Below are 144,179 nucleotides of genomic sequence, written 5' to 3'. Positions count from 1 at the left end.
CTTCATTGTGACGTTCAAAGCGTCATTACCAACAACACCCTACCACACTTGATATCATATATTTGAAAACCTACTTCACCATTTAATTACAGACACACTAAACATTATACATATGTTGTATTTAAGAAACACGAGAAACTAACATATTTAAAAGAAAAAAAAAATGCATATAATTACTTTTGATCTGAAAAACATAAGTTAATAAATTAAATATTAGACAAAACATGGTCTTCAACTGTAGTCCAATTGAAAACTTACTAGGTTTCCTCTACTACATTCACCTGCAATTCATAAAATGATAGAATTAGAATTATCGTAAGCAATTATCAGAAATGTGTATTAGGTAATTACATTTGCGACGGCAACCGTGGCCATCCCCCTGGTGACGGTGTCCACGGTTGCTTCGCTTGTACAATTTAGAAGTTCTAGTGGCTGTGGCGGTGGCGGTGGCGGCAAATCTAGCTGGGCACGGCATTCATTAAAATTGTATTTATAATAAAAAATAAAAAATGATTACAAACATTGGTCGTTGTACACACACTCACCTTGACAATAGCGGGCAATATGCCCGGTTTGCCGACACCTAAAACACCCTGAAACATAAAATAAATACATGTCATCAAAAGTCCTTAGCCGAAATTTATATTTGATAAAAATCTACTCACTTCTCTTCCGCCTCCCACCAGAACCTCCACGGGAGGGGTTATATGGGGTGTTGTGAAAATGCACACCCCTCCCGTAAAATTTGTAAATATTTGTCACGTTCATACTTCAACACAAAAACAAAATGTAAATAAAATATAGTATTTTCACAGGTAAACCTCTATTGTCGCACCGTGTCGGATTGATTACATAAACACTTAGGCATACGACATTTCACGAACTGATGTTCAACAATATTGATATCCGTTACCACAGACACATTTTTAACTATACTAATTTTTATAAAATTACAAAAAATTATGAATTTACGATAAAAAAAAAAACAAAACACGTGGCCTTCACCAACCATAGACGATATACATTAGTGACATAATAATTTGTAGTAAATAAAATAATTTAGCGGAATGTTTTTCAAAAAATGGTTCAAATATTAAAATACATTAAGTAAATATCATATAACATATAACAAAAGTAAAAAACAAAAAGCACGTGTGTCAAGGCGACTATCAAAGTAGGTACCTTATAACCCAATAACCCAATAACCCAATATTTAATAAATAATCACAAAGTTTACTAACGCTGTGTTCTCCGACGGCTGGACGCTGGTTGAGAAACAGTGTTGCCAGATGAAAATTAAATAAATCCCGAAATGTACGTTCGAAAATCCTCAGATTTACTTAAAAATCCTTAAAAAATTTTTTTAAGGCTGCGCTCGCTCATAATATAAGGGGCAAATCCAAACGATGGCACAAAACATGAACATCAACTTTTATTAAATCATCTTCAGTTAAAAAAAATTAACTGAAATTTAAAACCATTTATTAATTAATTAATAAACAAAATATATTTGATTAACAACATTTATTTGATTAAAAAAATGTAACATTAATATTCTGAACAATATTTAATAATATACATCTTTTTTTAATTATTGAATATAAAATAATAACATAAAAATTGAATATTAAATAAAAGGAACTTCTTTGAACCAAAGGTAATAATAAAACAATGTATAAACAATTAACCATAAATAACAAACAAGTTAAAGTGTGTTTGATAAGTTATAACAAATTTAAATAACAGTTCAACAAATTTAACAAAATATAAATAATAATTATATAAGTAATAAAAAATAATAGTCAAGAGTTAATTTTTGTACACCCTTTCTAACTGATAATGAAAAAGTGAATAGATTAAAAGTAAATTTTAAAAAAACATAAGGAACTTCTTTGAACCAAAGGTAATAATAAAACAATGTATAAACAATGAACCATAAATAACAAACAAGTTAAAGTGTGTTTGATAAGTTATAACAAATTTAAATAATAGTTCAACAAATTTAACAAAATATAAATAATAATTATATAAGTACAAAAAATAATAGTCAAGAGTTAATTTTTGTACACCCTTTTTAACTGATAAATGATAATGCAATGGTGAATAGATCAAAAGTAAATTTTAAAAAACATAAGGAACTTCTTTGAACCCATTATAATGAGAAAAACAATTTATAAATAATAAAACATAACATTAATTAAACAGAAGTATAAAATGTGATTAAACATATATAAATATAACAAATAAAAAATTTTTAAATAAGTGAATCACAACAAATTTTACAAAATATAAATTAGGTTAGTATTTAAGTCCGAGATCAATGTTTTCATCTTATTTATACATATCACTTTTGTGTTTTTTTAACATATTATTTGTGACACTAAAATCATAACAGGATTTTTGTTGATGATTTAAAATATTTTTGGAGTGTAATATACCTGACAATGTGCTAGTTGATAAACGGTTTCTTATCTTAGTTTTATTTAGATTAATTACACTGAATAGTCTTTCCACACAAGCACTACTATGGGGTAAAATTAAAATATATGCAACAAATTTGTTGATAAGAGGAAAAAATTCTAATCCATCACAGTTAGTGGTATCTCGAACACTTTTCCAAAACTTAGTAATGTCAACTTGTTCAAAATCAAAATCAAAATTTTTTAATTGACGCCACTCTCGATCAATATCATTTAGATTCAATTCTAAAATGTTTTCGAAATAATTAGCTGCCGGGGCAATGGACATGGTATTTTTTATTTCTTTAGGATTTAGAAATGATAAATATTTTAAGCACATAATTTGAGGGGAATGAAAAGGAAATCGTTGGAAAATTTGTTTTGAACATTCAACATAAAAATTTAAACAATTTGTAAAAAAGATTTTTTTCTCAGCACTTGATAATTTGCAATCTGTTTCAGATAAAAGAGCCATACACTTACCACCAACATAAATTTCATCATTTTTCAAAAAGTATTGTGGATTTCTATATTGAACTTTTTCCAAGTCAGTTTTTTCGAGATAATTTGATTGCATGTAACAGTCTAGTATGGTTTTATATGCTGATACCATTTTTGAGTATAAATGATAAATTTGCGGCTTTTCATGCTGGAACAACTTGTTAAGTGAAGTTAAAATTGGTAAAACAAAATCCAAAAAATTTAAATAGAGTTCAAAAGTTGGATTTGATACACGTAAATATAAATCACTAGCTTTATTGTCAATCAGGTGTTCAGCTTGAAAATATAATTTAAGAGCTTTTAACTGTTCCAATATTCTTGTATTGCAATCATGTAAAGCCAGCCATCGAGTTTGTGACGGTTGCAGTAATTTATGAGGTTTAATTTCAAGAAAAGTTTGAAACTCTTTAAATTCCAGTTGGCGCTTGAAACTATACTTCATGTATGTATATATATTTCTAATAGTGTCTTCAATTTCATCTGGAATTTTTTGGCAGGCATAAGATGCACACAAGGCTAAAGAATGACAGATACATTTCATCACAAACAAGTTGGAAATATCATTCTCTAGAAGAGTTTTTACCGAATGATGTTGGCCAAACATTGTATTTGCACCATCAGATGCGAATGCTATCAAATTTTTCTTGTATGGCACAGAATACTTAAGAAAAAAGTTAACTATTAATTCATAAATTCCTTGTGCAGTGCAGTTTTTAACTTCGACTAAACTTAAAAACTCATCCCTTACTTTATATTCATCATAATCCATTAATCTTACAACTATGGCCAGATGTTTTGTTGATGACTTATCAGTCGATTCGTCAATCAAAATTGAAAATTGCTGGTTAGCTATTTTTAAAATTAAACTATCAAAACCAGTACATCCAATAACATTGGTGACAATAGCTGTGGCTTTTGTTCGGTTACATGACATTTTATTTATGACATTTGACTCTGGATTTAGTGATTTTATTAAACTTATTAAGTGATCGGAAGTTCGAAAGGCTATATTGTGTTCCGTTATAAACATTGCTACTTTAATTTCAGCCTCTTTTACTTTTTTATCGGTAGTAATATTATTACTTACTTGTTGCATTTGATTAATAGGTATGGTATTTGCTACAGATTTGGCATTACACACATGTTTGCCTGTTTTAGAATGTTTGGCAACTGCAGATAATCCACCAAGATAAGAATCGTTACAAAACATACAGTGAAAATATGTAGCTCCTTTTTTACTAGAACGTAACCATTTAGAATAATTTGGATTTTTTTGCCAATCTACCCTGTAATTTTGTAAATATGGTTTCTTTTTAGGCCATCCTTTCGTACTACGTGTCGTTGAATCTTCATCATTTGATGACGCCATTCTAATATTCTGTAAAACAATAAAATTTAAATATTTATATGAACTATGTTCACACTTCAAACTACATATTATGCCGATTTGACATTAAATAGTATCTGTAATGTTACTTTCAACTTACTTCTAACATGTTAGGTCTATGATTTCAGTTACGACTTGACGACTTTGCGTTTGCTTTGCAGTTTGCACTTCGCAATTTGCCAGTTTGAAAATGATTAGTGAGATAACTGAATACTGATAAAGTAATAAGTGAAATATTTCAAATACTTATCATTTATATTCTTATCAGTATAACTACAATTATTTACCTAGGAAGATATTATAATATCATTGATTGTTTTATTCTGTGATAATATATCTACCTTGAAAATTACAAATTTTAACCATGTTTTATTCTATAAGAATCGTATTATTTTATTTTTTTTTGTGAAATACAGTTTTTTATAAATTATAACCTAAGGGAACTTAAATCTTCAGATATCCTCAAAAGTATAAAATCTTCAAATTTATACCTAAAGCAAGTCAAAATCTCCAGAAATAGGAAAAATCTCTAAATATGGCAACACTGAGAAATGAAATTAGTCTACGTCGGTCGCAGTGCCTGTTGCCAAAAATCTTATTTCCATCACTCCACTTTATCGGGTAACTACGACACCGTTATGTATAGATAATTACGCGATTAGGAAACGATGCGTGTGACAGAGATCGATGTAGTGGATACAGGCGATACAGCAGGCAGACAGAGACCGTAATGTGAAACGAGCCTTTGATAATATTATTACATACAGAGGTTATTACTCATCGACCCCCCAATTAATACGCTATGATAGACACTATAACATTTGACGCAAACATCATGTTCACCTTCAACTATCCTGTGAACAATATAGTATCTATAACAAAAAAAGCTTTACGTATTACACGACGATGTACACAAATTGTTGAACCTCTTGCACCAATAGTTGACTGACCGAGCTCGAACCTTAATAGATTTCAACTAGAGCACCTATCCACTAGATACTAATTTTAATTACTGTCGCGCCCTACCTGCTTAGTTGCAGTGCTAATAGTACCTACGTAGCTAACTTGAATGTTAAACGATTTTCACTTGAGGTGACGGACTTGCTAGGCATTCCAACTCAGTTTTCGAATTTACATTTTTTTGCATACGAAAAAGCAAAGGACATGCGACGGAGAACCGTGTTATTCAATATCAATTGCCGATTTTCGTGGGTGAAGTGAAATTTCAAACATTCCCGCTCTCGAAACGAGATCTCTAAGACTTATCAAAAATCGTTATCACCTCCTACATTTTTGTTTTTTAACTGCCCATGACGTCAACAGGAGTGACTTCTATAAGTAATTTCAACGACATTGACGTCTGCATCGCCGAGTGTCACGACAGCGAGTTTCACAAGCAGCTAGTAACTTAATAAACTAATAGAATCAGTAAAAAAAATATGATAGGGACAGTGCATTCAATGATACCAACTCTGGTGACAGGTTAAGTAGCCAGAGGCCGTGCCACTGGCGCTGCTGGCGGACGGGATGAAATTCCCTAGACTAGCAACGTTTGGGAAATATAATTTAAAAAAAATAATAATTTGGCACCGGATCACGCGCCTGTAAGCGCTTAAGAAAAAAAAATTCGTGAATGCACCCTCCGGTGGTTGATCGAAAAGACTTGTAAAAAAATTATTAATTGTTGCAACGGTCGATGGGGATTTATCGTGTACCTATTTTATCTAATCTAAGTGTCTAAAGCAAATTTAACCAACTAATAAAAGCAGTAATAAAATTGCAATCACTCTGAGTGAAGACTTCCGACTGAAACAAGCCAACTTTCGTCTTACAGATTTCATCCACGCGATCACAGATACCTCATTATTCACTGTCGGTTGTTACTAATTTTTTTTTTTTTTTTATTGTTGGAAAACTCAACGAACAGTCTGACAAACGGTATAATGCCGGAATAACTCCAACTATTGCCCCATGGAATGCGACGAGTGAGACGGCCGATGCAATGCCGGAATACTCCAACTATTACACCATTGGTCGCCCTCACAAACCGTTCGCCGAGTTCGCCTTAAGCTGTGACAATATTTCTCTCCTAGCCGCGTACGTCTGCCCGGGTGGGTCTTACAGCGACGTCGGAAAAAAATTGGTAAGTAAAAATGTCGACAATATAATGCGAACAACTTACTCGTTGGAGTCCTTCAGTCGGCACGGATAAAATACTCACGTAAAATGGATGCACGTGAAGAAGGACAACGACAAAAGAAAACTGTAAAAACACGGACGCAAAAAAATTTGAAATCGCACAAAACTTCACATCAAACCAGGGTTACCAACTGATTTTTCATAAATGCCCTAGACTTTATATCAATATTTCCCTATTATTTCCCTGTAATCTTGTGTTAGCAGAATCGTGGGGGGCTTTAAATTACAAATATAATGAGACCTACAATTAATCAAATATAAAAATATTCAGGTAACAATAAACCAGGGGCAGGAACCGTATCAATTTTTATCGGTTTGGTTAATGGTTACGGTTTTGGTATAACAGTTACCGGTTTATGTAACGGTTACAGGTTTTAGAAAATTAAATTACGGTTTAAGAAATTGGTTTTTATTTCGGTTTCGGATTAATAAACCGGTTTTTGGAAAAAAAATTTTACTTATTTTATAATCTCATCAAGGTTAAGTAAGTATTCTATTATATTTGATGGGTCAGTTCGGTCCAGTGATAAGAAATTATAACTGATGATCGAAATCACGATTTAAGATAGTACTCAGTGGCGTATATATCATTTTTGTTTGGTGGGGGGGGGGATAAGAAAAAAAAATTTAAACCTAGTTACTGTTACCTAATATTTGTGCATTCAAATAATAAATAACAAAACATATATATTTAATATATTTTATTTACAAACTACAAACAGTTCAAAATTATAGTAAAAAATTTAATTTTCTTTTTTTTTTGGCTAATTCATCAATTACCTCTTTGGTACTGATAGGAATATTCCTATGCACAGCCATTAAAGTAAGGCCGTTAAGTCGCTCTAATCAAATCTATTCAAATTTTAAAGACAATATTTAGTTAAGTAGGTACGGAACAACATACGAGGTACAACTCACGGAATGTCGATTTTAATAAAAAATTGATAATATTGTAGTGTAAATACGTAAAACCCATCCGTGCATTATACAATAATAATTTCTTAAAACATTTCCAGAAGTAGGAAAATGTATTATTAGCCACACGACCATGCAGGCGTCTTCGTCGCAGCGTTGTTATCGGCGGCGGTGGCGGTGGCACGGCTGAACAAAGTCTATTCTTGTAATAATTATATTTATGAAATAAAAATTAACAAAAATCCTAGCTTTTTTTTTGTTTCCTTGTGATCTTGGAATGCCCTAATGGCTAACACTAAAAACACTATTTTATATAATTCTTTAAAAGTTATATGGGGGGGATCTGACCCCCACATCCCCCCTTGTATACGCCCCCTGATAGTACTATCAAAACCAAGACTCGCCAGCACCATCTCCTTGATCTACTTAGTTACTCAAGACGACTTATCTTCAAGAGTTAAGAGTCCGCATTCTAATCTCTAATACATACTTATATATTATGTAAATAATATGTTATAATATATTGTATTTTTATTTGTTATTTTAAAATATTCAGTGATTTACCACTTTACCAGTTACATTTAAAAAAATAAAAATAGCCATAGTTATCCTTACAATGACCTTTATTAAAGTAATTACCACCAAACATAAGAGAAGGATAATGAACAAATACTATACAAATAAGTAATAAACTTTATTTGTATTATATTAATTATTTATTTAATAGAAAACCTTTAATTATACTTTTCTGTTGACTTTTTTATAATTTAATGTTGCCTCTTATTACCATGATATGTTCAACTAAATCTTTTGATATAGTGGAACATAGGTCAGACAAAATGAATTTCAACCCCGAAAAACACCTTTCTACAGACACCTGGAATACAAAATAAATAACTATCTACAGTAAAGTTGATGTGGTAAGTATAATAATGAATATATAAATATAAAAACATAAAATAGCATAATATGCAGGAAAAATCAGGGAAAATATTTTCTATAGGTTAAATTATATTAATGAAATTAATCAATACTAATTATACCTGAGTAGCAGGAATTGCCATCAGAACTTTTGCAAGCTCATAAAGCTCTGGCGTAATATGTTTTTTTGTTGCCCAATATTCCATTATATCTATTTTGTAGGACTAGTATGGTACTTTATCATACTGTTCGAATAATGTCTCTCTATAGAAGGAACAGACGAATACCAGAAGTGGCAGTCGGTGTGGATGAATGACAGATTTTGATTTTGATTAGTTATTGTTGTAGTTTCAACATTAGCTGGTAGAACCATCTGCAAATGGCATAATAATTTCCATGTTTTTGACAAATGCAGCTTAGCCTGCTATTTAGCATCAGCTGTCAAAATACCCTGGTAGCTTGGATCCAGATACATAGCTTTAACAGTGAAAATAAAATTTGAGTTGGTAATTTTATTTACAAATTAAACATAATGAATAGATATAATATGATATTAATAGGTCCTTACCTACCATTATTCAGTCCTTTATTTACTGAAGAAAGTTCTCGTTGATGATTTATTTTTATTTAAGAGGATATCAGCGCACTATTTGTTTTCTCTCTCTGGCTCACGCGCAACATAGACAAAACGCATTTACGCAGAACCATTTTTTCTATGATTTTAAGTAACCTTAGAGTAAAAACACCAATTACAAAAAAAGATAGAGAATAATATTTTTGAGGGAATGACATATCACATAATATATTACATTTTTTGTAACTAGCTTGTGGTCACACTGGTAGATAGATTGGTGAGATTTTTACTTTCCTAAGTTGGCAGTAGTGTACAAGAAAATTTCTTTTTGATTATAATATAATCGATAAAAATTAAATTTTTTCGGTTTCGGTTTTCATTGCGGTTTTTTGGTTTTTCGGTATGGGTTCAGTTACGGTTTTAATTTTTTTTCGTGTACAACCGGTTTCCAAAAACCGGTTTGATTACGGTTCCTGCCCCTGCAATAAACATTACGGTTGTCTATTCATAAAACACAGTAAGTGGCATTTTTATCAATTTACGTTTTATTGGCCAAGATTGTTTGAAATTATGTGCTGCGTCGATTGCACCCACTCTTGATACTAACATCTTTTTAATCAATGAGATAAAATCAAGTATTTCCACTTATTTTTATCAGTTTATAAAGAAACAAATTGTAAAACACAGTATGTAAAATTAGTGTACTTGCTGTGTTTTATCATTATTAACTGATTTTCTTACAAATTTTCTTACAGATCATATAACACAGTATATACTTTTAACTGTTACATACTGTGTTTCATAATTGTCTATTGATTTCAAAATATTTAATTATAGAGTTATATTTAGCCTACTAATATTAGGAACTAATTTACAAATTAGATAAGACGTCGTACTAAGGCTTACAATTTTAATACATATTAGTTTGATTGCATACATAGTTCGCCGTTTTTTAATTGATCACTCAATCATAATTTAATTAAGGAACATAAATACCTATAATATAAATAAATATATAATGTCCAACCATACGTATTCTGTTATGTCAAGACAGCCTTCAATTTCTTCTTCTTCAACTATTTTAGGTAATATAATATTTTATTTTAGTTAAAAAGTTGTGTTATGTGTACCCAAATCATTTTGGGAAATATAGAGGCTAAGATTAGAAGAAAAGGTAAAGTCTTTGATTTTCAAGATCTTATCAGCACCATTGAAGGATCCAGAAATAAACTGTGTTGCCATTAGATACATTTTGTGACTGGAAAAATAAAAAGAGGACAACAAAAAACAAAGATGACCCATTTATTAATTTCAAACTGACTAATATTGTACAGGCTCGATTTGTTAGAAATTCTTTCAATTTATGGTACAAGTGTGATTTTGAAGATGACAGCAGTGAGATTAATTTTTTACAAAAAAGTGCCATAAGAGAAATTGGGAGACGGCCAGCTAGTAATAATATCAGACGGGGTATCCCTACTGACAAAAAACAAGAAATTGTTAAGAAACTGGTACATTTAATGCCCCAAAACCGACAGTCGTTTTGGAAAGAACTACCAACATCAGAAGGTTCGTGAGACTTGTTGAATAACGAGGAGTATGGTATTAATATATCATCAATTATTGACTGATTACTAATAAAAACAATGTATTCTACCTATTTAAAATTATGACTGATACTGTGATAACTTAAATTCCTACTTAGTTTTAATTTTTACTATTTTAATTTGAATTGTTATTGTGTTATTAATATTGGAGGTACCAATATAAGGGTAATTTGTTTTAATAGCTATTTCTTTATTGTCAATTTGTATTTTATTATTTCCTAAAATATGGTTAGACTACTTAGACTACATCCTGAATCTTCTTATTATAAAAAATAATTACTCAGAAATAGTGACACAACTAGCACTAAATCTTAGAATGGCTATTCTTGTTTATAGCCCCACCTCAAAACTAAGCCAAAGGTAAAATATTTTTTTTTGGACATGCTACGAGTAGTTTTGGGGGGTTAAGCCTCCAAAGCAACCCCCCTAGTCGCGCCTATGCTCAGAAAATATAGAAAAACATAAAAAATCAGTTATCTTGCTGTGTTTTAATTTTTGTTTCGATAAGGCAGAAACCTAATAAGAAACACAGTAAGATCACTTACTGTGTTTTAATGTTTGTTTGATGGTTCATAAATTTAAAAACATTCTTATATAACACATTTTTCAAGTTTACACAAGGACTTTAATAAGGTGAGACCAAATTAATAATAAATTATATATTCAAGACCTCTTTGGTACCTAAAAAAATTATTTTGTTAGAAATTAACGCTATCTATGTGAAATGCAGAGCAACTTCACTAAAACGTTTCTCCTGAACAATTATCTGTAACACACATACTGTGTTTTATGAATAGACAGCCTACGTCGTATAAGGTAATTTGCAGATTTTGTCCCCGTGAGTCGGTCTCCGATTTACGAATTATTTGTCGACAGACCGCAATCGACCACTGCTGCGGCAACGTCGCAACCGAAAATCCGGGGAATTTCTTCCGAAGACCCACTGACGGGTACAATAATGTGGGGAGAATAAGGATGGAAGGACTCACATCGAATTCCAAAATCCAAAAAGTACGGGTGGTCATCGGACCGACGCCTCGGTACTCTCCTCTGACGATTGATCGTCTCCGAACTTCTTGCAACCCAGATATCTCGTTTAATATTTGTCTTAGCCGTTTCCGACCTTAGTACATTTACGTTTCATTTTCGATTTTTAATCAGTTTTGAAAGTTTCAGAACCATTGACTGAAAAATTTTCAAAATCCATACCGCGGATGACCGCCTTTTCAGACGGGCCACGATCGACCACTGCTGCGGCGGCGTCAGCGACCGATAATAATTTTTCGAAACAAAAGGTGGATTTCAATCCAGCGAATGCCTCGTTGTTGATACCATCGGCCAGTCATGTCTTGGGGAAACACGCGGCACTCGAGTTCAATACGGGAAATCACGAGGCAAAAAATATTCCCCGGATTGGCCGTACCTGGACAATATTTGCGAATGGCCCACTCAAGGGTTCACCTGGCCCCATCAGAATGTGGCCCGTGAGGAAGTTTTTGAGAGTTTGCAATCTATTTAATGTGGATTGATCTTCGGTAAGTTCGGTTTGTAGGTTCGTAAGGGCCTAGCGAATTAAGGGTAGAAAATCAGTTGATGTAGAATACAATCCGGGAAAGTTGAAAAAGAATGGCCGAACCACTAGGACAATTGTCCTCACTGACGGGGACAAGTTTAACCTCACAAGACTGAAACAAAGCGATCTTCCGATGGCATCTTGTTTAGTTTCATAAAAAGCTTTTCTAACTTTCTTAAAATATCTAACTATCAATAATGAATAATTTACACCAACATTTAAATTCTTAAATAAAATTTTATTTTCAAAACTTTTTATTAGATTTTTAAGTAGATACCTATAATAATTTATATAAGTATATTATTAGTTATAGTGATACCTAATAGTAGTAATCTATATATAAAAATGGAGCCAAAAATGTATATAACAATTCATCAATTGAGAAAAGCTGTGCCCATTTGGCTCAATTTTTTAATAAAATAAACATTAAATAAATATAATTTTCTCAATAATCACATACAACTGGCGGAACCCTTGGCATTGTCCCACGGAACACACTGGGAAACGCTGAATTAAGAAATTCAAACTTATTTATCACTTCGTTCAATCCAGTAAATCTATTGTGTAATTATTGTGCTAAAGCTGTATTGATTGTCGGTAAAAAAATTTTAGTTTTAAAATTATCATCCGTCTCACTCAATCGTCTGTCGATCTTCCATCTACTTTTATAAGTTTTTAATAAAATAACATTTTCTAGAATGGCCAGTTTTGCGGCAATAATATTTTAAAATATCATTTTTCCAATAATACTAATTTTATTTTCAACGATAACAAAACGTCAAGTTTTGACACTTATAAAATTTAAACACACCGATTACTGTTTATAGCCGACAATAACAACAAACTACAAACGTCATTATCATTATTTTACCAACATACAGAGTGATCCATTTAAGAGAGTACACTAATATCTCAAAAGGTTACCTTTTTTGAATTTTTTTCACCTTTATATTTATTGGTGAAACCACAATCAACTTTTGATTTTCAAATGGGAACATATGACAAAAAGGCCATAAATTAATAAAACCATTTTATTTATGAATATTTAAATAGGTTAGGTTCAGTGAGTTAAAAAAATGGATTTCCTGTAAGGGATTTGTTGAATTTGAATTCAATGATATAAAATTTGTAATTAAAAAAACTAACTAAATTTCAAAAAAAAAAATTTTAAACAGTTTTAAAAATTTCAAATATCTCTATGATGATTTCATAACTCAAAACAATTCAAAATGTTTTCAAAATTGCATAACCTTAAGAAAACTATAAAATAACCATTTTGTGAAAATGTCAAATACCTTCCCATGGCTATAAGTTTTTGAATCGCAACAAATTTAGAAAAATTAGTTTTGTGAGAACTCGTTAATATTTATGGGTGATTACCTATTTTATGCAGAAGAAATTCAAACACTCATTAAAAAATAATTTGACGGAAAAATTTTTTCTTTGATAAATTTATTCAAACTTACAAATCTTAAATTAAATTTGAAAATCTTTAATTTTATAAGAAAAATTTGTATGGATTATAAGAATAAGATAGTCTTGATTGTCTTTTCTTTTTTACCTTATTTAATTGTCCATTTGGCTATATATAACATTATTATCTTGGGACTTATTGGCCACGGTCGGAACTCTTGTTCCACCAATGATATATACATTGGTACCTCTTATGTTGTACTTGGGTGCAATTTTCCCTTTCTTGAATACTAGCTGCTATCGGAAACTCAAGGGCATGTGAGACTCGGCGATGGAAACGACAATGTCGTTGAAAAGACTTATAAAATTCGCTGCAGTTGAGATGGGTGGTTATAAAACAAAAAGTTGAGGAGGTTATAAGGGTTTTTGATAAGGCTTGAAAGTCTCGTTTCGAGCGCGGGAATGTTTGAAATTGCAGTTTCAGTGTCTAGAAATCTCACTTCATCCACGAAAATCGGCAATTGAATATAATACGGTTCCCCGTCGTATGTCCGGTGCTTTTTAGTATGTAAGAAAATGTGGCTACTTACAGCTTCAGAGAACTTCACTAACGGTCTCGCATTTGCATACAAACAGTGTCCTCAACAACACCTTGTGTATTGTTAGAATATTCTCTGATCTTTCATTTGTACCAGTCGTCCAGATTAATCGTTGATATCTTTTTGGTGATCAGATCTATTACCGGTGGTGTTGGTTGGGGATGGTGATTCTTGACCGACTTCAACCGCTGTTTACGTTTTTGCTAAAGATTTATCTTTCGTGGCTTTAGAGCTCCTCGAAGAATCTTATCCATTGTATAACGTTCTAATCTCCGATAATTTCGGTGTAAACCGTATAGTAATTTGTCTTTATTATATTAAATAAAAGAGACATGTGCCAATTGTCAAAATGTTCAGTAATGTAGGTATGACATAAGCTTCTTTTTATTTAATGAGCCATTACTATTATTTATAAGACGATTTTTATCATTGCTAAATATTATTGCTACACAATATTATAAAAAAAATGTATTATTAAAATGGTCAATCGTATACAATATGCACAGATTTTTAAAATAAGAATATAAATTAAAAGTGAAATTTTTTTGTCGGTCGATTGACCCAGAACCAATTTTTATGGTACAAATTATATTTTAATGACCTCATTTCAAAGAGATGATTGATTCAAAATCAGTTAATTATTAAATTAGATAACATAATAACGAAGGAAGAACATTTCTAACTATTAAGTTAAAACGTTAGATCAGTTGATATGTGATGTTAATAATAGCATACAGAATATTATAACGATAGACATTTCGCAGATATTAACACAGCATTTAATATTTTTTAATATAATATTTACCGAGTTTAACTAGGAGACCGATGAACTCGTTGACTCAATAGTTTAGGGCCAAAATGGACAACTACTGAACTACACCATTCAATAATTAATCCAAAATTAATAATAAACCAGCTAAAAGAAATCAAAAACATACTTCCTCAGCATAGATGGATGCTCCCACAAAATCCAGAAAAAATAAAAGCGTCCATGATATTTTAAAACTATTAACTGTTTCCTTAACTCTTTCCGGCACGGTGGGATATACACAATCCCACCAAAAAAATAACCTTTCCGGCACGGTGGGACAAATAGTATACCACCTATAAAATATATTTTTTTCTACTTTTAGTAGTTTGTTGGTTTTATTTAAGATATTTAATATGTTTTCCATTATATATGGCTCATTCGTGTACATTTCTAGAAGTCTACGATTATTAAACATCACTTAATTAATTTTATCAAATTATTATATTTATAAATTTATTTTTAAAACTTAGGCCCATATGCATAGTCATTTTATGTGTCACATAAGACATAGTTATGTGACACATAATTTCTTTTAACAATTTTCTCTTGCACAGTGATATTTATGTATTACATAGGCCATAAACAAACACATAAAGTTATGCGCTAAAATTCCGCCACCTAAGTCTTAAGTGATACATAAATTTGTTATTTTTACGTGCTATCAATATTTTTCATGCTCAAAATATAAATTTTAAAAAGTTGTTTAAAAATATAGTAGTATGGACGATTTTTATAACTTTGTGAATTATGTAGAAATGGTTGATGAATATTTCGATGAATTTGATGTTGAACGAATTCCAAGAAGGTATATTCGTAATATTGAAGATCCGTTTGAAAAATATAATGACAACACATTTTTCAAACGTTATCGATTTCCAAAACTAATTGTCATGGATCAGTTATTAAATTTATTAGGTATTAACTATGCCAATAATCGAGGATTGCCTATACCTCCCATTCTACAGTTATTGACAACATTACGATTTTATGCAACAGCAAACTTTCAAGTGAAATACCACCTAATTTTAATTTGTAAAAATTATTTAAGACATGTTACTTTTAATTTATAGACTGTCTGTGGAGACTTGAGAGGCATTGACCAGAGTACTGTGTCTAGAATTATTAAAAGAGTTTCCCATGAGATTGCTAGTCGTTTTAGGGACCATGTAATAATAATAATATAATAATTCTTTTTCTGTAGTTGGACCTACTATTACATTTTGAAATAATTAAGTATTATAATTTAATCAGAAAATTCAATAATTAGTTTAGAACAAGAATTAATCTAATGACATACTCACCTGTGTCATCAGTTATTGGTGCATTGACATTTAATAAAATATTTGAATGCATAATTATATCATTTAATGGGAATAAGTCTTGTGTCCGGGATATAGAAATAAGTTCTTGTGTTATGTTTCCAGATTGCTCAAGAGCAATTCCATCGCTATCATACGTATTTTTCAATTCCACAATTTGAGGTTGAACTTATATTTTATTTATTTCTGGTGTACTGTCATTAAAACTTTCTTTTTCAGGGCCTCCTCCAGTTTCCATGTGTTCTCTCCTTTCTCTTGCAAATCCTTTTCTACTTTTGGCTTTTTCAACCTCCCAAAAACGGCGAAGACATTTTGAGTCTCTCTGGTAAAAAAATTATATCTCATGTAGGTACGCATTTACAACCTATTTTTACTTTAGTATATTAAAATCTATTTACATTAGTTGTGCGAAAACAACAATTTTACTAAAAGTTTATGATGTGAAGCTTGTAACTAGGTAGTTATAATAAAAATAAGTAATCACAAATTTGTAATATCATAATAATTGGTTGAATACACCAGTAAATCAAATTAATTATGGAAGTTACAAACAGAAATATTTATTTTATATTACATTAAACAAGAAGGTATAGGATATAATATACCTAATTTGCCTATATAGTATAATTCATATAGGTACTTACTTTGTTTGCACCTAAGTGAGTGTTGAAATTAACAGCAATTCTTTCCCAAGCTGAGTTTTTGTCCCTGTTGCTAAACTTATCTGTTTTTTTGCATTCAATTATGTCCCTTTCTTTTGATATGCAGTGTAATATTATTGATTTTTCCTCTTCAGAAATATTAGGAGCACGGGCTCGTTTATTTTTTTCTGAATTGCTCGTCATTATATAAAATATTTTTATTAAATTAGAAAACAAAATGAATTCAGAATTATACAAATTTGAATTACGAATAATAGTAATACTATTATTCGTTATCTTATCAATTTTCACTAATGTGAACATAGTAACCCTGATAACAATGGCTATTATAACATAAACTTTTACATAGCTATTGAATACATAAATATTGTCTATGCAAGACACAACTTATGTGGGACATAATAATAGTTATGGGTTACATAAAAATGTTATGGGCCACTTAGCTAAAGGTCACTTAAGCAACTATATGTGACACATAACAACAGGACTATGCATACGGGCATTAATGTTTAATTTTCTCCTTATCGAATCGACCGATTTGTATGATTTTTTTTTTCATTTAGTTCTAAATATAATATAGTTTAATTTAATATTGGTTTTGATTAGCTATTCTAAATATATGGCCCAATATTTGTGCAATAATGAGCGTCCATTATATGTCCCACCGTGCAATAAGTGTTAGTCGCGTCAGTACACGTTTCGACGCCGTAATCGGTATATACTCGCGAGTTTTGTTCATATCATTCTGTTTACGTTATTGTAGTTTTAATAGTACGCGAGATATATTAAATATGTCTCGATTGGTAAAAGAAAGTGAAATAAATGACATTATTTTTGAAGATTTACCATCTGACGACGACAGTATTTCATCAGTAGACAACTCGGGCGATGATGAAACATATTTCCCAAAGCTTTCTGTTCCAACCTGTCCACAATTTGTTGTAGTTGAATCGTCTAGTTCTTCAGATAACGAAGAAGAAGATGTTGACATTTTTAACATTGAAGAAAATAGATCATATATTTTACCAAGTCCGAAAAAAACACGATCCAGTCGTAGAATAAATCAAAATGAAATAACAAATACAGTGAAAACTCTTTATAACGAAACTCTTTACAACGAAAAACTCTATATAACGTAAACATTACATATTAATGGTTGGTTTGCTACATAACCCATTAGACAATTCATTCTCTATAACGTATCAGTCACTCTCAATAACGAAACAATATTTTATGTTTCATAATACAATTTACGTGTTATCGTATCTATTACATATATAAACTATAAAAATAATCGGCTATAATGCCGACATTTCCAAGAACGATTACATTCTTTCATTATTTGTAAAAATAATGATGTGTTTGATATATAATATTACATACATACATACCTTTATACATAAATAATTAAAATTTTGTTTTTTTTAAACCCTTTATTACGAAAACTCTCTATAACGAAAGAAATCTCTTGGTCCCTTCAGATTCGTTATAAAGAGTTTTGACTGTAATAAATATGTTACCAAAAACCACCGTACACTTTTTCCTCCTATTCAACAAAATTTTGAAATAAGAGAAAATGAAGAACTTGCTGTGCCTTTACCAGATGAAAATGTTATACCTGAAAATGGTAGGGGAGACCGGGTATGGTTGTCACAATTTTGACATTTCAATTTTTTAAAAAAAATCTTTTGTTTTTTTTAATATCGTGGTAAGTTCATAATGAAATATATTATCTTAGGCATTTATTGTAAAAAAAACAAACACTAGTTTTCAAGTTAAGTTCAATTTTTACTTTTATTTTTTAAACATTACAATTGTGACAACCAGCCCCTTAAAAGGGGCTGGTTGTCACAAGGCTTGGGGCTAGTTGTCCCGGGTATTTTAAAAGACAAATAACATACAATTTTAACTTTTATTTTTTAGTATCCAATTTATAAAAAACAGAAAACAACCAGTTTAAACTTTATACTATAACAAATAACATAAGCAATAGGTTAACAATATTTTTTAATACAACTTTATTTAAATATAATATCATGTTTAGATAGTAGGTAACTAGTTTAAGCTTTGTACTAGAATAGATAACATAAGTAATAGGTAAACTATATTTTTTAATACAACATAATTAAAATATAATATCATTTTTAAATAGTAGGTAACTAGTTTAATCTTTATACTAGAATAAATAACAAAAGCAATAGGTAAACGATATTGTGTAAGAAAACTTAAATATAATAACTAGGTACAGTAGAAATACATATTAATCAGAACTTGCATCACTGACAATAGGGCTATCACAGTTGTGACACACATAACGTATGTTACCGCTGGTACACTCCTTATGAGACCATTCTTTACACTCCATGCATTGGATCCATTTTTCTCTAGGGCGTGAGTTTGAAAATGGTTCTAAGCATACCAAGCAAAAACATTCTTCCTCTTCTATGTGGTCTGTTGATATTTTTCTTTTTTTAGGAACTTTTGGGACAATTGTTTTCTTGGTATTATAATTTTGTTGTTTGGTTTTTTTTGGTTTAATTTTCCTCATTAATTTTTCTTGTTCCAACTGATTTTTAATTGGACTATCAGTAAGAATAGCAGTTTCACGTTTTCGTCGATTATTTTTGATTGTTTTCCTAGCAGATGCTTTTGGAAATGGTCGAATATCAATCGGAGACAATGGTTTGGCTTTTTTCATGATTGGGCGTTGTTGAAGAAGATTGTTTTGAATAACTTTGGTCAGCAATGGGTTCTTCCAGTACATTTAAAAATAAAGAATTATTTTGATTTGTTTTGAAAGCTTTTGGATTAGAAATAAACATTTCGGAATTACTAAGTTCTACAAGTGGTATATTTGGTGAATTGGGAATAACTGTATCAATTTCAGATTCCACATTTCCATTAAATGAACTATTAGATTCTGTGTTTGTGTTTTGAGATGTCGGATCTGCTCTATCTGTTACATAACTTGGTGCAAAATCGAAATCAGAAAAAATATTTCTATTGAATGGATATATACCTGTGCACCTGAAGCCAGATTGAATATTTTTAGGCGTCATAGAAAGAGGATAAGCTTGAGAAACAGTAGTTGGTATATCATAGATGGTCATTGTTTTGCCTGGATTATTTATGATCCAAGAATCACCAGCAGAATTTAAATACTTTTTGAATGGCCCGAATACTGTTCTATCGAGAGGTTGCAATTTATGTGAGCAATGAGGAGGAAAAGATAGCATAATAATGCCATTATTTTTTGCAAAATTAAGCCCCTCAATACTCAAATGTGATCCATGGTTGTCCAACAATAATAATACAGGTCGTTCGGTTGTACTTTTTACGTGGTTATGGAAGTGTTTAAGAAACAAGATGAAGTCTTTTTCTTGCATCCAACCAGAAGGATTAGCTGAACCATTGGAACCTGGTGGACCGTTTGCTACAAAATGATCTTTATAATGGACACTAGGGAACACAAAAAATGGTGGTATATTGTTACCGATAGCTGAAATTGCACATGCCATGGTCACTAAAGTACCTCGCTCTGCTGAAACTATACTTCCTACTTGTTTGTATCCACGTCGAGCCACTACTCTATTAGGGGATTGAACTGTTGTCACGCCAGTTTCGTCCATATTCCATATTTCATGAGCTTGAAAAAAGTGTCTCGACATAACCGTAGACAAATTATCAAAAAATGAATCAACGTTTGTACGATTAAAACTTGAAACTCGAGCTAAACTTGTTGGTTCTGGTGTTCTAATAGACAACGTAGGATGTCGTTTTAAAAATGCAGTAAACCAATCTGAACCGGCCATTTTATTTTCTGTCCATGACTGAGGAATATTCAAAGAATTTTCAATGCCTATTTGGTAAGCTAAAGTACGAATTTCTTTAGGGGATAAACCAAAATAAATATCAGAAGCTCTTAAAATGTAGGACTCTAGTTGACTCTCTATTGTTTCATTAAAAACCATTCTATTTTTAATGTAACCAACATTGACTGAAGGAGTAACAATTTTAGTATCTAATTGTTCTTTTTCGGGTATTTTTTTACAATACCTAGCAAGTGTGCGATAGTTTATTTTAAATTCCGCTGCAGTTTTACGAATAGATACTTTATTTAAATTGACATTTCTTACAGCTCTTAACATTACATCTGGAGGTATTTCCCCTTTTTCTGTCTTTTTTTTAAATTACGAACCATTTTTCCTAAAAATTTAAAAATATTTTAAGAATTAGCTTAGATAATACCTACTTATTTACTTTTTAGATATTTTCCTGGGGTCGGTTGTCACATGTGACAACTGGCCCCAGATGATATGTGACAAGAAACCCCAATACACTACTCGAGATAAACACATTGATAATTACTTATCACTTACATGTACAATCGAAAACGATATACAGAAAATTACCTTAATACATTACTTAAATGTAAAGTTGATAATACTAAGAATAGTAGTAACATATAAGTAGTAAATTTCAATTGAATTCAAGAAAAATATTTACTTACCAACGTGAAATATACTTTTTTTGATCCCGACAATTATTCGGAGGTGCAAACGTCCTCGTGACAAGATTAAAATGATTAGAACGATAGTGATAACGTGCAATATAATTTTTGAATTGAAGCGCCATCTAGTTTCGGAGTAATAGATATTGTGACAACTAGCCCCGGTCTCCCCTACATTTCAACAAACCGAGTTTATTGAACCTATTTGGTCGAAAAAAAATAATATAAATATTGAAATTGTTCCATTTGACTGTTCACAAGGGCCAACTAATATTTTAGATACAATAAATGAAATTACTCCGCTATCTGTATTTAAACTTTTAATCACAGATGAAATAATTAACTATATTACATTTCAAACAAATTTATATGCTAATCAAATTTACTTAAAAAATGGAAAACCTTACTCAGAAACAAATACTAATGAAATAAATGATTTTATTGGTTTGAACTTACTAATGGGTATAAAAAAACAATGCAGCTATCGGGATTACTGGTCTTCTGCTCCAGATTTACACGACGATTATATAAGTAATATTATGCCAGTGAATAGGTTTAGTTGGTTGTTATCACATTTACATCTGAACGACAATTCCGTAATTCCAAAAAAAGGAGACGCCGACTACGATAAATTGTACAAGGTAAGGCCATTTCTCAATTTAATTTTAAAAAATAGTCAGGCAGTATACAATCCAAATAGAATAGTAGCTATAGATGAATCAATGATAAAATTTAAAGGCCGTCATTCATCCAAACAATATATGCCTAAAAAACCCATAAAAAGAGGATATAAAGTATGGGCTTTGGCAGACAAGTACGGGTACCTTTGGAATTTTGATGTCTATACAGGAAAGTCTGGTGATACGGTAGAAAAAAATTTGGGAGCACGTGTAGTGAAAAACTTATCTGCACCACTTAAAAATAAAAACTATTTTTTATACTTTGACAACTATTTTACTAGTTATCCGCTTATATCGTACTTGAAATCAAATGGGATTTATGCGTGTGGAACAGTAAACATGAAAAGAAAACATTTACCACAGCTAAAAAATGACAAGTCCTTAAAACAAGGGGAATATGATTGGAATACCGATCAATTTTCAATATCAATTATTAAATGGAAAGATAAACGATCAGTTAGTCTTTTATCTAATTTCCATAATCCAACTGACACTGATATTGTACCTAGGAGAGTTAAAGACGGAACTTTGACAATGATACCTTGCCCGAAAGTTTTAAAAGACTATAATGAAAACATGAATTGCGTCGATAAATTAGATCAAAACAAAAAGTCCTGCCAAATTGACCGCAAAAGCAAAAAATGGTGGCACCGTATATTTTTTCATTTCATCGATATAGCAGTTGTAAATGCACATGTTATATATACACAATCCACTGGAACAACAATAACTATGAAAAACTTCCGACGTGATATTTCAAGGGAGCTACTAAACAAAACAATAGTATGTAAACGTCAATCTAAAAGCACTAAAAAATCACGAGCGGAAATTAACACAAGCCTTTTGTACCTGACTCTCTTCGTTTGGAAAAATCAGCTCATCAACCGAAAATATCGACAAGAAGAAGATGTGCAAAATGCAGCACAAGAGAAAAAGAAGTTAGATCTAAATGGATGTGTGCAGTATGTAACGTTCCACTTTGCATTACAATAAACCGAAACTGTTTTGCTGATCATCATAAGTAAAACTGGTAAATAATTAGAATAAGATAATATAACTGAAATAGTTTAGAACAAAACTAAAAATATTATTTTTTTTCAGTTTGAAGTCAGTGCAAGCCAATAATGAAACATATAAACATATAAGCAAATATAATAGTAGTAGTAATAGTTTTTTTTAATTAAAAACTGTATACAATTTTAATTTATTATTATTTACGATAAATCTGATAAAAAGTCTTGGAACTATGATTTGAAATAAGTTTTAATGTATTGATACATATTTTTTTTAATTTTAATGTGATTTAGTTATATATTTATGTATAATATGAAAGGATTTGATTTTTTTTATACAAATATATGTAAAAGAGTAATAATAATTTTTTTTTATTTATTATTTTTAATTTATTTTACTAGGTAAGGTGTTCAATCAATGTGTATAAACCCGTATTCTATATTATTTGATTTTATCATAGTTAATAATAGGAATGTATAGACCAATGATTCAATGTAGACAAAGAAAAAAAAATGATCGAATCCTTAAATTCATTATACGAACAGGCACAGTGTGTGAGTAAATATGAGCTCAGTATGTACGGTGGGATATACGTAATCCCACATATTGTAACTCCTGAGTTTCATAACTAAATTTTTTTTTTTTGATAATTGTTTTAAACATATTTTTAAACATATATATAAAAAAAAAAATTTAAATACACGTGCAACTAAGGTCTGAAAAACATACAAAAACCTGTGCATGAAAGAGTTAAACTTTATGGTTACGCACTTAATTTATACTTTATACATATATATATCTTTGTGTGTGGGGGATAATTATATTTTATATTAAACCATCAAATGAATATCTCTCATTAAGTCAAGACAATGAAAAAATCGTAAATTTTACACATCGAGACTATATGATGTGTAGGCACCCGCTAAATATATCAATATGTAATCCACATAATAAAATAATTAGAAACACCCATGAGTCCATGACACTTGTGAAGTTCAATTATTTATTAACCCTCAAAATTTACCAGTTCTTGTGACGTAAGACATATGAAAACTTCAATGACGTTTTATTTAAAAATAATCTTAAACAATTCTTGGACGTATGCATCTAGAGATTCGAATACTGTAACATTAGAATACCCAGATAATAGTAAAACATTAGAATTAATAGGAACAGGAATCCTATCAATAAACGAAACTACAATATTCGTTAGTATACTATCTAATTATAAATGGTGAACCATCATAAGTGGTTTTTCTTCTTCCTTGAAAATAGCAGAGTGCAAAACACATACACTTATACTAAAAATATATAAACACAACATAGGTAATTTATTAATTTATGTTTTTTAACACCGCACGATATCGCGATAACGAGCCGGCCATAATTTGAATAATATATTAAAATATAGTTAATTGTTATTAATATTGCTGGTGTAGCCGTGTATAGATAGTTATAACTGGTGTAGGTACTACCTATCTTTATGACGGTCGTATACGCTGCACGCAATGGGTTTGGTTTGAGACCTACCTATTATAGTTCGTATGTCATGTTCACGGAACGTTTATTACATTTTTTGGTCTTCGGGTTCTCCGAGATACGCAGTAGTCGCCGCTGTAGTGCCTCCCCCCCCCCCCTATAGCGCACACACAAACACACACATGGGTCACTGCACGCTTTCGCTCTGCATGTAAATATATTATGGTTTTAAATACCTGCCTATAATATGATGTGTAGTGGAAACGAAAAAAAAAATAAGCCAATAACTAATGATAATAATATTTATGAGAACGAACACCAAAACACACAATTCCGCCGCGATTAATATTATTATTGAATCCACCTGTATATCGTTAACGTGTTAAGTCTGGCGGTATAATGTATACATAATTTGTTTTTTCCCAAAAAAGATTTTTAATCCTGCTCGAATAAATGTCCAATATAATATATAGGTTTTATAGGTTGCGGAAGAATATGAAATATCGGCATCACGAATTCGCCGATTTCAATGCGTTTCGATGACTGGTTAAAGTGGGTCTCTCGGGACTTAGATCGGCACATTATAATATGTTATGCTTGGGTATCCAACACCCCATTGCAATGGGTTTAATCGTTTAATGTTATTTTTTTGAATAATGCAAATTCGTGCGTACGAAACCCGAAATAGCCGAATGGAAGGTAGACGTCGAAGCTATACATATATATATTTTTTTGCGGATGGTCTGTGTGATTATTACCAACGTCAGTACTGTACAGCCAAGTTTGGTGAAATCGCGGTGAAGGTTTGTAATGAGGGAGTGGGTTGATGTATAAAGTAACGAAGATTTTACTTGGTAAGGGACTGAGCATTTAACACACGGTTCCTCATAAGTCATAAATAACTGTAACCAAAAAAATCTAAAAAATATATTAACACATTTTTTTTTTTATTGACATAATATTCTGTTTGGACGAAATTTATATTCAACCGAATAATAACGGCAATAACAATTTTGTTGTACCTAATTCAAAAAACATTAACGTAAATAGTAAATTTTACAATGTTTATACTAATTTTACACTCGTTGAACAGAGTAAATAAAATATCTACGCAATTTTTTAAACTTTAGTTGCATTTTGAGCTATTTATACAACGCGCTAAGAGGTGCGTAAAATATCCAAATATATTTCATCAAAATTATATTTCAATTAAAAACAGTTAGTCTTATCATACTGATCTTCATTTTACAACCGTCAGATACCTAGATTTCACGTGACTATAATATAGAGGCCGATATGCTTTGTTGGGTAGATAGTCGACTTTTTACACGGGTAACTCTAATATAATCGATGATTTTGCACCAAAAAGTTGACGTTTTTATTTTTGTAAAATTATTTTTGAGGATTAATATCCTCAGTGTAAACATTTTAATAACTCTAAAACTACTCATTAGAATTTTGAATTAGATACATCAACATATAAAAATAAATAATCCACTAATAAAATGACAGTAAAGAAAAGCGTTTTTCTCATTTGAAAAATAGTAGCTTGTATCACCACAGGATACTCCTTTAGCAGTACAAAAAATCAGAATTTTGAAAATATGGTCTTTAAGTCTACTTAAAAATTCTAAAAATCAGAATTTGAATTAAATATAATATTAAAGGGAAAAATGGGGGGGGGAGTGCCCATGCTTAAGAAATCACTCTGTATTTAATTTTATATTACAACTTTAACTCAATATCTAAAATGTGTGTTAATAAATTCTTAGATATGTTTTTCTCGTGTAATTTATATTTTATAATACAGATTTTTAATGCGATGTCGTCTAGTCCTGCGTTTCTTAAGCTGTGTTCTGCGTAGATAACTTCAGGGTTCCTCGAAACTTACTGCTTTTTTCTAAATGTTCAAGAAAATCAATTTGAAAAATCTAACTAAAGATAAGTAGAGTCTAGTGGTGAAAAATATCTTTGTATATTAAATAATAGCGTATATTGTATAGTGCGCCCATACTTCTATAGTGTAACCTAACCTTATACAGTATGTAGAAATAATAATCGAACGTTGTTGATCAAAGTGTATCAACAAAAAACAAAATCCCGCAACAGGAGACTTGTTGCCGAATATGATAACAACTTTCATCGATAAAGTCTAATTTAAGAATATTTGTAACAATAAAGAGCCCATTCACTAATCTCATTAATTTTTATTATTATTTTATACTTTTTTTAAAAATATTTTTTGAATAAATACAGTACCGATACACATATTATTATATTCAATCATCATAATTTTTATCGCAAATAATCATAACGTAAAATGATCGATTAAAACTATTGAAACCAAGTAGGGGTTTTAATTGTTGAGCTGTAATAACTTATTGTTGATAGCTAAATAAAAAAGTGGAGGTTCCGCGATAAAATTACGCCTGAATAAGGGTTCCACGGATAAAAAAACTTTAAGAAACACTGGTCTAGCCATCTTCCTCTTATTCCACGGTTATTGGCGTCTTCGCCTCGTTGATTTTGTCCTAACTTACCGCGTTAAATACGTTGTTAAAAATGTAATCAACTTAACGTTTCAACAAAATTATAACTCGTTAATGGCCCAGCCTTGTCATGTGTGCCTACTTACTGTTCCGCCCTATAATCACTATCAAGAATTAACAGATTCCATCTCGCGGGACCTCTGAGAGCTCTCGCACACACATTATTTATTATATTATACACACTCGTATAAATAATATGATGTGTTACACATTTATTGTTATTATTATCGTAAACCTATATCATACAACAATAATAAAATACCGTGTTGTGAGACCAGGTGTCAAAACACCGTGTACGCCGAGCATTGTGCAAAGGTATGCCCGCGTGTGTGTGTGTGATGTGAGGTGGTCCGTTCGCGTTTCGATATCGTCCAAGGTTAATGGCTCAATATCGTATGATATAATATTATCATTGTGTACGAGTTTGTGTGTGTGTGTGTGTGTGTGTGTGTGTGTGTGTGTGTGTGTGTGTGTGTGTGTGTGTTGGACGTCGACGGCGGTGGCGATTTGTTACGCACCAGCAGGGGGGGAACGATCCGAATTTCCAAAAATACAATACCCCCGGCACACGGACGACCGGTCGCGTACTTGACACACACGTACGGTCATCACATCCATGACCGACCCGATGTTACGTATACATGTGCGGCGTAACGATCGCCTTTTTCCACACACCCGCCGCCGCTACCCACCCGCTGGTTCGTGTACACATTATGTACGAACGCGCGTAATCAGCTCACTTTATCGGCGGCGGCGGCGGCGGCCACCCAAAAACCTGCGGCACCGGGCGTTAATCGCGTCACCCTGTTTACTTTTTTTCCTTCTCTGTCACGCGGTCTTTTAAATTTTTTTCTCCCTTAAAAGTCGTCCCCTTTTACTTGGATCATATTATATACGTATACAATATACACGCAGAACATAATAATATGTATAACTGCCGCCGCTCGCCGGGTGGTAAACGACGACCTCTCCGGCCGGGGCGCATTATATATTATTATTATTAGTAGTATATACGTATCGACTTCGCGGACCTTTTACGATATTTTTCGTTATAATATTATCGTCGTGCAAGGATTAAGCGTATACACTTTGGCTCGTCATGCGAGCACCGCGTCAAATCGTTTTTACGGGTTTCCGCACCAAAATATTGTGATACGTCCGCCGCCGCCGTTAATCGGTCCCCAGCCAAATAACGCACCGCGACCTGTTGTCAATATTCTGTTATACAGGTATTATCGTACGGGCAAAACTCTATTTATTATTATTTTTCGGGTCAGTATAATATGTTTATGTGTGTGTGTGTGTGTGTGTTGGGTCGGCAAAATATTGTGTCGCACCGCGTTTTTAAAAACCATCGTTAACTCGCACACCCATCGTTATACCTATTAATATTATTGTACATCCTCTGTAATATGGATTGCAGACCAGTTATATAAATGTACAGTGCAGATGTTTTTCTGTTTTTTTTTTTTTTTTTGTATACGATAGGTACGACAATCCTTTTATCGTACAATAGGTATTATTTGCATACCGCCGAGTAGTTATGTTATTATTTTACGTGGTATATGTAGGTACATGCTGCTTCAGTGTCATACCTGACGAAATGAAATTTTTAAAAAAGTCCAGTGGCATTCCAAGCTTTTAATTAGGAAAAACCTCAAAAACACATATAGTATACATCAGGCAGTGTCGATTGTGTAGAACCTTTTTCTAATCACGTGTCTACATTAAGAAATCAAAATTAATTGTACGTGTCTGCAAACATTTTTCTCGGGACAATGGCAATAAGTTACAATCGGTTACCTAGGTACTATTTTGCTAAATTATTATCGGTTAACTAATATCTATTACTATTATTTTACCTTTATATTATAATTAAATTAACATAATATTATACATAAGTACAAAGTAAATATTTAATTTTTTACTTTTGACCCTCCAGAGTACCAACTAGATTCACTTTCCTACCAAAAAAGGTGTTGAAGATCGAACTTCATAATTTCAACTAGGAATTTATCTGTTGTAAACCAAATACAATATATTGTACTCAGTATCAATTAAATAATGGACAAATTGTCTCTAATTAATTTTGTCCACTTCATTAGTATTTAGTTTAATGAATTGACCGTGAACTGTGACTATGCGGCTATCACTTGCGCTCCCGCAGTGTACAAGGCAATCGGCCCCAAAAATAATCCATTGTAGAAATTTTTTTTTATATCACCTGTGCCTGTAACCTTTATTTTTCGACAAGATTCAAGTCCTTTGAGGACCATTGTTATAGACTACTAGACAAGCAATGAGCGGTGAAACACCGAATTGCGCCTCTTATACCTTTTTACTTACAAAAAACGCAACATGATTGAGCTCCGTAAAATATATGTTAAGACCGGATTTATATGCATTTAAAATTTTAAAATATGCATGCAAACATGCACTAAAAAAAGTCAAAATGTGCTGGAAAAAAATTAAACAAGCAAAAAGTAAGATGTATAATATAACAAATATGTAATACATAATGTAATTTGTTAAATTGTAATTAAATTTTTAATCATTGATACATTGTAAAAAATATTTTATTGAAATTAAATAGTAGATACATTGGTGATATACTGATGTAAATAGGAAAAAAACACCAACAATTTTATGTTGTATGTTAATTGGAAAAACAATACCTAACCTATTTATGGCGTCCGAATATTCTTTGAGATGTAAAATATTTGATATTAATATTATATAAATATACCTATAATCTGTTTTTTTTTTTACTCGACACCATTTTAGATCGTTAGGTGTATATTTGTTCTGTTTTTTGTTAAAATATGAAAAAAAAAGCAGAACACGCACTAATGTCAGAATATGCAAAAACATGCACTATAAAATTTTGATATTTAATCAACCAAGTAATGATTTGTCGACACTCATTGACTGCATGTATATGGTGTTGAAAATAGCAACATGCATTTTATGCAAAAGCCGGTCATAACTTATGACATAGATATAGATTAGCGAAATTCACAAAATGTAATGTTGCACCGGGTCTATTGTTATAGCCGATACCCAAATATAACAGGACTTGGATTCACGTTCATTGGTACCATATCAGTGAAGATTATAGATTTGATAAAATTCGCATTCATTAGCAATTAATGCATCTGATATCGGGAATAATCTGCAAAGCTGTTTTTGTATTACCGTAATGACGTACTATGCTGTGTACCTATGTGCGATTGTAGAATTATAAGAGTCAACATAAATCGTAAATAAATGAAAAAAAAAACAAATTTGTGATTTTCCTCTGAATCTGTTGGAAAATGGTTTATAATAAATCGTAAATAAAAGTAAAAAAAACAGCTTGTGATTTTCCTCTGAATGTATTGGAAAATGGTTTAAAATGACCATAAATTACAAATGAATGCAAATAACCCCGGGTTATTTATATTCGTACCTATATACTGTATGGACTAAAGGCACTATATTAATTAATTGATACATGTTTTTTGTTTGCAAAGCATTGTTTAAACATGCAAAAATAATCAGCACATCCTGACGTCTAACAATAATTGTTTTTATTTTTATTGTATAAAGAACGGGTGGGTTGTAGGTAGGTTATAACTAAAGACCAGATTTTGCATAAAATGCATGTTGCTGTTTTCAACATCATTAGTCAATGAATATCCACAAATCATTACTTGATTGATTAAACATCAAAATTGTGCATATTTCTGCATATTCTGACGTTAGTGCATGTTCTGCATATTTTTTCATATTTTAACAAAAAACAGATAATAGGTACGTTTATATAATATTAATATCAAATATTTTACATCTCAAAAAATATTCGGACGATAAAAATAGGTTAGGTTATTGTTTTTCCGATTAACATACTACATTAAATTGCTCGTACTTTTTTCCTATTTATATTAGTATATCACCAATGTATCTACTATTTAATTTTGATAAAATATTTTTTACAATGTATCAATGATTTTTTTATTACATATTTGTTATATGATACATCTTACTTTTGTTTATAACAATTTTAATAAAACTAATACATAATCATCACTGCAAAATTAAAATCAAATATTAAATTTAATAAAAATTGAAATTTAACTTTGCATGTTTGCATGCATATTTTAAAATTTATAATGCATTTCATTCCGGTCTTTTGATATAACTTATGTAATATAATCTCTATTTATGTGGAATATTTACCACATAACAATCATTAAGTTGATTTTTGCATTTATTTTTCACCGCGGTCTTATGGGTTAAAATTATAGGAGTGCTGTCGGTGCTAAAAAATTAAAAAAATTGATAAATTACATCTATATCGGTATATACTGGGTACCTATGAAAAATCAATCGAGCAAAATTAGACCGACAAAAATAAACTTACCGTATAACTACGATTGTGGTATGTTGGTCGTGTAGCCCCGTCCCATTGCCGCTAATTTGATACAAATAATAAAAAAAAAAATCATAATTTCTGTTAAACTCACGTCAATATGTTCACTAGGATAATCGCTCACGCGACCTAAAATGTGCTGTACCCATAATATTAATTCAAAAAACCTCCAAAATGTAAACAATACTATATTATGTAGGCATATTATTTGTTTGCATACGTTTCCAAACCGTAAATTAAAAAATGGATACCATCGAATGACGTAGATTTTTTTTACCTCCACCGCTGCCATATATTATTACTATTATACAGTGTTATTACAATTTAAAAATTATAAATTAACAATAATAAAGCGAGAGGGACTGATTTCGGTGGCGATTACCCTAGGACGACGGGCACACATTACACCCACGCCGCGCCGAATACAACATGGTCGATGTTTTTTTTGTTTCGTTTCCATTTGTTCGACCATTATAATATGTTATTATATGAGGTACCTATATAATATACCTACCCTTTTTTTTCGTGCGGGTTCCCAGTGTGTATGTCTGATATATATCAATGTTTTCTTCTACATTAACAGCTACAGTCTTGTATACATTATACGTCGTTATATTATATGCGCCCGGAGAGTTTACAGCCATTTAACGTTTTAAACAGTAATAAACAACCCCTAGAAAACGTCTAAAAAAATAAAAATAACTATAAAAAAACGTTTTACAACAATACACTCGACGAGCAGGCGGTATAATATTAGTGAAGTAAAAAATTACCCGAATAGCCACAGAATGTGTTTTTTGTTTTTTTAAAGAAGAGAGATTTCCAAACTGTGATCGTAAACAAAGATATACCATGTAATTATTTTTGTGACTTCCCACTCGTATCCCGTGTTAAGATGACGGGATTTTGTGATGGTTAATTTGTTTTGGTTTTCACAGTAAATTGGCGATATTAATCAGATATACAATTAAAGCAAGACAGGTGGAATATATATAGTGCATTTTTTTTCTATTGTAAATTGTACAACTGTTTACCAAAATATTTGGGTGTATGAATACAAAAATCAATACATTTTTCGTCTTAGGTCGACTTTAGAAACCACTTATCATTTTCATACTTAATTGCTTACTATACTTTAGAGAAAATTTAGTCGAAACTTGGTTCCTCATTCTAGTAGGATGCAGAGTGGAGGACCACTACAGTACTGTTCTTGAAGGTACAGCGTTGAGGTACTTACTCGACACTCAGTTTACTTTAATACCACAACTAAATGTTGTTGTTTTCAACAATGGATTGGATTGGCTCGAGTTACAGAGTCGTCAGCACAATCATGTCGGTGGTTTACTTTTTCGTGTTTATAACTATAGCTTTAAAGCGTTTGTTTATCTCTCTTTTGTACAATGTGGATAATACGTCTTTCGTTCGTCGCCGCACCGTCCTTATAATCCATATACCCAAGACCGCTGTATTCGGCTACTATACTTACTGTTTGTCTAAATGTTGATTGTCATCATGTCATCTCTCTGTATGCGTACACTGCATAAATTATAAAATAAGATCGGACAGGACATGCTTACATTGAACATATTAAAAAAATTTATTTAAATTCAAGTAAGAATAACCTACAGTCGAATCAAAGGTATAATTGGTTTTGCGCATCATTAATGATACAAATTTGGCCCATATCTGTGGTGGAAACTGCGTCGTTTCTATATGTTTCTAATAAAAATTCAATAAATGGTACTATTCTATTATCTTGTGGTTACAATTCCATTAAATCATACTCAAAACAATCTTTATCATATCACAACTTAAAAAAGGAAGTCAAAAAAATTACTTGTATCAGTATTATTGTTTTTGTAATCATTACTTAATTCCAGGCCGCAATTTACAAAGTATATGACTGATGTTTTGGGGGTGCAATTTATTGACCGAATTTGATGATATAAGTATCGCATGTCGGTACATATATTTAGTAACGGGTCTGATATGTTTGCCTGACAATACATTTTACATATTTTTACTGTACGTAATACCAGCAAAATATAGTATTTATTTATCAATGGTAATACCAACGTACAATTTTTTATTTTTTTAATGCATAATATTAACACAATACTTCAGAAACACCAACCCAGTTCATATTTTATACTCGAATTCCGGTACCTAACAGTAGACAGTTATACCTATGGTACACAAGTTTCTCATATAGGTACTAGTAATTTGAATTCTCTAAACTCAAAAAAGTGAAGACTATTTATTGTTTTATATACTAAAACAAATAACGTAATATGTGTATATTATAGATAATAGTAGGAATATCGTATATGAGATCTCGGGAGCCCCTGTGAATTGTATAGCCAACGCTCCTGGTAATTGCGCCACTGTTTGTAGTCTTACCATCTGATCGAAATAAAACGTAACCATCACAGTTAAATAATTAGGTAGGTACAAGTGTACAACAATCGTAATTACTGAATTTCATACTTAAAACGTAATTATACTTGAGCAATTACTGAATTTTTTCAGTAACGTGTATTAACGACTAATGTTAAGTATTCGTGAATAATTTCGTTCAAAATGTAATTTAGTGTAAATATAATTTTTATTACTGTAGCTTAACAAAAAAAAAAAATTAATACTTAACTACCTGGTTGAAGAAATTAAATGGTTCTTTGTATATTAATTCAGCAGTAATAATGACTCACGCAACGTCGTTAAACCCGCCCGTGACATCAGAATAATGATCCGACTGAAAGTTTTAAGTCCTGCTACCAAGGGCACAGTAATAAACTGCCCTACGAATTAATGTCAACAATATTTTTAGAATGCGTAGATGTCGGTCGGGGTTATTTGAAGGAATTATTTTTAGAACTGCCTATAAATAACCAGGTAATTTGCAATTGTACATGTTTTACTCAAAATATACAGATGCCGTTGTACACTTGTACACCTCTCTCAAAAAACTTGAACTAAAATGTTTGGCTATTCAAATTATAAGAATAATGGTACAATACAATATAATGTATGTATATATAATAAAATATAATACAATTAGTTGTCATACAATGACCGGGAGAAGCGCGTACACAATGGCCTGGTAAGCGAATAATTAATTACAGATATATTAAATATTATACATATTATCTTATGATGATATACATATGTTGTACCAAAAAAACTAACATATTTAAAAGAAAAAAAACATAAAATAATAAATTAAATATTAAAAAAAACATGGTATTCAACGAATATTGTCCAATTGAAAACTTACTGGTTTCGTCTACGGTCATCATCTGCAAGTTGAAAATGTTATGATACGATTCAAAAATTTGCAAACAATCTATTCATAGGTAGTTGCCATTGCTCTTATGCTGGGTTTCATGAACAATCACTAAACATTTACGAATCAATAGTGAGCTAATGATGATCCCTTAAACATGGCTTAGCGGCCCATGATTGGTCGGGAGAGTGTAAGTTCCTACACGACGGAAGAAAGTACATATGTAAGTTCCTTCACCGTAAAAACCAGGTACGTATGTTAGTTACTGCGGAAAGGGTTAAATATGTATATTATACACGATTAAATATGTTTATACGAATTAAAAAAACAAATGTATTATGATTATTAAAAAATATAATAAAAATCGTCATAGTGCATTTTCACAAATAAATATTGTATAATATGGTGATTAAAAAATATAATAAAAATTAAAAATACATAAAATACGAGATTTTATATTTTATGGGGTTTATTTCTATAACTTAAAATCTTAACATATTCGTATTGAATAATTTTGTTCGTTGTATAATCTGAAATTTGTTTATTTATGAAATCTTCTTTTTCGGCGTATTTTTTACTGATTTTTGGTTTTTCGTTACTAATTGTGCTTCTTATTTTAATATATGTATTGACCTGTGTATAATATACATATTTAACCCTTTCCGCAGTGTAGGAACTAACATACGTACCTGTTTTTTACCGTGGAGGAACTTACATATGTCCATGTAGGAACTAACGTATGTAATTGTTTACCTGCTACTCTCGTGTAGGAACTTACTATTCCCCGATTGGTCCATTTTAATTTTATTGGGTCGTTAAATTAATAATTTTTTCATGCAACCCGGCATTAGAATGTTAAGCGTACACCAGTAACGAATTGTTCTGAGGGAAGATCATTATAGACTAATGTTCGATCGGTAATGAACAATGATCGCCCAAATACTTTGGCTGTTTTAAGCACGGAAAGTGATATAGTTTCTAGCATCAACTATAACATAATTATAGAATTTTCCGAGGCACAATTCAGAAAAAAAATGTTAATGTATTAACAGAATATAATAAAAAATATATGTCATACAATGTTTCTACTGTTTTTAAATTGTATTACATTTTTATTCGGAATAATCTAGCATTGTATTGGGTATACTATCTCATTTAAATTTTACCTTAAGATATTTCATATGAAAATTTATTTTTTCTGTGTAATTGTATCATAAAATATTTTTAAATGTACTTTTCATATTATAACATAATTGAATTACTATAAGATGTACAAAATTACCATTTAGTATTATAATTTTAACCAGACATTAAGTGCGCTTTACATACATTGTAACACTTCATCCTGGACTGACTACACCTACTAGAAATTCGTTAAGCTTGTGTATTTGTATTTATTTGTTTTCGAATACCTTTGAAATGAACCATTTACCAAGCGTTCATTTCTTCATTTTAGAACGTCGTGTGTTCTTAGTTTGAGTATATATCATGAAAAACGCCTACGGATGGTCGATCGATAAAATCATGATATATTATAAACCTATATTGTTAGTATCGTCCTATTTAGGATATGCTCAATAAGAACATTTTTGGGTGACAAAATTGTTCATTGAGACTTTTATATTTTGTATTTGTATAACACGATATTTAACATTTCGGTACCTAGCTCGACTGCGATGGTAGTAGTGTAAGTATAAGGTCGCAAACGAGAATTGCTTGTTTTGTCATATGAACCCGAAGAACAAACTACTTGACTAGAATAAAAAAACTACAATTTGTCGCTGACTACATAGAAGAAAAAAATACACGTTGTTCGAAATCGAATTAATGGACACGACATCATTATAATTATGACTATATGACTATATATTATTATGACTATTATGACTATCAAGGAGGACTGCTGGGATTCCGCGAGAGATCCGAGCAAAACGTAACGATTATAATACAAAGCTATAATCACGCCGCAGAGTCGTCATCGTCAGAGCTGTCGCAGTCATCGGGAAACGACAACACGGCGACTACAACAACAATAATAATAATAATACAAGTCGAAACGGAGCAGTCGGAGTCGCGTTAATTAAAAACGTTTATGTATAAATATATCGTCGCCAGTATGGTGCGTGTGTCAGTGCGGGATTGTCGTCCGTGATGAATTGAATTAGCGTAGCGCATAGTAGTAGTACCTACCGTACATCTATACTGCAGTATATACCGCTGCCACGCTTTGTTTGTAACTGGAATAAATGCGAATAAAGGACGTGGTGGGCTACTGCTGGNGGGGGGGGGGGGGGGGGGGGGGCGCAAAAGGCACGTCGTCGTCCTCGACCGTCGTAATAATACTGCTCCGGTATGGTAATCGAATAATAAAAGGGTGTGGACCGAGCGGGGGTCGGAAAGAGAAAGGGGCGGCGGCGCTGAAGACAGATCGCATTCGTAATTTAACGCATAAACACGCACACGATAATAATAATGATGATATATACATATATATATATATATATATACTAGTGTTGTATATCCCTCTGCAGTGTGTGTGTGTGTGTGTGTGTGCGTGTGTGTGCGTATAATATAAGAAGGGGAGAAACACTTAACGTCGTTATCGCGTATATATAGTGTCGTGTCGTGTGTAAACCGACCCCGACGACCGTATAAATGAATATATATATATATATATATCTATGTATGTAAGTATGTAAGTGTATACACCGTGTGTGCGCGTGTGTACATAAAACCGTCCGAGTGTATGAAAGGGCTGCACACGTACTCGTTCGCGGGGAGCTTATCGCGGAAAGGCAACAATCGACGGCGGCCGCGCCTTTGTGAATATATTAATGTACGTTATATAATATATATATCTACATAGTACACCGCCTTATATATGGCCTTTGCGTCGGTGCAACCGTTGTTTTCCCCGTCCTCCTCATTTGTTTTCGTGTTTCCCTCGCTCTGTCTCCATCTCTCGTTCTCTGCCTCCTTCTCCGGGCGAGTGCAATATATCTCGTTCCTGAATAGGGTTGGTTTGAGTGAATTACTTAAATGTCGTCTCGTGGGGCGCGTGTTTATTATTTTACTTATATCGGCCCTGCACGCCGTGTGATGTTATATAATAATTCAGATAGTATTCGTTTCAACCCAGTCATATTCTACGCTACGATTTGTAATACATTATTTGTACTTAATAATTTATATGCATTTATCTTTTCGTCTAAAATTATAATTACTATAGATAGGTTGTTGTACACTTAATGTGTTGCTAGTATTTAACTGCCGATAATTGTTTTGGTACCAAACAATTGCCACTGGAATATGTATAATATGAGTTACGTTTGTCATGTGAATAACTTTTACTAGCTGTCATTACTGTTAGTAGCTGTTCATATATATTTAAACTACAGTGTACTCTAGATTAAACGCGGAATAGGGTGGCAGGACATCCACGGATAAACAATTTCCGCAGATAATCCGCAAAATTAAAAAAATAGTAATAATAAGTTGGAAACTGAAATTTTTTTTATTTCCGTAAATAAAAAAGCGTATTGTATTTTATGTCGTTATCGAGTAATCGTCTATAACAAATTATCAACCAATTAAACCGATAAAGATTTTAAATGTAAATATATGTATGTATATATATTTTTTTGTATACATATAGGTATGTAAATGATTCCACGGAAGTCGGAGGATAATCCGCTGGTGGATAATCGAGAGCACACTGTATATCAGTTAGATACTAGGTTATCTGGTTATATATAGAAATGTTCAAAACGCCCATATCAACAACACCATATCGAACTGGATATTATATAATTGCAAACCTACTTCCCTATTTAATAACAGATGTATTAAACATTATACATATTATCTCGTGACAAAAAATATCTGTTGTACCGAAGAAACACAATAGAAACTAACATATTTAAAATGAAAAAAAATGCTTTCATTCATCTTCTGAAACACATAAAATAAATTAAATATTAAACAAAACATAGAATTCAACCAATGTTGTCCAATTGAAAACTTACTGGTGTCGTATACGGCCATCGTCTACTACACCGTATGTGTACCCTGAAACATAAAATACACACATCTAATCAATAGTGTTCTTAGCTGAAATTTGTACTTTGTAGAAATTACTCACTCCGCTTCCTCTTCACTTTTCCACAACATCCCTGGCTGCTGCCTGGTTGGGAGGAGTTTACATATGCATTGTACACTTAAAATGTACTCATATAATCATTAGTTCTTAGCCGATATTTGTATTTGATGAAAATCTACTAATGTTCTATATGTTATACATTTGGGGTGAGTTTAAAATTGATTTGTTCTACAATTTCAGGACAATATACATGGTTATTTAATAGTTTAAATTAAAATAAATAATTAACGTAGTTCATCGCTACGTATATATATTAAGTGATTTCATTATGAAATTTTTTCGCATTTCGCTATATACTGAATCTCTATCACTGTTTTTGATAAAAAATTCATGAAAATCGAAGAAAGTAATTTTGTATGTTTTCTAATGTGTCTATAAATATATATATTATATATTACAGTTAGTAGTTACCATCGTGTCACACCAAGCCACATGTGCATTCTCATTATTTGTATTTATTGCATAATATATATTAATTTATGTACCAATTTGATTATAGATAAATATGTTATTATTTCTTATTTGATATATGAGTTTAAAGCTTATGAATAGAGTTTCAACCATACCAGAAGAAAATTACAAACAGAAACCTGAACATAATTTATTACTCGAGTAAAAGAGTACTCGTACATCCATTTTTCAACAAATTGAAGTACGGGTTTTTTTTTTAGATAATAATTACAATTCGCATGTCACTTGAAATATTACGTGATAACTGAATATAATTTTTTTTTAATTATTTTGATAATTTTATACCAGTATTGTGTTTTTAATATTGTCCATTACCTTTAATAAATCAATTACCTATGTCAACAATTTTAAATACTCCCTTTTTATTTTATATCGTCATGTATAGAATGTTATCGTTCATCCAAGTTAAATAATCTATTGTGTTTAGTTTATCACTATCTAAAATCTTTCTATTCGGCTATTTGTGTTAAATACCTATGTAATTTGTTTATCCAACATATTTTGTAATTATTTACATTTTCCACTCAATTCCACTATTATTTTACTAGTAGGCTAATATTTTTTACGAAGTACATACTTGACCAACAAAATACATCGACAAATTGTTTAGTTATTATTATTAGTATCAAGTACCGTAAAAGTACCATATTTGGAGCAGAACTAAAATTTCTCACTAATAATCAATAATTATATTATTGTCAACTAGTCAGCAAAGTAGTAAATTAATTGTTTAATGTTGATATGTGTTTTTTTTAAATTAAAGGTCATGACAATTTATTTTTTTTGTAATAGTTTCTACTTATAAGACAAATATATAAAACATATTAAAACTGTAAAAGTTAATTAGTAACATAAGTTACACTCAGAATCTTTTAACACATTGTTCCATACTTTATATTTAATTTAATTCCTTTTTTTTTTTTTTGTTCGTTACAGCTTCGGCAGCATAGGCCATTAGCTTATGAGTTTTAATCAATTATACACTTATAAATATATACTTAGAATATGAGAGATAAAAAAAAAAGAACAGTTAATACAAAATTAGTGACTTATTATATTTAATTATTATATGCTTTTATCTAATTGTAATGCCTTTAGGAACGATATGATGTTTTCTGGTAGGCAGTCGGGACCGATAATCTCGTACAGGTTCGATGGTATGTTATGCTTTTTTCGTTCTTCCTCGTTGGATCTGCACTCGGTCAGCAAGTGTTTAACAGTGAGGGTCGTTCCGCACGAAATAATTCCTTTTTATACTATTAGTGAAAATACCAATGAGTTAATTTGTTGTTTTATGCTCGTGTATGGCGCTAAATTTTATATTTTTTCTGTTTTCACAGATGAATTCTATTATATAGTTAAAAATAGATGTCGCTTCATTCGAAGTAAATAGATTCAAGAACTACTGGACTATTTTCAAAAAAAAATTATTTCAATAGATTCTTTGAGATTTGAAGGGTGTTTATACCTTTTTTTCAACTCCCATGGTTGTTGGTGGCTAACAAGTTTTGTAAGCTTACTAAAAAAATACATGTTATTTGTTTATCTAAATGATTTCCATTGTTTATTATTGTAATAATTAGAAGAAATATGCCATAAACATTTGTCTACAAATATATTTATTAAAAATACAAATCTTTTGGCCCGGACAACGTCTGGTAGTTTTTTAAATTTATCATACGTAATCATCTCAAAGCCGGGGACTTCAAATATCTTTTTTCATGAGTGGACATAGTTTATCCATTTATCTAAAACCATTGTTTTGCATAAAATATCTAACTCGCGCTGCATTGATACTAGCTCATACTCTCAAAACAGTGGCAAGATTCAAATCATTACTGCAGAACGCTCCTTTTATGCAGGTTTCCAACAAATAATACCCATGTTTTTTCAACACAATTACATTTTTATTAAGTATTGATGGGAAATGTCCTACTACACCGAAAGTAATCGGCCCACGATTCCTAATTTCCTATTTTTTGTTAGTATAGATATTCAATTAAAAAAAAATTAATCAATAATAAAAACAAAATAACTAGCTCAATCATTACTCCGACTAATATCGAAGAAGTTTAAATTAATGAATTTAATTGGGTTTTAAATTCTTTCAGCATCAGTAGAGACTGCTATAAGCATTTGCGTCTAATGAAATCATTATGGTCCGTTTCAGGAATCTAATAAAGTCATCCAATGTCATTACCATTTTGGCGAAGTAAAGCGTGTTTTTCTCTTTGATACGCGCGTAGATTTTTCGATGACGTCAATCGTTTTATCGATGGCAATTATTAGTGTGTCCAAACAAATCATACAATTAAAACTATTAACAGCGTTTAAAAAATCAACAACAAATAATTAATTATTAGTATTTTGATTGCTTGCTATAAATTATTTTTTATTTCTTAACATCTATATTGTTGTTTGTAGACATAACGACGTTATCAAGGCTATGCACAATTACGTGAGTATTATTTGATTGTTATCGGTTAAACGTGAATATGAACTTCCCATAAATTTCAAAATTATTTATTATGTAACAAATATTATAGAGCTTGGTAAACGACTATCGTATACAGATCAAGACAGCATTGGAATATATTACATACCTACGACCTACCTACCTTTGATTATTTATAATACCAATTAGGGAACTTTAAATCTTATAATTGGCCCTTAATGGGTTGTCCATTATAAAATGTAAAAATCAAATGACGTTTGCACATTTATTTCGCAAAACCGCGTTAGTGTGTAATAATAGTATTTTTTATTGGAGAATCAGTAGAATTTACATACCATCAGAAAAATACGAAAAATGTTAAATGTATAGGATTATAATCCATATATAGATCTTTTGTGGCTGATTTTATGAACACGTAAATGCCACAAAGTTAACTTTTATTAGGTGCTCGATTTATGGGTAGAATTTATAACATGTAAGTTCCACAATTCATTTTTTTGTCCTGTAAACTTTACCACCATTAAATTTATGTACGAATTGATGCCAAAACTAATAATTATATAAGTAGTGTATCGCATTTCGATTTTCGTTCATATAATATATACAATATCGTGTCTATTTTTTTAGCATTGTTGAACAATTAGTTATAGAGGCCGGAATAATAATATAGTTCCGGTCCCTATAAGAAGAATAACTTTTGCATATTTTTTTTTTGATTCAATGCAGTCAGACGAGGGTTCGAAATATTTCGTATAATAAAGAAAATCAAAGAATACATCGATTAATTTTATAGATTTTCGATATTTTGAGTTACAATTGCGGAAATATAATAAATAATACTTATGCCAGATAATTGTAGTGATATTGATTTATTTACGCATTTTATAAACCATCGTTTATGGTACATAGTTTATACGATAATTATACCCTATATAGTAATTTTATAGTCTGTAGTAGAAAATGATGCCAGACAAGAAATTAATTGGACAAATTGATCAAGTTCAACAAAAAAACCAAGGGCTCATAATTTTGAAATATGTAGCAAGTTTTGAATGGAAATAATGAAGTACAGCTTATAGAATAATTTATGCCGTATAATCTGTGGTATATCTGTACAAGTACATGACAATGTGGATAATGAGTATTTGATACAACTTTTTTTTTGTTTTTCATTATATATTGTAGCCAATCAAACCACCAATCGAGAAGAGATTAAGAATTGAAAATGAGTTAGAAAAAAAAATTAAATTTAAAGTTAGTATATATTTTCTATAATTAAGCATTTCAACCGTTGTCAGTGTGGGGTAAAAATATGAAGCTGAATATTGTTTTTTGAGTAGGTTTGTTACCTTCTTTCAGATTTTGGTGGGATTGTTAATTTAGGAGAGTGGTGTTCAGTTGTTATGGGTATCTTACTTTCTTTAAAGCATTTTTTTTATTATAATCTACCTTTTTATATCAGATTTTTTTGTATTACGTTCTTTATTATTTAGCATATACCTACAACCTTATTTTTAATTTAAGAGAATATATTAATATAAAAGCATATATTTGAATATTTTATTGTGATTTTCAAAGAATATTGGAAGATTATTTTTTCAACTTCTTGAGAGAATAACAATATCTTATTTTGGCTATTATATTGATTTAAAGACACCAGCGTTGATACATTTAAAATAACAAATCTTATTTAAAATTATCCTGTGGATTGTGGTTTATCGTAAAATTATAATTTCACAGTTTGGTAAAATCATTTTTTTTAAGTTTATGATCAATAAAAATATTGAATATACAATATATTTACATTTACTCTTCAGTCTAGTTACTTAGAATCATCTTTGTATAACCTTTTTTTATTAACGACAAAAAAAAACCATGTCAGATATATTAACAAGTAAAATGTCCTTCGAATTTTTGTAAGATAAATATTGCCACAATCCTTTTAAGATGCAGTTACATTATTTATAAAAAATTTATAGTGAAAACCAAAGCGTAGGTAGTCATGTAAAAGACTCGTAAGCGAGTTCTAGTAAAATTCTAACCTAAGTTAATTGAAAATAAGGTATATTCAGGTTTACGTATACGACTAATCTAATCGATATCTAACCAGATTTATAATCACAACCGTAGTATAGACAGAAAATATATGATTTTTCGGACTTTCTGGACACTAAATGGTTACAAAATATAAAAATTTAAAACCCGAATCCTCTGTTATTTAAATTATATTTGTATCTATTCACAACATTCTAGTCTATCAGACTAATGATAATGAAAATAATAAGAGTGTAGTATATTTTATTTTTGATTGTGTGTTGCAATTACATCATCCAAACATTTGAATCCAATAGAATACCACGCTATCAAGTATTTTTGCACCCTACACATATCTTCACGTTTCAACAACATAATTCGATTAAACGAGTACAAAATGTTGATGTCTGATATCATTCCGATACTTCAATTCCTGTAGAATAATATGAATTTACCCATTAATTACACTATAATAGTACAATATATACAAGATGTACCGATTGGCGGAGCCTTGCATTATGACCAATTCGTAGACTTTTATTTTTTGAATAAAGCCTCGGCAATTATGGCCATTGGCAACAAAGAGTTTAACTCTAAATTGTTTACATGATATATGTCACATATTAAATATTATTGATAAGGTTGGATTTAAAAATAAAGGTTATAATGTGTTTTATGTTGTCCGGGTGGAGGGCTTCTGACAGAATGTTTTAGATGCCTGCTTTTCGTATATCCGTTTCGTATGAAAGGCATTCCGTTAAAATGTGTTTGATTGAGAGGGGAGTAGGTACCGTAGACTTTTATTATTCGGGACTAAAAGTAGCAGGTACTTATCTAATCATTCAAATAAGCAAACAAATAATTAATTGTCCTTTTCATTAAAGCACTTAACCTAGCATAAGTTTTCCGAGTGCAAGGCTAGATTTAATGTACACAGACAAATAAAAAATCAAATGCTTTAAGTCCCGAACCCTGATTATGACTATATTGTTCTGAGGCCGCAAGTCACCTGCACACAGTTGGATAGATATTGTGTTAAGACATTTTTTTTTTAAATACATAATTCAATTATTTATGTGTTAAATATATGTAAAGACACCTTACTTAATTTAGTTAAATGTATACACTATACATGTTTAGTATGTTTTTAGAAAAAAAATATAGTTCATGATTTTTAATCGAAAATTCGAACAATATTTCTCTTGATAAATTGGTTAGAGGCATGAGCTACATAAATTTAAAACATTTATTAATTTTTGCAGATGTTGATGAGCCCGTGTTCATCTGCAGCATACGTGGCACATGGGGGAGGTAGCTGTGTTACAATAATATTATTAAATATTTTTTTTTTTAGCAACATTTTTTTTGCTAAATTAATTTAAGTTATATAACTCTGAGATTTTCAAAAAAAATTTAAAATATTATGTCCGCTTCTTCGCAGCGCCTCAGGATTTCGAATAATTGCTCAGGTAAGTAATTTTCTTTTCTAAGGTCTTCGTATTTTAAACTTTATGTTAATATATGTTTAACTCTTGGCTGGTGTTCTCTGCCCGTTACGAAGCCGTGAGTGAGTCTTGTTTATTGACCATTGTCGTCAAAAAAAAGCGCAATACGTCAGTCGAGTGACGCGGGACGGACTCGCATCGGTCACAGCGTAAAAAACATAGACTAGGAAACAAATCCTCTGTCGTCGTTGTTGGATTTCAGTTTATAACGCTCGCTCTGAATGCAGCAAGTGATGTGCAATAAAAGCCTTTAAAAGCTCTCGTCTCCTGCCCAAAACCAACCCTTACCCACACCAGCCCATCATCATCGATAGGGTCGATTAAAATAACTACACGGTACGTGTCGAGTATACACTACCGTTGACACAATGTACAAGTGAGTGTGTATGTGTGTAACTAATATACATTTATTCGTACATATATATTATGTACAATTTCATATACATATATATGTATATATGTATATATATTATAAACGACGTTGTTCTGCGTAAAGAATTCCCGACAACAGTCACCCTCGCCACCCACCCCCGAAGCGCCGTCGAAATAAAAATCGCTTTCACGCGAATTACGTTTCGCCCGTATTATATTATTATATATACACTATCCGCGGAGCTGCAGCCGTCGTATATACTCGTGTGTATACATTATATTATGTATATATAAACATTATAGTCGATTTAAAGCGGCCGCCGGGCGTTTGTAATATAATATACATATACACCACGGCCAACCGAGCCGGACCCGACGACCCCCATCCCGACACGATAAGTCGTTCGATTTTGAAATGCGATTTTTTTTTTTTTAAATCTCCGGAATTTAATCAGTGGCCAACACACCGAACGCGCGTGGAATGCCTTGTCCGCCACCCACCCGGTATATCATATCATCATACACAGTACAATATGTGTGAGCGTAACGCTCGCGCCAATTGCGTGTGAACAATTTAACGGCACAATTAAAATTTTAAAAAACCTCCCTCGCCCCGAAATTACCCTCTCCAACCCCATCCACCGATATAAGGGTCGGTGCGAAATACGAGCTGTGGCGGGATATTAAATTTAAAATTAAAAAAAACGCGTCCAATTGTAAAATCGAAACGCCAAACGCTCGACCGACAGATTGTATAATATATATAACGTCGTGTGATGTATGCGCAAGCGTCACGTATAATCCGTACACATATTATTATAAACATCGCACATCGCCATCGGCCGGTGGTTGAATGACGAAAAATGCGTTTTAAACCAAAACATGTGTGCGACGCATTATACGCGCTTATACGAATGGCCGATTTCGAGAGCTGCCCGAACCGACCGTGAAAATGTGCTACGCGGCTCCCGCAATTTTGTAAATTATATAATATTACATTAAACACATGTGCACGCTACAATAGACGTTTGAAAAATTCCGAAATTCGATTAAGAGCTGTGTGCCGGAGCAGAAGAACGTACATTTCGTCCAAATCTGTACGCATGCAGTGATACGAACAAAGACAATGTAAATCATTCGAACCGACTGCTAGAGGACCGTTTAAGTATTTTGTAGGAAATGGTCTGAGATAGTGCGTCGAGTAGAATAGAAGTTTAGTTAAGTTTACAAAAATAATATTTCAGCTGTCCCCGGAATTGGGACAATTTTGAATTAACTTTATTTAGATTTTAATTGAACTTAACTGAGTTAACCAATATCATTATTTCCCAGCCATGCGATATTACTTTGTACTCTTATGAAATGAATGTATACATTTAATCAGCATACAAACCTGTGGAATACACCTATGCATTATACGTCGATTGTTCGTCAACGATTGATTACCATATTATTATGCTATTGGAACGTCGGTTTGTGACTATTATTACAACGCAATACCTACCTATTATTGCTGTTATTATTTTTAACAAAGTCATTCCTTCGGATCGCGCTAAATTTACATAATATAAGTTATAGTTATATAGGTTATATTTACCAATACGGCAAGCGTATCAAAGGTACATACAATTCATCTGAAGAGGCGGGCGGTCTTGGGTATCGAGACTTTCGATATTTTCACTCATCGACAGATAAACACTAATAACACATATTTTGTATTGCGCTACAGGTTACAAGTGTGAAGTGGACTTTCAAGTACATATCCATATCGTAAATATGATGACGTTATTATGTTTACAATCGTTTTGTCCACTTCACGAAAATGAAACCGGTTCATTGTTGTTTTGTGCATCTTGTGAAATTAAGCTTTTTATTTACACAACGTGTATGGATAACTACTGGTAGTGCAGCTAAAACTATTTTTTTAAACATGTATTAGAAAATCCACACTGTAAATATTATTTTTAAATAAGAGCAGGAATTTACTTGGATGTTTTAACATGAAAATGGCTTGTAATACTCGTGTTAAATACCAAATGGTAGTAACAATAAATTAGGTAACGAAAGTATTTTTTTTATCATTATTTTTTATTTTTAAATGATTAATGAAGGCTTTAAACTATCGTGGTTTAAGTCTCCTGGTTGAGTTTCCGGGAAATATGCTGGAATTTAGCAGGCCAATTAAATTAAAAACAAAATAGTTTATTTTGTTCAATCCTACTATTAAAGCAAAAAAAAATATATATTATTACTATTTACTGTTAGAGTCAATAGGTGCTGCCAGGAATTTTGTCAGAAGGGAGTGCATCTTGCATAGTTTTTTGTACGCGTTAGTTGATTTCTAAATAATGCTTAGATTATTTAAGTTCAATACGTAAGAATATGTTTTTAAATTATAGGTATGACAATATAAAGTTATTTCATTTTTTTTCGACGGCTTCAAAGTAATGTGAGCTATTTGAAAATCCTATAAAGACTATGTATGGATACCAAATTCGTTGAAAATGCAATTGAGGAATTTGAAAAAAAAACCTAAGCGTCTACAGTAATTATTAAAAAAACAGGTATTTAAAATGCCTAAAAAATATTTTCAATACTACCACTTATTTTTTTAAATTGTATTATATTTTTGAAAATAAGCCACGGTTTCTATGACATACATCATACAATGAGTTTTAAGGTAGACAATTTCTTAAGATACAGTATTTAGTATTTACATAAACAAATTACAGATTATAAATCATTGATAAGATTGGTATTGATGAAAAAGTTTATCATGTGACTTATGTTATCTGGGTTGGAGGGCTTCCGACATAATATTTGGTACCCTAGGTTCACGTTTGTCCGTTTCAAATGAACGCTATTCGGATTCGTGTTTGATTGATAGGAGTGCATCGAAACTATAAGTATTTAATTTATGTTGTAAAACAATATTTTATGTGAAGTATATTTGTTTCTATGCGGTTTATTATTTAATTTAAAGGTCAGTAGCCCTAGTTCAGGATGTGGTGCGAATATTTTAATGCGAACAACACTGCCCCAACTCTTACTACTTTCGAATACTATAATGTAGCCCTATAAAATGCAAGAATGCCACATTCAATAATATCATTTTTCATTTTGCCACCAAAAATAGGTGTCAGTATTGAATAATTCAATTTTTAGATAATTTTTAAAGCAACAGAACAATATTTACTTTTTAAAATAAACATTAATGTTTTTTTTTTATTTAACCAATTAGTCACAAAAGTCAAGACTTCTGTATTTGAATTTGTGGCGTTCTTGCGCAAAATATAACATTTTGCGTTAATTTACCAATATTTAGTGTTGTGACGGTATTGCATTTCATATTTTGTATAGCAACCGTATTATAAAAAACGTAGGTCTTGTATTTTCATAATAGAAATAATTGTTTACTGCCACGTCTCAAAGTAGGTCAATCTTACATGTATGGTAAGTCTAACTTTTTGGGTCTCAGAGAGTATTTTATAATATTGAATGCAATCATAAAGTATGTTCATAAATATTTAAATTTTAAATTTCAAATGCATTCGTAAAATATCTTTACACCATCATATAACTATAGTTATAAATTTCAAAATAATTTTTGTGTAACAATAAATACCGTTAGTCGTAGGCGTCGGCCAAAGTAGATGGTTTGTAGAACAAGGACGCGTAAAAAGTCTTTAGACGTTTGCAACGCAACTGCTTTCCTAGTACAAAAGTCACTGGTTCTCGTCTTCTTCCCTACCGAACGAGCGACAGCCGCTGCAGCTGTTCTATATAGAAAACTGGACCATGTTGCTTGATTTCATTTGGTTTTTAATTTATTAATCATCGTAATTTTTGAAAACAAATTTATTTTCACTATTCTGGTTTTATATGGTAGAATTTTTTTTTTTCTAACTAGCACCACTAGTTGAGCCAGATGATCAAATGTTGAAAATATACTGACTTTTTGAGCTATCAATATTATACAGTAGGTATGTAAATAACTGAAAAGTTTGTAGCTGTTAGGGCCGTAGCAAGAACAAGTAGCACTCCTGGCAGAAAAGCAAATTTGCGCCCCCCCCCCCGCATATAATTTTTTTTCATCTACCATGCTCATTATTAAAAAAAAAAAAAAAACACTGTTGATTGTAGCACAAGTATATTATATTTATTTAATTATATTAATATTTTTTTATTATTATAAATGCTCTTTTCTGTATTATAATTAAATAATAATAACAGATTAAAACAAAAATGATATTTGGTCAAGCAAACTTTTTTCAATAGACAAGATTGCCATACCTGTTAGACGATTGTCGTTCATCGTAGATTTTAAATAGTTTTTTATGATCTTCAGCTTACTGAAGCTTCTTTCAGATATAGCTGTGGTGACTGGAATAGCGTGGTTTCCAATATTATGCGATTATGCGACGAGAAACTTTTTGCGATAACACTAAAAATAAACTGCGGATTTTTTTTTTGTTAATTATCATTAATCAACTATCATATTTGAATTGAGATTACCATTCGATGAACTTGCGCCTTTCGTATAATTGTGCCCCTGGCAAATGCCCTCTTGCCAGCGCCTAGCTACGGCCCTAGTAGCTGTTTTATTTTTATAGCTACTGACTTCAATTAATACTTACTGTATTATAGGCGTTTGAAATTTTCAATTTATTAAATTAAATAAATTAGAATTGTATCTTTTGACTTTCAATGTGTTTAATGGTGTACACCACAGACAAAAAGAACAGGATTCTCAACGTATAATATGAAATACAGTAGTAAATTATACAATTTTTCACACTGCTGCTGCTACCTTTTATTATTAAATTGTTGTGTGATTTCATACATTTCTTTATTCAACGCTTCATTGTGACGTTCATAGCGTCAATACCAAGTTACCAACAAGACCATACCACACTTGATGTCATATATTTGCAAACCTACTTCACCATTTAATTAAAGACACACTAAACATTATATATGTGTTGTACCTAAGAAACACACGAGAAACTAATATATTTAAAAGACAAAAAAATTAGAATTTTCGTAATAAAATGTGACAATGACGTTAAGTATATCAGATTATTTGTGGTATTAAATATTTCCGATTCTCGACATCAGTATCTTTTATGATAGATAAATCTAGTTGCTACTTTTGAGTAGTTAAACTTTTTACTATTTGATGGTAGCGTTTTTTTTCGACTATGTAGGTTCTTCATTTTAATTTTTGTACTTATACGCTTGACCTGTGGCTTTGTAATGTTATAGCTCATAATTGATAAAACTGATATGATTTTAATAAATACTTATAAAAAAAATCTGTTATGTGTCAGCTTCAAAAAATGAGTATAGCACAATCGTAAAACGACTGCACATGTCACGGTTTATTACGAGACGATAATAATAATAATATGACGTTTTGTGTCGACGGGTGTTCGCGGAACGCCATCGTCATGCTTTAAGAAATCGGTGAGAGAGAGGGTGGGTGAAAGAATTAAAAACAAAAATCAAAATCAAAAACGTACGACGACAGACTACTTCCTGCGTTGATTGAAATCGGAAACGAGACCACTGGGCTAGGAGGGTGGTAGACGAATATTTTACATTTTAGACCGCCCAGACGAGCCCAGACGTACTTGTCTCGGCCGACGGCGACGACGACGTCTCCTGTACGATATTTAATGTAATATTATTTTTGGCGGGGCCGATTTCACTAGTTAAATGATTACTTACTAACCTATATTATTACCAACGAGTCCGCATGTGTATGTGAGGTGAAGAGATTTTTTTATTGACGTAACATAACATAATATGTAGGGTAACGATGATTAGCCCTAAAAATTAACTAAATAATATGGATCACACAATTAGTTAATGCCCACCTATGTTTAGGTTTGTTAGTAAAATAAACAAATTTAACATTAAAATAATAATTGTTCGTCAAATGAATTGTGAATAAATGTTAATACATAGTGAAAAAATTGAGTTGTGATTTATAGGATGGAAACTACAGTGATGGAAGTGGACCGATTTGGAGTCTTAAGTAATTAGCATTGGCTTGACCCATGCTTCTAGGACATCTTGATGATTTATTATCATGGTCTTCGTTAAGCTGTTTCATTGATGGTTATTTCAAATGTATGCAAGGCTGGGCAATTTAAATGTTTTTTTAACACGACAAATTAAGTTGATGTAGAAAAATGTCTTGTAAGTGTTTTCATCTTGTTTTATAATTTTATCAGAACTTTGGAAAAATGTTAACTCGTTAAGTTAGAAGTTACTTCTTAAAAGTACTCTTATTCAATGACCCACCTTGAATGTATGACTAATCATTATGAAACTTCTTAATTCTTACATTAAAAAGTATTTACGTGGGGTATTATAATTATGGTAAGTTAAATGGTTTTCTGCTGTGGTTTGACCTTCCGAAAATGCATAAATATGTTCACCCAAGACACCAACTTGTTCTATGATTTATTTTGTTAATTAAAATTAAAAATTAAAACATTAAAAAGTAGGAGTAAAATAAGTACAACCTACAAGCAGAAACCCTCCAAGTCCTTCACATTTTTTAATGAACGATCTGGCAGGTATGTCACATGAAAATCCAACAGTTTCTACTCTAAATGTCCTTTGACCAATAGTTATTTTATTTTGAATCAAATGTTTTGCTTTCTTGACACAATCTTCTAAATAATAATCATGTTTTGTGGGTTAGAACCACCACTATATACAGCTACAATAAATGGTTTTCAGTCATAATCATTATGCAAAAGAAGTTAGATTACTTTTATGTTATTGTTGGTAAACCATGTAAAACCAAATTATGGAGTTATTTCAAAAAAATGCTGATCGATGTAACTCAAAGTGATTTTTGGACTCTTTTTTCATCTGGTGTATTATGACAAAGAAGTTTTTGGTGAAATCAGAACTAACTTATATTTTTTGGTTCGGAAGAAATAGGTTAAAATTATAAGCAATAAAAAACAAAAATGTACAGATATAGGTTATATACGCTGTATTATGTCATTATCCTCGTCATCAGATCATCATTGTTGTATTTTTGTAGTTCGTATAACTTACTACCCATGCTAAGAACTTCCTCAACAGTGTCTAGATTTAATTTTTTTTAAATATGATATTGGCCATGCAACCGCCGTAGAAATGTTTTTGATTGTAAATTGTGTAATTCAGATAAAGAATTTTTAAAAAAGAACCTATGTGATTAATAATTGTACTTAAATCACTACAAAGTACCTACTTGTTAAAATGCTCAATATAAAGTATTAAAAAAATGTATATTATTTTTTTTATTTAAAATGATATTGTTTAATGAATAATGATAAATTTAATGAGTAGTGTGATCAAGTTATAATATATTAACACCATTTTTTAATTTTACTCTTTAAGTCTGGGATGATTGGAAAGTTTGTTTTAATTTGTTGAATTTATGTTATATCTTTATTCATATTTTACATAACTCCAAACGAACATTTTTATTAAGCTGTAGCATCATTTTGAAATAGGTTTTTCATAGTCCTGGAGCTATAAACAAGTAAAATTGTTTAATGGTCCATAGAACTATTACTAAAAAATGTGAGATATTTGGTCACAAACATTGTTCAAGGCTAAAAAGAGCCTAAAATCATCAAAATAAACGCTCAAAAAATGGTCACTCTTCAAAATTAAAAAAATTAAAATGTGGTAATTTTTTTAAGACTGCAAAGATCATTAGGTATTGTTAGTGATAATTGCTTCCATCTTTTTAAAGTAAAAAAAATATTAAAATGAATTAAAAATAAGTAAAAATAACTTCTTCAAAATGTTATATGTATTTGATACTGTTCTCTGCCATATTTTAAAGTCAAACCAATAAAATATCCAAATCCTTGTCTCAAACCTTGATCTTGACATTGAAAATAAATGTTTTCACATAAAGTGTAATTATTCAAGTTTATCTGTGCCTTAAGTACTTGGATGTATATATTTTTTATTATTTAAATAATGATTAAAATTATATGATTGGTCAATAAGATCTAGTCTCACCAAATATGTTACAACTTTTGAATCGACTCATGACGGATTATTTATAATTTATATTAGGTATACTAACATTTGATTTTAAATTGTAAATGCATTAAATTTAAAAAAAAAAAATGTTTACCTAGTTTTAAATTAGTTCAGAACTCAAATTTGTATTATAATGTAATATTAACCTGTTGAAAATATTCCTATGTTAATAGGTAATTGGTATAGTAAATCCAGAATTTTAAATTGAGAGGACAAAGATTCTATAAATATTAAATATAAAGTAACTGACAAATATAGTGGCAAAAGTTATTCCATTTACTGGTCATTATTTCACACTTATATTTAGTAAATTTAGTCATTATTATAGGTTCCACTCACCACTACATTTGCATGAGGCGATCATCTCATAGAATAGCTAATCAAATCATTCCACCACTGTAAATAAATAACAATGTCTTAAAGAGGTGTAATATAACACTGTTAATAATAAGATAAACTATGTATTAAATATTGATTTTTTTAACTAATAAGAATTATTTCTCTTCATCCGAAGACACAATAGGCTGACATTTTTAATGATTTTAAACTAGATAAATCAATTAATCCTGTTTGGTTTGTTGTATACTCAACCCAACAATCTGGTGGTTCCGTGTGCTTGTCCGCTTCCGTCTTTCTATCAAACACTCAACGCCTTATCTGGAAAGTGTTGTATTTACTAAAAAACTATACTTTTATAATTTTTTGAAATTATAAGATAATGAGTGTTCAATGACAAAAGATTAAGATTATAAAGATTTGTAAATAGCAATAAAAAAAAATATATTTATATATATATAATATATATATACCAACACAAGTAAAAATTAAACTTATAACTTATTTGTTGAACATTATACAGCTTAACTGTGATATATTACTATAATAATAATTAATAAGTCAATATAAAGAAAACTTTGAATCCACAATCGGCTTATATTATAGACAGTGGGCGACTTAAAATTGAAATCATAAAATAATGAACACTACAAAAAAGAACATTAAAGAATCTAAACAATGTTTATTGTTTATGACTATTGACTATGGATTAAAATAGAATAGGATTCCTACTGTAGGAGTTGTCTGAAAAATGATAAGGATGTTTATACTCATAGATTACTCTACGCTTATACCAACAGATACCTTTTTTTTTTCAGTTTGAACCCACAGCGCCGCGGGAACTGCTTTCGCATCCTTCTGTAACGCTGCCATCGTTTATTAAATTAAATACAAATAAGACTTTGGCAAAATGAGTGTAGTTGGGACAATCCCAAACCTTACCCCCTCACATTGTTAATTTACAAGATTACAATTGTTGTGTCCCGGTTACCTTTGTTGCTCTTCTCGAGCCGACCGTAGTCCACCGCTCTGAAGTCTTGTTCGTCCTCTTATCGAACCGACCGTCATCCACCAAGTGATACCAAAGGGTACCTTCCATGGTTTCCTGTTACTCCCGAAGTGTGCTATTAAATGCATGCCAGCCACTGAGATAACTGGTAAATAAATAATATGCATACAATACATATAAATTATCTCAGTGATACCAGTATAAAACTAATACAATACGGCAAAAAAATGTTACACATAGATAGATTCATTAATTTAATTTTTGTAAATTTGATTTCATTAATTTATCATTGCACATTTTTTACTCACAATGATTTTTCAAATTGGACAAGACATTTAAAAGCCTAACCATTTATAATTTTATTTTTATTTTTTTTTTTAGGCTTAAATATACATTTATTAATAGTAATACTTTTATCATTGTCAGTGTCATCTCTGACTACGTTAAAGATTTTCAAAATTTTGGTGTCCACTTTTACTGACCGACTTTCTTATGACCGGGAATCCATATGAAATGTATAGTATAGTTTAAAGAATTAAGATTGAAAATAAGTGATTTTATACGTAGAACAAGTGGGGATAATTTAGAACGTAGAGGGTTTGAGTTTAGGGCTTGAAGACATGACATGGAGTCGGAAGCTATTAGATATTTGTTAGGAGCAAAGTTAAAAATGAGTGTTAAAGCATCAAAGATGGCGTAGCACTCGGCTGTAAAGGAGGAAGACGAAGAGGGGAGATTATTTGAAAAAGAAACACGTAACTCTGGAATATAAAATGCATAACCAGCAGAAAAAGGAGAGACAGAACCATCTGTATAGATAACAATAAAATTGGGGAAGTTAACAAAAAGATGATTCGAAAAAGCTGCATTTACCATACAGTGTGACATTTTTTTAAAGTCATTGGAGGACAAATCGGAAAATAGATTACACAAATGAACGGGAGGAAAATAAAGAAGAGAATCGTAGGATTGTTCATAAATTGGGGGTTTGTCAGATCTCATGACGTAATGGTGGAAAACAGATAATATATTAGCAATATCAGACAAAACAGGCATAGTCTTAGGAACGTAGCGCCAATTGAGATATAGAGAGTAAAAAGTATCAAATATGTAATGATCGGTATGGGATAATGATTTCAAAAGAAATTTTCCCGCAAGCCACCTGCACCTGACATTGAATGGAGGGCATAAAGCCTCTACCTCAATGGCCGGACAAGGAGTGGACCTAACGTATCCCATAATGTTCCTAAGACAAGAAGTTTGGTGTTTATTAATTTTTTTCCAAATAGAGTAGGAAGCTGAACCATAAAGGAAACAACCATAGTCAAGTTTGGAGCGTATAATTTAACAATTTTATTGGTAAAAATTATAAAGGGTCAGGGGTTTACCTACAATTTTCAGGCTGAGTGTACATCAATAATTAATTAATTTCATGAACTCTAGTTAGGTTTTGGCGGAAATCCAAGAATTACCTGATTCGAGTTTAAGTAGGTCATAATTTTTAGATCTTTGCATTGCATGCAGCAATATTAATTACTTATCAGGTTAAATTGTCTTAGAATATTAATGTTATTAAAAAATCTATCATTAACAATCGATCATGGAAACTGAGTACTGACTGGCAAGAATTATAAGTAGTGAACATAAAATATAATAGTAAAAGCTGCAGCAGTGTAATGACTAATGAACGACCGAGCGAGTCAGCTTGGAATAAAAACTGTATGAACTAAGAATGTAAAATACACCAGCGAGTAGTTATTTTTGTAATAAAATTATTTTATAAAATAAATTTAAAAATAATTAGTAATATCTTATGTGTATTAAGTAAGTATTATAAATCATGGCTTCGCAGGCTCGTATCTATTGAGGTATTTAATACAGACAATTGATATTAGCCTTTAGTTACATTACCACCACTACATTAACTATTTTATTTTATTTTATAAGTTAAAATTATAGGGTCAAGTTACAAACAACCTTTCTATTACCTGTAGTTTCCAGGCTGAGTTTACCACATTTAATTTAGTGAACTCCAGTTGAGTCTTGACTGTCTTCTAATCTTTACCGGACTGGAACCCAATCGGAAATTCACAACGGACATAACACTGCTCCAGTACTGCCTATACTGGGTTGATAACGCTTTACCCATTGGCGTCGCAAGGGGGTTTTTGGCTCCAGAGAATATCCTACTCATGACACTTGGAAACTTCTTTGCGGTTACATCCCGTAGTTCATCGTAGTTAGAAATACTGACATTTAAAAATATGACTAGAGTATAGTTAAACATGGATCATAAGTTTTGATGCATCTGCGTATCAATTGTATAATTTTCTTATTTTTTTTTGTATACCGTTATGTCATTTGTATAATTATAATGTACTTTTTTAGTACACAATTTAGTAGCCATATATTTTATTCGGACTAATATACGAGTATAAGAATAGATTGTATATTTGTCTTTCAAAACCAAATTGTTCATTTTATAAAGATAAATTATTATTGTTAACTGTTTTAGCAATAATAAATTATAAGATTATCTGCTCTATTTCCATACTGAATTTAAATTATTTGAAACACAATTCTATAAGTTTCTAAATTTGAATTAATAATAACTATCAAAGGAATGGTGTGCAATAATAATTTTGTAGTTACTGCTTACTACTTAAAATTGGTTGTTAAATCCATTAATTTTATGTTAAGCTTTTAAGAGATATTTGTAATTGAATGTTTTTTTAATAATCTTTCAAGAAGAAATGTAAATTAATTTAGTCAATTAGAAATCACTTATCATATATGAGTCAGTAAGAGAAACATACCCAAATATTTTTTTCTTTAATTCAATTTTATCTTGGTCTAATAAAATGTATAAGCTTCAAGGACAATTGTTTGTATTAAACATTTTAATACTTTTTATTCCATATTGTATGAGTAAACAAATACAAATATAATTAAATAATTTGAAGAATTTGTGCTATTTTCAGATTATAGCATTTAGTTTTAATGAAATGTAGTTGGCATATCGTCAAATCAAATTCAATCAACATTTTTATTATTATTTTTTTTTTTTTAAATACTTTTTAAACACTTTATTGTACTAATGTTTAATATAAAGTATCCAATATTAGTATAAATATAAAAATTAAAATAAAAACTATTTTTAATAAATTTTATACTATAATTTTTGGCATTTTATATTCCTTTTTTTTTGCATTTTGAGTGCATATTTTATTGCATATTTTTGACATTTTTAATACATTTTTAAAGGTTTTTTAGTGCATTAAATTCACAGCCCTAGTTATAACTCATTATATAAAAATAATATATATATATACTATATTATATACTTCAGCCTAATAAATAAGTAAGTGAGTTGTATGCGAGTATTAGGTAATAAGCTAACTGCAGGCAACTATACTATTTATAATGGCTGGTCTACTGATACTCTGGAAAAGTGTTTAACTTCATCCAAGTACTTTATCTATATATATACACGAAACTCATTACCGCCGGTAATCAAAATATCTTGAACATACGGCATGCACAAACTGATTTTTTACAGTTAAATTTTTAAAAAAATAACTACTCGCGCTATGGCTATGAAATTGATATCCCTAGAAAGCTTATTTAACTCCAGGCTACTACTCTTAGAAGTTTCATAAATCTATTCCAGAAAAAAAATATAGCAGTGACAGAGAAAGAAGATAAACTACCTCAAGAGGGTTGAAAATATAAAATACAGTTTGAAAATGTCACAGTGCACGTTTTCTTTAAATTATTAGGATCTCTTCTAAATATTGACGTGGTCAGATGACCTAAAAAAACTATATTTTGACCGTTTTGATGACATTTAAAGAAAAATTAATTGTGAAAAATAAAATGTTTGAAAATATTAAAATATCGAAATCTTTTACTATGTAAGGGCCGTTTGGACAACCTTTCGGAAAACACTTAGAAACACTGAAAGTTCGATTCCAAAAAACGGAATTGTCATGAGACAGATATACACACGGAGCGACGAATGAATTCATGTGAAAGTTCAAGATCAGTTAACCTACCCTACACACTGAAAGTATCAGCAATTATGTGGGACGCAATTTTGGAATTATAAAGTGTACTTGACTTACCTTGATGGTCATCAAACTTATTGATAATATAATAACAATTTGTAACGTTTTTAACAATTGAAAACGCTTAAATTATTTACAATCCAACAAATTATAAGAATTTGCATTAATAAATTGATTATTTTGTATTATATTTTAAAAATAATTTTAGCGTTTTTACAACACCATTCCGGTTGATTATATGGACTCGGTCATGGTCTGTGCTAATAATATTATGATATATTTTTTTCATTGTTCGTGTTGCTGGTGATTCAGTGGTCGGCTTGTTGATTGTTGAAATTTTATTTTACAACTTGATGCTAAAACTAAGACTTTCCACGGTAATCGGCTGCCCATCGCGAACCACCGAAAGTGTCAACCTAACAAGTACATTCACATGATAGCAGACTACCACCGTGATATTTCTAGGAGGCTTATTTAAATTTACAGGAAGGGTAGCTGAGGGTACTTGGTACTCAGCTATTGAAAATGATGACGGTTCTATCGGCATTACCTCTGCCTCAGCCAGGGATCACCTAATTATTCGATTTTTAAATAATTTTGGGAAATTAGAAAGAGGGTTTCAGTGGAGATCTAACTATAATAGCGGTTCCAGCGTGTGCTGTGTCATTTGGGTGGTTTGTATCTTAGTTTACTATTGTTATTTTGTCTTTTCTGAACTATTTAATTCATCAATTGTGCTTATTTTAAACCACGACTTTACAGATTGCCCAATGTTGTAGTTGATTATATTATAGTGATTAGAAAATAACAATTAATGTTTTAATAAATAAATATTTATTTTCAATGTCCATAACATATTTTCGTCAAATATTACGGTTTTAGTATAGTACGTAATACGTATGTCCAATAAATACGCGAACTTTTATTTGTCATTATTTATTATAAATCAATTTTATCTCTTCAAAATAGTCTCCGATCGTAGTGCATTTATCCCATCTTCGTTTCCATTGTTCAAAACATCCCTCAAAGTCTTCAGAATTTAGGCTTTTCAGCTGTATTGTCGTTTTGCGCTTTATGGTTTCTACATCGTCCCAATGCTGACCCCTCATGACCATTTTACATTTTGGGAACAAAAAAAATCACGGGGGCTAAATCTGAAGAATATAGGGGGGGGGTCGAGTGTTGTGATTGAATTTCGACCCAAAAATTCACGGATCAGCAACGACGAATGAGCCGGCACATTATCGTGATGCAAAATTCACCCATCCTCTCCTAACAAATTTGGTCGTACTCGTCGCACACGACCTCGTAAGCGCTTAAGAACTCCACAGAGAAGAGAAAATAGCATTTACAGATTGTCCTTCAGGAAGATATTAACAAAGCACAATACCACGGAAGTAAAAAAAACGATTAACACGACCTTAATTTTTGACCGGCTTTTACGACATTTTTTCGTTCGAAGATCATTTTTTTGCTTCCACTCCATGCTCCGAGTTTTAAGTTCTAGATCGTACTCGTAAAACCATAACTCGTCTCCAGTGATAATCTTTTCAAGAAAATTAGGAGTGTGCGTCGAATTTTTCCAGTCAATGCAGCACTCTTTTCGCCTCAACTTTCGGTCCGGTGTTAGCAGCTCTGGAACAATTTTTGCACAAAATATTTTCAAACCTAAATTTTCCGTCAAAATTGTGTGCACAGACGATTTTCTGAAACTTAGCGTATCACCCAACATTCGAATTGTCATTCTTCGATCGGAAAGAACAAGAGACTGCACACGATCAATGTTTAGGTCGTTACAAGTGGTTGAAAGACATCCTGGTCTCGTATGGTCTTTGCATCATCTCCATAAACAGCACTTAACATTTGATGAATTTGTTGCGCAAAGTTTTTCCAAGTTTCACCAAAAATTTGATGATTATTTGTTGTTTGGTTAAATCGTCTATTTCCATTTCGACAGTACAAAAAAACCCATACACTTAAATGGCACGTGTGCTTTCTGTATAATAATCTCGACTGTCGGACGATTACTGTCACATTATCAGTAGTTATAGAGTACCTATGCCTAAAATAGTATTATGTCGTACTTAGACCTATAGACCGCTGTAGATAATCAGTTCTAGTATTTCTTGGACACGCTAAATACCTAATAGACATACATTTTCAAACTTGAACAAATTAAATTAAACAATCTACATGCATTTCCGAAAAATTAAAGCTATTATTCTAAGGGAAATTGTTGATCACATTTTGGGAAGAGAACCTCTGGACATATCACCCGAAGACATATTATGGTATGTAATGAAAATAAGGACTGCCAACGAACGCGGTGGATTGTTGGATACTGTGAATTGCATTTTCAATATTGTGTTCAACGTGGAACACAAATCCGCTGAAGCTGCTCATCTTGTGGGAAGTTGGATATGATGGACCAGTCCGTTACTGAATGTGCTATACAATGATTAAAAAAAATGTGCAACAAACCAATATATTTAAGTGATTCAGACTTTGAACCATATAATATTCAAGGAAAAAACTGGTAGTAAGAAGTTACAAACCATATTTTGATCCTTAGTGCACAAACCATAGCGAATATATTACGTGTATTACACGATTATGGTAATCCGAATAATCCAGTACAATCATCCATTAGAAGCAAAAAGAAAGCGCCCAGAAGTGGATTGGTGCCTTTTGTCACCTCTTCGTCATCGAATCAAACCGGCCCATGTATGTAATCGATTTGTACGAGTTGTAACCGGATCACAACATTTTATGCAGTATGGATCAAAATCAGCTTCAGTAAAATCAAATGGTTTATTTTGGACTTTATTTTTTCTGCCGACCAGAACATTGTAATAGCGTCCCTCGTCGAATCCATCCACCAACTACATCGCTAACTCTATAGTGGATTTTGGGTCCTGTCTGAAAATTATACGGAAAATACATCTAACTGTGTCGGTTAGACCACCTCTTTGATCAACTTTTCTAATGTTAGTGGTATGCCATAATACATCTTCAGAATTTATACCCTGTATCGGTTTTCCAAGTTTCTGTTTCTTTTAATATAATTGCTGTGAGTTTCCGGAAATGCATTATTTATTCTGTATTTACTATATAGAGACTTGTGTCCGGTTTAAATTTTGATATAAAACTGAAAAAATATAAATGTTTATTTATGTTTGTTGATAAATAACAAGCTGTATCCAACTATAACGACTCGGGCCCGTCTTGTACTGAAGGTGTCGGAGAATGAACAGGTGCTCAAATCATTTAAAAATTGACTTTCATTTTTTAATCATTGGATCATATTGGTAGCTAGGAACGTGTGTAATCTATTGATGCAAGCCTCAACTCTCAAGTCGATCACACAGTTATTTGATGATAAACTAACACTTAAGTGTAAAATTTTCCCGAATTCCGGGTGATTCCCCAGCACTCAGTCGAACTTCAGGTGTTCCTGAAATCCAGTATTTTTATGTCTTATACATGAAACTAGTAGGGATAGTAGCCAGGAACATTTGCAGTGCTACTGTGAAGGTGAGTTTAGTTTTTTAATTAATTTTTAGTGAAAAGTTAACCGTCGAAATTCAAAATATCGCGGTTGGTTACACACCGCCGTCAGGATCATCGTATTTATCTACTAATCGTTATGCAACTATTTTACACAATGATATCGATAAATACTAATCCTTCAGACTTGAATGGGTGGTTCTATTATGTTTTTTTAACGGTGTACAACCATGTTAATAATTTTCGAGATAATAATTGTTGAACGATAAAAGAATCAGCCTGTATATAAAAAATTTGAATTTGAATAGAAAACGAGTATAGATCAACGAACATTATATCACGTTTTCATGTACCCAAGCAAATAATAATATATTAAACAGTGTTTTGTTAAATTTTACGTTCCGAGTATTTGATGCGTATAGTTAATATTGTGCTGCAGGTTAGATCTGAACTTTATAAAAAATAACGTATTTATGACTAATATAAGAATTGACTGATGAAACGAACGATCAACATAAACGTGCGCTGTTGCTGTTCGTGTTGTACGTTGTACTTACACACACTTCCGCTTTTATATTAAAACCAATCATCGACAGATATTTGATGCCAAAAATCAAAAGTAACTATCAAATATTCCGTCTGGTCTTTTTTTAAATTTAGTTTTCCTCTACGTAACATGATATAACATTATTAAATTCCATAGCGCATATCTTATACTTACCTTCTCCTTAGTAAGTATTACTTACGTCTTACGTTATTCACTGTAGGGCGTTCTGTCTTACTCAATCTCTCTCAGCCGGACCGTCCAAATAGTTACATATAGGTACCTATGTCGTCCTATATGTATATAGATTATGTGTAATGTATACATTGTATAGATTTAGTTTTTTCGATTATTCGTACACCTAACAACGTCCTATCTACTATAATATTTTTATTTTATTATTAAAATGTAAAATAAAACGATCGACTCATACACTAAGCAATTAAAATAATATGTACCTAGTATTATATGAGGCATATAGAGGGCGATCGTTAACTATCGGCCTCCAATTTTTGACAAAGTAAAACTTATTGATATGTTACTCGGCTCGAATAAAACTACGCGCTCTAGTTAATTAGTGATTGGTAATTTATTTAACAATATTTGCTGTATAAACATCCAGGCCCTATAGTAATATTTTTGAGAACCTTAAGCATTATCCAAAAATGATGTTGAATTTTCATTTCGTATTTTTCAAAAGTATGACAGTTCTTTATAATTACCTTTTTATTACCTGCAATTTCTAGGCCGAGTTTACAACAATAATTGTTTATTTATAATTTATCTATATTTTATTATTAACGTAATGAATTGTGTTTTTGCAGAATTCCAATCTTTACCCCACTGGAAGTTGGCTAAGTCATAATTTGTAGATCTTAGTATAACGCGATATTAATTAAATAATTTTCAGGTGACAAACATAATAAAACTATACACCCTAGCTAATTAGTAATTAGTAATTTATTTAACAATATTTGTTGTATAAATATCTCGGATATTTAGTAAAATTTTGAGAACCATTAAGCATTACAATGACTCCCGAGGAGGCGATTCTCATCATCCTCCAAAAATTATTTCATTTTATTTTAATTTTCATATTTTTAAAAAGTATGAAAATTCTTTATAACTGAGTAGAATTATATAAAATTAATTTTTCTAAGAAGTATTTGACTTATTCATTTACTGATATTTCTGTATTTTTATATTTTTGAAGTGTGATTTTAAACAATTCATATAGGGTTAGGCTAGTTTTGGTATGTTTTTTTTTTATTTAGTCATCACGGATACATATTTGAGCGAGTTTAATTAAAATATGTTATTTAAACTAAGGTTGTGTCACCTGTATTATATTTTATCGGTGAAAATTATTACCAGCATTTTTATTACACGCAATTTCCAGGCTGAGCTTACAACAAGTTACGTACCGAATGAACAAATTCTGTCTTTGCTTTCTTCCAATAATTTTCATCATTTTGATATGGTTGACATATCTCGCAGGAATTGGGCTTTTGTAATACTATTCTCATTTGTCGATAATATGGTTAATTGGTACCCACATACACATGCCGTACACTGAAAAACTAATTTATCTGTATGTAGAGCTCGTGGTTCAGATAGTGGTAGTATGCATTACTTTTTTTTAATGGTATGACATTATCTCAAAAATATTTACCTCTTCAAATTTGACTATATTCGATTCAACTAACATTTACTTAGACGACAGACTTTTGCATAATCGAATATGTTAAACTATAAATAGACAGAGGTCTTACGTCCCATTAAGAACTATCATAATCATGCCTACAGTAATTAATTAATATCGAAACCATTTTGTTTGAATCTATTTAATTAACAATAACTGTTGTTATATGTTTTAATCATTATATTAGGTATTTTATGTTACCAATTACATTTTATGTCTGCACTTGCAGATATATTATTATTTATCTTCTCAACATAATATCATGATTTACAATGGTTTTATTGTGTTTACACTGTTGTTTACTGTTACCAACGAGTAACCTGGCAGTCACAGTTGTCGTTGTAGTGTTCACTGTACCATTGTATGTAGACGTGGACCTGCGCACCTAGTAACAACAACCTATACTACCTAAGTATACATTTAATACTTACCTAGTATAAGTATATGTTGTTCGAAAATAATTATGAATAATGCATAAGTATAATGCACATACCGTCCTACAAGTATATACTAGTATTTACCGACGAATCTGTAACATGCAGCATTGCAATGTGATGGACTATTTATTTTTTCATACCGATCGTCAGGTTACTATAATTGTCTGTAATTTTAGTTAAACCGAATAAAAACGTTCAAACAACTTAGTTACGCAATTCCGCAATTGTTTGACGACAATCAGTTGACACGGTTTTTATACCAAGCATAAAAATAAAAAACTAAAAAATCGATAGACATACAGTTTTGTTTTGTAGTTTTTTTTAACTAAGAAATCGAATTTATATATTATTATATACATAGGCATACATAAAACTGCATTACATAATTTACAATATACATTATACATTAAAATATGGCTAACAAAACTAGTGTATAGGTTAATTTATTCGTATTTAACATATTATAGTAGGCAAATGTAACAAATTAATACAAAAGGAACTAATTTTTATTTTAAATTTAAAAATAAACATCTAAATCGTGTGTGGGAACACGTTTTGATTAATGTTTTTCATTTTTTCTCTTTTAATATACAATTATACAAACTAATTTATCTCGAAAAGGTAATAAATCGCACACACATTCTTCAAATAATGTTACTGTACACATTTTACGTTTTTAAATCGGGTCGACTAAATGCACGGCGGCCGTTTAATAAATATCTAAATAAAAAATAATAATAATAATTATGATGATAATAAAGATTTTCCACGTGGATCCTAATATAAAATCGTAAGACTATGTCAAAAACGCGACTTCTTCGGTGGTGTGCAAGGTCATTAATGTCTATGTCATAGTAACATCGAATTTTTTATCCCCGTCGACTTGATTACAACAATAACAATATTATAGTATGCACGTCGTAGGTTTATGGGTAAGTAGGTGTAGTACCCATTTCAGGAAACACCGTTCGGTCACCACGTCGATAGTTGCGTTGGGCGAGCAGCAGCAGCATTTGAGAAGTCACCGAATGAAATGACTTTTTTTTTTAAGTTTATTCAGTCATTGATTTCCATAGCCTGAAACACATAAAACAAAACAAACTTCGTTAATATATAATGAAATATAAGGTAAGGGTGAAAAATATGAGTATGCATTGACGGTGGTTGGGTGTCGGGGAGGGCTACTTACAGGGGCTTAGCCCTCTCAAATAAATCTCCCTTGAATTTTTTTTAAAATCCTTACTCGCCAAGTATTATAGTTTTCGGCCTTTTATGGAGAGGGCCACGTATTATTATTGAAAAATCTCATGGGCCACATTCGTAATAAAAAAACATTTTTTAAAAAATACAAGCTATATGTTGGACTCAAAAGGTGAGCCGCGGATTGAAGGACAACTGTCTTACAGCATATTTAATAATAATATAATTATGGTATAAGACCTATTTAAATGCAACATTTATTTTTAAAAAATTCCCCCCCCCCCCCATTCATATTTTTATTTTAAATTTAACGAAATCTCCGCCCTTGTATGTTATTACTATCTATTATGTACACATATAGCGTTGTTTGGGAAAATAATAGACAGTAATTATGTTATGAAAACACTATAGCGCTAACGACCGGCAATGTGTATAGGTACCACTATATATAGCGTGCAACTGTTTACGATTTTTTACCGAAATCCGCACAAAACAATGCCGGATACCTATGATACATTAATTTTACTTTATTATTATAATTATTATCATACGCGTCGTCGTCTTGCCGGAAAAATTACCCTTGCATTGTGTTTCTGTAGGTATTTTGTGATAGTATTTCTCATTTATCATTACGAGAATAGGCCTTCGATTTTCGTTCTAAATTTTCTCAAAACGAAATCCACTGCTGGAGGGTCCCGTTGCACGCATTATATAAATTTAATAATACAATGTACTTTCGAAACGTAGTTTGCTGGTGGACTGTGGCAATATAATATTTTACGATTTCCCCTGTACATTTCAAGTTTACTAGGTGAGGCCGATGACGACCCAAACGGCACTGTTTCCCAGCTGATAATATAATAATATTTGAAATGGTTGTCGGCCACAATAATAATATTATATACTAATGTGTATATGTGACCGAGTATGCGTGTCTCTCGACCATTTGCGCATACACATATGCCTACATGTGTGTGTACACGATATATTTTAATATGGTTATTGTATACGACTATAAACTTTTTCATAACCGGGTCCCTCTTGCTCCTCACCCGACTGCGTATTATATACATATTATTATAAGTGCAGTAGAACATTATCGCCTCTCGTGTTGACGTTGCCGAGACCGGTCAAAACATTTTTATCGTCAGCTTGTACCTATTATAATTTTTCAATATATCATATAATAATATTATGCTGGGCTGTCGACTGTCGACATACTCGTAAAAACCGTCGAGCTACGACCTGTTTGAAGGGGAGGCATAATCGGCTATCGCTGGAAGGCCCGAGGCTAGGTTTAAGGCTCCGAAAAATAAAGAAATGTATACAACTAACGAAACTTTTGGAACCAAGAAATTATATTACTATTGGCTGTTGCAGTTCTTTTAATAGTTTTCTCAGTTGTCAATTTATTAAGTACCTATCTCGTATTGTTATTAATCGTTACAAGAAAAGAAATTGTTTTATTTCAAAAACCGAAGAAGATATCAATGTACTTTAATGATTTAAAACACAAATGACATTTAATAATGTGTTACATTTGTTTTTAAATCGTACACATTTATGTCTGTATCTATGTTGTTAACTCTATTTGCCTTTACGACTTACGCACAAATATATGAAGTTTTTATATTTTTAAAATGGTTATAAGTATAGGCCTTTAGTGTGGGTTGGCCGGCCACGTGCCAACACAAATCTATCTTGCTGCCAATTATAGTAATGGCACGAGATATAGGTATTACATAACTATTGATGGGCGTCTGTTGCAGTTCGTGACAGCCGCGAGAATCGACTGTTACACGTAAATAATTAAGTTATGTGTCGTTTGTTTTTGTTCATTATTATTGTCTCATCAAAATCTGGGCAGGGTGTAAGTATTATTCATATTACGCGTTTGGATTCTTTTTTTATCAACATAGATATGTGGATCACGAATATTGAATCCGGTGTTAGCTCCGACAGTACCTCGAAATCGTGTATTACATTCGACCAGTTTTAACACGTATTTAAGGACTTTGCTCGTCGTTGTATCCAAACTAATGCGTAAATTGTGTATTGGACATAATTAACACGACTTATATTGTGTTCAGTACAGGATAGCTAATATTTTTAAAAGAACCACGGTTTGGTCCGGGGATGAAGACAAAACAAAGGAGGGAGGGAGGGGTCTTAAGAGGTGGTTACCATTGGCTCGCCATTAAGGTTGTGAGGTGACTATTTCGCGATTCACGATCATATTACCTACACTATGTGCACTTTTATTAGTGTATAGAGCCACAGTGATTATCTCTACAAAATGCATAAACACTTATGGGAGGAAGAGGCCGAGAAACGAGTGAAAAACCTATTAAAAAGGCATAATATACGGCGAACGCGTACGCAGCGGCGGCGACGATGACACGTTTATGAATGTTTAATAACGCCGCCGCCGGACCGAGATGAGACGGACGTGTGTGCCGGTCGCGCGCGCTCGTGTGTGTGTGGTCGCCGGCACGATCAAACCCGCACCGCCGGACGACGACCAATGGTGCCCAAACAAGTGGCGAAAAGAACAATCAGATGGTGTGTGGCGAATACCAAAAACGTACAACAATTCAACGGAATCGGCACCGACGGTTTCGTCGCATTTCCTCAACCAAAACAACCAAAATCTCGAGGGCGGGTTGCGATACGATTTTCTTCGCTCAATCGCTTGTCTAAAAATCGACGGCGATTAGTTTTTGCACAAATCGTATAAAACGAGCAACTTCACTACGATTCACAATTATTTGCAACGATCGCTCCGATTTGCATGATGTTACGTATGCAAATATTATGTCTATCAGGTTAACTACGAAATCACGACGTCAGGCTTACACCTGTGAGTAACATCAAGCTGTATTATCCTGAAACACCCGCCGAAATTAAAATTTGAAAAACATTTTGCATTCAATTTGTGACTTGTTCACAAATGTTTATTTTATTTATTACATTCTGAATTTTGTAAAAATGTTTTGATTATTGTCTACAAACAAATTTCGTTCTGAATAAAAAGCTCGAAAATATCCAAGGTTCCTCATAAGTTGTTTTAATAGCAGTTCAAAAATATTTAAAATAAATATTTTTTATTTGTATTTAAAGTTCAAATTATTTGAGATTTTAGTAAAACGGGGCCTATTAATCCATATTTTTATCACTCGATGCTGACACATGTTATACAAGCTACACAAATAATAAGACTAAAATTACACGACACACTTTTGCTAGAGGTTAGGAATCCTTAGATTAAATAATGATCTTTTACTTTCACTTAGCACAAGTGTATCGAGATTTTTCTCCATCTACTTACACTTAATTTTAAAATAAAGTAAAGGGAAATGTATACGCCATCACTGCTTAAAATCATATCGATACATCACAATATCGAAGAAATAGTATGAGCTGTATGAGCTTTGTCTTCACTATCTATAAAAGATGCCATTAACGATGTTGTCTCTTTAATGCACTCTTAAAATTGTAATTTTCATCGAGGCTTTTACGAGATTTATGCGACTCCGTTGCGATGGAATTTTCGAGGAAACCAATAACGAAGGGAGCTCGCCATAAACCAGTCGCCCGCGGGCTGGACTTTTACAATATATTTACTACCTACCTACTGCGTCTACAACCATCATAATCACTGCGCAATAAATTGTTATAACATCATACAAACTATTACAACAGCCCGCGTGTGTATTATCATATACCTACGATAATAATATATTATACGAGTCCTCTTTCCCGTTGTACGCCAATGTTTATGTATGGTCCTCGAACAAATTTCGGTGTAGGTATAAACTTGCGCACACACACACACACACACACACACACACTCACCCGTACAAATGTACAATACCCGTATGAAGTTGATTGTTAAAACCACCACGGATATAGATAGAAGAAGATAATATTATTCTATTTTTTAGATTAAATACACCCACGAAACAGGTTTCGTTGGGAGTTCAGCGGACACATCAACGACGACCAAAACAAACACAAAATGTATCATTTCATGCGCATTATTATTTATTTTTTGGAATGCTTATTGCATTGATTTCTGTAAATCTATTTGCTACGATTTGTTTGCATTTTAGCGAGCCTTTGTAGAATTATAAATTGATAATGCACTTACTTGTGCCGCGGCCAGCTGTTCTTCTTCCTCTTTAGTAACCATGACCGTGCTGTGATTGTACAGACCCTGGGCCATCAGCTGCAGGGCGAGCGGGTTCTTGGTGCCACTGGCCTTCTTGATCTTGGCCCGCTTGTTCTGGAACCATATTTTTATCTGGGCCTCGTTCAGGCCTAGCTCGTTGGCCAGCTCCTGTCTCCGTCTCTCAGTCAAGTACCGGTTCTCGGTGAACTCCTTCTTGAGCCGGGCCAGCTGGTCGCCACTGAACGCAGTCCGAGGCCTCTTTTCGTCCTGCTGCTGCTTATCCTTTTTCTTTGCTCGCCGAGTCCTAGGACCTGAAATGACAAAACACTAGGTTACTAAAGGCCGACACTCATATTACGGGACTGTGTAATCGGGTAACGATGTTAAAGTGAAATGAGTTTCAGAAATTAAATTAAAAATAAAATATAATTCATTGTTCCATTTAGCGGTATGAAATATTATTACGATTAATCTAACATTGTTCAAGCAAGAAAAAAATACTAAAAACCACTATGAATAAAACATTTTTTCAGATTTGTACTCATAATTTATATTTATTGCACAAACAATTGAAACAGACATTAATAATCAAAGTTAAAAACAAAAAATAAATCTATAGCTACATTATTATTTTTAATGATTCCTATTCTTAGATTCACGTATTTTGGCAATAAAAATTTGAGTAAGTTTACTAGAGAAAATTTTAAAATAGTACCCAATACTCTTCGCATCTAAAAGATTTGATTTACAATAGATAAGCGCATTATTAATACTAGTCCGTAGGTACAGTATAATTTATAAGCTAAATACGACGTTGAAGAATGAAATATATTGTTGATCATGAACTCATGACACGGCCACATGATCAAAATCTCAATTAAATTTACTAAATTGCTTATCTGCATATAACCATAAAAATTGTATTCGTCACCGAATATGTACCTGCTGATAATTGTTGTCATTATTCATTAATTATTCAATCATTATGAAATTGAGTTATATTAATAACAACATATACCTCAGCTATCGTACCATAATGGAAAAAAAAAATGCAACTAAGTTCGATTGCCACACATAAACATCGGGGTCCATCATCGATGGTAAAATTATAATCTTTGTGTACGTGACGAGCAGTAAATTAATTGTTTAATCGTTATGTGTATTTGTATTGTTTTTAAGTATTATAAATGCGTAGTCTGTTGACCCACTCCTGCAAAACTCGAAGACAGGAAAACGTCATTCATCGCGGTATTTTCCAATACCAATAATGGTTTTTGTATCGCGACGTGAGACGACATATATAAGCACAATTCTCGACTCATAACTCACTCCGAGATGTTCAAATGCCTACGGAGACTGCACACCATATATAGTCGTTAGACGACGGGGGTCAACATATAATATTGAAGATATCAAAACCCCGTGTGATGTATATACATACGATAATGATTGGCAAAAAGTATACCGAGGCTGCGGTTATCGCGTCCTCCCGACTACACATGTGACGCGCATGTGGTATACATTACTAAAAAATAGCACAGTGAACAAAATGCAGAGATATTAATATTACACCATCAGAAACTCCTGTTTTTTCTCAGACTACTTAGGGACAGCGCATAGATAAAGACGGATAACAAATGGGCGGGATATGAGTAATGAGTATGTCAATATTATGATGATAACAGCCATCTGTGAGCAATTTATAACCAGACGTACAGTCGAAAAATGTAATAGGGTTTGGCGTTTGAGCATAATATACAAAATAATATTTTACATTAAACATATAATATTTTAATAATTAGTTATGAACTTTAAATGTAAAACTCTATAGTAATCGAACTGTGAGCAAAAACTGTTTTCATACACATATATGCCACATACGCAGGAGCGGAAATATGAAAAAGGTGGATTTCAAAGGCGATCATTATTATAATATATTGTAATATATGCCTTGCGATTTGTGTGGGGTTAGCCCCGTTTGTACACTATATATGTTTCTTTTATCGTAGCCCTCTAAACGCGATGCAGACATATGGATACGGTGAGACAGCGGTATCTATATGTATATAATTTGTTAGCGTTATTTTATCTAAAAGTATAGGTACATAATATTATAGTATGCGACATGCATGCGTATGCATATCCGTTTGTGTTTGTATCTATGTATGTGTTAGGTTAAGTATGTGTGTGTGTGTGTGTGTGTGTGTGTATGCATTGGTAAAGATGTGTGTGTATAGATAGGCAATAACCGGTCGGATGTATCGTGTGTGGTCATGCAAGCGGAAGTGACGGTAATTATAAATTATTCAGATTCAAATTTGTACGTAATTTTTTTTATACGAAATTTTGCGACAGCTTCGGATGTGTAGGCACTGCGTATACACTGTACCCTATACTATAAATATACATGTTATATTATGTACCTAATGTAAGTATAGTAAGACCAGTACACAAGAAGAGTTTCGCACGGTCCTCGCCCTAAAGTCGCATTGCGCCTATACATGCCATATTATACACATACCGATTATATAGCAGACCTGCCTTGTGCCTATACCTATACCTGTACGTATGCACATAAATATATGACATATATGCAGAGACACTATATACGCCGAGTGTCGGCTCGCCGCAGTGATCCCACGCCGTGGCGTTTAATAGCGTCGTAAATGCATGCGACCAGGTCGGCGTCGTATAAAAATAATAATAATACAAGAATGTGTTGTCGCTCGTTACTATAGGTACTATCACACCCCCTGTCCGACAACGCCAATCGATATTTAGATGCAGTGCTGTCACCTGCAGTTCGGGAATTACGAAAATAATGATGCAACATTCCCATCGAGAAGTCCATATTATTATACATAAGTGCATAACGTTTAACGGCTTACGCAGTCCTACCTAGCACTACCTGCCATCAACTCTGCGCATATGTCTCGATAGCAAAAATCGCTCCATAAGGATCAGTGTGGAAAGGGGTGGCCACTCGAAATCACTCGGCTCCAAATTCACGAGCTGATCACCCTTTATTCGGGGCTGGGAAATTTGCCTACAGAAAAAGATATTGTCATCGATGACGTTTCAGGCATGACAGAAATCTATACTATTATAACCTATACGCCTCCTATAATAACTCTGACACCCGCAGGACATTGAACTATATATGCCCCATGGATGAAATAATAATAATAAGAATCCATGTTCTTTGCATATTATATTCCCATTCCGTGTAATAAACAAAGTGGTTGTAAGATCGTTTGTAATCCTGAGATTACAGCCTCTATAATCACCTGTGTGATAAGAACCCACCTAGACACCTAGCCGCCTAAAAATAAACCCAGAACCGTTAAAATAAAATATATGTTATGAACACTACCAACCATTCATCGACCGTCTCAAATCAATCTGACTTTTGAAAAGCATGTGTCTACATTAATCAATTTTTCTATGTATAAATGATTTATTTCTATCAATAAAAATGTACGTAGTTTCTTCATATTACAGTTTAAAACTTTCGTCTAACACTGTTCGTTTATATAGGCTATGATATTGAAATAATTTGAGTGATAATAATAATTAAGTCGAAAACCACGACGCATGAATATATGCATATTGTGTTGTGCTGTAAGAGAATGATATCCAACTAGGCAATTGAAATTGCATGAACTTAGCAGTTGGCACGAATATCGAGAAATAAAAAACACTAATTATATTATGTTACAAGAGCTGAGGCATTGATTTATAATTATATATATATATATATACATTATACATAAATATTTTACTCATTTAGCCAAATGTTTGAATTCTATTTTTGTCTTAAACGACTTAATATATTTTTATTCTGTTTTTGACGTTAATATTTTTGTATAGATTTGTAGCTATGTGTCGGTTTTTCAAACAACGAATATAATATTTTGATAAGTCCATAAAAACTTTTAGATATACCTAATTTAAATTAGCTACTTGCATTTATACTATTAAATTATGTTTTTATGGGTGAACTGTGAAATAAAATATTTTGTATCACACATATAAGTAAATATATGTATTTTTATTTTTATTATTATATTTTGAACTGCGAGATAAACATATCATATCATAATATACTGCAGATATACTTGACACTTACATTCTGCAGACATTCGAAAATAGGCTTCCTTTGATATTGTATTATGCCACCGAGAAGTACATAGTTTTGCGATATTTCTTAATTGCTCCACCATATTATGTACAGTGTACGAAATATGTGATGATCTACCGTTTATATTTATCATTGTATTTCGAATAAATGGATAAACGATGTTTTAATATTTTATACTCTTTAGCATGAATCGGTATGGTTTTTATATATTTTTCTTTCACGTATTTGTTTTAAAATTGTATTTATATTAATTTTTTTATCTTGTGACGGCTACGCTTATATCACTGTAATAAATATTATCACATTTTATTAGTACTCGCTTATATGATGCCTCTATAAATGGGCGTTTCAGACTGTAAATCGGCTCGTGTCTTCTATAACATTATCTCCGGGGGGAGGGTGATCTATGTATACAGCGATACAGCATGACATAGATAGATCCCTCGGGACACTTGTTTCCCGTCATTACAAGTGCCCAAGGGTTACACCCACTCAATTCGATTTCACTACCTATGCAAACCAACTTACCAATTACATATTATTATTATTATTATTTTATATCATTATACAGCTAGGTATGACGCGCGTGCATCCATATGTCAGATACGCGTATCTGCATTTAACTCGTAGGAGTTGTTTCGTTTTATAATAATTGTCCGTAGATGTAGTACCGATCGACCAGTAAACTGTAGTGAATTGGTTATAATTAATTTGTTAATTATATTTTCCGATTCCTTTGCATAAAAATCACAGGAGGTAAAATACATAGGTTTGTATACCATTTTTTTCCGGTGGCGGCACAAATTTTTTTTCTCATGTGGAACAATAAATTGTTAAGTCTACGATTTTTGGTTAAAAACTGATGTAGGTAACTTTGTCTAAATCGAAATTTTAACGGGTAATTACCTACTGATTTATTAAACTCACTATGTACTAGAAAGATAAAGGTCCTTAATAAATAATATGTACTGATAGGCTTACATACAACATAAAGTAGGTTTTCATTTGCGATGCGACAATGAAGTTCATATCACATCTCAAGTTTGAGGTATAATAAAATATGAGTGTTTCATACAACATGATCTTTAAGTCTAACTTAGGATACCTACTTAAAAATTGAAAAATGTAAATTGCATGAAAAAAACGCATAGGTAATCAAAGGAAAATATGCTTATAGTAAATCACCTTGTACATAAGTACTCGTAAACAATATAAAACTTAAAGAATAAAATCATATGCGGCTGGACGTGTACTCTTTTATATACTCTTTTATTATAAACGTTTGAATTATCTTGCTCGTTCTTAATTACGATTAAGCCCACTCGATTTGCCCGCAAGGAGTATTATTATTATACATATAGACATATAGTTCGATCCAGTTACTTGACGTAAAATAACTACCTATATGGTACGTGCGACGATACGTTGATTTATTATCGACAAATAAATTTTTAATAGATTTTCAGTAAATCATTTAGCTCGATGTTTATACGATAAACCCACATAGTGTATGGCGTAAAAAAAAAGATAAATAATAAAAACGAAAGGGCGATAGAAATGGACCTCGTGGGACCTTATTATAATGTTATTGGACGGATAACACATTAAAATTTTTACTATACCTTCGATTTTTAGGTATCCTATACTCCAAACATCAATCACGTGTTGGACAAACGTCGCTTGACTTTGATGATTATTGCTGCTGTCGTCGTGTTATTATTACCGAGATATCGTTATTTTTGTAGGTAAATACAGAAATAATTTAATAATCAAACGTGAACACATTTTTATTATTGTGTGTAACCGATAAAATATATTTACTGTCTCGGTGCTGCAGGTCTTAGTACTTTATGTCCGTGCGATCATTAAAATAAATGTCAAATAGTCTGCGCACGGCGTAATAATGTGTAATAAAATATATTATTACATATTATACCGTATAAGTACACATAATATATATTATATAGTGCGATATGATGAGTCATCCGTCTTACCGATGCATTATTCGATCGCAAAATAAGAACGTAGGTATACGAGAATTATAATCATATACACGTAATAATATTATTATAATACAAAATGATTTCAAGACCCATCTGCGGCGCACTAAAAACACACAGAAAAATCGCTCATCGTGACGAAGTGAAATGTTTATATAGCCCCGAGACGCTCTGGGAAGACATTATTTAATCCTTTTGCTACCCCGATAGCTACACATGCCTAGTTACAGATCCAGGAGCAGCAGTGCGACCCCATCATCACAAATAACGTTTATGTAGGGGCCCGAACCAATGAAACCCGAGATTTAAGTAAATATATATTTCTTGTTGTTCTTCGTGAGCTTAAAATTACTCGGGCAAACCACTTTCTCCGTCAAAAAAGTGCGTGTTGTTATGAAAATGCAAGAATATGTTTCTTTCATTAAGAAATTCGTAAATTGCTCAACAATTACCGAGTCGTCCATTTGATACAAGCCATCATTAAACTGCTTTTCGATTTTATTGGTCTCGTGGTTATTTAAATCCATAAAATTTATTCTTTCAATTATTTTTTTGGATGCAACCGAAGCTGACAACTTGAAAAGACTACTTTTCACGAATACCATCCGACGGGTTGCGGCTAGGCCGCTGAGTCAAAGTCATGCCTGCTCTTGATATGAGTTTCAATGTTATAAACAATCTCATACATTTTGTAATTCATCTGTCGTATTGCGAAGCATTCTCCGAGCAGACCTTTGGTTAACTCTAATACGTACAGCGTTGAGACATTATTAATGTTTTTTCGAAGAGTGTAAACAAGCAATACGAAAACCAATCAAGCAGTACTAAACTCCAACGACAAATTAACTTAAATTAAAAAATGGCCCACCCAGTGGAAACTGCGACTAAATGTTGCAAAAACAATATCAATACTTTTTGGATCAAAAAAATACACTCAATTTAAGGAAAATACCAATCCACGACACGGAAATCAAATGTGCAGGTTTAATACTGCAAAGTACTTACAGTAACACTAAACAAAACACTAACCCATGTTAACACCACAATTATATTAAAGCCAAACGCTTCAGAGCCGCACTCTATCCGATTCTAAATAGCAAAAGTCAAATTCCGATAACCGCTAGAATACCCTTGTTAAAAATAAACATAAGGCCAATCCTCCTAAACGTGGCTGCTGCATAGTGGCCTCGAATAAACAAGTCGAACTGGAAAAAAATAGAAGCTGCACAAAACATCAGGCTAAGAACAACAACTGGAATTCCACTATACCAAACTAACTTACTCACAAGAATAAAAATTCAATATCCCCGCCTATACAATTCGTAGGCATACCAGACCTGGAAGACCATGTTTATACCCATATGTTTTTCAACACACAACTAATACGACAATCAATAGAAAAAAACTCCACAACTACATAAATCTGGAAGAAAAAGACAAAAGTCTGGAACTTCCAAATAGGTCACCGGCCATACCAACAGCAATGAAAGGGAAATGTCTCGAATCGTAAGAAATTCCGAAAACCAAGTACCTTATATTATGGGAAAATTTTCTTCGACACGGGTCGATCGATTTGTTGTGATTTTTTTGTCCCGCGTTCAGTGGGAATTCTCCGGATTATGCATATTTACATTGTTAAATTGAATGAGTACAGACGACGTGTAATGCAACGAGTAAGCTTTTCGTGCGGTAGTTACGCATTATAATAAAATAGTAACACACATGCGACGGACAGTTCGGGGTAACGAACGGATTATTATTTTATAGCTATTTTTTATTTTTGGATCCTTACTAGCGTACTGCGACTCTGTCAAACCAACAAATCTCTCCGGTTCAGAAATATTAATACGTCATATATTGTATACGCGGCGGTCCCGCCCACAGCTACTTTACGATATTATCATAATTTTAACTGTACATACGGCGGCGGCGGCGGCTCTATATATCACCCTCCTCGGCCCACTTAAATTGTTATATCTCGCTTGCATATTATACAGTCTCGGGATGAGTGTGTGTGTGGTAAAATGTTAATTATTAAAATACAATGTATAAGAACGATGTGCGTATGATATGTTGATCCGTCGCATATTATTATTATTATATACATCGTATCGCCTAATATTATGATGTGTACCGCAACTAAGATTCGGATATCATTTTTCGTATTTATTATAATATTATACTTATGTTATTATTTTTATATTGTATAATAGTGGCATTGCGGCAACGAGTGTATATATCATCTTATAAAACTCGTTTTGGAATAATTATTATTATGTTGATATAATGATCCGAGCGCTATTCCTGCAAGCGTCGATTAAATCGTTAATTATTTTGTGTCTACTGGTATATTATAATATATATATATGTACACTTATACAAGTGTGTTTCTTAGGGGTGACGCGAAGATCGAAATATTCTAAAAATCTATAAACCGATCACCGATTAATGTCTAATGATATATACACTCACTTCCCGAAGTTTTTTATAATATGATATTTAAAATTTAATTCAAACACCCAATTAACTATAAAAATAAAAATCGTACACGTTACGATAACCGTGACGACACTCGTTTGAACCAAAATCGTATCAAAATATCTGTAGATATAATAAAAGTTATATGCGAAAAAAAATATGCACGTAAGAAACCGTCCAACAGTTCAGCGTGTACATTAGCCCAATAAAATGTAGGTACATATCGTTGTCATAATTGTTGTTATTTCTATGGGAACTTGTTGTTTCGTCTTTCAGACTTAAAAATCTAAAAACCTGCTTATTATTATATAATATTATAATTGTTTAGATCTCACTTTTTCGTTTTTTTGTTTTATGGTATTTTTTTGGTTTGTTTGTTGTTGGCAATCTTATTTTTTCAATATGTCAGCTTTTCGTGTACTTACTTCTTCCTATATTTGAATAAAACAAAACAAAAACAAATATTATTAAAATGTCGACATAATTATTGCAACAATGGTAATGATTGGTAGGTGTAATAATATTATAATATGCAACAATAAAGGTATATACAGTCTAAGGTATTTACAATATAGGTAGGGACGGTCTAAGAACACGTATTATCCAAAGATAGGTTTAACTACTTTCGAGAACTCGATAACATAAAATACTGTATTATTATATTATTGATATTTATTGAGCTTGTGCAACTGCCATGCTGGCGACAAAACCGAATCTCAAGGACTCTCCCCGCGCTTATAGGTACATTATTATAATAGTACCTATATACCTACTATTATAGGAATACCTATTAACGATAAATCGTCGAAATATCGCTCGAAACATGTGCGTGACCCAGATTCGTATTTTACAATATAGTCATTAGGTCTTATATACATATTATTTCATTCATCGATATCCCCGCGATGGTTGTTCAGTAATAATAATGATAATGACTAATATAAGTATAATGTACGTACATACGGACCAGTTAATAATAATAATAATATTAATTACCGCGAAGTCTGTGCCACGGTAATTTGCCCATAATATACTCGTATAGTCGTATACATAATAACTAATAAGTGTGCGTGTGCTCACATGACGCACGCATGCATGGAGGTGGTGTCGACTCGACTTTGCCGGGCCGTATAGACGACGGTGTTGTGCATAATATTAATATACAGGGTAAACGATTTTTGTTCTCAGTCGTCACTTGTCCAATGTCTACATGGGCAAGGGTGTAAGTGTATGTTCACATTGACGCATTTATAAATGGGCTAGGGCCCCTCAAAACCATGCCAATTCCCCAGAAATCAAGTGTAAGTGTAGTGTGTACAAAAATCATCATTTTGTTCTGCAAATTCTCAAATCGAATTCAATAAAAATTATTTAAAACTCCGTTTTTATGGTACAGCATTTCTGATGGGTGATATGACACGAACTATAAGAATTTTTGTTTTTTCGATAAAAAAAAATGCTATACAGAATATGTCACGTTGATATGAGTGTACGTGTTACCTATGTACGTCGTGACCGGTGTTTTTTTATGTTTTATAATTTAAATGTTGAGGTTTACTACAGATGACAAACGCACGAGAAAACTAACTCGTCATCTACCAGTAAACGTATACCTAATAAATATAGTGAAATGTAATATAATATTTTTTAGACTGAAAAATAAAAAGTTTACAAGGAACGTTTGCGAATAATTCTGCTGTAAACATCACCCTGTATGCACTTTACTACATAATATAATTACGGGGCGTCGTGGCGGCCGCAAGGGGGAAAAATGATTTCTTTCTTCTCTTATAAGGTACATAGAGCGATACACATGAATAATTAAAATAATGACATGGCTCGTAATCCAAATTGCGCGCTATACTTAATACTATTATTATTATATCAATTAGAACAGTTTCGTATAATGTAGATAGGCACACAAAATAACACAATAATATTATGTTTACTCGTTATTGGCCAAGAGGACACTACACCCGCGAGTGAGTTTGTCTCCGTCTTACAAACGTCGTACAATGTATAGGTAAAAAGAAAAAATGCTGCAAGAAGAATTCATTTTGTGTTGTTAGTTTTGTTAATAATAGTATCTTAGTCCACTATCAAATTATAAGGCAAAAGAATATATTACTAAGGAAAACTTGTACACACTTTTTATTGAAATTTTGACTTCAAAATGTGTTATCTACAAATTTAAAAATGATTGCGTATAACTATATAATAATAAATTATATTTAATGTAAAAAAATTTAAAATTAAAAATAACTCGCTTTGTTATTATGTACATAATATAAGGCGTACCTCATAAGTATCGAACCTCATATTATGCTCTTTAGATAATAATTATAAATTTGAAAATAGGTGAATAATTCAATGTTGGACTCAAATTTTGCAATATTATTGTACCTGTGTTGCAGTTTAAAACAAGGGCGACGACTTACAGGTGTAACGTCCTCTTAATATATTAGGTAGGTACCCTGCATTATATTTTTACGTCGTTCGTACTGCGATAAACCGACTCTTTCTGTACGCACGCGTATAGACAAAATAATAATAAACGTATTTTGCTGTGTACGTATGTTTAGGTATATTATGTGCTGTGGCGCGTTTTGTTTCCATAACGATCGAGACCGATCGATCGATCACACGTTTCGAAGTCGCGAGCAAAAACACGTAATCTCTACGTATAACATAAATATTTATAATCGTATACGCGAGCGGTGTTGAACTATACGGTCTGTACCTCTATCTCGTGTGTATATATATGGGGTCTAATTAATAACGGCCATTATCGACATGTTCTACGACTATTTATATATAAAGATACGCGAAAACAGCGTTTTCTACGTATTTACACTTACAACCATATTGTCGACGTGCGAGGTCAGTGTTCATATACCTACTACTGCGGACCCGTATTTAGACTTTTCCCGTCCACCTATAACTTCTTTGTTCTGATATTTTTTTTTTTTTTAATAACAATCTCAATTTTTTTTTCAGTTTAAGTATTCAATTTTCGTATTGTTAACTCTGTCCCGTGTTTTTTTCAGGTAAAAATGATTGACGTGTAAACTCAACCCGAATAAAAATAAATATATAATTTCTAATAATATTTTTGAGAACCATTTAGCATTACCCAGAGGACCCCATGAGGAGGTGATTCTCATTGTAATCCAAAAATTATTCTCATTTTCATATTATTATTCATAGCATAAAATTCGTTATAGTTACAAGTATAAAATGTAAAAATGTAAGGGTATAAGAGTTTCAATATTGAATTTTTATTTGGGTATTCAGTGCAAAAAATATAATTAAAATTATAGTGTCATAATGTAAGGTTAAAATAAAATCTATTTTTTTAAGTAAAAAGTCACGTGTTTGACTAATTCACTTGCCGATATTTCTTTACTTTTGTATTGTGTAGGTAAGTGTTCTTTCTAAGAATTTTTTTTTGTTTTTGGATTTTGAAATTGAAATGGTGCATTTAGGCTGTTTATGTACTTTTTTAATTTTATAATGATAGAATAAATATTGGGTTGAGTAGAATTGAAACTTGAATTAAAATGGGCATGAGATGATTCACATGCATTAATTGTTAAACCTAACATTTCCGGGCCGAGTTGGTAACCGCTGGCCCAGCTTACATTTAGCCAAATCGTCCAACCATTTCAAGATTGTTTGTAGCCTCTATATTTTGTAATGCGTGCAGATAATTTCTGAACTCGTAACTCGTAATCTTCATTAACGATTATTCATTTTAATTAAATTAACGAATATCGTGCAACAAACGATCGAAAAACATAACTATAATACCTTTAACTGTCTCCGATCGGTAGTCGTCTCCTTACTATAGATTCCTTAATATTATATACAGAGTGATTGTGTTCACTCAAATTTTCCCCTTTTATATGGTAAATATTTTTCTTTAGTTTCTTGTACAGTTTTTATTGGCTTTAGTTTCAAATATTTACTAAGGATATTAAATTTAAAAGGGGGATGTGAATGATGATCTTAGAATTATAGTAATTTAAATTATTTATTTATTATAGCAATATTTTATAATTTGTATAAGTGCCATATTAAATGTTTAATATATTTTATGTAAAACCATTATTGTGGATTAAAAATATAAATAAAAAACACTCCTCAACACTTCGTATAAAATCGTATAAAAATTTCGGCATTTGAGAACGTGGTCGTCAGCGACGAGAACCTCCCACCTACATTTAAAAGTTGTAAAAATTCAGAATTTTTTATGCACATATGATAAAGGCATAACAGATAGGGGGGTGTACACGCCCGGCGAATCACTCTGTATAATACATTATACATATTATTATAATATGTACCTATATATCCGATGTGACGTGTATGTATATATTATTCGCTCGCAGAGCCACGCGGATGCGTTTTTCGCGTGCACAAACGAAATAAAATTAAAGAATTCGAAATAATTACGCTCTCGTATATACGTATAGTATAATATATTTTATACACATATTATTTTGTTTAATATATATATATATATATATGTACTCGTCTATAATAATATACACACGCCGACCGATGGTCTCGCCGCAGCGGTATTATACTGTAATACTGTATATAGCGGCGGCCGCGGCGTGCGGAATCAGTATATATAAATGCGCTCGGGTATGTGTGTGTGTGTGTGTGTGTGTGTGTGTGTGTGTGTGTGTGTGTGCGCTTGTGCGCGTGTGTGTGCGTAAACGTATATATAAATACACATACATGATTCCAATTAAATTAGCGGCATTAATTTGTAGACTTACCAAAAGACCACCCATGGTGTTTGCTGGCCAGTTGCCTATCGCGTAGTGCGTGTGCGGCTGTGTGAGTGAGCGAGTGAGCGCATGCGCGTGCGTGCGCGCCTGCCACCCGTTTGTGTGTATGCGCGCGCGCTCGCGCGAGTTGATAAGTTTGCATAGTGGTCCTTCGGCATTTTATGCGTATCCGTTTACCGTATGCTGCACGTATACATGTGTATATACGCACATAAATGCAGTACACGAACACTTTTTTTTTATTATTATTATTATACTATCGCCGTACTTATGCACAATCGTTTTTTTATACGTGTAGAATAGGTAAACATTTTTGTGTAGGCACGCGTTTCGTTCGGTCGCAAACATTTGGAGAAATAATGCGACACTCGAGTGAGCTTACAATAGGTTTAATAATATATCGTAAGCTCGTAAAATGTGCAATGTGCAATGTGCAATATTGATATTTTTTTATAGGATTATCAGCTGTAGCCCGTGGTGAGATGATTAACTAGATATGTTTAGAACGTTATTATATATCTATACTGCAGCCTCGGGTGTACCGCTTAGAGGATCTCTCCGTATACACTCGGTACATCCGATCCAAACTAGTAAAAACGATATAACCTAACTCAATTTTAATGCAGTGTTTGCACTTTTTGCAGTTTATGTTATATTTTATGGTACGCTTATATATTAAGTATCTATAGTATTAATTACTATTTTCTTTTTAATCAGTTAACACGCATGGGAAAAATAAAACTGTGCAACGTTCGATTATGATACGCGGCGTGCGTCTGTAGTCTATAAACACGCATTTTAGAATTTCGGACGGTTTGTACACCCCCGTAAATGGTATGCATATTATTTAAACATATAAATACGTATTAAATCGATACGCGTAAACTGAAAAATGGATATTACTGTGAGTCATTTTATATTATAATATACGGTCGAATAGCATCGTAAGACCGGAGAAATATTATCGAAATCGCAAACTAAATGTGATAATTACATGATGAGTTCGTCTGGAGAGAACCCCGAGGGGGGGGGCGGGGTATCGAGGTCACGAGCCACGAAATCTGCAGAATGGTATTATATGAGACTGTTAGCTCAGTCCACATTGTATAATATATTTTTTCGGCCTCTTCCGAGCGCACCCAACTGTGCTGCACACGACGTTAAATGGACATTTAGACACGGACATATAGCACCAGCTGCACTCGTATACAATATAGTGGGTACATATTATTATCATGGATCTTTCGGATTGTGTACACAAACACATTTGGTCGCAACGAATGTGTGGTCGGTATAAACGGCACCGCGCGATTTATAATTTCATTCTCATTGACACCGAATCGAACACATGGGGTACCATGTATAATTTTTTTTTTCAAAACCCATAATATCATCGTTTTATCATCTGCCTACCATTTCCTCTAATTTTGATACTATTTTTTTTTTACACACCCGAATCCCTATATGTTATGAAGATTAAGATATTATATTAATAATATTCTAAGAACAAAACACGTCTAACCTAACCCTCTTTTCTGAGCCATGTGCACTCCGCCCAACAAAAATGTTGTGTATACATACATAATATAAAAATAATAAGTTATGCGTATCATATAAAATAAAATGTTAATTCTTTAGCTTCAAATACCTATTGGTACCTATCGTATACAGTATTAAAACAAATTTGGTGTTTGATTAATATACTTCTTATACTATCTGACTACTGCACTAGTCCGGATTTGAACTTATAATACGATGAACTAGGTACGTTTAATACCTGTATAGTTCGTGTCGTTAATCGACGGCGACGCATGGCCACCACGAACAAAAATATGCATCGACCACGCGAGTACAAATTTCCTTTTTTAAATTTATGATCGCACCAACCTCCCACGAGCACAGTTTAAAATTTCAAATATTCGATGTGATGTATAATGTATTATAATATATACGATGTCCGATTCTCGACGAGTGCGAACATGCACACCTGTGAGACTCGAGATTTTGTGCAATTATTGATACACTAGAATCTAGTGACTTGATAGTAAGTAGGTACACCGTGATGTAAGTTGGTATATGGCAGATTTGAAATAGGTATAGTGTAATTGATTATAAATTAAGTGTTTCATTACATTTGATGATTTGGTTTTAGTCATATGTCAACTCACCAGGGCATAGGTAAAAAATTTAGACGAAAAACGCATTTTTTCAGGTTTTAAATAACCCAGCCCACTATGTAAGTAAACACTAATAAACACCATATATTGTATAGGTACCTTAGTAAGTACACGCACAGAATAACAACAAAATCACTTTCGATTTTTTTTCGATTCGTTCTAATCACATTTCATATGTAATTTAATTAGAAAGCCACAGCCCACAGCTATATTATACTGGCACTAATAATGTATTGATTCACTTAAAAAAAAACATATTTTTAAACTCAGTTCCTGACATTATTGTACGTACTTAGATACACGGATCTGTGTATACGAGTACCTATACAATTACTCTAATGCAAAAAAACAGAAACAGAACTAAAAAAACATATACACATTTTTACACAATACCTATAGGCCGACTTTCCAATTTAGTTACGAACGGCAATATATATTATTGTAAACCAATATAAAATAACCGCGATATCCTTCTATAACGCATGTTGTGCAGAGCAGGCGAGGCATGCACCCGCGGCCAAACCTGGGATTTCGATCGAATACGCGTGACACGTTGTTTCTACTTATGGAGAGGAAACATACAATAATAATAGTAATAATAAATACGTATCCGTTGCGAGACATGTAGTCGACACTAGACATCGCTTCAAGTTTCGTTGATAAGTCAAATTTCCGCACAGCTTTATTGCTTTGTTTATTCGGTGGAGAGAATATCTTTAATACTCATTATAATATAGTGTCATGTCCAAAACTTGATAATATGTAATAACAATAATTATGTACATAATCTATCTATTAAATGAAACATTTAAGTTAACTGTTGTCCAGGAGGATTGTGTAAGATTGGTTGTGGCATTAATTAGGAATACAGAGCAACAGAAACACGTTTGACATTCCTCCGTTGACTTCCTGATATTAATTATATTCGAAAATATGGACAACGACGACCATTATTCGGTTCATCGATTCTGACATGAGAGTATGTAATTTTTCGGCAAAAACTAATGAATCATTTTGTGGGTAACTCAAATTTAGGTTGAATAATTGAACAATTGTATGCCTTATACGTATAGACTATAGTGGAGTCTCGTATTTATTATAATTTATATATATTAAGAAAATGTCGTAAATAAAACTTTGTTATAATTTTATATTTATATTTTATGTAGTTGCAACCGTAAAATGTACCTTTTTAAGACTCGAGAGTTTACATATACCCTTCAGGTAGTACTGAAGAGACCCGGGAGTGTTTACAGGTCATTAAAATCGAGTGAGTTTACAATCGTTCCCCAAATCGAGAACGCCTGCTGGTTTCGTATATATAGTATACACAATATTATGATAATATAAGCCTATATATATATATTAACGTTACCAGTTCCCATTATAATATGTATTCAGGCATTACCGAAGAATAATTTTTATATATGTGAGCGCGCGTCGTTTGACTTCTGTGACAATCTGTAGCAGCAACGCAATTATAAGTGTACTGTAGAATATACAGCCATATAATACACATCATAATGCCATATAACTATTTGAATATTAAGTATTAGAACTAGTCGAAAATATTTCCATAACTATGTAATAACTACCATATAGCTATGTGATAACTGCAGTCTGAAACTGAGCATAACTATGTGTAGATCATAATAATTTATAGTACAGTGTACCTACTCTCAATTATCCGCCGTCTTCCGCGGAATCATCTACTTACCAATGTGTATACAAAAAAAATTTTTTTTTTCATATATTTACATTGTAAATAATTATCATTTTAATTGGGTGATAATTTGTGATAGTCGATTACTCGATAACAACATAAAATACAATAGGCTTGTTTGATATTTGATGTTCGGAAATAAAAAAATTTCAATTTCCAATTTATTTATTTTAATTTTGCGGATTATCCGTGGAATTCGTTTATCCGTGGATGTCCTGCCACCCCATTCCACGGATAATCAAGAGTACACTGTATATAATATTATCGACCAACGGCAAGAGAACGGTGTATACTCTCGTTCGGTTATAATATATTAACATCGCGCATGGCGCTTTTTCGCCCTATGCGTTGGCTTAGTCTTCCTAAATCCTTTCTCGCCTACAGCGAACTCCCCTAAACACCCAACCCTTCAAATGATAAACGAGGGATGGGACCCCGCGCGACAAGGATCGCCGAAAACAATTAAACTGGAATTTATCGGAGCTTAAAGAACGGTTATTAGACGATTAAAAGCATGTATAGTATTGCAAGGTCGTATTATATACGTAAACATGGATTTATTGGATTAACGATGTCAAGAGCCGCTACTGTATTATATCATGTGTACACGAATAATAATATATCTGTAGGTATATGCTCAAACTTGGACGTAGTTCGAGTATAACCAAGCGTTAAAGAGTTAATTGAAATCGACTCGTTTCTCATGTAGACTGCAATAGACGCAAGTGGACCAAAAATGGTTGTGTTAAAAGTGGTGGTTATAACGACGAACGGCCCGGCGGGTGGGGAAACATAGAACGCAGGTGACCGCGGTAATCGACAAGTGGTATTGTGTGGCGACCGCTCTTATGTGCGCTTGTGTGTGTTCCGGAGGACATCGGCTGCAGTATAGGTACCTATAAAATATCTCTGTCCTCTACCTACCTCCACGCGAGCGTTACACATCTTGTATAATACGAGTGTGACTACAATAATGATATAATACAAGTAGTAATGCGGCGTGGAGGACATAATATAATGATATATTAATAATAACAATAATAGTAATAATATGATGTGCGCGACACGTCCGACGGTGGGATCACGTAGTCGTATTATTATTATACCGATGTACATATTGTTGTGACGGAGATCGCCAACGACGAAGTGCCAAAATCGCCGAAACGGATGTGTTATTTATTCTCATCACACCACGGCGATCATCGGCAGCTTAAACGATATATCTGCACCTCCAAAACCGGAATAATCATTATCTACCTATTGTAATACATATAGTTCCGGCGTTTATTCAAACTTCTCGTCTTCCGAACGCATGAGAACGATAACTGCGTGACGTGTGTTAACAGTAGAAAACCATCGTTAACTGGTGCAATCCGGTTTGTCTGGCGAAAAATCCGTGGATGTATATATAGCCTATTTTTATTAGTATAAGTACGAACCGAATTCCGCCCGAGATTTTTTATGTATGTATATACTCATAAGGAGTAGTCTTGATTTTTCAATTTTGTAATATTACAAAGATAAAATGGGCGTGTTTAGAAAGGCGAGTTGATCGGTAAAATATTAAGAAACCGCCCTAAATTTTACTAAAATAAAAAATTTCATCATATACACCCGACTGCAGATGATCAACAATTTAATTAAACGCGTTAGTGTTGGTTAAGATAATGAAAATAGTGAACGTTCAAAGATCATGCAGTCTTATATAATCAAAAAATTATTAAAGGTACTTCGGAACATCAAAACATTGCATCACAAGTTGTGATTTACAACGAGGCCTGCACCTCGGTGAACGTTATAGAAAATGGATGGCCACATTTTAAGGTATCGCATATAGGAACTATTCATAAAAAAAATCCGTTTGCTTGTGACTGATATTAAGTATCTGCCATTATGATGTGAAAATAATAAATTTGAGTAAACGCTTTTGTCGTGATACGTTTCATAATGCTTTTGGACCGTTTTGTTGGCTATACATTTAGAATATTAGATGGATATAATAACAAAAAAACACATACAACTTAATCCAATAATTAAAAACAAAAATTATACAACACGAATATAAGCGTTATGTATTATGTATAAAAAAGACTAATTAAGCAAAAAATAAATTCCTAAATTCTATTGAAACCCGATACTCGATAGTTATATATTTTAAACTTAAATTTATTTATTAATGTGTAAATGATTGATATAACTGATTATACTTACGTATAATATAAGCTAATTACGGTATGATTTTTGTTTTTCAAACTTATTACGAAATACATTTCAATTCAAGTCATCATAGATCAAATAACTGCTAGCATTTTGTGCAAAATGCAAGTCTATAGAAAGATCACGAACAAAGTGAACAAACTTTGCTTACAATGAGTACTGAATTTTATAGTTGCACAGAGGTGTATACATTTTCACCATTTTATACTACTAGCCAAATGTATAGACGATATACGGAGAAAAATATTTGTATAATTTTAATCAAAATAAATCTTAAATTCTTAATTTTTGATATTTATAAATGCTACTTAAAAATTTACTGATCTCGTGCTAATTCATATAGGTACGAACATTTTGATTTACCCATTTATTATTACATTTTTATTTCGTCTGATACCTATATAAATTCTAGAAAAATTACCCTCCGTGCGACGCCAACACACCTGCACCCTGCATCCCGTCGAGGTGAAGCATCGATGTCGTCGACCGTTCGGACGTACCTATATGTTTAATACCTATCCTATGGTATGCTATTTGGGTAAACGCATTCCCCAAAACGATTTTATCGCCACTGCAGTATACTACGATATGTATACCTAAATGGGTAATAATGATATTATTATAATATGTGATATGTCCCATCGGGTAGACGGTATATATATACCGATTATATACGGATTTTATACACCGAGGATCATTTATCCTCGTTAAGTATTTTTTCATTACCCCCATACACGTCGTAGGTATGCTCTTAAAACACAGTGAATAACCACCGATGAAAATATCGTGTCGTCTCGCGATAAACACCGGCCGACACGCGGTTAATTAGGTTAAAAACAACGAAAAAAAACTCTCGTTTCGGGCGAACGCCACAACTCATGTGATTATGTCTCCTACCGTGTATGCGTTTATCGATCACGGCCAGAGAAACGTACGTCGGGTCCTTATATAATTATTATAATATTATGGGCATGTATAGGTACGTCTTCCTCTTTTTCGTATCGCGCGGTTCGATCGTCGCCGCTGCGGCAGAGATCGATCGTCCGCGTGTCTGACATTATTATCGTAATATACGCGGCTCTATAATGGACGACCGGCACACGACACACGACAGCGATATACCTATAAGCGGTATTATTGTGGGTACCTCGATTTTTTTATTTCATGTTCATATAGTATTATGTTATTATAGCGCATTAAGTTCACCGTACCGCGGTCGTTACGACGATGATTCGTTTTATCGATACCTCGTACACCGCACACGCGGCCGAATATCTTTCCGGCGTCCGCCGCAGTACATGAAACCTCATACAATTTACAATTATTATGACTCACGAGCCGAGGCCATCATTTACACCATCGTCATATTATTATGAATACACAACAATAACAATGATTTTATAATCAAATAATAAACGCTCATCGTGTGTGTTTCGTGTTTGGGTTTGAAGATTATTGACGAATATTATTAGAATTGTGAATTATCTGACAAAAGTTATAAGCGTGATAAATCGTGTATAACGTCGGGATGACCATAAAAAATAATTATAAGTATATAATATGGTACCTACTTATTTATTAGTTATTATACACATTAATATGATACTTGTACACACACAAACACACACACACACTCCTTACGGGGGTGAATAAACTTAAGCATGACTGTGAGCCGCAATAGTATTATATTATATTCTCAGACTGAACTCGAAAGCAAATATAGGCCATATTAGAGATAGGAATTTGAATATTTAAAAACGTAATAAAATCAAAAAAAATTCTGCCATAATAAATATGAACACACCTAGCGATTATCATGTTTTTATAATCAAAAAACTATAAAAAAATTATTACCTATATATAGGGCTCCTGCCTAATGTATTCTTTAGAATTTCAATAACTTTTTAATCGATATGGTTAGAACGAAAATGATCTAAAATCAAAAAATTGCGTTCTATTAAAAAATACGTAGCTTATACCGAGTTGCATCAATGACGTGTACCTTCTGCAAATCAACGAAGAGTGTCTAAACTTTGTGTTTTTTTTACCGAAAGAGACGGTTGTTTTGGACCGGAAGGGAAAACAAAATAGACAAAATGTTATTCGTTATAAATTAAATGCTTTAAGCAGCTAAACAAACCAGGACAGTGATGGATATTATGACGGATGGCGCGTACCGCACACGTATCATATTATTTATAGACGTCAGGGTGTTGGTGGTGATCCGGAAAAAATGCGACCGACCGAGCGTCGGCGTCGTATACAAAAACCGTCATCGCGGCGTGACGCGTAATCATACGACCGGTGTGACACGATGACGTCTTATCGATGACAAATACACGATCGAGGATCATGATATTATGAATTATGTTAAAATAATATGTTTTACACGTATATATTGTTTCCGTCCAATTAAAACACGTAATGCGCGTACATAATGTTTTTGTTGGACGAAGAAACGCGCTCGCGAATGGCGTTGACGTTGGTGGTCGACCGAGGTATATAATGCGCGTGAATGATGTTTCATGTTTCATTTTCACGTTACAATATGATATGTATATAATATTGTATGCACATACAGACATACAGTAAAAGTGTGACAATATTTCGGAGGACATATTATGTTATTATAATATGTCTTGTGTGAGTGAACGCGTATACTATATACTTAATGTTATTAATGATAAAAAATTAAAACTTAAAAATAATAACAAGCCAAATTTTTGTTAAATACGAAAAATACTCATAAAATAACGAAATAAAGTCAAAAATTAAAAAACTAAAATCAACGTAAATGTGTTTGTGATGTGTGTTATGTAGATGTGTTCGGTTTTTTGTATATATACGTACAAATTATAATATTATATGCGCGATGTCTGTGTGTGTGTGTGTGTGTTGCACGTACACCTATAAATCTGATGTATATTACAATAATATTACACGTCGAATAAGCTCTATAGTCGTTAAATTTAATTATATAATAAAAAACATGATATAAGTATTAAAATAAAACACGCGTGTGGTTTTATAAACATATTTATGTGTTCCAGTAAAAGTCCGATCACCGGTAAAAAACAAGGTTTAACAAGTAATTGCTAGAATTTACTGCATGAATACATTCAATAAAAGATGAAAACGTTTGATTTTTTCTGGTTTTTTTTTTATAATAAAAACGTTTAGTACATTCTAGGATTCTACAGATTACGTTGGTTAAAGCTGACGAACGAATTTAATTTTACATCGAAATGACAAATGTTATATTAAAATATAATGATGATCTGTGTTATTACACGCTTGTATTTTTATGGTTATTCGCTATCGATGTTTTGCTCATGTTTTGGGAATTTTCAATTTCTATTTGTCATCACTCATCAATAAAAAAATATATAAAAATCGTGCCCCTGCAGCTGTATAGTAACAATAGTATTGTATCTGCTGCAGTGTGGTGTATTTTTCTAATTATTTAATCTGTTTTTAATTTGGTCTAAATAATATGGCTGACTTCAAAACGGTTTACGCCATGCTGTCAGTCATATTGTTTTCTCTGGTGGCCCAATTTAACTGTGTTTGTCATACCGGAGTGATTAAATTATAATCAATTTAAAAGAAAGTTCCTCAAAAGTTGTTTAGAAGAAACCTAAATATCTCAAAAATACATATTAACGATAATTGTTGTAGAAATTTTAAGATCAAGCTGATGGTGCTAGTAGGATTGTATTGTTTATAATTAGCTTTACAAACGGTTCAGGAATGGCTCGATGGTTGACAGGTTGAATATTACCTAGATGTCCGTATTATGTGTATGTACATTGGTGCATTGGTCAGGTTAGGTCATATTATGTATCTTTTTACTACAATTGTTTACGTCAAATGGTGTGAGTCAAATCGCGAGATGTTTGACCGACCACCAAATATACCTTTGAACCACGTAAATAATGATTTACGATACGCAAGTACGTTTTGACTTACATATATTATACACTTTACGTATACATAGACAATAGCCAGAACTTTACAAAAGACATTTTTCGTTTTGAATTAACTACCAACACTGAAAAACATCCTAACACTCATATTAATGGTGAGCGTCCAGACTCCAGACTATGTATAGATACAAGAGCCAAGATTTTTCGGTCGATTTAAATGATATATCATTTGTGTAACTGTGTAAAAGGACAGTGGCATTTTTATTTGGAAATTTTTATATGACAGTTATAAAGATGAAACATTTAATTTAATTACGTAATTATAATTATTAAAATTTAAATATGTATGCCTGGGTATGCCTTTATATAGTAGGATCAAATCAAGGCCCCTACAACTAATATAATGATAATCTGAAAAAAAGCAAAGAAAATTATGAAATGAATCTATTTATTTAATTATAATTTTTTAATTGACTATAATATTATCTTCAGGACTTCAGGTGGCATCTGACTTTTATCATATAATTTTGAAACTCCAAATTATGTTTTGATAGTTGCATGTATATGTTCTAGAACATACCGATAAATATTAACTGCATTGATTTTTTAATATCGCTATAAATATCCCTTGTCAAATTTTTGTATGTAAGTCGAAATTTCTTAAAATTTAACTCGCAATGTATGAATACATTTTGATAATCTTAATTTTACTGTTTATGCATACGTAATATTTCAACAGCACAATTTCAAATTTTAACTTGTTAAAAAAATTGAAAACTTGTAAAAAGCTCTTGGGATTTAGAAAAGCTCTTCGATATATCCTGCAAATTGCAAGTATTACAAAGGAACAGTGCGCAAGAAATTCGAACAACGGAGAGTGTAAGAATAATATACGATTTCGTATAAACCGATTGTCGCGTGCAACACATATAGAGAGAGGGCTTGAGAGAAATATGGAGAGAGAGACATTGAGTGATACTCGAGAACAAGACGGACCGAGTCCAAACATTATAATATATAATAATTTTTACGCGGGTGGTCGTGTGCGCAAGCGCACTCACTCAAGTGTGTGTGTGTGTGTGTGTGTGTTGTAGTAATTGAAAGGAAAAAAATTGTGCGGGCCCGCAGATTTAAGGGCAGCGGATGTCGGTCGCTGCCGGTCCGCGGGCGAGCGAGGAGATGGCTCTAGCGCGAAGCGTACCGGGCCGCGGCGACTTTGAATAAACGCTATAAATATACTTATTATAATATCACGTCGGAGTGCGCGCGCAGCTTCGGTAAAACGCTTGTATTATTATTATATACCTCAACGTAATAATAATAATAATAATAATAATAATAATAATGATAATACGTACGGCGTAGACGGAGGATCGACGACGGCGAGTCGGAGCGAGAGCGGATCGTAAACGTGGAGTTGTGCGGAGGGGATCGACCGCCGCACACATCCGCGCGCGGCTTCTAATGAGGTAATGTTATGAAGGAGTTAGCGATGTGACATGGGCACTGTGGTGGGTCCGGCAGATCTGATGTCTCTATTAGGACCTCTCTCCGCGCGCGCCCCTCGCCCGTGTGCGTGCGCGCGCGCGTGTGTGTGTGTGTGTGACGTGTATGTGTGACGTATGCGTTTGTGTGTGTGTGTGTGTGTGTGTGTGTGTGTAGTGTGCACTCACGTCTGTTCCCCGCGCGCGCGACGTCCGCCGACGACTACGATGACTGCGACTACGACGACGACGACGACGACGGAGACGGCGGCGACGGCAACGAAAAAATACTCTCTCGACGGACCACACAACGTGGTCGTTGGTCGATCACAACGCCGCCGCCGCGTTAACTTGCCGTTCGTCGCAGTCGTCGTCGTACTATATACCACTACTACACGTCTACACACACACACACACACACACACACACACACGCCCGTCGCGCACACTTGGACTTATGTTATATACATATACATACTCGGTATTTTATAGTGGTATTTATTTTATAGACGGTCTTTGTCGTCCAAATAATAATAACAATAATAGTAATAATAGTATTCTCGCGAACCTAAACAACTGTGCACCGTCGTCTGTCCATTATCAGTTGTTTGTCACAACGATCGGCGATATTTTAATGCATTTGCGGATGTGATTTTATGGATGACCATGCGGAAATTAACGAAAATCGTCCCCCGTGAGAAAACAATAACGTCCGTTATAGAGGGGTTTTTTACTCGCGAAGACACTTGCAAAACTCACTGCTGAAATAATATCGTGTTGTACAATAAATTTAATCTCGTGACCTCATTAACATAAAAGCCGCCGCCGGCCCCTTTTTATGCACCGCGCCCGTATGCCGAAATCCCAGCGACAATAATTATACGATTATTACTATTGTTATTTACGATTGCGACGGTCGCGACTGTTTTCGAAATTATTAATTACGCCGCGGGACGACGACCCGCGCGGGGCCAGCCAGCCAGCAGTTGTTTTACTCGTTATTAACGTCGTCGACGTCTCGTCCTCCTCTCTACCCCCTTCCGACAACCACAGAACGAGGACCGCCGCCTATCAGCCCATGCCACCGCACGTTAATACGTTTATAACGACGTGTACGTACACGTGTTTACAGGGGATTAATCCCCACAGTAGTCACTGCAACCGACACGTTCGGTGTTACCGTTTTATGGCGATTATATATGAGTACGCCGGCCCTGTGTTTATTTATCCGTTCACATTTATTAGCGTGTTCATTGGGATAGAAGGGAGGGAGGAGGCCTTGGAGCGTTTTTCGAAACATATATAAAAATAAAGATGTACCAATTTCATAAAAATTATGTAAGTAGATCAGAATTCATAAGGTTAGGTTAGTTGATATGTTTTTTTTATTTTTTTTTTAGGTCTTTTCCTGCCCGTGCTGAGACAAGACATTATCATTCTTTAAACACGAAGTAAGCGATAATTCTACCGTCGGACGAAAAACTGGCATAGCCAGCGGTTGAACCCTCCTTTTTAGTCACAACAACTTTTTTATTTTTAGTTTATTGTACGTAATACCACTAAAAAATGCGAAGCTTGTATAATGTATGATGTTCGACAGTCAAATTCCTTGTTTTTTAAATCACATTTGCTCAGTGGAAAATTCTTCAACCGGAACAACTATTTTTTCATCTTTTTTAATCTCCACTTCACCGTCTGATTCAGAACTAGTACTTTTGTTGTCTTCTACCTCATCTCCATCATTTTGCAGAGACGTTTTTGTTACTATTCTTATACTATACTATTCTCAATTCTAGCAGACATATTGCCCAATGTTTCGAAACTCTTTGATGTCGATGGCGTATTTGCCTGAGGAATACTCCTCAAAGACGGAGTGCGAACCGGAGAGTACTGACTCGGAACTTCGCATCAACCTGGTCAGGCGTTAGCAAAGTAACAAATTACGGGAGCTCAATAATAATATCCTCACAGTCGTGTCTTTCAGGGATACATCGACTAGCTAAATATAAATTCGCATCCACTCCGCCAAAAATACTCACTCCAGTCACCTTTGATCTTACCACCTCAAAACTAACGATCTTCTCGAGCTTACGATTTTAGCAGTGTTATTTGAAAGTTTAATTATAAAGTGTTTATCCTGCAAAAGCTATGTAATGGATGGGTATGTTTTATAAATTAAATCAGTGTCATCTTTCGATTCAATACGCTAATCGCAATATTTATTATATTTACTATTTTACTTCAATTGTTTAGTGGAATCTTAAATATTTCATGGACAGATCGTTTATCCAACTCGAGCGTACTTCAAAGAATGCAAAAGGAAAAGGAACTACTAAAAAAACACGGAAATTAAAATACCCGGGTCACATAATGAGAAATAACCAAAGATATAGTTACAACTTATACTTCAAGAAAAAATAGAAGGTAAGAAAAGAGTTGAAAGACGAAGGATATTGTGGTTGAAAAATCTCGGAGACTGGTTTGGCGCAACAACAAATGAATTATTTCTTTCATCGTTAGAGGGAGAAACAATACGCAATATGATTTCCAACATCCGAAACGGATAGAAAGTTCAAAAAAAGATTATCTCAATTAGAAAATATCGAAAAAAGTAAAAATAAATTACATAATGCATTTTTTTTTAAACACAATTTTTAACCATACCTGCATTGTATGTTAACAGTTCTAAACTTGTATAAAATGGGAAGGAAAATTAAATTTGGCTTTTAAAATTATCTGGGAATCAATTCCGATATAAAAAACTACTTAAGAACAACTTCGGATACACCGTATGATATCATTTAGACAACCGACTGCTGTCTCCAATATTTGAAACACATGACCCAGTTCACATCTTAACTGTGCATTAAAATATTAAAAGAAACCTTTGGCGTCAAATTAGATTGTCTGTTATTCAGTTAATCTGCATACAAATAAATCATACATGTGTGTGTGTGGTATAATTGCACATGCACTATATATCATTATATTATATTATCACAGTAATATTTCTCAGAATAAGTTAAAAAAAATCAATGACAAGAAATAGTTTTGAAATAAACGATTGAGTCGAGTTAAAAGTTAATAAAAAATAAACTTTCTGTGTCAATTTTGCGTGATTTTGATTGCGTAACTGGTGTTGTCTATTTCTCGGGTGACTCATTTGGCAGTGGGGTTAATTTACATTATTAATGAGACTTAAAAATAACATTGAAATTAAAGTTGAATTCGTTTTATGAGAAACACGAAATTAAATATAAATATACCATGTATAAAAGATGGTACATTATTCAATGCTTGGTTAGGTTAGGCGACTGGGATTATCATGCGAATTGTAATTCAAAATTAATTCGATATGTAGGTATATTAAGATTTGTGTTGACGCGTGTAGAATTGACTTATCAACTCGTTAATGTCCAGCTTTGCGTAAGTCGGATGTATTATTTATTAATTCATAAATACAAACTCGTGCCGTCATCTTTCCTGTGTACAGGTGTGCGCACATGCGATATATATACCTACCAACCATGTACCAGGTTAGCTGTATCATAATTCGTTATACCTATCTCCGTTCGTAATGTTATCAAACCACTGGTTTGTTTGAATTATTTACTATAGAAGAAAAGGCTGAGTTAGGTTCCTGATATATATATTATAGGTCTGTACAATTTTTTGTATGCGTTTATTACATTTGCACATGCTCTCATTTTATGTGTTATAGATTTTAACTACATGCAAATCTTCTATCTATATCCATACATATAACAGAGACATAATACGCTTACGTAAATTATATACAATATGCAACGCCCTCCGAGCCCAAAAAACATAATATTGTGACGTGTACCGCAGTTTATATACCAACACACGCTGCGATGCACAATAGGCATTGCCCCTTTTCTTGTCCTCGACGACGCCGTACGACAGTAGTCTCCTATGCGTAACATGTATGTTATATAGGCAATATTGTCAAACTCGTCGGACCTGCTGCACGTTATGACGTAAACACAAGCAAGTTTGTAGGTCGAGCATTTGGCAAATAATACAGACACGTCGAAATGATAATACTATCGAAGTCGTTAATCGGTGTCCCGTTGTCTGTTGATCGAATCGACATCTCTCGGAACCATTAGCTCCGGAGCAACACGGTATACCTTCCTAATAATATCATCATTCATCATATTATATAGGTAGATAGGTAGGTGCCCACTTACTAGTGTGTGGATGTGAGCGAGTTAAATAATGAACATTACAATTCTAAAACATTATTTAAATAACTAAACACAAGGTGGATTTAAATGCATTAAATAAAAAAAGGTTATCAATAAAATTAATATTGTAGTCAGCGAAGATCAGAAATGTTGCGCAATATCCCGTATTCGATGTTTATATTATTTAGTTACGATTATTTTATTTGTACCTGAATTATTAGCCAAGACGCACTAAAAATTGCAATTTTTTTCGAAACTAGTTCCTGTCGGAGATAAAGGTCTGACACAAGTCCTCATTTAGTTCTAAGATTACAATATTATTTTATAGGTTCGTGTATGTACATATACACAACATCATGCAGTCTGCTGCAGCATAGGTACAAAAGCCAGCCACCGTAGATAAGTCGTAGACGTCTGGACGAGTGTCATTGGTTTTGAATTTGAATTTGTGTTGTGCTTATCTGCAAATCCGCCGCCACCGCGAGAAAGGTTATCGGCCCAAATCGATTTTCCCCGTCAGCGAACTAATATTTGTTGCGTGCGGACACGGAATCGACCAGCGGGCGGACGGGCGGGCGGGCAAGTAGGTACTGACCCCACCGCCGTCCCATGTGATTTCTGCCGAGTAGATAATAATACGCCGCCGTACACGTCTTGTGTTTTGTTCTCGAATTAACGATGACGTCACGACCACGGCGGCGGCTGAGTCTCGTTCCTCCGGCGGCGACGCGTTTCTTCTAAAATAATGGTTATTTCCAGTAAAACGGTTTTTAACGTTGTGGAAAAACGAAGAAAAACAACTCGTTATACTGTAGGTGCCTATCTCCATCGATCGGTCCGAGATTTTTTTTTTGCTGTTTCCCCCGATCACCAAACATGTCGTCGTCGTCGTCTCGTAGGTCAGACGAAACGCGTATATTCTTTGGATTTAACGATCTATTAGTTCCGCGTGATTTTCTCTAGTGTACACCACCTACCTATGTATATGTATATATATAAATATGTTTACATGTGTATAGTGTATTCTCTGCAGTGCGTTCGACAATTTCAAGGATAAAACACTTTGAGCACTGCACGATGACAAAGCAAACTTTTCTGGATAAATCCAACATCTATATATATATGACAGTTGATTTTTCTCTGGCACACACCGTCCATCACTCCCAATGACTCGCTCGCTCTGCAGTCTCCGTGTCTTTCTTTATCTCTCTCTCTCCGGTCGAGAGTCCGAGTAACATAAACTAACCGGCTATATGCCTCATTGTACACATACAGGACGTTTCACAATTTCCCGTCCCTGTTATTTTCTATTTAATTATCTTTTTGAAATAATATGACATCGGAAAACCATTAGTTTATTAGAGATCTATAATTTTATAATAATTTTTCGGGTTACATTAGGGTCGTAGATACCGGGTGGTCGTGTACGAGGACAAGCTAAGTAGGTGAAGATCTTGTATACATATATAATATATATGCATACGACGTAGTTAAATTAAGCTAAATTAATAATAAATAACATATTGCACGCGAATACCAATATATTGTTCCTATACCATTATTATTGTACCTACTATATAATATATGACGAGTATAATATACATAGTATGCGTGTACCGTTTGATGATCGAACGATATACCTGCCTATTATATAGAACCGTGATGTAGCCTGTCAATATGGGTAATCACTATATTAGGTATCACTATATACCTTTGTCATGATCGCTGCAGAATGTAGACTGCAAGGTTACCTAACAGTGCCCACAAGTGGAATGAATTCCTGGGAGAAAAGAATCAATTTGGTTCGTTAAGATTGAAAAAGAAAATTGATTGATGTGTAAATATAGGTGTGCCAACCATTTATTGAAGAATAACTGAACAGCTTTATCGATCAATTCAAATGTTCTAATATTGAAAATGAAGTTAGTAAAACAAAATGTGCTTTGCCCCAATACAACGGCTTACAGTTTAACCGGCGATCTTCTTGTTATATTGTACAATGTACATGTAGCTATGTAAATATATATAATTGTCTTCATAAGATTTTGAAAATATAAAAACCCATTTTCCAAAAACAAAATTCATAGAAAATAAACATTTACTGACGAAAACTGTCATTTAGCAACTCTGCTAGCTGACCTTGCACGTCACCGTATATGTAGGCAATAAGTAATAATTAATAACATTTAGTATATATATTGTATGAATGTACAAATATAAACCTACTCGATGGTAATAGGTACATGTCTTGTACCCGCAGGGTTTTCGCGAAGAAACAATCGTACCGCTTATAGGAGCATCGTCGCGATGGATGCCCTCGAAATACCTACTCGATAGGACAGATGGAGGGGAGGTGTGGCGAGAGATGTGCCCTTAGACTACACAGCTATCGTACCTAAGTATACCTACGACTCGGGGTCAAGATTCATCGCGAATTTTCGGGACACTCGGGACGACGACTGTTTTTTGTGAATAATCTCGTGCCGTATAATGTATTATATTATTACTGCAGATACATTACCTTTATAGTGTAGACAATATTTATAATACATGCGTGTAGTGTGTACAAAATATTATAATACACGTGTACGAGTGAGTGCATTCGTGCTCATTGTGTAGTGTATTGCGAGTCGTTGAAAGGTAGGGAAGAGACTGGAGTGTGTGTGTGTGTTAACATTACCGTAACGCATATGTGTATATTATATTCTTGTAAAGGTATGCTGCGCGTATAATCCTGGCTCCGAGTTGACTATAATTTATATGTATATATATATACGGGCAACTTATATTTTACTTGTTATTAAAATTACCGGTGAAAAATCATCGTATGTATCATTCGCGTGTCGATCGGTTAAAGTCGATTTAATGTAGTGTAATTCGTATGCTCCTATATCATATATATATATATATATGTGCACTGTAGGCAGTTGTATAATTACACACACACACACACACACACACACACACACACACACACTATACATACAGGTATAATATATATGTAACAATATGCGACATCGAATATATTTTGTCGATAAATATGCCTATAAATGTGCATGTCATACATAGTTCTTTTTATGTGTACACTTATAGATTAATGTTGCTCGTGCGCGCGCATATCTACAACAAATGTACACACGATATAACATAATATATATATAATATTATGTATAACTGTATATATATGTTGCATAAGTATACTTATAGTCGATTTATATTATAATAATATATACCAGGCCGACAACATTATACATGTATATCGCACGAGGAGGCGGTCTAGACCGTGACTACTCGAGTCCAGTTACACACCCCTTTTTAACGAGCAAACTACCCTTGGGAGCACCCCCTCCACCCACAATCACTCCACCGGGCCGTGACGTCGAATCGCGTACCTACTATAGACATATTATAGTATACCTACCTACCGTTAACGACACACGCGACTTGCACGAATATTACCTATACCTACGTCCGCTGTATGCCTGTGTATAATATTGATATAAATATAGTAGCGAGGGAGCATGGAGGGAGAGAAAAGAGTACGTGTATATTTGTATGCCTCTCGTAAAGCATATAATTATTCTCTATATACTTCACATAGCGAGGAAATGCGAGAAAATATTATTTTTTTATAATGCTTATACGACTGTAACGCGTGAAACAACGCCACGCGAAGTAGGTATAGCTAATATAAGTGTATTATATAGGCACCTTTAACAACCCAAACAAACTCAGTGGCGCCAAAAAATATAAAAAAATATTGGTAGTTCAAAACTTTAACCAAGAACCACCTATAACAACCATTATTTGAATAATTGATGGCTGACAGCGATAGCAATGATTTTTTTAGAAAAATACCCAATGGCAAAAACTTCTCTGGAACATATTTTTCTTTTACTTTTTTCAAATAATATACAAAAAGTAAAACACGTCGATCTGCGTTGCACATTTGTAGAACACTGGCATACTGCTGAATTCAAAACGATAACAAATAATCACTGTGCGGAAAAATATGTTTAGTTTATTGTGCTGCGCAATGTGCATGAGTGTAGTATAGTGTACTAGTGTACAACATAATATAGCGTGATATGATCAACTTTTAATTGAGTTATTCCATGTGTACTGGTGTACAATTTCATTTTGTTATCATCGTATTATATTATTGCAATTTGTATTAATTACATCCGGGCTACACTACGATGGCGGTTTTTGCAGAGAACCCACTGTATTACGATACACGCTTAAATCGTGTTTTGAAAACTCTTACAAAAAAATAACAATAAATAATAATATATACCAAATATCACACTGAATTTTTAATTTAGTCGTCGTACAGTACCTATATCCACTCGTTTATTCTATAACTATGTTTTAATACTTATGTATATCGTGGGACCTAATAAATATTAATTCGAAAAAAAATGTACACATAGAAATTAGTTTCACTACTTGACATTATTACCACGAAAACAAAATGTATTCAATTTTTTTCATTTAGAGTTGATAATCCAATAACTGCAGTTGACTTTGATAGTTGTGAATCTCTGCGATATATTAAATAATAACTATGAAAAAAAAATGTTGATCAATAGAAAAAAGTTATTATACCAAACACTGTTCTGAGAGTGACACTGTAGGTTAGAGTATTATATAATATAGATATAGCTTTCGATCGGTTCATGTGAAGTTATAATACAATAATTAATAATGCTTGCGCCCAATCAGTTCAAACGTAACATATATGATCGTTAAATTAAAGGTATAGATAGGTAGTATGGAAATGTATAAATTGTGTTGAAACTTTTTTTCGTTTTCATATAAATTTTACTGCAAGTCAAGCAATGACTTATTAACATTAAGGAGTTAATGAGCTTAAGTTAAGTTGATTTAATTGTTTTAACGTAACCCCTTGTATTTTTTAAAAACTATAATTATAAATTTAAATAAAATCTTAATAGGTTACAAACTTACAACAGGACAATAAATCAATTTAAATTGCATATAGTTACTATATTATATACTATTTATACGTAATTAGTATGATAAACCATAGTCAATATAATTCAATATTGGAAAGACATTTTGGCAATTAATTGAACATAAAAGTGAATTAAAACATTTTTTTTTGATTTCCGTCAACTACAGGTAAACATTGAACATAACTATCCAGTACACATTATAATACGTTATGCTAACATAATATAACAAAATAAATACAGGATTATAATAGTATGGTTTTGTGATATTATTATATAAAAAGCACGATATTTATAAATGTATATACACGCCCAAAACAAACATTAATAGGTGCTATTAAAAAGACACGTCGGAAATCGGAGAAAAATCGTTCTCTATGTCTTATACACGCGGTAATATGAGAACAAGTAGGTAAAAACGCGCCACAGCACACGATATACATTATTTTTTTATTATTATTATTATTATTATTATTATTATTTCGTCTTGTGTAATGGAATTATTTATCGTTTTTTATGCAAAACTGTGTCGCTTTCAAAACGCATATCAACACGCCTGCTTTATAAACGAAACAAAGACTGTACGGCGTTATAACACACGCATAATAGGTATACAATGGCGTTTTTTTTATTTATATATATAAACATTTATACCGTTCGAAGCCGGGTCAGGACCCCTGGACTATAATAATATTATATATTGTACGTATAATATATACTATACATATAGGTACGTCGCGCAGTGAAATAACGCCGCAATCCACCTGTATAATATATCATATAATATATAATGTGTATACGTGTGTACGCATTACGATACATTATTATAATGTTGTGACTTATAATAATATTGCGGTGCAGTTATTAACGCCACCGCTGTGCACCGTCCCACCCTGACGGCGAGGATATAATAATAATAAATCGCTTCCCTATAATAATATCATTGGCGACACGATGGCGAACACATCGATTGCAACCACAGCTGACCATACTACGTCATCGGTGATCTGGTTTAACTCTTAAATTTGTAAGCATACATAGGCGTACCACGATGTCATCGGACGGTCTGATATCGTGATTTATTTAAGCCTGTTTATTTTCTCGGTATATTCTATTACGATCAATTAATATCTTTCATTTTTATAAACGGCACGAAAACTATAAATCAGAATTTGTTTTATTTTTACTTGGTTCATGAGTAAATATGAAAAAACACAGAATTTATACTCAAGTTTATACCTAGATTATGAAATTAGAGCAGTGACTCAAGCAGTATAATAAATCATGATCTAATATTATGCTACGAACCGCCGATATTATTCCGTTTAGAAGCTCAAAAATAAAATGAAATAAAAATAGGTAGGCACGACATTAAACAAAAAAAAACAAAAATTCCCTCGCCAGTTTATTATAATATATAACGATGATAATATTATTAGATACATACGTCGAGTGGGTTTTGCGAAGCGTTGGCCGCCGACAGGTGAGATTAATACTCTCAATCCATAATAATAATAGGTATATTATGCTCACACACAATTTATATAATGTAGCCATATAGGTACATAATTATTTTGATGCCTACTATTATAGTAGCTATACAGGATTAGCCATACGTGCAGTGTGTATTAGTCAATGTTAGGCGTTTTGCTATATCATAAATTTAAATATTTACAGGTACTATTATAACTATAGGGCTCGAACTTTATCTTATTATCATATTTTTACAGACTCGCAAAAAGTAAAAAATATTAATCTTCATTTTAAAATTTAAAATAAATTCAATGTAAAATCATACGTAAAACGTTTTTATAATTACGTAGTTGTTATGTTATAACTTTATTTAAACATGATGGTCGACGGCTATAACCGCTAACGCCAAACTCCAATAGCTTTTATGAGTATTTAAATGTTAAATCACTGAACAAAATAAATCGATAAGAACAACTGACAATAAATAAAATGTGTTCAATGACATCAACATAAATGAAATGTAGCTATACGTTCAAAAATTCGTTTAGTTGTTATGTACATAACGATTATATTTATTATATTATAAATATCGAGTAGGTATACATAGATACGTATACTTCCTATAATATAGAACGTACTTTATACATTTTCTGATGAAAACCACAAAAACAATTAATTTTTTTCGTCTTCAATTGAGAACGAAAAGTAAAATGACTAAGTAGTAAAACATTTTGAATAAAAAATGGTTTTTTTCAAATGTTTAGTTGAAAAAACCTTGTTTCATTTTTAAACATGGTAAATAAAATGTGGCGCAGTGCTCTGCATTGTCTATGTAGGAGGTACTCATTCACATCTTCATACCTTCGGCCGAATATATAGGTAGGTAGGTAGTTTAGGTACGTATATTTTAGAATTAAACAACGTCGAGTCGTCTGGTAAAACACTCGACCGAGAAGTGGACGGTGAAGGAGTTGTGTGTGTGCGCACAGTGTGTAAGTGTTTGTTTTAGCGTGGAAACGTTTGTATATAATATGTACAGAAATTGTACAGGCGAGTGGAAATACACGAAGATCACTCTATGTGGCCTTAAATATTTAGGCATCTATAAGCACCTATGCTTATTTATAAATAATCAACCTACTACTTATAGGTTACTGTGTTGCAACAGTAACGTAGTTGTACTAGTCCATGGATTTCTGACGAATCCGAACCGAAGAGTGCAGAAAACTGGACCTTCAAAATATTTTACATAGTATACGCGATCGGTAGGTAGTTGATTTGTTTTTTGGTGGATATCGACTTTTATTAAGATTATCAATAAAACATTGTAAAAGTATACGGACTCCAAAAAGAATAAATGTGACGCATAGTAATTGTGGTAATCACGGTATATCACTTATCAGCCATAATAGGTATAACGTAAAAAGTCCAATAAATATGCCACCATAATTCGCAATCAAGACATGTGGGTCCCGTTGAGCGTTCTATTATTTTTTTTATTGGAAAAAGAAAATAGGCTTCAACATCTGAGGTTACTATAGCGCCTTGCGTACACGTTGCATTAATAATTAAATATAAAATGCGCACATTTTAACATTTAAACATTTATAAATCGTTTATTGATATTGGTCAAAGCAGATGTTTATAATATTAATTTGTGTTATGAAAATTAAAAATTTGTACGGAGTTGTCTTCGTTTAAAGCATCGTCTGTAATATATCGAATTTGTCTGATATTGATAGGGTGTTAAGTCTGTTTTAAAGACCTGGGTAGTCTTGTATGAATGGGATGGTTTAGTCTTGTTGGTATTTATTGCTTATGATGGGTGTTGTGTATCATTACTAATTAAGTATGCGCGTGGGTCGATCGATTATTATTTTCCGATTTCATATAATATGGACTTTTTTTTTCTTTCGATCTTGCTGCGCGTGTCTGTTTCGTAACGTCCGTACTTACTTCACGGCCATAATAATAAATTTGATATCGTTTGTGTCGGTAAACGATTGTTAAACCACGCAATTATTCTAAATACGCTATAATTTGCATTTTTGTTTGTTTTTTTTTAGCGATACGTCGAAGAATGAAAATCGTGTTAAATCGTCCAACGGGTTATATTTATTCGACAAATTATCGGCGACAGTATTACTACATTGAAAACAATAATATATGCACGATATAATATGACTCAACTATATGCAAGTACACACACATGCACGATATTTTTGTCTGGTCTCGTATCTCTTCTCTCTCTCTCTTTCCATATCTATCTCCGGCCTCTCCTTGGGTGGGAAGGACTTGGACAATTTATATTATTTACGAATAAAAACAGTGACGGTACCAGTTTTAAATTCATCGGCACATTAACGTCGTGTTTTCGAGACGGTAGTGGGTTTATCGCGCACATGTATTATAATACGCAGTGATCAACGCGTCCACTTTATAATATTTTAATATGTATTTAAATGTGCATATCGGCGTATTTGAATATTTAAGACTCTTTTTAAGCCACCTGTACGGTGTTTATGTTTCGGCTTCAATCGTTAACTCCTCGTTCGGTATTTGCCAGTCAAATTATATGCGTTATAAATTATAATAATTATGATGGAGTTCGAATATTGTAGGTTTTTTTACTATTGATCATTCGATTAAATACAACACAACATTTTATTTTAATAATTCAGAGTAATTCTTTTGTTCAACTGTTTTAACATCTAAGATGCTATAATAACTTTTTTTTTGCAAAATCTGTTTCAATTTTGCAAATTTATTTTTCTGACGCTTTTTTTGTGTACCTACTTATATGCATCGAATGCATTTTTTTAAATTTCGAGTGTAAGGCTACATATTATTAATTACGTTTTTACACATAATTACATCATAATAATTTATGAAGCTTTAAGTTGTCGACGAGCCACCGCCAGGCCACTTTCGACTAGCCCCGCATTTATTGCTATCTACTCGCAGTATAGATTCGCCTTTATATTAAATATACGATATAATATTATATAATACCTACGAGGGCTCGTACTACCTATTTTATAATAAATAATCTTATATATATCTCCGGGTGAATCGTGTCTTTTCGATTACAATAATATATTATGTATATAAAAAGAAAAATTATTCTCAAGTGTCCAGCAGCAGCAACAGTGGCGATGCGCCGAGTGCTGCAGTAGTGTATACAGTAGGTACCCATACACACACACACACACGCATACACTCATACTCTCCAGAGACGGTTATAATATACCAATGTGTAGGTATACATACATAATATATAATAAACATACCTATATGAATGAGCGATCGGCAGGTAAATCTCGGTCTGGTTAATGGAAATCGGAATGAACCAAAACCAATATTGCGTTTGGGTGGTCCGACAATCACTTGTAGCGCGCTCACGCGCGTAACACTCGCACACGCGCACCGGATCGGAGACACGGACGGACGCGGACAGACAGACACATACAACACACACACACACACACACACACACACACACACACACTCACTCACGCATATAGGAAGGGGTACATATTATTATACATTACATTATGCTGAAGCTATAATATAATATTATACAACATTTCGTTGTACCTATATATGTTTCATGTGCGTGTGTGTGTGTGTGTGTCCGAGCCGATACCGTTTGACCGTCTCTAAGTACGTCGTCGTCGTCGGACACCGCCGCCGCAGTGGTCGTGGTATTCGGATTCGAGACCTCTAGAAACCGTCTAAACCACACATTAATATAATAATTATACTCGCGGTCGCTCACAATGGGTCGAGCAAGTGCCGCTCGCGCGTTCACCGAACATCAGCTATATAGGTATATATATATATATAATATGTAATATATTAAGTATTACAACATGATGTGCGCGCGGTTTTCGTACGACGTTTTTTTTTTATGGAGCTTATATTTACGCGGTCGAACGAAAAAATTTTCAACAATTTTAATTATGGTATTCGAGGTCTTCTGCCGGAATATCGTCTCGAAACGTCAGCGGCACATGTCTTCGGATTGTTTATCTAATCAACCTACCTACGTCATATTATCATAAACGTCCGATTGCGAAACAAAAAAAAAATTTGAGCGGTATCGCGTCTGGGTCCGCAGTAGCTTGACGCTCGGGACGATGGCATACAATTATTAAACTTCCTCGGTGACCCCCGTGGTTTTTTTCTCCCATATTAATTCGATGCCGACCAAATCGATTCCGGTCCTCGCACAACATATAACAGAATCTATCGGAAGTCTTTATTTTCTTTGCCGCCATCATTAGCATACTTATATGAGCAGACGTCGCATACGTCGTAGTCATACCTATATTATACTGCTGCAGGTTGTTTCGTACCGACAAGTATACGCGCGGATTAGATATTTTTTTACCCGTAGGTACGATTTTTTTTTATTACCAAAAACGAAATCAACGTCATATATATAGTACCTATATACATTTAGAAATCTATAGTATCAGTCGACGACGTAGACGGCCGTAAAATAGATTTTTCGTCAGATTCCTAATAGGTATACAATATTATACAGGTATATTGTCGAGAGCAGGCTTTTTATTTTGTACTACCGTGGCGTTTCGCGGACCTTCGGTGTTTTGATATGATTTATCATCACTACAATAAGATAATAGTATATAATAGGTTGCAGCCGTAGCTGTGGCAACAAAATCTGAAAATGGCCCAGAAATATCAGCAAGATTTTACACTTATATTTCTTGGAATTGGACAATGTGCGATGATGTTTGTACCAAATTTAAAACCTCTTCGAAAGGGCCGGAATTGACATGAAAAATCAGGCATACAAATGTCGAATATGTACATTTTATGGTATTTTTTTTGCATTTATTGTAGAGCGTGGTTCAGCAAAGAGTGCACAACTGGTATGTTAGTTAATTTAGTGTGTTGATTTTTCACAAGGTTAATATCTAGTAATTAAAGTAATTATAAATTATTTATGCAGCTTTATTTTAATACTTGAAACAATAACAATAATAACACGAAGGTTTTCATTTACTGAACAAAATTTAATTCTAGTTTATTTGGTAAAATCATATTTTGTGGCAAGAAATAAAATGAAAAAGCTGGTTTTATACTGTATTTTGTTATATAGGTATGTCACAATGACGTGCAACATGATTTGCGAGCGAGTTTATAATAGTTTATAAATATAAATGTACGAGATATACATTCTAATATTGGGCCATTACATTTTAACTTTCTTATTTTGAAAAGTATTAAAAAGTTTTGGAAGTATTTGATATTTACTTACGTGACCATAGGACGCACACATATAAATGTGCCTAGAACTCTCAAAGGTATCTTCTACATAAAAGTATGACAATGTCATATACTTACGAAACGATCGCCCGTCGTCGCACATCGAAGCTCGTTTATCCCGATCGTGATCGCGTATAATAGATATTATATAGCATTGGAAAGCATTAATCACTATTGTAATATTCGATTGCCAGGCGGCGATTAGGTATGTACCGTCGCTTACATTTCTACAGATATAATAGGTATTAGGCATTGTAATATTATGCGTATAATATATGCACACGTATAATATGATGATTTGGACGTTCGACAAATGTCGTCGTTCCCGTTTGCCTACTATAGTTACATTAAACGAACTCGTTTGTAACCTCATGGTACACGCCTCGGCGACTCGATATTCGTAAGGCTATTATAAGCGAACACGTTTATTATAGGTACGACTGTAAGAGTATATTATAATATATAATCATTTGTATAATAGCAAAATATATAATAAATGACGCACATTCGTTTCGTTGGCTTGTCTAATATTCGCAACTAGAAAACTACAACGGTCAATAATATAACTATTGCGATTCATTATTATACCCAGTACCTACCTACTTACCTACTATTAGACTTGTAGGCAGAGGTTAACAGAAAAAAATCACTTTGTAGTGAGTTAAATCAGTGAAGTTACAAGTTAATGGATGCTCGAGAGTGGCGAAAGTCTTAATATATAAGTACATAAAATATACTATAATACAGATACTTTATGCATACCTATTATATTATTGTTTATACCACACGTCATATAATAAAACTTAACACATATCTACCTAATATTTTATATTTATATTTTGTACTCGTAATGATTATAAACGTTCACTGCTCCTAGTTCATCGTTTAAACAATGGTTTTGCATTGTTAATCGCCAGTAAACACAAGCGACTACGCGAGTGCGTTGTCTGTAACCTACGTACCTACCTATATATACTTAGGCATAGCAATATCACCTTTATTATGTATTGTATTATATATGCACGCGTTCCCGTTGGCCGAATAATATAATAATAATTGTATTCATATTTCGTGCATTGTGATTTAATGATGGAAAATAAAATGAAACGTTGTGTACGTGTTTAATAATAACGTGTCCTAAAAATGTCAAACATAAGTCAAGAACCACATTGCTGTGTATCACAACAGCGGCTCTATACTCGCGTTACACGATGGCTCCGATGAGCAATAACAGTACCTCGTAGATATAAATCACTAATATATATAATATTATGTCATTTGATAATGATACTGAATACCACACATCACATTGTAAGGTAAACTGCAAAGTGCACACACAACCGTTCTTCACCAATATCACGGCACGCGAGCGCTACTCAAGGATCTTACTACACAATATACGACTCAACTGACTTATATTGGTACTATTGTAACAAACTTATTAATTTTGTGAAACTGTTCGGTTGTAGTAATGCGCGTATTTAACCAAAGTCAATTCGAATAACGATCTACTTGATACAACTCCTCAATCTGCTGTATTAAATTATGGGTGATCTATCCGCGGACGACTATTGCCTGTAGGAGATGTCATTTAAATTATTCGCAATTTGCGGTCTCCGCATGCACTACCCTAGCTACGGTTAAACTTACTCAAGAGGTCAACCGCCAACCAGGTTATGGGAGAGGGTAATTTATATCTAACAATAAGGTCAACAGACTTCCCCGGATAATTTATATCTGACAACGAGGTTAACCTCCTTTATAGTACAACCGTATACCACGTGTTTGTTTCGAGATGGAAATGAAACTTTTCAGATTTAAAAATAATATACATCAATCTCGTAAAAATTCGAAAACTATCAGAATATTTTTGAAATTCTCTGAACGAAATTAAAATGTATGGAGTCATTTATAATGAGATATGCGTACATTTACCGTATAATCATGTATACACTACATACTTTCATGACTGACACTTCGGTTGAATATAAATAATTGTAATTTATTGTATATAATATATATCCTTTACATAAAAATAACTTCCTTCTACAATACATCTGTGAATATAAGCATATTATGAAATACCTATAGTGTATCATGTAGATTTATACAATATATGTTAAAGAATCAGCAGTACCTAGTAAGAGATTTAATTAAGTTATAATAATATATTAAAATCATTATTCTATGAAACAATATAATACTTGTACGAGTATCTTATAACAGCAGGTACATACAGGATTTATAAACGTTTGCGACGGATTTACTAATTTAATGTCATTACATTTCATTCTTGCATGTGCAATCTGTCCTTGAATTCATCATGCTTTATTGTGATTTTATTAACAACGTCTATACATTTTTTTCATGGTTCTTTAGTCAGGTACGATCTTAATGATAATGTCTTGTTTTGGTTCTATTATACGAATATCTATCTGTTGTCTGAGTTAGATATATCTACAGATTCGTTAATAATAATTAATTAATATACGAAATGACTCATGGTACGACTCTAATTTCAATTAAATTACGCTTTTTTAATACAGAGTATAGTATTGATAAACATCAACATCACATAACGATAATGAAAATCGTGACGTACTCACGCAGTTGGGTAACATGAATAATGAATAACTATATACTATATGGAATGGTTGTACGGGTGCGTTTGTGGTGTGGTGGAGGGTGGGAGAGAGGAAGTATTTATCTCGAAAAAACACTTACCGGAAGAAGGGCGATCCGAGTATCTTGTGCAGTACACCCAGGCCGGCCACTGTTGAGAGCCGTCTTTGTCGGCGACTGCATTGATGGTGGCGTCCGAAGAACCAGTGGCGGTAGTCGCGTGGGTGGCATTGGCGGCGGTGGCGGCGGCGGTGCTGACTGTTGCCGAGTTAGCAGTCGCGACAGGGTTGACACAGGTCTGCGAGTCGGAACACGACAGATCGATGGGCGAACTCAGTGGTTCAGCGGTGGACGACGACGAAGACCGTCTGCTGCTATTGGATTTCTCGTGATCAGACGACGCCGGGCCGGCCGCGTCATTGATAGCCGTTGCGACCGCGCGGACCGCTGTGTTGGCGCTGGCAGCGGCCGCGGCATTGTGACTGAGTTGGTTGAGATGGTGAAGTTGATAGTTTAGGTGGTTCAGGCGGTCGATGTGGTTGAGGTGTTGTTGTTGTTGTTGATGTTGGAGATGGGGGTGGTAGTGTCTGTGATGGTGGTCGTACGGGTTGAACACCGACGGAGGGCTGCCACCGGACGTGGCCAAGCTTCCGGTGCCACCGCCGAATTCCGGTCGCAATATGTTGTCTATGCTGAACTTCAACGGACGCTCGGCCGAGCCGTTCAAACGGCCGCCGGAAGTGGGCTGCACTCGGTCGTCGTTGTATTCGGTAGCCGAACCGTCGTCGCGACCAGACTTGCCGATCGATTGGTCGCCCCCACCCCCGCTGTTCCGGCGGTGCAGTTCCATTGCCTGCATGGCCGCCGCCTCTGCGCACACGCTCTGCTGCAGACAGTTGGTCATCATCATCATGTGCAACGCGTGTGTAATGCGATCCGTCTGGCTGTCCACCTGTTCCCACTTGTCCGTTTGTATGTTCGTGCAATAACTTGAAACGGCGCCACTATAAGCGTATGCGTGCCTTATCGTCCGACCGCTGTCCAGTGACAGCGATAACAACTGCAACTGCGATTCGGGTGCATCACTCAATCGATGGTCCGCTGAAACCAAAAAAAATGAAAATGTTAGGTTAGATTATCTGTAGCTATATACTATTCTACGTATAAATATATATTATTATATTTCATAATAAGTTATGCCTTTTCCCCCGATTGTCACTATATTATATACTAACATCAATTATGTGTCTGTGTAGGTTCACCGCAGCCGGAACTTAGGGTGAGCTTGGGGTGAATTAGCCACACGCCTATCAATGGATGCATTCGGTTACACGATTTAGTTTTTGGTCCAAACTATCTGTTAGAACTTCTAACGCTTTAACCAGTATACACCAAAAGAAAAGAAGAAGCCAATTTCAAAATCAATATTATAGTAGAACACACAGCGTTAACACTGCACAGCACTAATGCACTACCGATATAAGATCAAATTCAATTGGTCTGCTTAAAAATGACAGAACGTGCTCTGTAGTGAAAATATATGTATATATATATAGGATAGCACACGTTCAAGGAAAACGTTATAAAAGACTTATCGAATTTTCTTTTACTTTGTATCGAAGTTAAAAAAAAAACAGTTTTGTTTTGAGTTGGGTGGCTCACAAATGGCAGGCAGGTGTAGCCGTACAGGTCACGATTGCGTCTTTTAAAAACTAAACGTATCAACACGTTTTTAAATTTATTGTCTGTTTATATATTGTTTATACCATTCAAATTTGAGATATTATAGTACTATGTGTTACTAAGGACTGTAAAAAAATTAAAAATTACCCTTAGCGAGCAAAGTTTAATGAATCGAAAACTATTAATTTAAATGCATCAGAATTTTCAAAAAAAAAAAATAATGTTCTTGAATTTATTGGGGAAAAGACAGTTTTCATTTGAAACATGAACCTCTACAAGACGTTACCTAATAAATTTAAAACAAATTGAGTACTTTAAACTATGCTTTTAAAATAAAGGTGGGTTCGGTTAAGCATTATTAATAAAGGATAAAATCTGAACGATCAATGTGAGGTCATTCAGAATCGCTATACATACCTATATTACTAATCTCAGGGGTGGCCAACATTTTTCTATATTGTGCCAAATAATAAATAGAAAGTTGAGAATGTGTCTTAAAAAATATTTATTTCTTTACACGAAATATAAATTAAATTTTATATTTTTTTCTTGGGAACTATTTTTATGACAGTTCAATTGCAATGATTTTTTAATTATAGTGTTGAATTTGTTTTATGGATATTATCTCTTCGTAATCTAGTTGACAATATAAGCATTACATTTTTTAAATTAGAATTTGTTAGCTTGGTTCTTTACTTATTTTTGATAAAAGTCATCAAAGAAAAACTTTTTTCACATATACATATAGAGCCGAGTCTACAATCCAATTTCAACGCTACACTATATAATTCTGAAGAATATGCCCTAACTTATAGAGTATAGTATTGTCACTAGGGGTAGAAACTAGGCATAGGAGAAGGATATAATTATTTTCATCATTCATATCTTTAGAAATTCGAAATTATCATTTCAGAATATTCAAATGGAAATCGGAAACCCTCACCTACAGTTTGTATACACGTGTATACACATAGTATCGGTGAGTGCGGTAAAATTTAAAATCGCCACAAACGTTTATTGTCTTTTGCATGGAGTATAATGGGTCACAGAGTTTTTCCACAGAGCTACCTATAATTACAACAGTAGATATGTGACGTGTCATCATCTATTATAAATTTTCTAGTAGTCGGTACCTAGTTAGTTGATTAAATTCCATTGCGGCTTTTAAGTGTCACACGCCCACACTGTTGTTGACGACAATGTCCATTAATTGTACAGGTATACTACATCTTTAATAACACACACTACATATTAGTATGTTCTATAAATGATAATACACATTTAGACGATGCGTATACGTAAACATATTGGTAGGTCTTATCACGTTATTCTAGTACTTGGCACGTATTTTTTTTAAACATTTTGTGGCGCCCACGTTGCCGTTGTCACAGACGTCACGGTTAGGTACATCATATATTATGCAGTGCTGATTTTTATCAATTTTTTTCTACAGAACTCACTATTAGTATCAAGATAATTATTATAATTAATACATAAAAGCGAAAACACGCGTTGTCATCGCACTAGTGAAGTTGGCACCTTGTAAGAGAAGGATTTTATAATTTAACAAAAAAATACAAATTTATGTATTTATTATCAACTATAAAATATGTACGATCTGTGGGTATTAAGTGGAAATTATAAACACACTCAATAAAAATGTGTAGCTCTAATTTAATCGAGACTTTATTAAAAAAAAATATATACACTGGATATTCGTTCGAATAATATGTACATTATAAATACCGAGTACGACGCTATTTCAGAAGAATGTATCTTTAATGTAATATAATTACCTAATTTAAGTCTTCAATCACAGATTGTAAAAGGCTTTAACTAAAAAGATATGTACTAAATAATATTTGTTTTGTAGTTTCTCCTGGTTAATTATTATTAATAGTACATATACTGTGTCTGAAATGTAATTTTTTTCCTAAGTATACAATTAATTTAGTATCTAGGTATTTGAACTTTGGTGTACGTTAGGTATATATTATTATACTTTCTAGTTTTTAATATATATTTTAAGTTGACATTTTATCGATCAGAAATCGTTTTTCGGTATCATTACAATACATATATTGTACTCAGCTATTTGAGACTGTTAAATATGGCTCAACCTCTCTGTGACGAAAAAAGTATTCTAACAAATGTTTAGGATGTGAAAAAAAGTTAAATCTATCTAAACGTATTTTTTTGATTACGGTAGACGTAGGCAATAAAAGCAATAAACGCCAAACGGGTCAACGATTTTTCATGCTTACTATTACTTTTAAAACTTATTGTATGCATATACAATGATTTCGCCTGCAGAATCCTCATAATAGTGCACCGGGCCCCCGTCCCCTTTCACATAAAAACACGTTTGAGATCAATTCTATCACAGGACAAATTAGACTCACAATCCTCACTGACAATAGAACCCGACATTGCACAGGAACCTGGGCCGGCTTAAAAGGGCAGGATAGATGTGGTCTTAGCCGTTGGGCGGGATTTAACATTTTGATTTATGGAAAAAAATATCTGAGGGGGGACTCATGGCGACAATTTTATGTTTGCAAAGGTGTATTTAAACACCGGGGATGACTATATATACAAAATATTATATAGAACACAATCCTATCATACCTATAATATTATGAATGTTGAATTGCCAAATGTTAATATTATCATTTACCATATAAGTTCCATTAAATGCCATGATGAAATACGATGTATTTATCTGCTTGTATTTGGCTGATAAATATGTAATATTTTTCAAAAATATTCATAGATACATTAATTTATTTCAAATAGTTAAATATCATTTAAACATTAAAGATGGCATTCAGATATGCGATTAAGAGGACGGGCACCAAATCTGCATGTGCAATTGTCTTCGGCTTACAAATAATTTAGGAACAATATATACCAAAATATACCAAAAGTATAACCAGTATACCAAATTTGTGTTCGATCGTTCGAATTGTTTGTAGTAAGTTTTAATATTAGAAATTCATTTTAACGCATTATCAAACCTAAAGGTAAGAACATTATCTGTATATGTTATGATATTTTTTACAATATTTAAATGTTTATGTGATTTATAAACATTTTTAAATCGTAATATTTTCATATTTTTCAAAACGGACCTGGCATCCTCTCGGTTTTCTCATATATACAAATATACAATACTATAAACTTAATAAACCTCGCAATGAAATTCATCAACAATCAATAAAATTAAATAATTATCATTTTTACCTATATTACAAGCTACATCGCTCATTTAGTGCAGGTATATATTATTTATTTTATATGACCATCGAGTATAGATAAAGTTATATTTATGATATCGATAAAATCCGGATACCATATCGTTTCTGTCACGGATTCTAAGCTGCATGCATGGTAAATGGTAATAATAATATATAATATAAAATATGTAAGTAATATTGTTATATTATGTTGACATGTGGTGTATACTGGACACTGGTGTCCGTTTGGACCGTTTGTACGAGATAAACAAATGTGAGAGGCACGAGAATCTAAACTGTTATTTAGTAATTGCATTTATAAAGTAATAATACATATCATTATGGGTTTTAATATTTTGAAAATAATTATGACTCATAGTTTCAAACGCGTTTGCCAATTCAAAATCATCGAATATAAAAAGTATTACATGTGTACATCATCTATATAATTTGCACATGAATATTATTGGTTGAAATTGTTAGTGCCAACTATACGCTTATTATTGAAATTTCGTACGGTTGAGCATTAGAATAAATTACAATTTATAATAGGTAGGTACCCACCTAAAAGAGAAATATAGTACAATGTGGATTAAAATCATACTTTTATGCCTACCTGTAAAGCCTAGAGGATATATTAAGTCAATTTCAGGAAAAATGACAATAATAATTAGAAATGTTGAATAGGCATGTGTTTCAGCGTTATGTGATTGGAGAAAATTTGAATTCAATAGATTTTTGTATCAAATAAATATGTATACATTTAATTATTATAGTAACTATAACGTAAAAATGTATTTTCAAATTTTTGCTGATAATTGACTGCGTCCCATCGTCTCTTTGAAAATCTTAAACACCGCCACCGCTACGCATTACAGTTTTTACACACGTGAGTACACTCAAGTATCGTCGAGCGCGTTCAAAATAATATTGTATCTCTGTGGCCTCATATATATATATACATATTATATATACGTACTTAATTTAAGTCGCGGCCGTTATAGTCCACACACTCGCACATACATAATATATATGTGTGTGTGTGTATGAAAGCAAAAACGGTATGCACGCAAGTCGCAATTAATAGCTAATTAGTGCGGCGGCGGCATATTTGTGTGTATAATAATATAATGTCCCTAGTTCGTATATACGTATATTGTACTATTATATTGTGTATGTAGCGGCGCGTTGACGGCGAGCAATTAAAATAATCTCCGCAACAGCTCTCGTCGTGTGTACTGTGTAAAGGATATAAATAATACAGTAGTTATGCGGTAGGTGTGCGCGGATGCCGCTGAAAAGAATTCCGCCGGAAATGCCGACTTTTCGGCAAATTCAGAGCGATAACCCGCGCACAGAACCCTCGTCGCGTTCCCGTCACTGCAGTGTTGTATAATATTGTGCTAAAGGTAAATGCGCGTATAAATAATGCATGTATATAATATAATATATTATAATGCTGCACCGGTGTGGAATCCTTCACGAGTGCCGTGATTATAATAATATATAGCCTGACAGTGCGCATCTACATACCTACTTATGCAATATTATGTGCGTTGAGAAATTAGCCCCGGAATTCCGGAGGGTGGAGGATGAGGCAGGGATGTGAGTGATCTTTTCAACGTACCGGTAATCTCGTTAAGTCGTTTTCGTCGTCGTCGTCGTAGTAGAGTAAGTACGTAAGTCGGATACAAACTTCGTACCGCCTAACGGTCACTGAATGTAGTGATACCTTTTAGCCAAACGTCTTAACCTATGATTTTAACTAACGTAATCAAATGGATACAAACATATTGATTAAATTCAATAGTTCATTTCAATTCTGATGCTGTTTCCGAGACAGTTTTGTTAAAAAAAGATATTGGTACCTAACATATAGGGGATGAATGATGATTATTATTTTTTATTTTTTTTATTAACGACCAATTCAAGTAGACAAATAAATATGATCTTTACTTCAGAGCACAAACGCTGATAATAATGATAATGTATATTATTTAGTTTAATATACATTACATACATTTATAAAGTTCTTTACGAATACGTTACCGTTGTAGTTCAACACGTGTAACAAATAATAATATTGATTTTAACATTTTTCAAAAATAAAAATAATACTAAAATGTATTGTGGGCAAAAGCGTGTTTTATGATTTTGAACTGTTGGAATTTAAGAACGCAAATCGCAACTGTTTTACACATATCAGTACCTACATCACCTATATATACAGCGTATAAACAATAAATACATTCATATTTTGTTCATAGGTATTAATATATTATTTAATGAAGTGTTTAGGTGGATAGTTTTTTTTTATTTGGAATTTTATAATTTTAACTACACGTCGAATGTGGAGGAGGGTCTATAATAATATATTATTAGGTATATTGTATGTAAATTGTAAGTAATTACTAATTACAGTCAATTCGCGCGCACATGTTTAAATTATTTAAAATACGTTACGATCAGTGTTTGTTTTCCACCGTCACACGGCCAACGTTAGAAAATTATCAAAATGTTATCATATTATTTATGTTCATTGTCCATTAAAACCAACAGAATAAACGAGTGATATTAATTAATTGTTTAATTGAATACCAATTCATTCGGTAATTATAATAATTATACAATGTTGAACTCGCTCTTTGTCGGAGACCAACAGGGCCTACGACCGCTTATAATATTCTCGTTTCTCACTTGATTTAATATTTTAATTATTTTAATACATTTATTTATATAGGCATAAATTTAAACCTTTGGATAAAATTTCAATTAAAACTAAAAAGATTTCTGAGTATGAGATTACAGAATACCTACGTTTTGTGGGGTTAAGAAATAATAATATGTATATATGTCTATAACTCTGATTTATAACAATTTAATAATAAGTTATAGATAACATAATTAATTTTATTATAATGGTGCATTCCATGGTGCACCACTACATGGTTACGTTTTATACTGCTTGCAAAAATCTTATAAGTACATATTTTACCAATCATTTTTATGCACACGTTTTTATATAGATACATGTTGTACCTATTGTATGATAGGAACACATAAATTAAAACTCATATATCAATCGGTTGATACAAATTATTCAAAAGTTCTGCAAAATAAAATCAATTTCGTTGAACCAAATGACCCAATTTCATCTCCTCAAATTCACAGAGATGTGCTGCACGAAACTCATATCGATTTACTGTGCCCATCGAAAAAACATTTAAATACATGTCATTGTGAATGCAATTACTTTCTTACCACGTTTAGAATCTAAAAAACAAACTAATTACTTTACTGAAGTATTCTCTAACCTCAGCGTTGGTGTATTTAAGATAGGCACGTAGCTATATGATAGTATTTTTCCTTTAAATGCGACTAAAAAAAACTATAGGCATTTGAGCAAACTTTCTTTTTTTTTCTTGCGACATGATTTCAATATATTTAAAAAGAAATTAACACTTGTGGTGTATTCTAATATGGGACGTGGCAAGATCAGGCTACTTTAGTTATTCGAATCGTAGACAATAGAAATTTAATGGAAGAAACTATTAAATCCTCCACGGAGATCTGCCTACAGACTTAGCTGGAGTCCATCGTCCATGCTTCTTCCATTATCTTTAATATGCTGTCATATAGTGGAATATTTATTCCAATAAGTAAATTATATTTGTTTAAATAATATGTTTGTATTGTGTACCTATAATCGAAAATAACAAGTGTAACGTACAGCATTGCACATTTTTGAAAATTATCTATAATAACACATTTCACGTTTTCCTGTGACATATTTCTGTCGAACAATAATATCGGATTCATAAACATAAAAGTTGACCACGAAAATTAATGTGTCACACTGTCGTGTTTGAAAAACTCAGGATTGTGTGTTTAGAGTCGGAATAATTTTATATAGGTATTTTGTTATATTATATATAAATATAGTATATACGGGGCTACATAGGCGGGCCGAAAGAACATAATATACCCACTTAATATTAAACGCATTATAATAATATGTTATTCTTATAATGGTGTGAGTGTGTGTGTTTTATGATTTTTATTTTTCAGCCGTGTCGTTTCGCGATAAAAGCATGTACATATATTTGTTTAATCTATAAGCGGCGCGTGACTTTACGGTGAAATTATTAATATCGCCCAGCAGTCGTTATACGATGTACGCATACTACTAATAATAATAAAGTACGTGGCACATACGAGCCAAAATAAACGAATCGAGTTTATTATTATTTTTCCATAAAGTATCGCTATTATTTATGGTTTGTTTTAATTTCGTCCACCTCAAACTCTGAAGCCGGCGACGGCATCGAATAGTGTTGATTTGATAAAATATAATAAAATACACCTAAAAATGCGTATTCCGTTGCTCCGTATACTGTACATGGCGGACACTTGACAAAAATAAAATAACTCTCGACGATTCCTGGCGTTTTTTAATTTACTGAGCCGGCGGTACCTGCGTATAATAATAAATAGGTATAGATACACCGAATACCTATAACGATTTGGTTATATTCGCTATTAAAAGACAATAAGGCAACCCCCCCCAGAAAAAAGTAATGAAAAATATGAAGACATTTTTTAATCTTGGATGACCTACCAAATGCACCAAGGACTAATGTTATTTAAAATCATAAATAGGAAACAAAGAATTGCTTCTATTGCAAAAATATGAAATGTGTGCCAATTTATCATAAAACTATCTTGTTTTTAAAAATAATTTTCCGGGTCCACAGATACAACAAAATTAAAACAAAACAGTATTTATATTTTTAAAACTAATTTAGATAGGTCCCATACTCCCATCTGTTATGTGAAAGTTGAGTTTTTGTTTTATTTGGTTTTTGTTTACTATATATGACGTGTGGACCCAATTACACAACGCCAAATACTACAATTACAATTATTACGTTGCAGGTATGCAGGTGCTAAATAGTGTTAGAGTATATCATTAAATTTAAAGTTTAAACTGATCAAAAGCACAGCAATAATAACTGGAGAAGTAAATTATACGTACAAAATATGTATGGGTATTGGGTATAATATATATGTATTATATGTTAGATATACATTTTCAATCTTAGATGAATCTTCAACACATAACTAACGAAAACTTAACAAATTTGTGAGGACTGAGGGAGGGTGTAGTAGCGTATTAGCGTGGGACGTTTATATTATTGTATCTAAAGGTAGTTACCTAAACATACAAATTATATAAATTCATTATATATAGGTACTAGCTATATAGTTGCGTAGGTACATATATGGATTTTAAATGTACCTTATACCGACCTAAACACGCATAATAGGTATATTATATGGGAGCTTGTAGACATATTATTGTTATTACGCCCGCAGACTAAAATAAAAAAATACATTATTTTTCGGTTGACACGCGTTGTGCCGACGACGACTTGTCTGTTCTCATTTGTGCCGTATAATTAAACGCGAGTGATTATTCATATGCATATATATAAATAATATTATAACACATTAATAATATGATGTGCGGTCTTCCCTCATCATGATCGCCCACGTATCGGATTAGCGGACATACACACACGTCATCCGCTACGTTATACAACAATATTATATAAAGGTACGTTTCAATCGTGGTGTGGTCGCTGGTGTAGCAGTTGTCAACGAATGTCACCCGAAACGTTATGAATAGCATACAATTCATATACTGATACATACACTATATTATATAAGTGTACATTTAATAACATATTTGTATTATTATTGTTATAATATCCATATTATCCTCATATTATAATAAACACTATATTTTATAATACGGCATATAAGTACATAAGTATACATTATACTATCAAAAAAGTACACCGCATAGGCGTTTCGTAAAAATAAAGCATTACAAAAAATTTTTAATTGATCCCGTCTTATATACGTTTCATTATTTATTATATTATTGCATATTGAGATGTATATATCCCCAAGAGTATATTATGTGCATAAGTCCAATTAAATTTGTACACAAGCCATTTTTGAATATACGTACATTTTTACAAGTATATACACGTTTTTAAAGCGCGTGTCTATATTATGTACGGACGCGACAAGCGTAAATGTTTAATTAATACGTCATTTGAAATTATTTGTCTGTGGACACACTACACACACATATGGTAAGTACACAATAATATTGACAATATATAGTCGGTAAGTCAATATGTTTACTTTTCTTTGTTGAAAATAATAGATATAGCACAAACTACAATGTACAACGTTATTTTTGACGCGCAGGTTCAATTCACCAAATTCATCCAACGTAACATTCATCAACCAAATTTTTTGGTTTTTTATGTTTGTGTAAAAATATATGTGTGCCGTAGAGGGCTGAAAAAGAGATGCAGCGACAGCGAATTTGCAGGTTTTTAATCTATTTGGCGATGTCTATAACAGTTGTTTGTAATCTAATGATCATTATTTGCGTACAAATAACAAGGAAATTCTTCAATTCTCTTGTTCAATATGTAATTGTATCGACAAAGTAGCTGGCATACTATCTATATAGATATACCTATTAAATAAAGATAATAAAAACATATTTACCTACACGAATGACGTGTATGGTTTTGAAATTTTATGGGTAACAAATCAAGTATGACAAAAAAATACATTTAAGTACAAACCCAAGATTTCTCCTGACAGGACGGTCTATATAATATATATAGTCGATATATATAATATATACGCATCTTAATATAATATACTTCTTAGAGGAACTATGTGTGTGTGGGTGTGTGTGTGCGGACTTGCAGGGGCGTAGGTATAATGTTCTATAAAGCTTGATAGATTTATTTTTTTTTAGAGTTTTGACATTTAATTGGCTTGTTATTTGCCTATAATATTCTGTCACGCCACAGTTAAGTGCCTAATACAGAATACTGAATACATACTAATACAGAATGTTGCGGTAACATCTTCTAGCCGATACCATGGTTAATTAAACATGTACATAAATAACCACATTTTGGGCTATAAAGCAGAGTTTCATGCGTATTTGCATTAAATGATCACAGACATTTAATTAGTATAATCTATATTTTCAAACCAAGATTTAACGAATAGACTCAGCAATAGATGTATATGTTGATTGTGTAGTATGAGTACATTATGCATATAAGTGTATAACACACAACATACCTATATGACGAGTATTAAGCAGGTAGGTATTTTTTTAAATATAATTTTTATCATAAATGGAACTAATGAGATATAAATTTAAGATATAAAATTTAAGTATAAATGTAATGTTGCACTTCTTGCAAAAAAATGTTCAACAGCATAGGGGCTATATTGTTTACAGATGTATTTTACCATATTGCACGATTTTGGTGAATAATTAATGAAGATAACTGTGTATTATATTCATAAAGGTACATGTAAACAATATATACCTAAACATAATATGGTGTATCATTTATTATTTGTATTTTTAAATAATATACATTTCATTAGAGTTACCTATAGACATGGCAGCAGACAATATTGTAATGTATGTAGGGGTTTACTAATAGGCAATATTTATACCTATATGAGCATTTGTAAATATACTGCAGTAATGCTTTTATTTTAGTCTACTTAAGCCTACTATATCTAGCTATATAAGATTTTACAGTAGCTTTGTATGCAGGAAGGAAGAATAAAACATTTAAACTCTGCAAATTCCCTACGTTAATGTACTAATGTATAATGTAAGGTACATGCACGTACTTACCTACTATGTAGTGTGTATAAAACCTTTCTTAAAATAAGCGTATAGAAAATACATTGAATTTGATGGAAATCACTTCTGCATTTTTTCTTTTATTTTAACAATTTTCGTATTACTCATTAATTTTTTACTGAACCGAAAAAAATCCATATAGGCCAACCGTTGATTTGGTGTAATACATGTTTAGGTATAGATGATAAAGGTATACCTTTGAAAAATGAATGCAAACTAGGTAATGATGATTTTTTTTATCGAATTTCCTGTACGCACGACCTCGATCAACACGAGATAACAAAATGTCCAATTTCCATTGACTCGGCGCACGCTACGTACATCTGCTTCACTTAATTACGCACATATTATATACTCGTATATTTATGTGGAGCATTCGTTCGAAATAATATTTTTGCTCTGAAATTTTGTGCATATGGTATAGTTATTATTATATAATATCGTTATCATTACTTTGTGTCGAGTAATATGTTTGTAATTTTACACTATTGTTTCCTCGCTGGTGCAAAGTATAAATTATGTTTAAAAAGATAAGACTTGAAAATGTATATGCGTGTGGACTCCACGTATAGCTCAACCTTCCTTCAAAAATTATCCACCGTAATTTGAGCTTACTTTACCTACGTTTAATTGTCCATGTTTTAATTATACAGTTCTAATTATATCGGTTGTATCTACCTATCTTTACAAAACACAGACCCATTAAATATAGTAGTAAGAAATATTTTAATACCTATAGGTACCTACTTGTATTATATATACACCTATGTTCATATTAAATACATCTATATTGTATAGAATATTATACAAATACCTATAACTTTATTATGTAGCCATTATGGCTGTATTAAATACGGCAAACCTAAATAAATAAATAAGCAACTTATCTGGTAGAAACACCATTGTTCCAGCAATAAAGTAAAAAAAATAGGCGGAGCGTAAACGACATACTGAATATTGTTTTTTTTTTTAGGTTTAGGAGATTGTTTTTAATTGTAATTCTTAAAATACCCAGACGCCTAAAAAATGTAATACAAAATGGACCCAGCTTGTGGCAGTGGTGGTTACTCTAAAAAATTAGAATTGTACAAATAAAAAATAATTTGTTGGTACTTATATCCAAATAGTAATTATACCTAATAGAAGACATTATAGTTGAGTTAATAATGCCACATTCAAAAAGTATATTTTGTTGACGATTTTTCACATTAAAAATAATTTAACGGATAACTATATAAAGTGCAACAAACTTGACATTTAAAATTCAAAAATATTTACCTTTATATGCATGCATTCTTACGCAGTTCCCGATGGAAACTCCCCATACAAGTATTATTAATTCAGGATAAGATATATAATATATATACGAATTACAAATATAATAGTAGATGTTTGTGAAAGTCTATAATATTATGAAATATAAGAAAATACTAGATATTATTATAAATAATAAATAATTATCAATTCATAGGCGTACGCTGCGACTTTAATCGTAGATGCAGCATGCAGAATAAAGCAGCCCATTTTTTACATTCTGCCAAATTAATTTTCAAAATTATTTATTGCATATTGTACACCTACACGGGTAATAAGCTGTATTAATACAGTGACTATAATAATATAGTTCGTAATTTTAACTATGTAGGTACTTATTTGTTGTATGATTTGTTAAAACTAAAAAGTAAAAAAAAAGTAATTCAGATCCCTTTTATCTATTTATATTGAATAATAATTTTTTTCAGCCAGTCGACCAGCTGTCGACTGTGACTATAAACGGCTATAACTTGCTACTGCCCACGGGCCAATCAATTTTCCCAAAAAATGTTGCAGATGTAGCATATGAATCTTCTGCTGTACCCGTGCGCACGCCCATGATTCAATTCAACATTATATTTAAGAATAGTTAAGATGGCACAGTAACTTCACAATGTTACATTAATTTTAATTGCATTTTTGTACTGATTTTATTATTATTATAGTTATTATTAAACAATATTTAAATAAATGTGTACATGTGTGTGTGTCTATAATATACTTTTTACCATATATATTTTATAATGATAAATAAACCAATTTACCTACGTCAATTAAAAATACAACACATGTTAACGTTAACATATAATTTAGTACTGCAAACATTAACTGATGGAGCATTGAGTAATGAATCATAAATATTAAGAAACATATAAAGGTCTTATATTTTATATGTATATAGTTATTTTGTTTAAATTATCTGAGAAATAAATTTATTTATTTACCAAAAAAAATATTAAGTAAGATTAACATCTAGTACCTATATACTTACGTTTATTTTAAATTAAACAATCATAAATACTGAAATTGCTATTAAAAAAATACGCAAAAGCGCATGCAAACGACGTTTATTATATTCAAATGATAGACTAAATTATAACATTTTTTCGTTATAGTAGAATGTATTAATTAATGCGATGTACCTACTATATTATACCTTCTGTTTTTATTACCTACATGATTAGCGGATTAGGAAAAACATAGGTAGGTACCAACGCTATCACCATAAACCATGCACAAATTAACAATATGGAAAATCCACCCTGTATATATATTATTATATTTAATACGACAGTTTTTATAAATTATAAATGGTCAGATAAATATTTTATCGAAGAAAAATTGAATTATACAATGGATTAGGTAAATGTTTAGATTGTTATGGACTATGGTACGTAAAATTAAATAATATATTATACTAACAATTTGATAAAATAAAGATAGACCACGATTTCTATTAAAAAATGTCTATAGTTAACTACACTCTATCAAATCGATTAAAGTTAAATGTTAAGTTACCTATAAGTGTTACTGTATACGAATTTAGAAGTTAGATCCTAAAAAGGGAAATATATGTTGAGACAACCGAATTTCGTACCCAACGGTACAACTATATTAGTGCATACCTAAAATTGGATGGCATTTTATATAATTATTTCTGCAATCTAAATTACAAGCGGATAAATTAACTAATTATTTTTTAAATTGTAATACATAATTCCCTATTTAATAATAACAACAAAACATGCAAAATTCAAAATTCATATATTTAGAATTGGGTAGCTATACTTATATAATAATTGATTTTAAATTAAATATTACTTGAGAAACATTTTAAAGAGTAGACTTTTTAGTCACGAACCAATAAATTATATATCAATACCTATAGTTTATCATTTGGTTTTCATCAAGTTTTTCACAATATCGTATTTGATTAATACATATTTATGATGTTGTACATACTATTTCATACAACAATTCAATATATTCACTCACTACCTACTAATATTTTATCTTAGATTGACACAAAATTGAAAAGTGTAGACATGTTCAATAATAACGACGTGGCAAAATGTTATATGTATGTATATCCTTATAAGTAATATTAAACAACCTTGTGTATTGAATTAATTAAATTAATTTTATGTTGTCAATCATTTATCAGTTTTATGTACATTATAAGAAATATATATATATATTATATACTCATATACCTATATATTGTTCATATATACATTTATGTATACAGTATACTTAACGTGCTGCTTACGAAGTGATTTGTGATTTCTATTTTTCCACACTTTTACAACATTTTTTTTTCATTATCATTATTTACATTTATTTGGACACTTTTGTCTAATAATAATTCATAATATATTATAATAAAGGTATACCTAATATTAATGTTAATCAATCACTGGTTGGTTATTTAATATACATATCATATATGCATGGCACTATAATAACGAATGTCTATATTTATCTGCAGATGCGTATTTATTATACACATGTAATCCTTGGGCTTACAATTACACAAATACTTCCAAAGATTTTTAGTTGCAGCTAATTCTTATGTATAGATATTTAAAAATAGGTATTTATTATAATATATAGGTAGGTGCATATAATATAAAATTAACAGCTAATTTAGATATTTATATCATACACTAAAAGCCACAAAAGTTTTGTACATTGTTTTTTTTTACTAGAAAATGTTTTATTTATGGGTGGTAAGTACCCACTATATAAACGCATTACCAAATTATTTCATAATAATATCGGTATCCATTCAGTTTTGGTTATGTCAATTAGTTGATTCACATTTTGTAATAGGTGCACTTGTAAATGTATTGAGTCCTTGGTTCGACACCAGCTAATTGGTGATTTAGACATTATAAGACATAGATAAACTGCACTTTTATTATTGGCAAAACTAATTATCCAATTTTACTAAACTTAGCTTACTAATTAAATGTATAAGATACATATTTCAATTCATTAATCTACTCATTAGTATAATAAAATATACAGATTTTTCTTGATTTGTAACCCACATATTATTGTGCTACTGCATATTGTAAACATTTTGATCAAATAATAAATGAGGTTGTCTTAATCAATCAATGATTTCTAGAATTAATATTTTTTAATGATTTTAAGTCTTCCATTAATTACATTGAAGAAAAACACTTATCATTTTGATTAAAAATAGAAATATATAGATGTTATAAATGTTATTGTGTTTTTTAAATTGTGTAATAATAATACATTAGGTAGTATCTTGAATTTAAGTTAATCAATATTTGTCTGTATATTTTTTGAATTGAGATATTAGATAATATATAGGAACACTATAATGTCCCATGTTACATGTATGCTGTAGATATATGTGGTTTTTTTTGCAGTGCAATTTTTGAGGAGCTCATTTATGGGCATTTTTTTGTGACATTGGGACAAATTACATTACAGAATATAAATACTTTTTTTTATTTCAGGGGTATTTAAATGTCTTGAATATCATTCCAGTAATTAAATTCCGTAAATACCTAATGAAAAAACTTTTTTTAAACAGTTTTTCTTTTTTGTCGCAGTAAATTATTTTATACCATTATTATATAATATATGTATATAACTGTATACCTACCTACATTATTTTTAGCTAGTAATTATGTTAGTATTTACTTAAAACGGAAGGAAGTTGACAAAAACGACCGTAATTAAACATTTATAAGCGGTTTTTACGTTTTTTCTCCAGTCCTTCTTATTTTTTCATAATTATATTGTTAATAATTTATTATTAAATAAAAATCTATTTAAAAAAAAACTATGCCGCTTATATAGCGACTATGACTTAAGACGACGACTGTTGAATATAGTGAACAATTCAATGGTAAAACAATGTATTAATCAAGATATTTATAATTTTTACTGGTGTATCATTTATTATAAAATAAATTGTAAATAGAAATGCTTAAGTAATTATTTTACAGCGACGCATTTAGGGATACAAAATAAATATTGTGTTTTTAAATTAGTGTTTTATAGCTTTTTATATGTATACATATATACCCACCTAATATCTGTGCAATAATGCATTGTATATTTTCAGCACACAAAAATGGATAATACGTATTATTACCTCTGCAAAATAACTTAGGAATATATTTCTATAATATATGTACATCCGTACACATACCTACGTCATTCAATGTGACAATGTATTTAAATTTTTATGAAATAGCAATTGACTATTGAGTCTAACTGTCTGTGTATTTTCTGATATTATTTGCAGTCAATAGTAAAGTGATATAATAGTTATAGCTAAACAAGCTAAATACATTCTTGTATTAATTGGTGGGTAATGGATTCGAAACTGCTTTCCAAAAAGTAACATGATTAAAATCCAAACATAATATTAGGTATTTATTATTTATTAATTTGTCTATGCAAATTATGGTTTTAATTATTATCTTTTTTTCACGCCATTTTTATCAAATTTAACTTAATTGCTACGGATTTTATATTTTATCCAGAGTTATTTATAACAACGTGTTGAAGTTCATAGGTACCTTATTCATACATGTGAACAGCTATACCTATCTACACAAAATTTAAATAAAAATAGGATACCTCTTCTACAGATTCTTATAAACATTAATACAGTACCTACAATTGTACATGCCTACCTATATATATTATCATTAATTAGTTGTATTGTATGTTTAATATAGTTATAGATTTAGTATAGATTATACCTAGGTATCTGGTAAAATATAGTAAAACTATGTGTATATTATACGTCCTACAGAATAGAAACGTGTATTTAAATGATGTGATTTATTTATTTTGAGATAAAAAAACTGTGGATATAGCAAGGGTTGTCAACATCAATATTTATATTATCTACCTTACATTGTATAATAGTATAATATCCAGCTAGCAGTGTCTATACCTACATATCCGATCTAAACGGTAATCGTAATTATATAGGTAAAACTTTTACAACTTTGTTGTCGACGAAACACCAGATATAATCCTAACGTATTTTAATCTAACCAGTTGTGATATTTAATCTTTTAAACTCCTATGAGGCCCATCCGTCTATTCCTTTTAATTATAAAAGGGACCAAAACTATCTACCTATATAAAATCATATTACAAATGAACAAAATACATCGAATACCCGCAGGCTGCATCTATAGGTATTATACATATTATATACAGTTGCAGCTATATGACTGCCACACCGTAATAATACTAATAAATATAAATATTAAATATATAAATACAAATGCTTTGTAGTTACCTGGTCCGGGAGCCCGAAGTCGGCAAACTGCTGCTACACAGCCCTGCAGCAGATGATCGTCGCGTGGAGACGAAAATGCGAAGAAAATCGCCCGCAAAACTATTTCAGTGCAGCGTAAATGATAATACCCTGGGCGGCAGGTACAGCTGCAGTGTAGTTGTAACGTCGATATTATATCACCCGAAGTATCAGCTTCTTATATTATAATATTATATTGTTATTATCCTAAAAAATCGGATTTACCGGGCGTTACGTGTGCGCGTGCGCGTGCGGGCGCCGCAGAGTTTAATAATAATAGTAATAATGATAAATATTTGTATTCCGTAGGTGCGCGCGCGACCTCTCGAATCTGACTGGAGCGCGGCTGCACTGCCGAGACCTGATGACCGGACGGACGGGCGTACGGCGGACGGATGAGGCGGCGGAGTTATTCGCCGTCGGTGAGCAGCGGTCGTGGTCGGTCGGTCGGCGGCGGATCGTTGGCTGCCGACCGGCACGGGGTGGGGGTAAAACGGAAAAATGGCGTCGGCCGCCCGGGCGCCGCCCACCTGGGCGCGGTGGCGGCGGCGGCGTTGGGGTCCGCGCCGAGAAGGGGCGACCTCGCCAGCGCGCACGCACACCAATGGACGACGACCGGCGGTGGCGGTGGCGGCGGCAGTGGTTGAGACTGCGGCGGCGACTGCTTCGTGTGTGGTCTTTTAGCCGCCGCGGCGTTCTATTATACGTCCGTCCGTCCGTCGTAGCTGGCGTGTACACTCCACTCTCTCCGTCGCACACAACACTTGTACATAATAAATTGCGTAATATAAAAGAAAAAAATAACATCCGTCTCACTCGCCGCGTCGTCTCGCTCGCTCTCATAAGCATCATTATTATATATGTATACACATATTATAGTAGGTATAGTGAATACTATTCGGTCCTCTTGTCGTTTCGCCGCCGTCGCAGTTGCTATCTATTATAGTTATATTTATATATTATTATGTATAGGCATGTATTATAATGTAATAATATTATATTATTCTCCCCCGAGTATATATTAATATATATATATATTATTTGGAATCGCTTTTTGGATTTCTGTTTAATGTGTTCACCTCATTTACATAATATATATATCTATACACACACACTTAAGCTATATATTTCAGACTACGGCAATACACGACTGCACCACTGGTGTGCGCGATCACACAATATATAGGTAGGTAGGTATACACTTACAAACGATCGCCGACTTGCATTAACCGCATTGATACTCTGGTCCGCAACCGCCGCGCACACAAATGTATTACAAAAAAAAAAAAACCAGCACACATTGCACCGCCGTCGTCGCAATGTTGGTTATTATTTCTATTATTATACTCACACACACGCGCGCGAGCGAGCGTTTTTACATAAATTATATTGTTATGGGTAATGGGTATAATATGGGTACCTATATAATGCTCTGACGCTTATAGGATTGCAGCATAATGCATAGGTTAGGTTAGGTTATATCTTTAAGCTAGATATAGGACTATACATATACGTGATGTTATGCATGTGTATACTTATATAAATATTGGAACCTATAGGTACATACTACGAGGGCGGTGCAAACCACCTGTACCTTAATTCTATTTCGGATATAATAATAACATTAATGAGTGAATCACATATTCAGAAACTTATACCTATCTTCAATTCAAATCATAACAATTAAGCCTAAAATGTATTGGCATATCTATTAATAAAAATAAAATTTCATGAAAATCTATTTTGCTGTGCAACGAAATTAAAAGTTTTTAGAAATAAATAACGTACAAATAACTTATGTATAGTTATCTAACATTGGCCTTATTTTATCGACATATATATACAGCCTGTGTATTCAAAAACAAATTTTTTTTAAAAACATTTTTCCATCAATTGACGAAATTTGATTAAAAATACTGGACAATGAACTAAAAAAGGAAAATATGACCTAAACAATTAAAAATGTCAAAAAATGCAAAAAAAATGCAAAATAAAAGTTGCATAAATGGATTCGTAATTCCATAAGTCAAATTATGTACTTACAAAGGTACGTTTCACAATCACCAAAAACAAATGAACTTTCCTACAAATTCACAGCCTTACTCATAAGTATAACGTATATATATATACCTACTTTTAAAATAAAAAATGTATCTATATAGGTAATAACAAATATATATCTATTTTAAATATAGCTAGGTATTATAAGATACTTTTTCTGGTCATTTATTTTATAAAATGCCTGTAAGTACCTTAGGAACTTTATGTAGGTACGGCTAAACCGATCGCCAATTATTAACTTTTTACTGTAACACATATTCGGTAAGAACGGATATATAAATAAGCCTGTATGACGAAAAGCAAACCCGTAAATGATAGTTTTTTCAACACTGCGACTAGGTATATTCAAAGAAAATAACTTATTATGTCAGGTGATTGTTATCGCGATAACCATAATCATTAACCCTGTTCCTTATAGATTCCCGCTCAAATACCTACATTACCTACCACAGAATGCATACAACTACTAAATTGTTTTTGATATTTTGTAGTTAGAAATATAAACATACTTACATATACCTATTGATTAATTTAATGTATGTATTTTACTGTCAATTAGTCAAAATAAAGTTAGGTACACATATTATTTAAAGTCTCAATATAGCTGTCAATATTTTAACAATATAATATTAAATATATAGGTATATTTATAATTATAGGTAATAACTATAGTAAATTTAAAGTATAACTGTTTTCTATAAGTACCTATATTATTAGTATATATGTAGGTACTTACTGTTAATCTGAAACCACCTACCATGGGGTAAAATCGTTAATCGTTAATGTTTTGGAACTTTTTATATTTAATAGGATATACCATAATGTATTACAAAAATATCCAGATTGTTTAATAAAATCTAATAATAATAACATAATAACCTACCAAAAGTGGTACCCCGCAGGTGGGGCAAACCAGTATTTTTAAATATTTACAAAAATTGAATTCTTCATCATGCGTTATTGATATTTTTTTTTTGAATTTATGTATAGGTATAGGTAGTATAGACGTATAATAATGTATAGCTAACATAAGGTTCTTTAAATACATAATGTGTGCAATTAAATTAATTTTTAATTTTTATTTTTAAGGTCTTATTATAATGTAGGTATTTAGAAGTTAGTAGTTCAATTCTGCCTCGAGTCCTGACTATTCTCCTATAGCCATAAACCTAGGTTTATGTTATAACCAATAGATAATTATTAATTACTAATTAACTTTCTTTTTGATGACAAACTAAAAGTTATGATTTCTTTTTAATATTGAATTATAGGGTTATTTACTATAGGTAAATGTATGTAATACCTACGATTTATATAGTGGTATGCAAGTATATATTATACTATTTAAAATTACTATTTATAAACCGAGGTGTGAGATTTCTAAATAAATTCTTGCACACCACCATACGAGCTACCTAAAAAACCTAAACTGCCGAACTGCAGAATAGGCGGTTACCTACCTATATATAAAATAGTATATTTAATATAATAACGCTTGTAAAAGATGAAAAGTGCAGCTGCCACTCCATGATTCAGGTTAGTACCTATATACGTAGGTTTATATATATATTATATAAATTGGTATATATATAATCGTTAACTCAGTGGCTGCAACGCCTGCAGTCGATTAATAATGCAGCGCACTGCTTCTAGAGCGTGTACCTACTCGCATTTATATACCTATATTTATACCTACATATCTACCTACTATATTATATATACCTTCATAAATGATGGTTATAATAAATTAATACGAAAGTATAATAATGGCGACGTCAATCATCTATGTATTTAAGTTGCATAGTTAAAATATGCATGTATTATACCTAACTATACAAATATAATATATATAGGTAGGTCGTAGGTATAAAATTTACCAACACTGATTGGTGTACATATATTATGGTTACGGCTTGCTATATAAACGTATTATATAACATTTATATATATATACCTATAATATATATTTAACACCTACCAATAAATACACGCACGGTATCTATACTATATAATACCTAGGTATACACTAGCCATAAAAAATGTTATATATTTTTGATTTGAAACGAGCTAGGGTCATCACTCTTATTATATATTTATTTAATAAATATAGGTATCTACCTAAAAGCAGCCTATAAATTATAATATATTTATGTACACTTAGGTAGGTACTTGTAAATTACTATATGCTGGTTAAGTAGGTATTTAAAATAAAATTGGTACTGGTTCTGTCGTCTGCACCGTTTATTATTTCGAGATTTATATATAGGTATATAATTCCGTTTTTATAATATGTAGCCATGCAGGTATATATATTTAAGGTACAGTATACTATCTAAATCAGTGGCGTTATAAGTGGGGAGGAACATGTGGTACCGCTAAATTAAATGATTTTAATGTTTTGATTAATTGATAATTTTATTTTCAGTTCTTAGTCCTAATTGATACGGCGCAATATATAGGTAGGTACACAACATTTTTTAGGGTTTAGCGGTTGGCAGACAGGTAGGTAAATTTGATGAATAAATAAACAGCAGCAACATTAATAATTATAAACTAGGCTGAAGTAATTGGCCGGATTGGAATTCCTTTTGCAATAATCGCGATTATTACTATCAAACGATCGCAAATAGCTAAGGATAACAAAGTAAAGATCGAAAAAAACAGCTACACAACAACTGTACAATAATAACTTTCACAGAAAGACTATAATCTAAAAAACGTTCCTGAAAAGTTGTAAGAAGACAGTGCAGCTAAAGTTCAAAATCAGTTTTTCAAAAATACCAAGCCAAATGAATGTGATATCTATGAAAATTATTTTGCTCAAATCGTGGAACAACTAATTCAAGGTCTATCACAGAAAGAGAAAAACCCTTCAAGGCGTTCCTGAAAAAGTGTTTTCATAGTTTTTGGAATTTACGGCTCCCGGTGTTGTCATAACCCTAGTCACTCATGAGTTTTGTTTAAAGTCCATTATAATCTATTGAGAATATCTAATAGGCAGTTGTATAAATTCTATAACAATTTGTCAGTTGATACCTATATCTAATACTATATTGATAATGCGACTATACACACATATGCATAAATCGATAATAGGTATTCGTTTACCTTAGTACTACTGACAACGATCTATATAATAGATGGGTAGGTATTTACTATTTAGTATGTTTTTACAATCTCTCATCAGATACAGTGGTTGATCCATGTATACTATAATATTGACCACGTCTATTTAGACAATTTAGTCTTTTTTTTTTGCACCAACAGTCGGTCGCATTGCCTTTATTGTTCTGTATACAACCCAAGGAATGCATACCCTACTTAATAAAATACCATAATATTAAAGATCTAATAAACGTGGTATGCATAAACTAAATTTAGGGTCTATAATCTATATGAATAGTAATAATAAGAAGTGAAGATAATGTACCTACTATATACCTGCCTATCTACAATAATACTGCAGTAATGACAAATATATTTATTTATGTTGAATACTAAGTTTTACTTCGATTTTGAATCGTTAATACTCTTGGGCAGGTGACCCGCAATTTTTTAAGAATTCATTAATTTTTTTATTTAGAATTCTCGTGTAAAAGTCAATAACCTAAACAACATAATTATATAACAAATGTAGGTAAGTAGATAAACTTATTATATGTATATTGTCTTAGAAAGTAACAAATCTATTATAATATTTTGCACATATTTTGTCTATTAGGCACCTACATTGGTGACACGTCAAAAAATATTCCACGTAATATTATTTCAAAATTTTAACTTTTCTTTTAAAAGTTGCATAAATATTAATACAATACATTTATTATTTACATGTGATATAGAACACACACAAAAAAAAAACAATTAAAAAATGTTTAAATAAATATTGAAATAAATTTTTAGTCAAAAATTAGGAAAAAAAATATAGTATGTATAATTAATTATAATACCAAGTTATGAGCTATTGTTTTTAAGTATTGATTATTATTTGTTTCATCATATTATTTTACAACAGCATTTAATCGCTCGTCCAAATTTTTTTAATTTCCTCTTTTTTTTGGTTGAGGTACCTACTCCAGCTGTTTGTTCAATTTTGGCCGAATGCAGACTTTGTTCTCGTTTTAACATCATGTTTATAAGCTTCCTCACTGTTAAAGTGAGGTAATGAGGTATGGTTAACCATCAGTGCAGAATTAAATGCTCTATTGCATCCTTCTACTGCTACAGGGACGCCCGCAGCAATGTAGCTCAGGGGGGGCAAAAAATTGCAAGTACCTACCGCCTAAATACTTATGGGAAGATTTACCGCTACACTTTCATCTACTCATACTTAGTAATAGTATCGTTTATAATTTTTTTTAAATCAAAACTAATTTAAGTAAATATACAATTACAGTAATTACACTATTATTTCTAATATTTCTAAGAAAAAACATAATATAATTTAAACAAAAAACAACTTTATTTGATTTGAATTTACATATTACATCATTACATGTTACATATTACATCATATTTATACATCATAATATTGCATTTTATTCAAAAAGTAATGACAATCTCCTTTTATTAGAAGCAAATAAATTAACTGAATTATCAATTTGTTGATTAAAAAATTTTCGTGTTGATCGATTGCAGCAAGTGACTTCTATAAAAACAATACTAAAATAAATTTAAATTTAAAGAAAGAGTCTTACTTTTAAATAATTAAAAAGACTACATTATAATATAATTTATAACTGAATTATTAATTAGTTATTTAATTAATAGTTATATTCATGAAAATAAAAAAATAAAAATCGAACTTTTTGTGCCAATAATATTGGCTATTTATTATTTAAATATCCGGGTATTCTTGTAAGTTGTATTAACTGAAAAAATGCATACTTTAAGTATGAAAGTAATTAATTTAACTCCCAAAAACATTATATTTGTTATGATGATAGAATGTAATTTTAATAAAATATTAGCAAGAAATTAAATATAAATAATCCAATATGAGAGCTTACTTTTTTTGTTTTATCATTTGAAAAATAAGAGTCAAGTGTCCTCATTTTCTTCTTTTTAGGAACTGAATCCATATTTGCACTTCTTAACGAATTTTTTTATTATTTTAACTTAAAAATTGGTTAATTTGTAAATTGTAGGGCAACAACGCTAACAGTCAATACTCAACAATACGTGGAGTTGGAAAACACAATATTTCGTTAATCGTTTGATAATGATTTTTATATATTAATTGCACATTTCTACCCATGATAGCTGAACACATTACCCAGAATACGATAAATGTAATAATAATAATGTCTGTCAAAAGGTTTTTATTTCCGTCGACGACAGGCTGCTTTTAAATGACTTGTTAGTTGTTAGATACAAAGATTGTCACATAGTCGCTAAATACCTAAGACCAGCTTTATGTAAAAAAACTTCTAATTTTGTAACTGACACAAAAAATCTCAGTGGGGGCAATGGCCCCCACTGCCCCCCCCCCCTTCCGGGCGTCCTTAGTACTGCACTACTTGTATCACAGCACCAAACATTCAAACACATTCCGTATTTCCATGATATGGAAATATTAATAAATAATAATATAATATATATTATAAACTTATATAATGAAGGTTAAATTTTGAATTAATACTAACGCGGGATATTCTGTCGTGGAACCACCTATATTATAGTATATCTTCTAGGCGCTTTTGATTTGATTTTCGGTATTTATGTTTACATTAAATTGAAAATTTATCCGCTACTTAGCTACAAATATATCAACCACTGTTTCTGCGAAGATTTCTCAAAAGTCACAATACTTACCTGTTATTTATATTATTGGCATACCGAGTCGGGTGAATCTGATAAGAATATTTTTTAAGCCTTAGACCATATAAAGCTGTTGCCTTTTAGTCGCTAATTTATTTATGATGATATTATTATAATTTATAATAGTTGCAAGCTTCTAATGTGGCGAGTGTGTGATAGATACTCAGTGCTTGATTTGGAAAAAAACTAGAAGGGCGACGACTCAGCGGATGTTTGATGAACGAGCGTTCCACACAAAATGAACTGTCACATTACCCTTCACACTTGTTTATTAATTATTTTTTTTTAAGACATTAAATGTAAAATTATTAATTAATTATTCTACAAAATATACATAGTATCAATAATTATATTTTGGTAATTGGAGATAAGACGAAGAATTATAATTTATACTGCGATTTATAAAGATTTAATTCATAAAATGTATCTATGGCATAATTACAGAGATATATGCTTATATTTATGTGGGTATAATACAATTTCTTAGCAATTTAACACTCAATTTTTTTTTCTTATTCGATTCAAATGTACAAGTATCATGGCTAAATATATAGGTATATTTTGTATCAGAAAAACTGATAATTTGCAAATTCACTGTTGTAAATGTTAAGTTCCCAGCGTTCCGTTTTAAATAAATAGATGAGGTACGCTAAAAAAAAATTTTAAAAAGAAAGGGGACTCTGTCCTTTTAGGGATCCCCCCCCTCCCCCCCCGCTAAATCAAGCACTGGCTATATTGTGTTCAGATTTCAGATATCTTTACATCTTCAGACGAGAGCGTCAGAGCCATCTGTCGTAATCGTTTCAAGCCGTTCAGCGGGCACTGGCGAGTCCGTACGAAAAACTGCCACAACTACGGACGCCCACTTTCGTCGCAAGATAGCACTGCTGATTACGATTTTCGTTTCGTCTAGTGAGGACATCTCATTTACCTTTATTGTGATTTATAATTTTCTAATTAAATTTTTTAAATGTATTTTAGACGAACTACCTACAGATGTGCTCCAAACAAATCAGTAGATGTATTGTTTGTTGACTGTCAAAACAATAAAAATTTTTAACTATCTAATTCAAAATAATATGGTTATTCAAATGTATCTTTTATGCATATTCCTATAATAATATGTTGTAAACAATATTTAAGTATTAAAATTATGTGTGTGCGGGCCGTAGTATATAATAATAATACACGAGTCCGGACACCAAACTCCTTTTTTACGCCACCAACACTTAGGTCTAAGAAATATGTTAGGGAGGACTAGCTGGGTGTGTAGTGGTGTTATAGCTCGAACAGCAGTGGTCGGAATTGCCGGGAAAATACTGTCGAGCTATGTAATGTATGTTGTGGATTATGTGTATTTGTGTATGAATGTGTGTATGTATGTAGATGTGTGTACAATAAAACAAATAATAATAAAAATGGTAACAAGGTTTCTGGTAATAAGTTGCTGTTGCTGTATAATACACAATAATAATAATAATAATAATAATAATAATAATAATAATAACATAAATATATAATAAAATCACAGCAACACAAATGTATAAAGTATAATATAATAAATAAATCAAAGCCCTTATGGCTATAACAGTATAATATTAAAATATAAATTAGCCCTTCTGGCCTAACAAAGGAAAATATGAAATATTATAATTGATTATAATATTAATACGCAGCCTTTATGGCCAACTGGAATAAATTATAATAAATAGTAGCTATTGAGCTGTTAGCTTATATAAGATAAGTGTAAAATACAAAAAGCATACGTGGCCCTTCTGACACACGATACTATAATAATAAGAAAATATCTGCGGTCCTTATGACTCAACAGATTCAAATGTATAATAAATAACTAATAAAATAATAAAAAAAAAACTCACAGTTTGTGGAGCGCAGACTGGCCAGCTGGTCCTGTACCTATGCTATAATACGAATAATAATAACACACACAAACAATAATATAATAATTTACCAAATGATATATAAAAAAACTCAGGCGATTAGCGCCTACGATATAATAAATAATAATTTAACCGGCGATTCGCACACGGCAAAAATACAATGAGTATTGATAACTTGACCAATATAATAATAATGCCCTTATGGCTCACTATAATAAAAGATTACAAATTTCATATATATGCCTAGGTGTATATTATACTCGAGCCTGGTCACTGGCACGACCAAATGGAAAATTGACACCTTGGCCGTGTTAAATAATATTCGCGTGGACGGCGTGGCGGCGTGCGATAACGTTTAATCTACATATTATATAACTCACAAGACACATTCAATACAAAAATAAAACAATACAAATAAAGTGATATGTGTGTGTGAGACCAGCTGTTCCTCTGTGACCAGTGATAATTAAATTATTATTTTAATTGATATTTACTATGTTGCGGCGGCAACAATGTGCACATAATATTATTTTATAATGCTAGGTAGTTGATAAAATAAATAAATAAATAAATTGATAATCTGATCTATTGATATAGTATTAATTTCTGGTAAATAATCTGGTTCCCTGTCAATGTCATTAATGTCACCA

At 32.2% G+C, this 144,179-nt stretch overlaps 6 protein-coding genes across 8 annotated transcripts; 1 reads left to right on the top strand and 5 right to left on the bottom strand.

Annotated features, from left to right (window-relative positions):
* Nucleotides 1-2,268: 2,268 nt before the first annotated feature.
* Nucleotides 2,269-4,598, bottom strand: LOC111036706 (E3 SUMO-protein ligase KIAA1586-like). The gene has a single exon (XM_022318831.1). The coding sequence runs from the start codon at nt 4,327-4,329 to the stop codon at nt 2,332-2,334; it is 1,998 nt and encodes a 665-aa protein (XP_022174523.1). The 5' UTR covers nt 4,330-4,598; the 3' UTR covers nt 2,269-2,331.
* An 11,547-nt stretch (nt 4,599-16,145) lies between these two features.
* LOC111036704 (myb/SANT-like DNA-binding domain-containing protein 3) lies at nt 16,146-17,419 on the bottom strand. 2 transcript variants are annotated; one of them, XR_002604794.1, is made up of 3 exons: nt 16,923-17,419; nt 16,261-16,600; nt 16,146-16,169 (listed from the first exon to the last, which is right to left on the bottom strand). XR_002604794.1 is itself a non-coding variant. In XM_022318830.1 (2 exons), the coding sequence occupies exons 1-2, from the start codon at nt 17,241-17,243 to the stop codon at nt 16,448-16,450; spliced, it is 474 nt and encodes a 157-aa protein (XP_022174522.1). In that variant the 5' UTR covers nt 17,244-17,419; the 3' UTR covers nt 16,153-16,447. The 2 variants fall into 2 exon arrangements, 1 of the variants encoding a protein (XP_022174522.1); XM_022318830.1 differs by having other exon boundaries at nt 16,153-16,600.
* Nucleotides 17,420-19,535: 2,116 nt separating this feature from the next.
* On the bottom strand, nt 19,536-21,088 carry LOC111036701. The gene has a single exon (XM_022318827.1). It carries the CDS (start codon nt 21,086-21,088, stop codon nt 19,607-19,609), a length of 1,482 nt encoding a protein of 493 aa, XP_022174519.1. The 3' UTR covers nt 19,536-19,606.
* Nucleotides 21,089-21,908: 820 nt separating this feature from the next.
* LOC111036700 (piggyBac transposable element-derived protein 4-like) lies at nt 21,909-23,123 on the top strand. Its single transcript, XM_022318826.1, has one exon. The coding sequence runs from the start codon at nt 21,909-21,911 to the stop codon at nt 23,121-23,123; it is 1,215 nt and encodes a 404-aa protein (XP_022174518.1).
* Nucleotides 23,124-60,689: 37,566 nt separating this feature from the next.
* LOC111036699 lies at nt 60,690-61,085 on the bottom strand. Its single transcript, XM_022318825.1, has one exon. It carries the CDS (start codon nt 61,083-61,085, stop codon nt 60,690-60,692), a length of 396 nt encoding a protein of 131 aa, XP_022174517.1.
* A 5,484-nt stretch (nt 61,086-66,569) lies between these two features.
* On the bottom strand, nt 66,570-134,157 carry LOC111036698 (homeobox protein engrailed-2-like). Of its 2 annotated transcripts, XM_022318823.1 has the most exons (5): nt 133,730-134,156; nt 114,526-115,524; nt 79,947-79,952; nt 70,882-71,213; nt 66,570-66,608 (listed from the first exon to the last, which is right to left on the bottom strand). In XM_022318823.1, exons 2-5 carry the CDS (start codon nt 115,334-115,336, stop codon nt 66,588-66,590), a joined length of 1,170 nt encoding a protein of 389 aa, XP_022174515.1. In that variant the 5' UTR covers nt 115,337-115,524; nt 133,730-134,156; the 3' UTR covers nt 66,570-66,587. The 2 variants fall into 2 exon arrangements, with proteins under 2 accessions (XP_022174515.1, XP_022174516.1); XM_022318824.1 differs by lacking the exon at nt 79,947-79,952 and having other exon boundaries at nt 133,730-134,157.
* Nucleotides 134,158-144,179: the final 10,022 nt, after the last annotated feature.

The sequence above is a fragment of the Myzus persicae genome, unplaced genomic scaffold (assembly GCF_001856785.1).
Source record: "Myzus persicae strain clone G006 unplaced genomic scaffold, MPER_G0061.0, whole genome shotgun sequence".
Taxonomy (NCBI): Eukaryota; Metazoa; Arthropoda; class Insecta; order Hemiptera; family Aphididae; genus Myzus; species Myzus persicae.
This window is presented reverse-complemented; position numbering and strand designations above follow the sequence as displayed.

Bases quoted from the DNA above. Each gene is read 5' to 3' on its own strand.
- LOC111036704 (XM_022318830.1), bottom strand. From the start codon at position 17,243: ATGTTCACATTAGTGAAAATTGATAAGATAACGAATAATAGTATTACT. The intron at 16,601-16,922 runs GTAAGTACCTAT...TTTTTTTACCAG, and splicing joins CTCACTTAGGTGCAAACAAA to AGAGACTCAAAATGTCTTCG.
- LOC111036699 (XM_022318825.1), bottom strand. From the start codon at position 61,085: ATGACAATTCGAATGTTGGGTGATACGCTAAGTTTCAGAAAATCGTCT.
- LOC111036701 (XM_022318827.1), bottom strand. From the start codon at position 21,088: ATGTTAAGAGCTGTAAGAAATGTCAATTTAAATAAAGTATCTATTCGT.
- LOC111036706 (XM_022318831.1), bottom strand. From the start codon at position 4,329: ATGGCGTCATCAAATGATGAAGATTCAACGACACGTAGTACGAAAGGA.
- LOC111036698 (XM_022318823.1), bottom strand. From the start codon at position 115,336: ATGATGATGATGACCAACTGTCTGCAGCAGAGCGTGTGCGCAGAGGCG. The intron at 66,609-70,881 runs GTAAGTGCATTA...TATGTGTTTCAG, and splicing joins AACAGCTGGCCGCGGCACAA to GCTATGGAAATCAATGACTG.
- LOC111036700 (XM_022318826.1), top strand. From the start codon at position 21,909: ATGGGTATAAAAAAACAATGCAGCTATCGGGATTACTGGTCTTCTGCT.